Below are 133,538 nucleotides of genomic sequence, written 5' to 3' on the forward strand. Positions count from 1 at the left end.
GACCCGCAGATGACAGCTTCTCCTGATGGGGACCTCAGTGCTTCCTCTTCAGCACCATGGGGAAGAGCCGCTGAGGTCTGGATCCTCGTGGCAGGGTCAGTACTGCCCCTTGCTTCTGGCCACACTCCATGTCCAAAGCTTTAGCTGCTCATCACCAGGGGCTCATCACACACCTGCCCTAAAGGGCACTGCAACGACTACCAGGCCCTGCCGGCTCCCTGCCCACTTCCGCTCCCCCTGCCACAGCTGACCTCCAGACCTCTGCTGGTTGGCTCAGCCCTCCCCCAGTTGACCAGGAAGGGAGCTGGCAAAATGGGCCGGCACTCGGGTGATTCAGTGTCTTAGTCCATTCCCTGCTGCTTGTAGCAGAATATCTGAAACGGGGTGATTTATGAAGAAATGGAATTTATTTCTTACAACTTTGGAGGCTAAGTCCAAGGTCAAGCGGGCATATCTGGTGAGGACCTTCTTGTTGGTGGGGACCATCTGCAGAGTCCTGAGGTGGAACAGGGCATCACGTGGTGAGAGTGCTGAGCATGTTCACACAGTAGCTTATGTCTCCCTTTCTCTTTTTATAAAATCATCAATTCCACTCCCATGATAATCCATTAATCCATTAATCCATTAACCCATTAATCCATTAATCGATTAGTCCATTCATGAGGGCAGAACCCTCATGATCCAATCACCTCCCAGTGCCCCCACCTGTCAACACTGTCACATCAGGGATTAAACTCTAATGTGAGTTTTGGAGTAAACGTTCAAACCACAGCATTCTGCCTCTTGGCCCCCCAAATTTATGTTCTTCTCACATACAGATACATTCCTTCCGTCCTCATAGCCCCAAAGTCTTAACTTGTTCCAGCACCAACTCCAAATTCAAAGTCCAAAGTCTCATCTGTGAAATCAAAACAAGATATCTACATTCTATATACAATGGTATGACAGGCATGCAGTGCATAGTCCCATTTCAAAAGGGAGAAATAGACCCCCCAAAAGGGGTAACATGTCACAGAGGGCAGATGTTAGGTGTTAAAACTCCAGAATAATCTTTCACTCCATGTGCTGCCTCCTCTGCACGCTGGTGTGGACGTTGGGCCCCCAAGCTCAGGCAGCACCACCACCATGGCTCTTCTTTGTTCAGCCCACATTTCAGCTCTCCCAGGCTAGTGTTGCACGCTGGAAGCTCTACAGTTCTGGGATCTCAATGGCAATCCCGCTCACATGGCTCCACTAGGCATGGCCCTGACGGAAGTTCTCTGATGCAAATCCCACCCCACACTTCTGCTGAGCACTGCTCTAGTGGAGGCTGTCTCTGGTGACTCCACCCCTGCAAAAAGTTTCTTCCTGGGCACCAGGCTTTTCCATACATCCTTTGAAATCAGGGTGGAGGCTCTCAATCCTCCACAGCTCTGGTATTCTGTGAGCCTGCAGACTTAACCCCACGTGGATACCACCAAGGCTTCCAGGTTGAATTATCTATCCAGTGAAGGGCCCAGCTGCACCTGGGGCCATTTTAGCCACAGCTGGGGCAGCTGAAGAGCTCCACACTGGAATGCAGGGCAGACACCTGAGGTGGCCCTGGCAAGCATGCCTGTAGAGGGCACCTCAGGCTGGTCCCCAAACCACTCTGCCACCCTGGATCTCTGGGCCTTTGATGGAAGGGGCAGCTTTGAAGATCTCCAAAGTGCCTTTGGGGTCTTTCTTCCATTCTTGTGATAATCCCTTCTCTCTGTGCTCATCTCCTTAGCAGTCACTAAGCTACACACTTGGTTTTCTCTCCTGAAAGTATTCTTTCATTCTTTACTACATGGCCAGACTGAGAGTTTTCCAAATCTTTCTGCTTTGCTTCCCTTTCAATTATAAATTCTGTGTTTAAATTATCCCTTTTCTTCTGATTCTTACTGAAAGCAGCCAAAAGCAGGCTGAATGCTTTGCTGTTTGGATATTTCTTCCACCAAATATTCTAATTCATTGCTCCTAAGTTCTATATCCCATAAAGACCTCAGGCACCAACATAGTTCAGCCAAGTTCTTTGTCAATCTATAACAAGGATGGCCTTTACTCCAGGTTCCAATACCTTGTTCCTAATCATTTCTTTCTAAAACCTTATTATAAATCTTCTTTGTTGTCCATGTTTCTGTCATCAAAGGACAAAATTACAGCAAATTTAAAGATCTCCATTGGCTTTATTGCGATTTTATAATCAGGCAGTGCTTCATTCCATAAAATACAATAATTTTTCCTATGAGCTCAGCAAAAAGACTTGGCTTTATAGATAGAAGAAAAAAGCAGGGCTGAAGGAAGCAGACACAATGGACAAGAAGCAGATTGGTCATCTCAAATTTACTTTCCTTGTAAGGCGAAGACAGGGAGACAAAACAATAGGAAAATAACCGATTATCTAGCATCAGGTGACTTCCTCTGTGTAAGGATTAAAGCAGAAGGAACTTCATTATCATACCTATGGAAGATTTAAACTGGCCTGTTTGGGAAATTGGCTGTTATCTCTCTCTCAACCTAGTTTAAATTTGGTGACTTGGAACGTCAGCAGGGGTGAATCCATTCTGATTTTTCAGTCTGGTCTGCTGGGGACTCGTGTAGGAACTTAGTCCAAACAATGGCCTCTGATAGTTTTTATTTAACACTGTCCACATTCTAGTCATGACAACTTAATGAGTCCCTAAGAAGTTCCAAACTTCCCTGGTCTTCTGGTCTCCTAAACCCTCACCAGAATCTAAGTTTTTTCTAGCCTGTTTCTCCAAACTCTTCCATCCTCTGCCCATCACCCAGTTCCAAAGCCCCTTTCACATTTTCAGGTATTCGTTATGAGCAACACCCCACTTCTCGGGACTAATCTTCCATATTAGTCTGTTTTCTGTTGCTTATAACAGAATACCTGAAACTGGGTAATTTATAAAGAAACTAAATTTATTTCCTACAGTTTTACAGGCTGGGAAGTCCAAGATTGAGGAGGCGTGTGTGGTGAGGCCCTTCTTCCTGGTGGGGACTCTGCAGAGTCCTGAGGTGGCACAAGGCATCACATGGCAAGAGGGCAAGAGCATGTCCACGTGCCTCTTCCCCTTATAAAGCCTCCAGTTCCACTCCCATGAAAACCCATTAATCCATTAATCCGTGAATAGATTAATCCCTTCATGAGGGCAGAGCCCTCACCATCCAATCACCTCCCAAAGTCCCACCTGTCAACACTGCCACATTGGGGATTAAGCTTCAATATGAGCTTTGGAGGAGACATTCAGACCTCAGCTCTCAGTGTCCAGGAGCTGGTGCTGGCCCAAGGCCAAGGTCCTCAAACTTCAGGAGGAAAAGTCTGGTTCCCAGGCCTCGCTCCACAGAGTCCATCCAGTAGGTTGGAGGTTGAGCCCTGGAAATCCAGATTTAAAGGAAATACCCAAGGTGGTTCTGAGGAAAGCCCTTCACACTGGCACAACAGCTGGGACCACTGAGTCGGAGAGGCCCAGGTCAAGTCCAGCTCTGCCCTCGGTGGATGGGGGCTCAACCTGAGCCTCTGTCTCCTCATCAGCATTTGGGGCTGAGATTTGTCCTCACCTCGTAGATCACTGAGCAGCTTTGAATGTGGCCTGGTGCCAGCGCCAGCAGCACGGTGCCTGCATGGGTCCTGTCATCCAGTCTTTCTCTGAAACACGGTAACACTGTTAACACTGGGTCACAATAAGGTCTTCACTGTCACTAGTGTTTGCTGTGACTGGAGCAGCACTGAACCAGCTCAGGAGATGGCTTTTGTGCAGGACGACGTGATCCAGGGACATTGGGCAGTCTACGGGGCCACTGTGGGTAAGTGACTTATGGTCAGTACATTTGCAAATCCTGGTTAAACAAAATTAGTCAGTCATTCTCAGAGCCTGCAGTGTGTTGACATTCCCTGAAGTCCTGCACAGCGTGGGGGTGTGCGCTGCCCACGCTGATTCAGATGCACAACTGCCCAAAGGCCAGAGGCTCGAGACTCCTCTGAGGGTCTAGGTCTTCTGTCTGCAGTGAACTTCAGGTGCTGGCCTTTACCCCATCCTGGCAAGAGCATGAAGGTGAACTCACCTGCCCCCTGCACTGTACACTGAGGCTACCCCTCCTTTGTGGCCCCCTTCGCCCCCTTAAAAGCTGCCCTCAAAGCATGAAATTTTGGGTAGCGGGACTCTGAATTAATCCCAAAGAAGCTTCCCTGTGTGTTCCAGAAGGGCATCCCGGAGGAGAAGCAGGCAGGTGGGCAGAGGCAGGGTCCTATCTCAGCGGCTCTTACAGCGGCTGGTCCATGTGTGGCTGAAAAGACCCGCACAGTAATCACCTGACCCTCCCCAGCACTCAGGACCAAGGTGGGGGGGGCCACAGGAGCTCACACTGTGCTGAGGACAGGAGGCCCAGGGACGAAGCCACGGCAGGGGGAGTGCCTGGTCACAGCCACCCTGAGGGCCGAGGAGGCGACCTTGGGTGATCTCACCTGTACGGGCTCCTCAGAAAGCCTGTGAGTCTAGAGCCTGCTCTGGCCCTTTCGCTGGCACTGACTGTGATGTAGAAGATGATGATTCAGGGTGGGAGTGGGAGGATGCGGGGGACAGTCAGGGAGACCTTTGTGGGAAGGCAGAGTTGCGAACATTCCTTCATGGTGATCGTGCCCATGGCACCACCCTTGATGTAAACTGCTCCAGAAGCAGGCAGACGGCGGCCCTCAGTACCGACCCAGCCTCGGCTGCCCCAGGACAGGGAGGGCAGGGGAGCAAGGAGGCCTGTGCCCACACTGTGCGCCCCTCGGCTTGGCCTGGGGGTCTCCGCAGGGTGCCACCCAGCAGAGCTTATGAACCATCTGACCCTCGCCCTCCCCTGAGACCCCATGTCACCTGAAGTCAGGGCTCCTTACTTAGGTCAGGCACTTATGGGACACAAGAGCTGCAAGCCCCCCACCTGCCATTGAAACAGGGTGGTAGGTGGGGCTGAGGGCAGCGGTGGGGGCTGGGGACAAGTGGAGTGGCATCTCCACTGTGCCCTGTGTCCTCACCTGGGGCTGTTCCTGGGGTAGAAGTCCCTGCTTTGATCCCCTGTGGGCTGAAGCCAGGTGGTAAGACCCTCGTCGCACAGGATCTCCCACAGACAAGCAGTTGTGGTGCCCCAGCCCTCAGCGTTCCCTGTGCAGGCTCCAGCTCACAGCAGGATGGTGGTTGCTCTGGGTGTCTGGCCACAGGGCACACCATAGAGCTGTGCCCAGGGAAGAACACCTGCACACTCATCTCCCCTACCTGGGATGGGCGGCAAGTGGCTTTGCTTGGGGGGGCATAAACACTTTGACCTGGCACAGAGTAGGGGAATTTGAGCACCCACCCAGAGCCCATCTGATAGCCACAAGGACCTGGGGGACTGTGAGGAGGCTGAAGAAGCAGTCCCTTCCGTAGGGAGGCTGAAGGAGCCCTTCCATTCAGCTTGTGGCCAGGAAACCTGGAGAGCTCTCTTCTTTCCCCCTTGGCCTCCACTGATAGCGGGGGTCACCCAGGCCTCTCTAGCTCTGGCCTGCCCAGAGCTGCACTCAGGACAGGGAGAAACATATTTGCAGACTGGACATCGGTAATCAGTCATGTCTCGGCTTTGCCTGTGCACACCCAAACCAGCCAGGGAGAAGAGAGGGTTTGAGTCTGACAGTTAGTTTTGCTGAGACGTTTCTAAAATTGATGGCTATGTGTGAACGCAGGGGGATGAACCCTATGTGTGAGGTTGTCCGACACCCCAGAAGCTTCGCATTTGCCCAGAAGGACACCCTCGGTCCCACCGCCACCTTTGCCCTGCTCTGCCCAGAAACTCATTCATCTTCTGACACCTCGCTGGAGAGGCGAGACCCTCTGGGACCCATCCCCCACCCAAATAGCCCTGCAGTTTCCATAGCAACCTGCACATGCCTCTGTCGGTCACATTTCATCAGACTCTGAGCTCTTTGAAGGTACGTCCCTGACTTGAATCATTCACAAGAGTGCAGGGCGGAGGGATGAGCTATGACCCTGAGCCGACCTCCCAGAGACAGGCAGGTGAGCCAGCAGGTACTCCCTGCCACCCTCTGTGCCCCCGGCCTCCATCCGTCACTTCATTCCTTAGACAGAGAAACTGAGGCTCAGAGAGAGGGCCCCCTCCCATTGTGCAGCGGTGAGAGATGGGGTCATGCTGACTGGTGACAGCCATGCACTCCTCCTAGGAAGCCGCCCAGGAGACAAGTCTCGGCGAGTCCTTGTGAAAGCCAGCAGCTGACCATCCATGCTGGGGCACTGGGCAGCCCGCTTCCTCAAGAACAAAAGCTGCTCTTGCAGAAGCAGCTCAGACTCTCGCCTCCTCCTAACCAGAGTTCATCCTCCGCTCTCAGGGCAGGAGGCAGGCCCCATTACCTAAAGCCTCCTGCTGGAGTGAGCCTGGGGGAGCTGTGGATAAATGGGGGAGTGGGGAGGGTTTCTGACTCCCTGCACTGAGTTGTAACACCACCTCTCCCAGCGCCAGTGACACTTCTTGAGCAGCTGATTTACTCTGTCTGGTGGGTGTTTCTCCTCTCAATAGAAAGGCGTTCTAGTTTTCTAGCTCTACCTTGTAAGTATCTAGGGCATCGCTGAGAAGCTGAGCCAGCGCTGGGTGAACAAGCATTGACAGAGGCCCAGCCCCAAGACCTGGGTTGTGACGGGCCCAGCTGTGGTCCAGCCCCATGGCCTCAGTCTCTGCTGAGCACACCACAGTGGTGGCCACAGGAAAAGACTCCTTGGTTGGCATCTAGTTGTTCTTTCCCAGAGGCATTTGAATAGCTGGTATCATTTCAGATGCACACAGGTTCTATGTTTCCATTTTTGATAGTAAAATCATTATTTCCGATGCAAATTTCTCACCCACAGGTATTGCTGGAATTCACCTGCATTAGGAATAAGGAATGGGGGCCATTTGTCCTTCCATAACCCAAGCCTGGCTGGACTCTTCATTCTTGTTCATTCATTCATTCGTTCATCAAACTGCCACTCCTGTCTCACCCACTTGCCAGCCGACACTTGTCAAGTGCCATGGGAAAAGCCCAGGGCATCTCGGCACCTTGAGGACACCCTCTTGGTGGGCTATGGGGTCATGGGGCTCTGACCCAGAACTGTCAGCTTGGACATGGGGAAGGAGGCTCAGAGGGGCTGAAGGGCGGTGGCTTTCCTGAAGGCCTGGCTTTCACAGGGTGTGGCAGAGCTGTCCGAGGTGCTGACGCCGTCTGCTCCCTGGATGAGCGGCCTTGAGGGTCGTCCAAGGAAGGGAGAAAGGGGCAGGGATCCCCAGGGCACAGGGCGCAGAGCAGTGCTGGGAGGCTGATGTAGTTGTCTCCTGTGCACACATGCCCCCTGTCTCTCCCCTCCGTCCCAGTCCACAGTGCACTGCATGGCTCACTCCTGTAGGGCCAGGCCTGTGTTATCCTGTATGTCCACACAGCAGTTCTCTCCCACCTGACAATCCACACAGGTCTGTTGGATGGATGCCGTGTGTTGTTCCAGTTTTGATTTTCTGACAAACAGGGAAGTATTTGTTGGTCCTGCTGCAAAATCAAAGCTCAGGTCAACGTTTCCAAACTCATCACTCGGGCACTGTGTGCACCTTCTCCACTATGTGTTCCTTGATTGTGCAGGGATGCAGGAGGACCTGGGAGGCCAACAAGAAACCAGGACAGGAGTGCCCAAGAGTGAAGGAAGGGGCCTTGTACAGGAGAGAGGCCAAGGAGGATGAGCAAGGCTTCCCAATGTAAAAAGGATGCCAGAGAGGCCCAGACCCGGGTGTTGGCCTCCCCTGGCACTCTAGACACCATTACAGCCAATGAGCCTCTTCCCCAAACCAGCTCCCTCGATCTCCTAGACTCCTGGCTCCCTTGACCTCCCAGACTAGCTCCCTCGACCTCCCAGACTCCTGGCTCCCACAATGTGCGCAACCCTGCACAGGGAGGAGGAGTGGAGTGAGATTATAGGGTAGTCCCCACCTCAAGGGCTCTACATTCTACCCGAAGGAGGTTAAAACACAAGCACACGCAACGGCTGGGCTGGTGGCCAGCTGACTGTGCAATGCCCTTCTTGTGAGTCATCCCAAGCTGAGGGTCAAACTCTGGGTCTGAGCGTCAACTTCCTATCCCTGGTGGCCCCTGACTTTCACCAGAGGACAGAGAAGATGGATGTGAGGATGTGAGCCCCAGAGTCCGAGCATGTTCCCTCACCCACTACTTGGAGAAACAAAGATGCAGCATTTGGCACCAAACGCCCAGCCTCCCTTCCTGCACAATTCAGGGCACCTGCCACCATCTGCCCCTCCCTCCGCCACCTTCCCCTCTTCCTCTCAGGCTGCACTGATGCAGCAGAGGGGCCCTGGTGGTCTCCAAGATGAGAACTCAGAGCTCTGAGGCCCAGGACTCCTGTGTAGTCTCTGCTCAGGGGCTGTTGGCTCAGACTTGAAACTATTTAAGCTGAAATCAGTTTCAGGTTGAAGAGGAAACAGACTCCTGTTGCAGGATGGATTCTCCATGCGTGGCCTCCCCTCTGCAAAAGGCACCAATACCACAGCTACAGATCCAGTTAACTCCAGGCTGAAGGGAGACCCTGACTAGCCGGGCCCAAGACCCCACCACAGCTCCAAGCCCACCACAGACCTGGGGGCACGGGCGGCCCAGGGAAAAGCGCGCGGCAGGTGTCACTGTAGCGCCACCTGCTGGAAATCACTGAAAGTGTTTGTGGCCCCAGCAGGGGGTTCCAGGCAGGTGGGGGCTACAGCTGGGCAGTGAGGAACCTGGGGTCACACTGCTGGGTTATGAATCCTGACTCTATCATTTGACTTCGACTGCTGGCACCTTATTTGTGAGATGGGGTCACCAGCATCCCAGTGTAGGAACACCTGTCTAGGTCCATGCTGGGGAGAGTGCAGACGGAGGGGTTGATGGGGTCATTGGAAGGAGGGATGATAAACCAGAGAGCAGGGAACTTCCTGGCCTTATCGAGACAGGAGGGCAGCTCCTCCAGGCACAGGGCTCTTGTGTGGTCTGAGCTCAGTCTCCGCCTGCTGGGGAAGGAGAAACACAGGCCCCTTGGGTCCCTTAGGGCTGGGTGAGCTCCCTAAGGTGGCATCAAGGCAGAGGTCACAGGTGGAGCCAGAAACCCCCTTCTGCCTGTTCTATCCCCAGGAAAGGTGCTGGCCGACCAGCTGATGGGCTTTCTAACCCCCAATCCCTAGAGACTCCTGTGTGGGGGAATGCTCTGTGCACACCATACAGCCAGGCCTCAGCTCCCCCCACCCCATCATCACTGCCTGGTGCCCCCAGGTGGGTCTCTCCTGCCCCTGACCTGGCAATTCTCTCCTCAGTGTTGGGCTGCACCTGGTGAGCGCCCTGCAGCCAAAGGCACTCCTCTCCCCCAGCTGCCCAGGATGCCCAGATGCCCTTCCCCGGCCCCCAAGATGAGCACAGGTGGCTGGCAGGACTCCCCCCTTCCCCCCAGGACTCGGCTGGGGCTCTACCCACTTGGACCAGCCTGTGGGTTTCCACATCGCTGGGCTCTCAGTCCAGGCAGGGCTGTCTGACTTACAAACTCCTATCTCAGCTGAATTTTTTTTAAAGGCACATAAAATATTTACCAGACCGTTTCTTGCTGCCTGAAGAAAATAAAAATTCATTTTCACATTCTCAGCAGCCAAAAGACCCCTTTAGATTCACCACTGAGAGACAGTGCCCAGTCCCTCCAGACTGCATGGTTTGGAGGGTCTGATCACAAACCATAGGAACTTTATTTTCAGAAGCTCATGCTTGGTTCTGGGGGCTTCCATACCCACCCTGCATGGACAAGTGGAGCACTACCCAGTTCCACCTCACTTTTTATTTTGTTTAGTTCCTTTGGTAGTAAAATAATTAAGGATTTATTTGTTTTAAATTAGAAAACTAATGTGTGATGCTTGTAACCATGTCAAATAAAGAGTTACACACAGAATTAGAAGAGAAAGTCTCTATCTCACCCCTCCCCTCTCCCCGGGGCCCCACTCTCTGCTGGGGTTTCGAAAACAGGAGACACCACAGAAGGCTCCTGGGGGCAGTGGACCTGCACCGCCCACCATCTCCTGTGGCTGGGATCGGAGCTGGGGATGCAAGGAGGCCCCCTCCTGGCCCCCGATTCCAATCCAGCTGAAATCTCCTCCTGTCTGCAGTCTGATGGGGATCTTCCTTCCTGCTGCAGCCCAGCCCATGGCCCACAGAGCCTCCTAGCCCTGGTACCTGTGAATGGAATCTTATTTGGAAATAGAGTCTTTACAGATATAATTAGATTAGGGATCATGAGATGAGATCATCCTGGATTAGGGTGGGCCCTAAATCCAAGGCCCTTGTTGCTTTGAGAAGGGTCTGTGGTCCATGTGTGGAGATTTCTGGCAGTATGGGTCATGGTCACTCCTCACAAGATGGGACAAGGACCCTCTGCACTCAATAGAGAAGAAGCCAGCATGGGCCATGCCAGGTGCACCAGGGCTCCAGGCCCTGGAGGGAAAACACACAGACCAGGAGATGCTGTGGAGGATGAGCTCCATGTTACCAATGAGTCCCCAGGTACACGCTTGGCCAGAGGAACATGGGTGCATTCTGCCCCAGAGCAGTGTGGAATTAACTTTTGGCAAAGATGGGGGCAGCTCTAAGGAAACTGGGCTTTGAGCACATCGGCCACAACCATTCAGTGAGGAGCAACTCCCAGAGGCCCTCAGAAAGGGAACAGAAGAAAGGAAATGGTGTTCCTTCCTGAATGTTTTCCAGTCAAGGGGTTTTCTCAATCCCTCCCCATGAGTGGACACTTCTCAGTGGAAGAAGGCACCAGAGGTGCCCCGGTTAGAGGGAGCAGTCTCATCTGTCCCCACCCTGGGAGTGGGACCATCTCTCTGACGAGTGTGGAGGGACCGGGATAAGGGATACAAAGTGTGCATCGGGGGCACCATGGGGAGGGGGCTCTGGGCCAGTTTGATGGAGAAGATCATGTTCCCCACCATCAGATGGACTGGACTCAAGGGCAGGGCTGATCCTTAGCCACATAGGCCAGATAAAGGCCCCTCTCCAGCCTCCCTGGCCATGGGGAAGTCTTGAGGGTCTTGCAGGACAGAGGCTGGGCTGTAGCAGGGGTGAACCATCCTTTGTTCAGTCCTAACTGCCACCGCCAATGTCACCCACCCACCCCACCCCTACCCTGCCCCATCCCAACACTTTCAGTGGGCTCAGTCCCTGCCACAACAAGACCAAACCTGCTGAACATCCAGGATACCCCATAACAGGTGGGATTCTGAGAGGTGGATTGGGTGGGCATTCAGGGCTGAACTGGTGTGAGCACAGGCCCTGGGGCAGGGAAGTAGAGCAGCCATGCTTATGGGACAAGGGTATTGCCATGACTAAAAGAAGCATTGAGACAACGTGCAGTCACATGGCCAGACTCACCCTCCTGCCTGAACAGCATCAGACAAAATAGATGAAGCAACAGCTATTGAGACACTGGGCATCAGGCAACAAAGAGCAGTGAGTCCTGAAGACAGAGGACAAACAAGATGAACTCTGTGATCATGGGCAGGAAGACAAGGTGGCTGGTAGAGAAATGGAGAGAGAGAGCTGAACAGACATAGAGCCTCAAGGACCTGCAGAAATGTGAGCTTGAGTGTTCTATAGAGATCTGCTCTGCACATATGCAAGAGGAAACTATCCAAGGCCAGGAAAGGGGACCACCTGAAGGGATCAGAAGCAACAGCACCCAGCATTCCTACAGAGCAAGGAAGGGTACCTATTCCCACCAGCCAGACTAGAAAACGTCATAAATCACAGACACGTGGCAGAGTACTCAGAAGGGGAAAGTTAGGCAAAGTTCTCAGTAAACAGGAAATAATTAGGGCTAGATTAATGCTGATCTATTACTGGTTAACAAATATTAAAAGCAAGACCCCCAAAATTCAAAGTACTCCAAGTAACATAAAATCATCCTATAGCAAATGTCAAAAACTTTTATAGGAATGCAAAAATATTTACAACCAACAATATTATTGTGAATTAAAATTCACAATTTCTAGCATCAAATAAAAAATTACCAGACCTGCAAAGAAACAGAAAAATATGACCCCAAAATCAACTAACTGAAACTGACATAAAACTGATGTAGATATTAGAATTAGTCGACAAAAACATTTAAAGTGTTATTATAACTATATTTAATATACTCCAAAAGTTAAGTAGAGACACAGTAAATATAGAAAGACCCAAACCTAATTTCTAGAAATGAAAACTGAAACGCCTAAGATGAAAAATACACTGGATAAAATTAATGGTAGAGTAGACATTTCAGAAGAAAATATTAGTGAACTTGAAAACACAGCAATAGAAACTATCCAAAATGAAACACAGAGAGAAAAAAAGAATTTTTAAGAAATAAAAAGAGCAGCAATGATATGTGAGATGATTTAAAGTGGCCTAACATACATATAATAGTAGTCCCCACAGGAGGAGACACAGAAAAAATACTTCAAGTAATTATGACCAAAATTTTTCCAAATTTTATGAAAACAGCAAACCCACAAATTCAAATTTAAGACAGTCTTTTCTTTTCTTTTTTTTTTTTTTTAAAGATGACTGGTAAGGGGATCTCAACCCTTGGCTTGGTGTTGTCAGCACCACGCTCAGCCAGTGAGCAAACTGGCCATCCCTATGTAGGATATGAACCCACAGTCTTGGTGTTATCAGCACCACACTATCCTGAGTGAGCCACGGGCTGGCCTTAAAATTTAAGACATTCTAAGCAGAATGTACATGCATGACTAAAACCATACAAAAGCACATCAAGATTAAATTGCTCAAAATCCTTGACAAAGAGACAATCAAGCAAAATCAAGGAAGATTAATCAATAAAGCAGCCAGAGAAAAAAGATGTTAGACACATAGCAATAAAGGATAATAATAGATTTCTTATCAGAAACAATGTAAACAAGAAGATATTAGGGCAACAACTTTAATGTACAGGAAGAAAAAAAAAGTCAACCTAGAATTCTATACCCAGCAAAAATACCCTTCAAAAACAAAGGCAAGACTAGACTTCTAGTTTCAGCTCAATGGAGAGAGCTGAAAAGACCATGACTCCAACCTTAAAATGAGGGAAAAACAACAAAACAGAGAAATAAACAACTTTTCTTAAACCCACAGAAAACTGAGTTCTCAGGGCAATCAACTAACCCAAAATCTGTGGAGAAACAGGCTAGATTAATGCTCCTAATGTGAGGAACAGGACATGAGCATTTGGTTTCCTGGGCACATGCTGTTGAATGTCATATAAGCCAGTAAGAAGATTCAGCTAAATACTTCTAACAAATTGCTAAAGTCAAATGTGGACTAGCCTGACACTGTGAAGCTTCTTGGGATAAAGATATGGAAGGGGATTCTCTCTTTTGTTCAACTCACCAGGTGCTTATAGGAAACATCAGGAAAAATCCTGAGAAATCTTTCTTCTGGTGCTATCCTTCTCTAGGACTTCCTTTTGGTGCTGTCCTTCTCTAGGTCTTTGGAGAAGAGGTTTTGTTAATCAAGTCAGAAATTGGGCTTGATTTGAGGTTGTTGTTATGGTTACCCTAAGTGCGGAGAATGGCAGCCACTGCCAAAATTCCACCCAAACCCATCTCTCTGTCATCCCTGTGAAGCAAAAGACTCAACCTTCAGTGAGCAGAGCAGCAAATGGCCACTTTAAGGCATTTGTGGGAAGACATTGCAACCAAGGAAAAGAAACAGAGAACAAAACAGCTCCACCCCTGGGGAAAGGGAGGGGATATAGTTTGCTCAGCACTACAGCCAGACAGCTGGAGGAGGAAGAGGAGCATTTGTGAAGGCTACACCCCTAAGACCCAGGGACACAGTGTCTAAGATTGAAGTTTACTTAAAAAATCAGAGAACACCCTCCACTCTCCCACACAAGCTAACAAGGGTCAAATAAAAATAAAAATGAAAAAGCTGAGGGAGACAGATTCTCTCTGGACACAGCACAAAGGAAAGACACAAAACCAAAGGGAAGAAGACATTAAGAAAATCTCTGGCAAGCTAGCCAACACCCTCAACACAAGAAATCGCTAGAATTGTTCTTAGGGTAATCACAACAACAACCTCAAACCAAGCCCAACTTCTGACTTGATTAACAAAACCTCCACACCAAAGACCCTGAGAAGGACAAGCAACTAATTACCAAGCATAAATGCTACTTAAATCAATATCTACTGTCCTACACAAAATGTCTGTCCAAAAATTATGAGGCATATAAAAGGCCAGAAAAAACACACTCCCAAGAGGCAAAGCTATAATCAAAAACAGAATTAGATATGACACAGATGTTGGAACTATCAGGCAGCAAACTTAAAATAACCATGAGTAATATGTTTTGAAGGCTCAAATGGAAAAGGTAGACAATATGCAAGTGGATATGAGTAATTTTGGCAGAGAGATGGAAGCCATAAGAAAGAACCAGATGGAAATACTTCAAACCAAAAACACAGCAACAGAGATAAAAAAAAAAAAAAAAAAAAAAAAAGCACCTCCAATGGGCAGTAGACTCAACATTGATGAGGAAAGAATCAGTGAATGTAAAGATAGATCAATACCCAATAACCAAACTGAAACACACCCACACGCACATGCACACGCACATGTGCACACGTGCACACACAGTGGGAAAAACACAGAGGATCCAAGAGCAGAAGAGAAGAGTGAATAGAAAAGACCTGCTTGAAAAATGGCCATTTTTTCAAAAAATTAACATCAAACACCAAACTACGGATCTAAGAAAATTAGAGAACACCAAGTAGGATACACACCAAAAATAACTTCACCCAGACGTATCAAATTCAAACTTCTGAAAACTAAAGACAAAGCAAAATTCCTGAAGGCATCCAGAGGAAAAAATACAATATCTACAAAGAAACAAGGATATAGGAATTACATCATACTTCTTGTCAGAAACCATCCAAGCAAGAATCCAATAGAATAGCACCTTTAAATTGTTGGGAAATAAAACAAAAGTGTCAATTCAGATTTCAATTGAAATAATCTACTAAATATGAAGGGAAATGTCTTTCTCAGACAAACCAAAACTGAGTTAATTCATTGCTCTCAGATCTACTCTACAAGACATGTTGAAGGAAGTTCTTCAGAAGAAAAGAACATGATATTAGTTAGGAGCATGGATCTATGCAAAGAAATAAAGAGTGTTAAAAACCAAATGAATGAATTAAAATGCTTTTTTTCTTATTTTTACTTGCTCTAAAAGACAAGCAATTGTCTGAAGCAAATAGAAACAATGTGTTTTGTTTATAGCACACTTATATGTAAAACATTCAATAATGCATAACAAAGCAAAGGATGTGATGGAGGAACTAGCATTGTTCTCAATTAATCCAATAGAAGACAAAAAAGAGAGGAAAAGAAACAAAGCCAAATGGAACAAATACAAAATAACTAGCAAGATGACAGATTTTAATCCAACCGCATCAATAATCATTGTAAATGCAAATGGTCTAAAAACACCAGTCAAAAAGAAAGAGATTGTCAGACTGGATTTTTTTTAAAAAGATACAAATATAGGGTATAAAGAAATCACTTTAAATATAAAGACAAAGATAGGTTAAAAGTGAAGGGATGCAGAAAGATATACCATGCAAACACTAACCAAAGAAATCTGGAGTCTCAAAATACATGAGGTAAACACTGATAAAATTGAAAGGAGAAACTGACAAATCCACACTTATAGTTGGAGACTTCAACATTCCTATGGCAATGATTGATAGAACAATTAAGCAGAAAATCAGTGACAATATAGGTAACACAAAGATCAACCAATTTAACCAAATTGACATTTATAGAACAGCAAACACATATAAACGTTCAGCGATATATTTCTCTCAAGTGCACATGGGGCATTCACCAAGACAGACCATATTCTGGGTCAAAAAACAAACTCTAGCAAATTGAAAAGAATAGAACTCATATACAGTATGGTCTCAGAACATAAGGTAGTTAAACTAGAAATCAACAACAGAATATGTGGAAAATCATGCAAATATTTGGAAACTAAACAGCATACTCTAAAATAACACATAAAAGAAGTCTCAAGGGAAACTTGAAAATACTTTGAACTGAAATGAAAATGTAAAGAACAACATATCAAAATTTGTGTGAGGGAGGTAAAGCAGTGCTTAGAGGTAAATTTACAGCCTTAAATGCTTCTATCAGAAAGGAAAAAAGATTTCAAGTAAGTAACCTAAGCTTTCCACATAAAGAAACTGAAAAAGAAGAGGAAATTAAACATACAGAAAGTAAAGGGAAGGAAATAATAAAGATTAGAGTAGAAATCAATGAAATTGAAAGGAGAAAAACAACAAAGTCAATTAAACCAAAATCTAGTTCTTTGAAAAAAACAAAATTGATAAACCTTTAGACAGACTGACTAATAAAAAAGGAAAGACACAGACTACAAATATCAGGAATGAATGAGGAGATATCACGATTGATAGTAGTCACTGAAGGAACAATAATGGAACACTAGGAATAACTCTTGCCCAATCTCAACAACTTAGATGAAACGGCCCAATGCCTAGAAAGACACAAACTACTAAAACTCTTTCAAGAAGAAACAGATAACCAGGATAGTCCTATATAAAGGTACTTCAAAAAGTTCATGGAAAAATATAATTAAAAGATAATGCAAATCTTTCCATGAACTTTTTGCAGTACCTGTTAAAGAAATTGAATTTGTAGTTAAAAGCTTTCTGAAAAAGAAAACTCCAGGTCTGTATTCTCATTGATAAATTCTAACAAGCATATAAGGAAGAAATAATGCCAATGTTACACAGTTGCTTTCAGAAAAGAGAAAGGAAACATTTCCCACCCCATTACCCCACTGAGCATTACCCCAGTACCCAATACTACACCAGACATTAGAAGGTGATAAAACTGCAAATCAGTATCTCCTAAGAACAAAAATCAAAAGTCTGCAAAAAGTATTAGCATATCCAATTTAGCAATATACAAAAAGGATAATACACCACAACCAATTCAAGTTTATTCCGGGAATGCAATGCTGGTTCAACAGTCAGAAATTATTCAATGTAATTCAACATATCAACTGACTAAAGAAGGAAAACCATATGATCATCTCAACAGATGCAGAAAAAGCATTTAATGTTCATTTATGATCAAAAGTTCAAGCACACTAGGAGTAGACGGACTTTCCACACTATCTCCAAGCAGCATTGTGCAAACCCTGCCTCTGAGAAAGAAAGTGGGACACGCCTCGGAGCCCTCCACCCCTGCCATGGGAACCACACTCCCACGATGGGCCTGGATTCATGTCTGTCATAAATCCTGTGATTTCTTGTGTTTGTATATCTGCTGCAGCATAACAAATTACCCCCAAAACCTAGTGGCTTAAAAATAGCAATAACTATATCAGTCCGTTTATGTTGCTTATAACAAAATACCTGCAATTGGGTGATTTATAAAGAAAACAAAATTTATTGCTTACAGTTTCTGAGGCTGGGAAGTCCAAAGCCCATCTGATGGTGGCGACAGTGACCTGGGGGTCTCACATAGCAAGATGTGGAAGCAGAGAGAGAACAAGAGACAGACTCTCCTCTCTCTTGTTTTAAAGCCCTCAGAACCACACCCCTGACCACCATTTTTAATCCATTCACTACTGCATGGTCCTACAATCCAATCACCTCTTCAAGGCTCTACCTTTCAATTACCATAATAGGATTTCCCACCCTCTTAACAGCCATAGTGGGAGCTAAGTTTCTAATACATGAACTTGGGGTCACAATTCAAGCTTCGATGAGTTTTGACGGGGACACAATTCAGTCCACTACAATCACCATTTATTCTCTCTCACAGTTTCTGTAGATCAGGAGTCTGGACAGGACACAGTGGGGACAACTGGTTCCTGCTCCCAGTGTCTGGGCCTCAGCTGGGCTGGGAGCATCTGGAGGCCCCTTCATTCTTGTGTTGGTGGCTGGTACTGGCTGTCGGCAGAGGCCCACACTGGAGCTGCTGACCAGAACACCTCGTGTGGCCTCCCTATGTAGCCTGGGCTTCCTCACAACATGGCGCCTGAATTCCAGCAGTGAGTGTCCCTTGGCAGCATCACTTCCCGGCCTCTAACATGGGCCCCCGGGTCCGAGGGGAGTGTAGACCCCACCTCTGGATGGAGGAGGTCAAAGTCCCATTGTACAAGAGCATGTGGGCTTTACTGGTGCAACCACCCTGGGAAAGTCCCCCTGCTGCAATTGCTCACTTTGAGTGAGCATCCCTGACACACCTCACCTTCCTAGCTCGGCCATGTCCAGTGTTCCAGGAACCCCCACAGCAGCTCACCAGGCTCTGAGAGTCCTGGCAGGGGAGGTCTGAGGGGGCCGTCCCCACCCGTCCCTCAGTGGGCAGGCAGCCCTCTGAGCAGAGGCCCCCATCCCTGTAGGGCCACAGTGCCTGGGGAAGGAGCCAGGCAGACCAGCCCTGAGCCTGCTCTGCCATCTCTGGCGGTGCTTCAGGAGGCTGCCTGGCCTGGCAGAACTTCTGGGTCCTCACCTATGACACAGGGAAGGACAGCCAAGAGTTCAGGCCTCCCAAATGTCCACGTGCTCACCACCACTAAAACATCCAAAACGGTAAGGGAACAAGTCATAACCCTTTGTTCTGAGTCTCTGTGGTTGCAGGAGGCGGCAGGAAATCATGAACCATGAAATAGTAGATGGCCCCCTCAACACATAGTGGCTGAGACTGAAGTACGGGACTCAGAGATGAACTCTAGGATCTCCACACCTACCTGCCCCTGTTCTATATCGTGGGCCAGCCGTGACAGGAACTCTCAGTGCACTACTTTTGGACCAAGGGCTCAAGGTTTAGACCATGTGACAACTTCCTGAGGTCCGCTGTTGCCCAAAGGCCAGATTCCTTTCTGGATCCAAATACAAATTCAGCTTCAGAACTGACCAACGAGCTACATCCCATAGTCAACCAACCCAAACTGAACAAGCTGGACCCTTCATTTGCATGACAGGACCTCAATGAGGACTGGGTAGGAAGTCAAGTGGGAGCTTTGGCTGTATAAGATGACCCCTTTCCCTGTGGGGGCACTGCTCTGGAGCCATCCCCAGCATTCTCCTTACTTGGAAGTCATAATGCCTTTTCCTCCCACCTGGACTTGGCGGCTTTGTGCTCTCTGAGGGACGGCCCCCCATAGTCAGGTAGCAGAAGGAGCCCTTTCCTCGCAGGCATAGTGGCACATGGAGGACACCCAGGTGACCTGGGCCTGGGAGAGGAAGGGTGGGGTGGAGCAGGTGTGGGAGGATACCAGGGTAAGGCTTGCGGCCCGCCCGCTGGGCTCTCAGCATCAGGCTCTGTCCACCGCCCAGCTCCTGCGGGCCAGTGGGTCTTGAATGGTCTCAGCAAGTGTCGCAACAGTGGTCTGTGGCCCACACCCGAACAGCTCTGTTTCTAGCTTCATGTTTGGCACATGCCTACAGCAAGACTGGCCAGCCTGTCATCCGCCTGGAGTTTGCGAGCACGTGTTCTGTGTCTGCTGCATGCACAGTAAGAGATGGCAGAGCTTGGCCTGCAGGGAGCTCAGGAGGGTGAGTGCAGTAGGCGCAGGGTGGCTCACCCAATGCTGCAGGGCACAAGCGGCACAGGCTGATTGGCACCAAGTCCTGTGTGTGAGAAAAGAACCAAGTCAGTCCCTGACCTAAACAGAGCAGACACGGGAGTTGCACTTGTGCTGTAACAGAGATCAAGGGAGGCGACATGTGTAGAGGCCAATCAGAGGTGCTTCCTGGAGGAAGCAGCACTTAAACAAGGCCTTGGGCATGAAGGGATGCTGGGTCCTTCTCAAGGTCAAGGCCGGGCAGAGGGCAGGGGAGCAGGCAGGGGCTCCATGTGCTCCACAACACCAGGTCTGTGCCTGGGTGGTCTCGGGCCCCAGAGCCTCCTCTCGGAGGCTGGGGGTGGGCAGTGGGCAGTGATGTGGGGTGGCCGTCATGCGCTCACTGCCTGAGCAGCTGGGAGGATTCAGTCTCTGCGCCAGCAGCAGGGAGGAAGTTAACATGAATCCATCCCAACGCAAATGTCAAACCAACTGTACACAGGAAAAATTAGCAACTCTGAATGTCAAGAAGGGAGTCCCGCTCCAGCTGTCTGGCTCCGGCTGGCAGAGTGGTCATGGCTGAGCTGTTTTCTCCAGTTCCCAGGCTGGGGGCCGCAGGAGGAGGCAGCGGCTGGAGTGGCGCCACTGGGACAGTCCACAAGCCGAGACACACTAGGGATACGATTTGTGGACTCCTTATGTCTGTTGGGGATAGGTCGCAGCAGGGCAGAGCCAGTCATGGAAATCTGTCTGTGGGGCTTCTGGGACACATGGGAGCAAATGAGCCAAGACAGCTGTCCCTCCAGGAGCAGGCTGCAGATGAAAGAGTGAGGTGCAGAGCAAGGTGCCAAGGCCAGACCTGAAGAAACAGTCTGGGGACAGGGCACAGTAACGTCTGGTGCAGGGTTACCAATCCAGCACCCAAATTCAATGTCCCAAGCTGAGTGCATCACAAGGAAAAGACTGAAAGTGTTCATGGACCACAAGTCCCCCAGGACACAACCCGGCTGCATTACAAGAGATCTCCAGCTTGGAATGTGGGAGGCTCTAGGGCCACTGGCCTCTGCCTGGCCGTGGTGCCCAGGGGTCTTGGGTCTAGGCATGGGCTCCACCCTGAGAGGGGTCTGGGAGACCAGGCTACTCAGATAACACTGTGATGGGTGTGAGAACAATGGCCACTGGATGGCAGTGGGCAGTCCAGGGCAAACTGAGGCCAAGTGACCACCGATCAGGGGCTACAGGGATTGGCCTTTACTTGTTCAGAAGGATGCTAGATGGCACCGAGGAAAGGGTGATCAAGGCTGCAGCCAGGGCCACAAGAAGCTGGCACCGTGAAGTAAGCAGGGGAGTTGGTGTGCCCCCCATACTCAGAACCACCCACACGGCCCCCAGGGCCCTGTCTCCCCTCAGTCCCAATCTGGGACGCGCAGCCCTGCCTTTCCTCCCTTGCCTCCAGGCAGCGGCCAGGGGATGCATACAGCAGGTGCTCCATCAGTGCTCTTGGCCATTTGAAAGTTCTGGGCTCAGCTGCTTCTCTCTCCACTGGCTGGATTGCAGACCCAGGTGGGTCCCCATACAGGTCACCCTAGGCAGGGGTACCACCCGGCACAGTCCTGTCTCCCAGATAATTTCTTGAGCTGAACTGCTTCATTTTAAGTTAAAAATATATATTTTTTGCATTTTATTAAAGCAGATATAGCTGTAACTTGGGTGGGATTCCCGAGGACCCAGCAGTGCCTGGATTCCAGGACTTTCCTAGTGTTCACTGGTCAGCCAGCCCCTGAGGTCCAGGAGCAGCCTGTGCAGGACCAGACTGGAGGGAAGGGACCCATATGAGGGGGAGCCCGTCGGAGGGCAGGATGCAGAGGGATGGGAGAAAAGTACACGCCACCCACGGGATGCAGGTCAGATGAGGGGACCCTGGTGCAGGGCAGCGGGGGGGATCCAAGAAGGAGGTGGGGTTGAAGACTTTGGAAGAGGGTAGACGAGGGAGGCACACCAGGTGGGGGATGGCATAGGGAGGGCCCCCTGTGGAAGGCCTGGGAAGTGGGCTGGAGAGTTGGGAATCTTCCCTGCAGGCAGTTGGGAGCCACAGAAGGCTTCAGAGCAGGGCAGTGCTGTGGTCAAAGGGGCCAGAGAGCAGAGGCATCTAAGGAGGAGATGAAGGCCCAGCCAGGTGGACGGGGATGTAGAAGATGCCAGAAAGAGAAATCCATAGGACTTGTGTGGAAGGTCAACATCAGGGCACACACGGAAAACTTCTGGCTGCAGTCATGACATTTTTAAGCGAGCGGCCTGGTGGACTGGCGTGGATTAGATGGGTTTCATGCAAATCCACACGCTTGCCTTGGAGAGTATGGTCTGGGGGATCCTCTACTCATCCAGGTAGTGATTGCAGGGACTTCTCCTTAGCAAGCCTCCTGTTGCACTCAGAGCTCCTGCACCTCACTGTGGGTGGACCCCTGGCGTTTGAGCTCAGGGGTGGGAGGGTGGGTGAGGCTCTCCACCCCTCAGGCGTCCCGAGTGTCTGCTCAGGACCAGCCATTTGCCTGGGCCTGTTTCCCATACTTTAAAGGAGCAGTTTGGCGTGCGGGGCTGTCCTGTAGCAGTCGTCCCTCCCTGGAGCTGGTAGCAGGTGGGGAGGATGCGGCCAGACCAGGCAGGGCCGGGTGTGTGGGAGGCAGAGGGAGCGCGCCCTGCTGGACATGCCAGGAGCCGATTCCAAGACCTCTCAGCCTTGGAGAATGAGGGAGCCCCAGGATCCCAGCCCCTCTGATCCCAGCACTCAGCCACCCACCCCACAGTCTGCTCAGATCCACCAGGACCTGGGGTCGGGGACGCATCGGGGATGTCTGTTTTGGAGGTAACATCCAGAGAGGGAGACCCGGCCTGGGGCAGGGGTGAGGGGTCAGAGCCAGCCCGGGGCATGGGACAGGCACATGGGGTGGCTCAGTGCACATGGGCGAGAAGAGGGTGCAGCCCCTGTCGTAGAGTCCCCTCACCTGCCCAGCCCCGCACCCACTCCAGCTGTACCTTATCCGAAGCCCCTTCCTCACGACCTGGAGCTGCCCCTCCTCCCTCTCCCCTGGCTCCGTCCACAGCAGGTGCGGCTCAGTGTCGTGAAGGTCTGCAGACAAGGATGGTGCATCTCAACTGTTTTTAAGGGTGCAGTTCAGTGGCACTGAGCACATTCATGATGTCATGCGACCATCACCACTGTCCATCTCCAGAACTTTCTCATCTTCCCAAATGAAACTCTGTCCCCATTAAACACCAGCTCCCTGTTTCCGCTCCCCAGCCCCTGGCACCCGCCACTCCACTTTCTGTCTCCATGAGTTTGATGACTCTAGGGACCACGTGAGAGTGGAATCCTATGGTATTTGTCCTTTTGTGACTGGCTTATCCCACTAAGCATATGTCCTCAAGGTTCATCTACATCATAGCTGGTGTCAGAATTCCCTTCCTTTTGAAGGCTGCATACTATTCCATCCTGGGAATATTCCACATTTGCTTATCTGTCCACATCAGTGGACACTGGGCGGCTTCTGCCTCTTGCTCTCATGCACACGCGGCTGTGAACACGACGTGCACAGCTCTGAGACTCCGCTTTCAGTTTCTCTGGATACACACCCAGAAGTGGAATCGCTAGATTGTGTGGCGGTTCTGTTTTCAATTTTTTCAGGAGCTGCTGTACTCCTTTCTGCAGTGGCTGCCCTATTTCACATTCTCACCAGCAGTGCACAGGGTTCCAGTCTCTCCACACGCTCGCCCGCGTGTTTCTGTGCTCTTTGCAGCAGCCGTCCTGGTGGCTGGGAGGCAGGGATTATTACAGGCGGGCTCTTCTCGGTCCCCACCCATCCAGCCGTCCACCACCCACCTCCACCCGCAGCCTCCTCCCCATACAGCTGCCGCCTTTGCCCAGCTACGATCATCAGAATCTCCTGGAAGCCGATCTGCCCTCCCCATCTGAGGAAAATGTGTCATTGGAAGCCCACCCAGACCTGGGAATGGAGCAGAATAATCGCTGCCATGGCTGGACGTTCCTGTGGCCTCCCCAGTCCTCCCCGCTGCCCGCAGCCCCAGGCGCCGATGTGAGCTCACGCCTGAGCCCAGGAATGAGCTGGCGGGGGCCAATGAGGAGAGGCTGGTCGGAGGTGGTGCTTGTCCCAAGACTCCGTGCTGAACACACACCCTGACCCTGGGCTGATGGCGAGATGACCAGCCCTGGCCCTGCCCTTGGAGGAGAAGGTGGACACCTGAGTGGGCAGTGTTGTGAAGGTCCAGCCAACTGTCCCCTCCTGCCAGGTCACCATCTGTCTACTCTCAGCCTGGAGCTGGTGGGGAGGCGGCTGTTTTGGAGACCCCAACATGTCCCTTGCACCCTCCCTCCCAGCTCAGCACCCACTGCGTCTCACTGGGGCATTTCTGTTGCGACTCCTGCTCTGCAGCTGCAGTCAGTGAGATGCTGGGTTTTGCACATGGCTGTGCAGGGTCTGGGTGTCAGGCACCACGAGCCCAGGTGACTGGCACCTGCCCATTTAACAAAAGCTTTGGGCCTGTTTCCAGGCCTGTCATGGTCAGGGCAGGACCAGCTCTGAGAATATCCTCTCATGGCCCTGGCCACCAGGTGACGGCCCCGGGCAGCCCACAGGCTCTGACATCCATCCAGATGGGCTGCTGTGGGCCCCGGGCACAGAGCAGTAAAGGAGATACCCATGGGAACTGGACGTGTCCCTGGCTGCCAGGAGCTGGGTGGAGTCCAGACCATGGCGGGGCTGGGTGTGGAGGGGTCTCCCACTGTTGGGGTCTAAGTGCTGGCCCTTCGCCCTCTTTCTCCAGCCCCGCAGGAGCCTCCACACCATGATCCAGGTTCCAGGCCTGAGGATGCATCCGACCTACACAGGTTTCCAGGCTTCAGGACTTGCTGAAGGAGGGTCAGATGCTGAGAGGCGGAAATTAACAGATGGTCTCCCTGCAGGGTGGTGTCAGGTCAGTCTGGACTTGGCCATGGGTCTGGCCATGCGACCCCCACCCAGGGAGCAGGGCTGGTCAGCTTCTCCCAGGCCCCTGGGGGTCCCTCGTCTGGGTGAGCACTGCCACCTGGTGGGCATGTTGGGCACGGCCACCCGCCCAGGGGTCCTGGAAGGTGACCAGGGCGTCCATCCCTGGAGAGGCCCCAGGAGAGGCCTGGCACTGGGGGCTGAGCGTCCACGCCCTGACCATCTCTGGAGGGGCAGCCCCAGAGCTCCCGTCAAGCTCTCAGGCAGGTGGACCTCCCGCCCCTGCTGCGTCCACACTGTGTCTCGCCACTGCACCGACCACGGCCCCCTCTGCCCCCTGCCCAGACCACCCTCCACCCCCATTTCAGCCTCGAGCACGTGGGAGGCACCTGCAAATGAGGCCCCTCATGAGTGGACCCCCAGGTGGGTGTGAGCGCCCAGCAGTATCAGGAGAAGGTGGGGTCACAGTGAGAGGGGCAGCGCATTTGTGGGACACCATGCTTGTGTATTGCGAGGTGTTGAGTAAACCATCCTAAAAGACATTTGTCACCTCGTCAGCCATTTGGGAATGTCAGTGGCTCCGTGGGGCACGTATGTGAGGACACTGTCTCCTCGTCTCCCCAGTGAGGGCCTCTGCAAGGGCAGGTATGGGAGGAGGAGCAAGGTTTTGGGAGGGTAGACAGACAAGTAGATGGGGACCATGCTGTCCAGTTGAGCTGAGGGACAGCAGGTGCCCCTGGGACAGGCTGGTCTGCAGAGGCCTCCCCTCTGGCTGCTCCTGCTGGGCCTCCCACGGCCCCCACTGCTCCACCAACACCCAAGCTCACTGCTGCCCTGAAAAAGGGGTTTCTGGACATTGCCCCCCATCCTGTGCCCTGTCCACAGCACCCCCACCGACCTCGCCTCAGACAGCCATCTGGAAGTGCCTGCAGATGGTCCCAGAGACTGGGGTGGCTGCAGCGAGGTCAGACACCAGACAGGCTCAGGATCAGCCCAGGATCACTCACCCGCCGGCCAGAGACTCAGTGTCCCATCCTGTGGGATTGGCAATGATGCTGCCTCATGGGGTCAGGGGACATGGCCTGGGGTGCATGTGCAGAGCTGATGCACCAGACACACTGTGCAGCCAGCCATGGAGCTGGGGCGGGAAAGACCTGAGCGTGTTGGGGAGCAGGAGGACCACTGCCAGCCAGCTGCAGAGAGCCTCAGAGGCTGGGCACAGGCGTGGTCCAGCCCGAGGCCAAGTGAGCTGTGTGTAGAGCCCCAGCTGGGGGGGACCCACCAAGGCACAGTCTGCTAGAGGCCCTGGTAGTCTCTCCCCTGCCTTGGTTGAGACCCCTTGGCTTAGCAGGGCACATGGCACCCACTGTAAAGACTCCCCTTCCCAGTCTTCCTGGTGGACATGTGACCAGATTTCAGCCAAGAGGCACATGTCACTTAAGAAACATGTCCCCAGAGGGAGAGGTGTGCTGTCTTGCCCACACCGTCTGCTGGCTGGGATGCAGGTGTAATCACCTGCCCAGCAGCTGTCTTGGACCATGTGGGGCCCCAAAGGAAGAAGCCATGACAGCAGAGCAGGAGGCCAAGAGGGCCCTGAGTCCCTGGCCCCGTGGGGCTGCCTACCACCCGTGCCCAGCCAGCCTCCCCGCGGACCTGCAGGCCGGGAGAACGAGCGTGAGCCTTGCAGTTGGACCCACAGTTGTTTAGGTTCCTCAGCTAACCACAGCCGGGCCCAGCCCTAATCCTCATCCCAGGTGATAGTTCCCAGAGAAACTAAGAGAAACGTCTGGGCACAGCAATACAGCAAACAGTTCATGACCTTGAGAGAAAGCAGACAGTGGACAGAGAGAAGGAGGACAGGGGACAGGTCTTGCCTCCCACAGCAGCCCCCTCCACACATGGGAGAGAGCAGGGAGTGGGCAGACTCCACATAGCCTCCCCCAGAACTGCAGAGCGGATTTTGGCCTGGGCACCCAAGTGTCAACCCAGCAACAGCATCATAGCCATCTCAGTCTCCATGGCCCTGAAGACCCTCCTGTGATGGCCCCCGAGCCCTTGGCTAATGGGCCACAGCAGGGCCTAAGTCCACACTGTGTGCAGATGGAAGTGAACTCAGCAGCCAAACCCGGAGCCCACAGGCAGGAGCCCAGCTGACCCGGAGCCCGGCTCAGTTCTTCCCAAAGCCCAAGGACACTGCAGCCCGGAACTTCCTGAAGTCTCCCAACATGAGGCTGGACCCCTCTCTGAACCCTGTGGGAAGGGGGCTGTGGGGAACAGCGGGCAGGGGACTGAGCCTGGCTGAGGTCAGCAGATCTGGGCACTTGTCTAGGGCTGGTCACTGCCTCAAGGGGCCACTGGGCCCTGCTGAGCCATCCTTCCTGCTCAGCTGACCCCTGGAAGTCCAGGAGGGTCTCGGGGGTGGAAGATTCCAGAGAGGGGGAGCTGCAGACCTGAGATCAGGCCCAGGCTCAGCTGTAGCTGAATCTCAGAAAGCCAACTACAGCCAGGCCCTTGCCCAGGACCCTCTTGGGAGCTGGAGATGGCCGGCCAAGCGTCCACTCCACCCTCTGCCTGGTCTTGCTGGGTCCTGCAGGGCAGCTGGAGAGGAGGAGGCTGAGGGGTGGAGCAAGGGTGACCCATGGGCACCCAAGGGCAGCAGGGGTGGCTTGGACGACACCAGAGCCCAGGCTGAGCACAAGTGGCATGTCCCAGCTCTCCACCAGACCCCTACAGACCCAGGTGGCCTCGGAGGCATCTAGGAGAGAAGGGTGCATAGGCACGGATCCCACACGCGTAGGTCAGGCTCATTTGATATTTACAGAAGGGCCCAGGCCAGAGGCTCCGCAGGGACCCCGCTGCGCCTGATGGCTGAGACCCACCGACACTCAACACTCGCAGGGATCTGGAGCCGCGGCGGGAAGCCTTTGAACATGGCGTGGGCACGGGGTGGGTGTCCCAGGTTCGTTCAGACTTCTTCTGGCCTCCAGAACTGAGAGAGGATGAATTCTTAGTGTGTGGAGACACCAGTTTGTGTACTTTGTGCAACTGGTGGCAGGACGCTGACCATCCCCACCCCCGCCCTGGTGCTCCCGGCCCTCAGACCTGCATGTAGAGATGGCAGCAAGGAAGAGGCCACACACTGACCACATTGAATCACTGCGTTTACTAAGTGCACAGGTCCACCGGGCATCCAAACTCATCCCCATGGCAGCAGAACTTTCCAGAACTTTCCACACGCGCCCCTGCCACAGGATTCTGCACCCAAAGTCCTCCCAACAAACCACACTGGCCCGTCCTCACAGCACAAGCATCAACCTGTCCGTGTTGAATAATATCTCAGCTACTACATTAGAAAACTAGAGTTCATTCCCTGGGCGTCTATCCCTAGAAAATGGACGGTGCAGAGTGAGGCCGAAGAGTGCAGGGTGGCAGCACGGCCACCGAGAAAAAGGACCTGTCACCGCAGCCGGGGTGCACACAGGCGGTCGGAGGCGCACATCAGCATGAAGGCATTATGAATGTTCTTTGGAGCGTGAACAAAAGTGCAGAGACAGACAGAGGCAGCCACACGTGGTACAGCTGCAGCCACCATCACGGCCAGGAACACAGGCTGTGGCAGCCAGGCGTGGGACACACGTGTGTTGAGCCGATCCCAGGCAGGCGGACAGGCAGCATCCAGAGGGACGACTGGTGTGTGACAACCTGTGAGACCCCCTCCTGTCCTGCACTCACCTCTGGAGCTGGTCCCTGCAGCCCCTCACCTGCCCTACCTAGAGTCAGGGTCTGGGGCGTTCATGCCTGGCAAAGGTGGGGCACAAGGGTGACCTTGGTGAATTTCGTCCACATGCATTAAGGCAACGACTTTGTAAAACCCAATCAGAGTTGATGTGCGGCGTACAGCGACGTGCACCCCACCTTGGGTCCTGGGCACTGTCCCCCCTCACCTAGCACCTGACTGAGGGTCAGACACGGAGGGTCTCTCAGGACGGGGCCGCTGGCCAGAGCCAGCGTCCTTGGGCAGAAGGGGCACCAAGACAGTGTCCAGGACTAGGATTCTAACCCCACAAGTGCCTCTGACACTTTCACAAAAGGTCTCACCTCCTGGGCAGCCCCCTCCCTCTTGCTCCCTCTGCCCTTCCTGCCCCTCCCTCAGCACCCCCAGGGGCTGCTGTCAGCCCCACCCTTCACAAGACAGAAAAACCCAGCAAATGGTAACCCCATTCACCCAACCCTGGGACACAGAAGAGCCCCTCACATACACAGCTGATTTTTCCAGGTCTCTCGGAGGGGAGAGGAACCTGGGTCATTTCCTTGAGCCCCCAAGTCCATCATGCTGCCTCCTCCAGGAAGCCCTCCCTGGTTCTCTCCCCTCCTCCTTAGTCCTGGCCAAGCATAGCCCTGCAGGCTCCCCAGGTGGTGACTCCGATCTGCAGACCCTGCAGGCCCTAGCCAGCCCTAGCCAGCCCCCCTCACCCTACACTCAATGTCCTATACATACAAGCAGATGCCCCAGTGTTTGAAGGGTTTTTGAAGGTGTTTGAAGGGTTTAAGACACCTGAGGCCATTTCTCATTGTCCTTTTGATCCCACAACATAACAGGGTGGTGCCTGCAGCCTCTGCTCCCTGCAGTATTTACAGCACGGTGAGAGCAAAACAGAGGCCCACCCCAGTGTCTCTGCAGAGGCCTCCTGCGGCCCTTGGCTCGCTCTGCTCCTGGGAAGGATCTAGGAAAATCTCAGGGCCAAGTTCCTTCCACGAAGAAGGGAGCATTTTTCCCGGGGTGTCCCTGAACATGGGGGCCCAGCCCAGCTGCGGCAGGGGACAGAAGAGAGGATGTTTCCTCCGCCTTCTCTCCCTGGCCAACATCTCGAGTCCATGACCACCAAGGCCTCCAGCTTAGCACAGGGAGAAGGCAATGTTAAAATAAATTAACACATTAAAAGTACGTGACGCCCCTGGCTGGTGACTCCTCTAGTCAGGGAGTTGGGCTGATTAGATCCACAGCTTAGAGTGTCCCCCAGGGAGAAGCCATCGTGGTGCTGGGCTGACTCTCCAGCCTCCAAGCAGGAGTTTGAGCTGAGGTGCCCAACAGGTGGGGGAGTCACTAAGGGGCAGCTATGGCCTCTGTGGGGAGGGGCTGGGAGACAGGCCCTGGAGGAGCCCTCTGCCACTGGCCCTGCTCAGACCACCGTGTGGTGGGGAGGGACAGGTCCCTGATCCTCCAGGCGTTCCAGCTGCAGAGGACAGCACCCAGTTGGAGGTCATCTCTCTGGGGTTGCAGTTTTACGTGGACAGAACAGGGAGATGTCGGGCCAGGAAATGCCTGTGATGGACAGGGAGGCTGGCCTGGGGCAGGGCCTTGGGTGACAAGGCCCAGCCAGGTGTCCAAGGAGGGAATGGGGGGCCAGCAGCACCTCTAGTGTCAGCCAAATGCAAGGACAGGTCTGGACCCACATGAACACCAGGACCTCCTCCCCCCAGCCCCACCCAGTCGGCTCTTGGCACTGGGCAGAACCCACCCTCTACACAGCCACCGGCCAGCAGAGGGAAAGGGCAGCACGGGGCCCTGAAGGGACTCCAGGTAGACCCTTGGCCACTGCGACCCAGGAGCCCTGGACAGCCAGGAGCCTCACCCCAGGGTTCAGCATTCCAGAACCATCTGCAACTCCTATCAGGACTTCCTTGCGGCTCCTGCCCCAGGCAGTAAAATCAGGCAGAGCCAAAGAGGGAAAAACACCAGGCAACAGGCCTCCAAAGTCAGAAATGTGGTGGGTGTGCACATGTGTGCATGCATGTGTGTGAGCTTGTGCGTGTGTGTGTGTGCATGTACATGTGGTCTATGCTTGTTTGTGTGCGTGTGAGCTTGTGTATGCATGTGTGTGTACATGTGGTCTATGCTCGTATGTGCATGTGAGCTTGTGTGTATGTGTTCATGTACATGTGGTCTATGCTCATGTGTGTGGGGGGGAGCTTGTGTGTGCATGTACATGTGATCTATGCTCATGTGTGAGCTTGTGTGTGCATGTACATGTGATCTATGCTCATGTGTGAACTTGTGTGTGCATGTACATATGGTCTATGCTTGTGTGTGAGCTTGTGTGTGCGTGTGTGCATGTTATCTATGCTCGTATGTGCATGAGCTTGTGCATGCATGTGTGCATGTACACGTGGTCTGTGCTTGTGTGTATGTGTGTGTGAGCTTGTATGCATGTGTGCCTGTGTGTGTGAGCTTGTGTGTGTGCATGTGTGCATGTACATGTGGTCTATGCTCGTATATGCATGTGTGAGCTTGTGCGTGTGTGTACATTTAGTCTATGCCTGTGTGTGTAAGCTTGTGCGTGCATGTGTGTACATGTGGTCTATGTTTGTATGTGTGTGCCTGTATAGAGGCATGTGTGTGAGCACGTGTTTGTGCCCGTGAGCATGTGGGGATTATGCTCTTACAAATATCATCTTGGGAACCTTTGCCACGGGGTGGCAGCAGCCCTCGGCCACCTCAGTCACACGACACATACACACACACACACACTGCAGTGTCTGGACTCCTTCCTGTTATAGTTCTCTGAAGATGGGGACCCCCGGAGCAGATGACAGCTGCACTGCTCAGACCTGGGCCTGGGGTGACCGAGAGGAAGCCTATACCCCATTATCTCCAAAACTGGGCCCGCTAACCCATCCCACAAGGACACGCACCTTCCCTCTTCCAAGGGGCTGGACTTTATGGGGGGTTCCATATTCTCCTTGCTGATGTGGGACATGCCCACAGTCCAGCCCCAATCCCTCCTGCTGGCCTGGCCGGCTGGGAGGTCAGAGTTTCTGGGAGGGAAGGTGACTTGTCCACCATCCTCACTCTACAGAACACCCCCCACACCACCACCATGTGCCCCAGAAGCTGGTGCTTCAGCAGCCCTGGCACATGGGGACTCCCTCAGCCCTGGGGACAGGGAGTTGGGACAGGATGCAAACCTCCCTCCAGGGGCAAAGGGTCCCTCTCCTCCAGGGTCTCAGAGCCTGAGATGGGACCAGGGACAGCAAAGGTGCCCAGAGGGAGGTGGGGGGGCAGCCACCTTCACACCAGCAGTGTCCTCAAGGGAAGGGGCCAGTGGCCACACCACACAAACGTCACTCTCAAGAACCAGAGAGAACACACAGTGGACATGAGAGTGGACAGTGGCTTCTGACCCATAGCCTGGCTCCTCCTGGATGGAGCCCCTCCCTCAGGGAGGCTCCGGGAACAGGGACGTGGGAGAAGATGGGCCCAGCTCACCTCCCAACCAGCAGCCCAGCAGAGGTGCAGAGAGGGGGACCCAGGATGCCCTGGCAAGGCCAGGGACAGTCAGAGAGCTGCTGCAGCACCCCATCAGTGCTGACAGCAGACATGGCGCCCCGAGATCCCCAGTGCCAGGACCCCTGAGAGCTGGGGCACAAGAGACTTGGATGCTGCTTTTGACGTCCTCCCCGCTGGGCAAGAGGGGTTCTTTTGCTGACCACAGGCCACAGGACAGCCTCCGCTCAGAACGGACTTCACACAGGAAGTGGGCGAGGCCGCCACCTAAGGGCTCCTCTGGCACTCAGTGCTTCAGCATGTGTGCTCAGCCGGCCCCAGCGCCAGACGCTCCTGGGCACCAATACTGAGAGGCCAGACTGGGGTCCACTCTACCTCTCAGTGGCTGGGCCACCCCCCGCTCAAAGATGGCTGCCCCTAGAGCCAAGGTGCTCACAACAGGAGGGATGGGGTCGTGGGCCCAGGGTGGAGGACAGGGCGTCCTTAATTGCCAAGACACCAAGAGGCCACAGCCAAAGGACTGGTCAGTGGAGGAGAATTGGAGGGCATTCAACTCCAGCGGGAACAGGAGGGAATGGGAGACCCTCAGCCAGAAAAGCAGAGACAGCTGCCCTCTACTGAGGTTGTGGAGGGTGACCGGCTCCCCAGCTGGTTAGGCATCATCCAGCCCTGCCCTAGGTCTGTCAGGTCATTGGTGGGGGACAGGCTGGGGGTTCCCTGGCTAAGCACAGTGCGGATCTACAGTGCTGGCCACAGCCTGGTGACCAACACCCACCAGGGCAGTCAGTAGAGAGGAGAGGCTCCCACCCCCAGATCTGCTATGGCCCGGGTGCAGATGGCTTGTGCACCCCAGGAAAGCACAGGACTGAGGCTTCTGGAGCTTCCAGGGACCCCCTTTCAGAACAGCCTGTGGAGCCAATGCCCCGTGACCCTCTGCGAGCCAGGCTCTCCCAACAAAGGCCAAGGCCAGGAGGGTCTGAAGGTCACTGTGCTCTGGTCTGGTCCCCAAAGCCTCAGCCCTTCCTGAGCTCTGGGCAAGGGTCCTGAACTCAGGGCTGGTTCCCATCAAAAGACCCTCAGAACCCAGAAGGAACAGGGAGAAGATGTAACTGGAGCTCTCTAGCCGGGCACCCAAGAAGCAAGGGCCATCACCCCCACCATACACACAGACGGACAGAAGGCTGAGACTTAGGGACATACCAGCCAGCTCAGTCAGGTGCAATGGCAGGCCATGCCTGTAAGCCAACCACACTCTCCTGCCCCTGCAGGGTCCAGACTCGGGAACCCTACCAGGCCTCAAGGCCAGCAGCTTCACCTGGGGACAGGCCTGCCCCTCTCTGCCCACCCACCCGGGACCTGTGCCCTCACCCCATGCCAGCTGTGCCCCGGCCATCTCTGCAATCCCCTCACACTCAGGCCAGTAGTCTGCTTCCCCCTCCCCAAGCAGAGTGGGCATGGCTGGCCCTGCAGCCACACAGTGCTCCTGGGGCCCCCAGGGCCCCTGCCGGCCCTCCAGCCCCTGTTGGAAAAGAACTCCCCACCTGCCCATCAGCCCATGTAAAGAAAAGGCCCCAGGGGTTCCCACCTCAAAACCTTGAAAATGCAGAGTCAGGGGGAAGACGCAGGCGGTCCGGTGGCCAGCGCAGCCTCACTTCCTGGGCCCGGCCCAACCCATGTCCCCAAAGGGGCCCTCACCCGTGGCTGAGCGTGGCGGGGGCCCGCATGGGGTGCAGAGGTCCGAGTCTGTGTCCGACTCGCCCTCTGCAATGTAGGGTCTGACTTTGGCACAAGGCGCCACGGCCGCGTAGCAGCTGTTGAGGGCATCCAGGTTCTCCTTGGACTGGGAGATGCTGAAGCCACTGAAAGAACGTTCCAGCTCCTCATGGTCCACGGACGGGATGGAGATGGACGTGTCGCTGTCCCGCAGGGCACCCTCGTGGGACCTGCCGGCTGGCGCATCCTCATGCCGCAGGAACTCTGTGCTGGGCCGGTTGCCCCCACTGTAGGCAGACAGTGACCGCTCGTGGGCGGGTGGCGGCGGGATGCGCACCAGTGAGCCGTGGTCTCCCACAGGGGAGGCACCATGGCCCTGGCGCGGGTGGCTCTGCTGCTGCCATGAGGTGGAGGGCGGGCACTGGGCAGGGGCGGCCGGGGGCGCTGAGAAGTTCTTCTGGCCCGTGGAGCTGGTGGAACGCACAATCTTGATGATGCAGCCGTGCTTGTCCATGTGCTCCCGGCTGTCTTCGGGGCTATGGTATGGCGGCGCCGGCTCCGGTTCTTTGGCCCCAAAGTAGGCCTCGGTCTCTGTCGGGGGGATGCCCATGCGCTGCATGTAGATGCTCACCAGGAAGTCCAGCTTCTTCTCCATAGACAGGACCTGCAAGAGGGGGCTTCTGGGCAGGGTGCAGGGGGACCCAGGCTGCTCCCCAGAAGTGAAGGGACCTGGGCTGTGTCCCAGGAAGTGAGGGGACCCAGGCTGCTCCCCAAGAAGTGAGGGGACCTGGGCTTCCCCAGGAGGTAGAGGGGGCCCAGGCTGCTCCCAGAAGGTGGGGGTGACCTGGGATGCTTCGAAGGTGATGGAAGAGGAGTTGGGGTGGATTTGGGGCTGCTCCTCAAGATAAAGAGGCAGGGGCTGCTGCTCCCCAAAAGGTGGAGGGGCAGGAGAGGCAGCCCCTCCTCCATGCCAGACCCAAGGCAGCTCAGCCTCTAACCTGTCATCATGTGTGGCCTAGGAGCTTTAGGCCACGGGGACCCCCCACTTGTTTGAACTTCCCCTGCTGCCCCCTTGGGTCCACCCTTAGAGCAAACTCCACAAGGGAAAGGAAGTGGCTCCCAGAAACAGACCCCAAGGGCCCTATGTGTTGGCTTCTAAGACTCACTCCTAGGAGAGGTGAGGGGTTGGCAAGGACAGAGGGGAGAAAGGTAGGCCCCCCCAAGGGACCCTTTAGTGCAAGTCATGCAGCTCCCCAGCCCAGAACACAGGCCCCCCCGGGTGCTGGCTGTCAGACCCAGGAGGGGTTCCTGGTGGAGTACAGGGGGTCCTGACAGAGCTGCCCTCAGCTGTGACAGGAGCCACATGCCCCCGAATCTCAAGGATCCCTCCCTCAGTGTCTACCCCTGAAGCCCACGCTGCCCGGGACAGAACACCATCCTCTCCCACCTGCTTCTCCACCTTCCCGAGCCGTCCCATCATGCTGGGGTCCTCCGGCAGCTCCGCCTCGGCTGGGCCCTTGGTGCGGTCCTTGTCTGTTATTGCTGGGCCCCGCCCCACGATCTGGTCCACTCTACCGGGAACAGAGACCCCGCCCCCAAGCATGAGTTTGGGTGGGTGCAGCAGGGCCCTGACCTCTCTTCCTGGGCCAGGCCACAGTCCCCCAGATCCAGGCTCCAGGCCCTGCCTGGAGCCAGCCAAGGGGGCAGTGGTGCCAGGACAGACAGACCGAACCGGTGCGTCCTGTTCTGGCCCTGCTCTCCAGCACCCTCGAGTCCTGTTCCCTATCCGCTCCATTCCAGTGGGATCTGGCACATTAACGAGGAGTAAAGGGAGGGAGCTCTCACCTGAGGCCAGTTCACCCCAGTTCTCCCCAGCAGGTGCCCAGCCCCTACATGCCCCACATCTCATCTGCCCACCCAGCTCTCCCTCTCTTCCTGGCCCAAGGCATGTTGGTCCACAGCACAGGGAGGCCCAGAGCGTCATGTGACGGCCAACAGGCACCTGGTGTACCAGACTGGAGCCTGGGGTGCTGCGCCCCTCCCCTCCCTGCCCCAGAGCCCTGCCCTACCCCCAGCTTTACTCCTACATAATGTGCCACTGAGGCCGTCGGCCCAACCCAGGTCTGATGGGGACAGTTACATGTCTGAAGCAGGAACAACAGAAGCAGGTTGGCAGTGAGAGCGACAGCTCCATGCACCAGGACAAGGAGTGAGGGGACAGAGCACAGCACAGGAAGCCACCGATGCACCCGCCAGAGAAGGGGTGAGCCAGAGCTGCTGCCAACCACAGAGGGCCTGTGTGCATGTGCGTGTGCGTATGTGCATGCATGTGTGTGTATGTACATTTGTGCACATGTGTGTACATGTGTGCCCGTGTATGGACATGGATGGGGTTTCATGTGTGCATGGGTGTGGGTACACATATGTGTGCATGTATGGGCAGGATTCAGAATTCAGCTGAGCTGGTCTTGAATGAGGCACTAGATCACTAATGACAATGGGAAGGGAAGGAGGTTCTTCGCCCTTGGGGACGGGGTCTGTCTGAGCAGGGAGGCATCACAAACCATACCAGGTCCTGTGGAACAGGAAGGGCCACTGCAGGGCCAGCGGGGCCACAGGAGCAGGCACGGGCTGAGAGCTGCAGCTCTGTGGACACTCACTCGGGAACAAAGACCCTGAACTGAGTCTACAAGCCCCACCGGGCAGACAGCAGCTGGACATGGGGTGTGGCTGAGCAGGACCGAGGTCAAGGCCCCACATCTCGCTCTGGATAAAGCACACCTGGACAGGGCCTTCTCTCCACTTTCTGCTGATGGGGCTGCCCTATTTGCCTGCCATGGGGCAGCGGAGGGCGGGGCAGGGTGTTTCTTCTTTCCATCGCATGAAACAGAACGGGGTTCGGGCTCGCGCCAGCCACGGTGCAGCTTCTCATGCTCTGCCGGGCTCCATGCTGGACTCATGCACGGGAGGGGGCTGCGGGGGGCCCTCGGCTCCAAGCAGACACCAGTGGAAATGGAGAGGAGACGGGCTCCCTGGTGCTCCCCAGTGTCCACACAGTCCAGGCAAGGACGCTCAGCACCTTCACCCCTGCCACATGACGGGCTGCCTGCGGGTGATCCCAATGAGAGCCGTGGGCAAGGACTCAGCTATAGCTGCTGCTGGGGGGCCAGGAGAGGGTCCTCCAAGGACCCTGCACCATCTCATCCCCTCGGCCTCAAGCTAGGGGTTGGACTCCATCCCTACGTGCTCAGTGCCCCTCAGGGTGGGGTGAGGACCTCTCCTCTGGGTAAAGCTGCGTGTCTCCCGGCTTCAGCAGTCCTGGGAGGTGGAGCCAGGGCCTTCTCAGCTCATGGCTCTGAACACTGAGCCACCGTCCCCTGTAGCAATGCCCAGAAGGACAGGAGGGCTTCAGTCTCAGGGCACAAAACCCTTAGGGATTGGGAGGCATGGCAGGGCAGGGACCCAGCAAACACTGTCTGGGGCCACCCTGGGTCAAGAAGCAGCAAACAGCCCTGCCTGCTCCCCAGGAACTCCACTCTCACGGGAAAAGCTGCTGCATCCAGAAGACGCCAGGCCCACTGTCCCTGGGCCTCACATGCGGGAACCCTGGCACCCACCAGCTTGGACTGGGCTGTGACCCTAGGGACTCGGTTGTGCCCAGAGCCCCTGTGCCCTGAGCTGCCAGGCAGGGCTGAGACCGGCTGTGCTCACCCTCCACAGCCCTGCTCTGGGGGCTCTGCTCCACCTCAGCCAATCAGACTTGATGGAGGAGGGGGAACGGGCTCTCATCCAAGTGACCTCAGGGAAGAAAGAAGGCCTTGCTGAGCCTGAACTGACCCGGAGACCCTGCTGCCAACTCTCCACCTAACTGTGCTAGCCTCCCGGTCTGTCCATCCACTGGGGTCCTACCCTTTGCTCCATCAGTAGTGCTGATCGTGATGGTGGCAACTTAAAACAAAAATGCCAGAGCTCACAGGGCTCCCTTGGCGCCAGCACGGTGTGGGGATTTTCTCATTTACTCTTCAGGCAGAGGAGCCACCACCCTGCTCAGGCCCACGCAGTGCCAAGGGCAAGGTCGACCCCAGGGCTGAGTGGGTGCGGAGGGGCCCACGTCAGCGCCCAGGGAGACTGCACGTTGGGGGCAGGGTGGGAGGACGCCTTTGTGGGCACCATCCCAGGAAGCCCAGCCTGTCCTCCCGGCCCTGCGCCTCTGAGGGCACCTGACCCCTGAGGAGCTGCCCAACCCCAGCTGGACGTCACGCAGGACATCGTGGGAAGGAGCCCCAGCGCCCCAGGAGGGCCCTGGCAGGGAAACAGGCTTCTCCCTAACGCTTTTTCAGGAAGAGAAAACCTGACGTCCCCTCCATCCGGGAGAAAGCATTGTGCCGGGTGCTGCCGTCATGTGGCCTGGAGCGAAGGGGCCGGCCATTCCACAGAGACAACCGGAAGAGGTGCTGGCATCCTAACCTAGGTGAGTACTGGGGTGACTCTCTCGGAGGGGCCGTGGGTCCTTTGGTGGGGTACTTCTTGTGCCGGGGAGTTGAAGGGGGTGGGGGGCCCACAATCATATCTATCCTGGCAGAGTAAACGAGAGAAGAGACACCGGCAAAATGCATCATAAAGCAACAGGAAAGGAGGTTGGCTGGAAATTTGCAGAAACAGAAGAAACAACCCAGCTTCAGACAACAAAGTGACGCTTCTTAAAAGTATTTCCACTCAAAACAGAGAGCAGTTGGTGCCACACGCACACGACCTCCCGCGTGGCAGCTGCACCCGCATGGCTGTGCCTCTGCTGCCTGCCCGTGACACAGGGCACACAGGCGCCCGGGAGAGTGTGCAGCAGGTGCCAAGTACCGGAGAGGGCGCTGGCTACAGGGCCTCCTGTGACTCATCGTCAGCAAGAGGAGAGGAAGTGTCCGGGGCTCCTCAGGTGGTTGCTAGGTTTTGTGTGTTTTTCCGGAAAGGGAAGGAAAGGAGGAAATTTAAGACAGAAGAGCCTGGTGAACAGAAACAGCTGTAGTGAGAGACATGGAAACAAGCACAAGTCGAGAGACTGGGACGCTCCCTCACACGCACACACCCACATGCTCATGTACACACACGCTCAAGCACACGTGTGCACACCCACATGCTCACATGCACATGCTCACACACGTGTGCACACAACACAGGCGCACACACATTCTCATACACATGTGCACACACGCCCACAGGCTCACACGCATATGCTCATACACATGCACACACATGGCCACACACTTACATGCACATACACATGCACACACAGCACAAGGCTAGCCTATGCTTGGGAGGACATGGAGTGAGAGGCCTCCCAGCCTGAGCCTGGGTGGAAAAAGGGGACACTTCCCTGCCCACGCCCAGTGGGAGAAGGTTGAGGTCTAGAGAGACCCTTGTGCTGGCACCCAGGCACGGAACGAGACGGCACCCCTAGTGGAGCACGCCGACTTCCTCAGAAGCTCCTGCCAGAGGGCTGAGCTGGGTGTGGCCCCAGGGCCGTCCCAACTGTCCAGACCCCAGGCCCCAGTGCTACTTCCAGGGCTGGGGAACAGCTGCAGCTTCGCATGGGGGGTTGGGGGGGGAAGGGCCTGACCAGCAGAAAGGTGTGACCTACTTCAGGAGAGATTCACAACAGCCGTACGGCCTTCTACAGGCATCACAAACACACATGCATGTGCATGTGCTTGCTTGCATGTAGCTGAGGGTACATGCCTGTGAGCACCTGTGTGTGTGTGGACTTAGGGATCTCCGTGTATGTGGGCAGCAGGCCAGAGCACAGCTATGTGCACATGTGTGTGTGGGAGTGGACAGGTGTGCTGGGTCCCCGAAAGGTTCATGTAGTGGAATTTCATCCCCATTGTAACAATGTTGAGGGTGGAAACCCTATGATGTATTTGAAGAGGTGATTGGACTGTGAGGCCTGTGTCCTCTTGAAGGGACTGATCCATGCATGGAGTGGTGGGTGTGGTTCTGGTGGCTTCATAAGGAGAGAGAGTAAGCAGGTCAGCTCTCTTGCTCAGCCCATTCTCACCATGTGACACCCATGTCACTGTGTAGCCACCACCAAGAACAAGGCCCTCTCAGATGTGTGCCCTGGACTGTGGATTTCTCAGCCTCCGAAACTGCAAGAAATAAATTTCTTGTCTTCATAAATCATGCAGTTTCAGGTATTCCATTATAAGCAACAGAAAAACAGACTAATACAATGAGTCTGTGTGTGCGTGCATGTGTATACACGCCTGTATGTGGAGAATGCACATGTGGGGGGGGTGTGCACAGGCACGTGCATTGGCTCCTGGAGTGAGCAAGCCTGTCCTCACACACGTGGGGTCGACACAGAACAGCAGGTGGATGCCCGGCTACTGCCTCCTGCTCAGAGGTGTCACAAGGCAGGGAAGGGATGGCCCTGTGTTCTAGAAACAGAAGAGGTGCCAAGTAGCACATCTGCTGCCTGGGGGGCCCATAGAAACCCTGGAGCCTCATTCTCAACAAAACCACTCCATACCCAACACGTGTGTACACACATGAACACACACAAGCATGCATTAATACACACATGTGCAAACCTGCACTGCACTCACCCACACATGTGCACACACATGCATGAGAACACAGGCGTGCACGCATATGTGCACCGACACATACACGTGTGTACATGCATGCACTCAGAGGCCAGCACACATGTGCACTCACACGCACCCATGCATACGCATACATACATGCGTGAGTGCACACTCACACGCACACACACACTTGCCCACCACAGTGCGGGTGGGGGGAGATGGGAGAGATGACAGAAACATTAAAAACAGACAGACTGCGAGACGACATGGCAAAAAGCTGACGAGAAGCCGACGTGGGTGGGAGGAGGCCCCGCTGGCCCTGCCCTGCACCCTCCATGCCCACCCCAGGGGCCCCGCCCTTGTCCCAGCTGGGCAGCAGGTGGGGGCTCTTGCCTGGACTGCAGGCTCTTGATCCGGGACAGCATGTCCAGGTGGCCAGCAGAATACTGCTCAATCACGTCCATCACGTCGTACGGCCGCAGACTCTCCTTGAATTTCCGTTTGGACACCAGGAACCGCATGACACTGCCAGGGCCAGAGGGGCCGTGAGCCTCGGCCAGAGACCACCCCAGCCCCTCTCTGACTGGGCCAACACCAGCGTCCACCTGCCGGCTGCCCTGCCGGCGTCTCTGACACAACTGGATGACTCTCCCCTCATCATGGCCATTCACCCGCCCCACACAAGGACCACCTGTGGTACCCAGCTGCCCAGACAGACCCTCGTCCACCCTGAGATCTGCTGATGCAGGGGCAGCCTCCTCTCCTGGGCCCCCACGACACCCAGGATGGGGGTGGCTCTCGGGCCCAGTCTTCCCCCTCACAGACTCCCAGCCATGCCAGGCACGAGGTGATACCACGAGGAGCAGGGACAAAGAGGGCATCAGCCACAAGCCTTCTCACTGAACAGGGGTCCCCCAACCAGCACTCTGAACCCAGCCACATCCCCAGGAGAGAGTGGAGCCAGGACACATGGCCAGGACCGTTCCTTCTCCGCTCAGCCTTTCACGGCAGGCTCTGCCTCCTGGCCCCTCCCTGTACACCCCCCCATGCGGTGAGCAGGGGACCCTCACCACACAGCTCGGATGCTGACTTTGAGGCCCGGGGTCAGGTCCTCGGCCACGAACTCACAGTTGCAGCTCTTATTGTCATCTGCGACGTCCTCCCCAGGGAGACTTGCTTCTGGGTGGATGGAAACAGACGGTGAAGCTGAACCACGTCTGGGGACAGAGGGCCGGGCGCCCCGTGTGCTCACATCTGCTCCTGCGGAGCCCACCCTTCCAGCCTGCCTCCCACAGCTGCTCCTCCCTGGCTGGGACTTCCAGCAGGTGGTGGCCACAGGAGTGGCCGGTGTGAGGGTTTAAAAGGATGTCCCTGTCAACTGATGAACAAACTGTGGTGTGCCTCACAGCAGAACATCACTCAGCCATAGAAAGGAACAAGGCACTGACACGCTACAACACGGGTGAGCCTGGAGGACATCACAGTCAGCAGAAGCAGCCAGGCACGGCGGGCCGCATGGCGTACTGTCCCCCTTGTATAAAACATCCAGAACTGGCAAATTTGGAGACAGAACGTGCAGCAGTTCCCATGGACTGGGAAGAGGGGTTAGAGGCGAATGCTAATGGGCATGGAGTTTCCTTTTGGAGTGATGGAATGTTCTGGAACTAGACAGAGGTGATGGTTGCACAGCACCGTGAAGTTTCTAGATGCCACTGAATTTGTACACTTTAAGATGGTCAATTTTATGTTATGTGAATTCCACCCCAATAAAGAAATACATGGGGGAGGGGCCTCCTGCTCCGGGAGCAAGCATGGGAGGCCATGGTGCCATGGGGCTGCAGCCTGACCCACCTTCTGAGTTCTGCCGGGACGCGGCACCCTTGATCCGGAAGGCCTGGCGTGCCCGGCTGCGGTCTCCAAAGCTCCAGCTCTTGGGCACCTTGCTTGGGCTGTCATCGAGGCTCTGGTCAGCACTGGGCGACCGCCGGACAGGCTGGGCCTGGGGGGACCCCTTCCCTTTGGCAGCCACGCCTCGGGGGCTGGAGAAGACACGATCTTTCAAACTGACCTTCTGACTGCTCCCACAAGAACCGACAGACAGACGGACACACACAAAGAAACACAAGAGAAGTCACTCTGGAAAGAACACGAGGCGTATCTGCACGTGATTGATGCTGTCCCACGTGACAGAACAGAGCCATGAGACCCAAGGACAGCCAGCCACGTGTGTAGGGGGAGGGGGCTCAGAGCAGCTGCCATGGGACAAAGCACAGGGCCAGAAGGGAGGGACAGCCGGGCAGTCACAGGCTCCCCGGGGACAGCAGATGCAGCCAGACCTCGGCTGCACCTAGGGTAGGTGATGTCCGTGAACTCTTCAATCACTTTTGCTACCACGACAAAGTACCAGAACCCTCTCCACACCATCCCACCAGCGCCCCCCGCAGGTGACACTCTGGGCAAGACAAGTCCACAAACGCCCAGGGGGCTGCGGTTGCTCTCTGAGCACCTCCCGTCTGCCCCGGGTTCTTGCGCCCTTCCCTGCACCTTCCACGCCTGTCACTGCCCCTGGGAGCGGCCTTCCTCCTCCTTCCATCTCTCCACCTCCTGCCCCAGAGTCAGGGGAGTCCAGGAGAGCAACTGGCGCTTGTTCAGCCCACCCTGGGCCTTTCTGACCAACCCTCGGTAGCCACCTGGTAGGAACAGGCTCCAAGAGGAGGGCGCGGGCCTCCTCACTGGACCTGGTGCTGAGCCTGCCTGATTCCGGGCTCTACCCCGCACCAGGACGCCCCGAGAAACAAGCATCCTGCTCTGGAAGGAGGATGTGAATGAGGCTGTTCCGCCAGCCAGCCTTGGCTGGAACAGGCCCCAGCAGGAAGCAGAGAACCACAGCCCCAGCCCTGCAGGCGGGAAGCTGGATTCACAGCGGGTTCCACGTTCTCAACAGTCCTCGGGCCTCACTTGTGTTCATGTTTCTTGGTAACCTGGAGATAGGCCTGACACCCATATTCACCGGCTCCAGTGTCACCCAGCAGCAGCAGGAGAGGCAGATGTGTCACCAGGGTTAGGTACTGGGCAGATGTGGCCTCCACCCTTTGGCCTGGGGAACATCAGGACCTTCTCACCGCCTTCCACCATCTGCCAGAGAGGATAGCAAGGCTCCCAGGACTTGGGAACCCACTCACAAGTGGCCACATGCAGGTGCCTTGGAACCTCCCAGGACGGCCTCTGAGGAGGGCCCATGCTGTCCCTGGGCCTGTGAGGAGCCCCAGGTTCAGGGAGGCTGGAGGGTCTTGACGCACCTCCAAGGGGGAGCCACACTGCTCACTCATGCCCCAGACGCAGCTCTCGGCCCCACCACAGCTCCCTGAATGACAGTGAGAGAGTGAGGCTCTGGTCAGCAGCCACCATCGGCCCAAACTCAGGACCCACAGCCAGAGACACATCCACCGACGGCAGTGAGATTACTGGCCACAAAGAGATGGTCCCCAGTGCCCAGTCCACCCAGCCTGGACACAAGCACAGGACAGGGCCCCCTCCCCCTGCCCCCCAGACAGCAGGCAACTGCTGACCCTCTGTGCCAGCTCAGGCGTCTCCAAAAACAGGGAGAAAGAGAAAGAAACGTGTTTCCGGGAGATGGCCCAGGCATGGAGCCCACTCGGGGATGCAGACAGCATAGCAGCCATGTCTCCTATGCCCCAGAAGTCCTGCTCCGTGAGCATCGGGAGCCAGTGCCTACATTGGGAGTGGGACCCTGTGTCTGCTCAAGGTTGCTGCAGGCGGTGGTGCCCAGATGCCCAGAGTCCAGGTGCTGTGGCGCCTCTGTCCAGGTGACCTTCTGAGCGAGAGAGGCCCAGGGAAGACGGGACGCTGGGGTCACCTCCAAATGGCCATGCTAGGGGAGTTGTGGCCCCAAACAGAGTGGCTGTGGGAGCACTGAGGTCCACCCAGGTACCCAGACCTCGCTCCAGCTTCCGGAATGTTCTCTCCTCCTAAGGGCTCCTCCAATGCGAACATTTCAGAGGCAGGACTGTGGGCCCCTCCCAGCCCCCACTTGGCATATCCAAAACCGCACCTCATGATGTCACTCAAAGTCTCTCTTCCCATCTCCAAACCTGGGCAGCTCCAATGACAAGAACCAGGAACCAGAGTCACTGGCTTTATGATCACAGAGGACAAACGCCATGCAGGGGGTGAAGCTGATCGCCCAGACTGCCTCCTGCTGGGTTTCTGGGTAGAGCCACAATGCTGACAGTTTGCAATTAGGATTTCTGCCACCTGGAGGGAGGGGGCAGAGCCCAGCGAGCACAGGAGCTACAGGGAGGCGCTGGCAGCAAATTCCACAGGCCCCTCCAGGCGAGCAGAGGGACCATAAGAAGAGGAGGGGAAGCCCATTTTCTAGCGGTGATTCCTCCCCAGCCACCTTTAGAAGCAATCGCCCCTCTGAGCCGGGGGGGGGGGGGGAGCCCTCTGTGGACCTGCCAACCTGCCGTCCGCGCAGCAGGGGCTCCAGGAACACGTCCCCACGTGTGGCTGCCCAGAGCCCGCCATAGAGGCAGAGTCACACAAAGATGAGGCCACCAGGAAGGAGCCTTCCCTGGGCCTCAGCCACATCTCCACGGCCCCAGCTCTGCTCCCACCTCAGACCTGCAAGGGATGCTCTGCAGGAGGAGGAGACAGTGTGGACAGTCTTGGACCCCTCCCTCCCCTGGACCTCCACAGTCATCGAAACTGCATCCTCCCAACACGGTGGGTGTGGCTTGACTCTCACAGGACACTGTCCTCACAGAGCCTTCCTCAACTGCAGCACCTGAGACGGCCAGTGTGGGGTCCCGCCGACCCTCCCCCACCTCACAAGCAAGTACACAGGACAAGGCTCCCCAGAGCTCCCACACCTGCCCCAGGAGAACGGTCTCCGCCAACAGGGCGTCTTGTGGCATCTGTGCTTTGGCATTTACAGGGGCAGGGCGAGCTCAGAAAGCCTAGGAGAGAACATGAGCCTCAGCCTCTCCTTGCCTGCCCAATTCCCCAGAGTGACACTCAGAAGTGTGGAGATGCAGTAAACAGGGGGCCGAGGCTACGATGGCCCTGGACCTGGTGGGCATGCTGGGGCCCCAGCACAGTAGTAGGGGGGGCCAGCATCCAGAGAACTGCCCAGCCTGTGTGTGGACTGATGGATGCCCAGGGAGAGTAAGAAGGGTAAGGGACGGTCTGTGAGAGGCTGCGCACAGCAGGGCAGAGCTCGGCGTGGGTTGTGCTCCAGCTGGGGTGTGGACAGGTCCGCCCCACACTTCCAAACCCTTCTGATCCCTAAGCAGTCTGACCTCAGTCCCTGTCCCAAGAGACCAGCCTGTGGCCAGAAGCGCCCTGGACGCAGAAGCAAAAGCAGGACAGCCTCTGCCGGGCCCAAGCAGGCTGCAGGCCCCGGGCAGCCCAAGTGCCCATCTCCCCTTCTGTGGCCGCCAGCAGTCTCCCCCAAAAGCGCCTATCTCCAGTACACACAGGCGGCAGAGAGAAGCCGCGTTGCAGGACTGGGTGAGAGGCAGCCCCCAAGCCCCTCTCCCGTGGAGAAAGTTCTGAACATGCTCAGGTGCAGATGCGCAAGCAGCCTTGAGGACCCAACCCTGCAGCCCAGCACTGTGGCTTCCAGGCCAGCACTAGCCACCTGCATGCACATGATGGGAAAGGAATGCCCACCACGGGCACAGCACAGCTGCCGGAACCAGCCAGGAGTGCAGCCGGCAAGAGAGGGAAACCAGGAGGGGGCCCCAGAGCAAGCGGGAATAGAGACGCCTTCACAGGCCCCACAGCAGACAGTGCACAGAGGGGCAGGACGGAGCGTCAGGAGCCCATCGTGCAAAGGGGCACGCCTTTCCCACCATCCTTCTTCCAGCCTGCCCTTACCAGGCCTGTAAGTTGGAGGCAGAGCCATGGGCCTCTGGTTTTCTGGAGTGTCTGATGCGTTAGGACCCTGACGGGCCCAGTACACACAGAAAACGGGGTTAAGGATCTGTTGTCCTCAGGCCCAGAGGAAACACACCCCAAGAGGCAGTTAGGGACCCCAGGAGCCGGTGTCTTGCTGGGTTCACAGCCCCGGCTGGCCCCTCCGGCTCATGCAGGGCATGGTTTGGTGTGGAGCAGAAGCAGCTTCACCCGGCTCCACCCTGCACTCAGGGCACCAACGGAATCAGAGGGTGCTGGGCGCTCACTGCAAGGGGCGGTGGAGTCTGAGCTGCCAGTCAGAATTGGGGGCTGAGGGCAGCCTCCCTCTGGCTCATCCAGAACCTCTAATAAGCAGGGAAAGGACAGAGGAGCCGTGCAGCTGTGGGTCACCGTGCAACGCGTTCCACGGTACCTAGAGTGTCCAGAGCAGCACCCACACGGGGACCCTTTGCACGGTCTGCCTTGACTGGAAACGAGGAGAGCACAGTCAGTCCTGGGGGATCAGCAGCAGGACACGCCCAGAGAGCAGGTAAACTGAGACACCACAGCCACCCTGGGGGCAGTTCTGGGTTCACAGTGCACCAGCCGGAGAGTCTGTGTCTGAGCAAGGACAGCAAGAAGGAGTGTACGGAAATCTTCCACCAGCCTGGAAAGGACAATAGCCCCAATTTTTGGAGAAAAAAAAAAAAATCCCTGTTTTTTCCCTCCAAAAATACCTTTTTCATCCAAAGCCAAAGTTTGGATTCATGTCTTAAAAGATGTATTATTTTTTGCTGTATTCATGCCAACAAAAAAATAATACACGGGATTTGCAAAAGGCCCATTCTAAAAGGACATGATTCTGGAAAGTGACTGGGTCGGAAGTGTGCACATTTTAGGGAGGAAAAATGTGCAGTTTAGCTTTACAAACCAGTCACCCAGTTTTCACCATGCTGGCTGGTCCCCTGTTGGAGGTGGGCCTCAGCTTACCGAGGAGGCAGTGGCTGCCTCCAACTGGAGGGAAGCTAAGAGGGAAGCCAGGGACACCTGGATTTTAAGGACTTTGCCCGGGTCTCAGGTCTCAGCGAATCCACCTCAGTGCTCAAGCCAAAAACCACCCAGAGCTCCACCTGCCAGGGGCGGGTCTTTGGAAAAGGCTCAGCAAAGACATTCCCCGGAAACCCTTGCGATTTATCTCTGCATTAGAACATGCAAATTTTTAAGCAAAAATTGAACACAGTAAACAACTACAAAAATGCTTCCTTTTCTCTGGCCTCCCCCTTCGCCTTTGCAGCTGTTTCCTCTGAAACAGCATTTCTCAAACTACAACCCGGGGAACCAAGACATGTGTGTGGCCTCAACCCACAGGAAAACCAAGCCCCCGGGAAGCTAGTGCTCAGCATTCTGGTCCCCTTTGCACCCTTATTTAAACACAGTGGTCCTGCTGCACATCGTCCACCCAAGGATCCCTCCAGTTATGCAGAAAGGGTGCACTTATCTGATTCTGGAAATGAGCAGTTGGGCTGGTTCCCCAGAGACCACTCTGCTGCCCAGGCAGGTTGAGAGCCCTGGACCCTTCCTCAAGTCCCCCCACACCCCCAAGACTCTGAGTGAGGGCAGCGGCCTTCAGCCAATTTGACAGGCCATGTCTTGCTGAGTAAACGGCACTCCAGGCTCCCCAGTGACTCCGGGATGTGGAACAAGAGCTGGACTCTATCCATGTGCAGCTGACCCTAGCTAGGCACAGTGACCCTGACGGTGGGGGGCACATCCAGTGGTCCTGTAAGCACTCACACATGATCTGGCCCCACACGGCACCTGCAGGGTCCCCCAGCTTGGGCCTCTCCTATGTGGGGCAACTGATCTCTCCAGGGCCAGGTGGGTGAGGACCTGGGACTCCTCTCAGCCCCCCTAGGGTCCCCAGGCCCACACACAGGGCCCTGCCAGAGGGTTCTCAGGGAGGTCTCTCCCCAACTCCTGGGGAAGGAGGAGGAGGGATACTCTCTGGTTCCCAGCACCTTTGAAGACCCCAGGTTTGGCCCCAGCATGATCACTTCACCAAAGAAGTGCCTCCTGGGGCCCCGAAGCCTGGTTCTGCCACAAGGAAAGGTTCTACAGCCTCACTGATGTGGTGGCGACTGGCCACACCTGGCCACTGGGCCCTTGACACTTGGGAATGCATCTAATTATAGTCAGTTTAACAAATGCTCATTTAAGCAGCCAATATGCCTCGTGGCGCCTGTAGGATGAGAGCTGGGAGGAGGTGGGCTGCTGGCTGCCACTGCCCTCCCTGGACATCACTCACTGCTTGGGGGTGCTGAGGACCCCCGGCTTGGGCCAGCATGATGCTGCCCATTCCCTCTGGACTTGAGGCCGGCTCTGCCCCATCAGCCAAGTGGAGCTTTATCCACCTGAGAACTGCCCAGCAGACCACGAGGCCCCAGCGGGACAGACAGGCCCTTGGGGGTCCCAGGGCCTTAGGGTGGGCAGAGGTACCCACAGACACGCTGACCAAGACCAGACAGGACAGACATGCACCAGAACACACAGACGCCTCCGCTGTGATGAGACCACACGAACAAGGGGGCAAAGCCAGTGGGGGAGGGGTCCTGGAGACAGGGGTGGCAGCCGGAGGAACGGGTGGGATGACAAAGGACAGATCAGAGCAGCTCGTCCACAGGAGACACACCTGGAGCAGCACGGCCCTGAGCCCCACCCGCCCTGGCTCCCCAACCAGACCCTAACGCAACGCCTCTTCTGTCTCCAGCACAGCCACGGTGGGCCTTCAGGCGCCAAAGGACCCCACCAGCCGGTGACTGCCACCGGGTGCCTATGTTCTGAGCCAAGACCAGGAGGGGTCTCTCAGCAACAGAGTGAGGTCCCCATGTCCACACCGTCCACCTGCCCAGGCCAGTCCATGCCAGCTGGGGTCCTGCACCCCAAAGGCAGGCAGAGGCGTGGCCACCAGCTCCCACCGGACTGACCGAGCCCAAGCAGAAAGCTGAGGGCCCCGGGGAGCTGAGCTCCCCTCAGCACTTTAAGGAACAGGTCCCCTCTCTGGGCCTCCCGGGGACGGGCCCACCCCACAGTGGCTTACTAGTGGCAGCACAGTTTCCTGCACACCTTCTATGTGCTGGGGTGCTAAAAGGGGTAGCACTGCCCCAGGCCACCTCCAGTGCTTGGCAGGCAGGCGTGCATCCCAGGGAGCAGGGCAGGTGGTCTTTATCCACAGAAACTGCCCCTCACTCCCACAGCACTCCGGCGCCTGCCAGGGCTCAAGCCCGTGTGGAGGCAGCAGTCCGTGAAAAGGCCACGGTGGCCCTGCTAACGGGTAAGGCCCGAAATGCCACGCCACGGGCGCATCCCGGGAGGAGGGCTGGGGCGGGCAGGCGCTGCCCTCAGGGAAGGGCGTAGGGAGGGACAGGCAGGCGGGGACCACCGGACACGTGGGGAGGAGACAGAGGAGCTGGGGTCGCGGGCAGGGGAGCCACGGAACACAGCAGAGAGCGGGGAGGGCCCCGCGTGTCCTCACCTGGAGTCCTGCTTTCAGGGTCAGCACCTCATCCCCAAAGACAGAGCAGGCGAGAAAGGGGCCCAAGAAGGCAGAGACAGTGATTAAAGGAAGGTGGGCAGCAGGGTCTTCCAGAGGGGGAGGGCAGGAGCAGGGGGAGGCCGGGGCGACACTGTCAGGGCTACAGCCACGGCGACAAGCACGAGAAGCCTGGGGCCCGCCGGTCACTTTCCAGGAGGCTGAGGGTCCCCACCCTGGATCACAGCCTCGGGTGGCCCTCTCCGAGGGGGCGTGGGACTCCCTCCTCTCCAGCCGACTCCAGCCTCAGGGTCTGCCCTCCCCCTCGACATTGGAGGCCATGCCCACTCCTGTCCCACTGTGACCAGGGCCAGGTGGGGTCAGCTCTTCCCAGTCCCCCCTTGTCCTGAGGATGCTGAGGTCGTGCACGAGCCAACACTATGCTGAGCTGACTCAGCTCTCCTGGCTCCAGCCCTAGCTTTCTCAGCCTTTCTGAGGAGGTGGCTGGTCTGGGCAAAAGCATGGCCAATCTTCTTCATTCAAGGCAACAACCCTAATCCTCCTGTGGATCTGGGGGATAGAGGGCCATGTCCTGCTCCTGTGGACAGAGAGGATGGGGTCTGCCCAATTCCGCCTCACCCCTGCCCAAGCGGCTCTCCAATGTCTCATCAGCTGAGTCCCCCTACAGTCTGGGAGGGCACTGGGGAGGGCGGGCATCCATCTCAGCCCAGGGTCTGGGGGCTGCAACGTGTGGAGGGGTGGGGGGGAGCACACCCAGATCAGAGAGGCTCGGCAGCTCAGCAAGGGATGCACAGGTGGGCTGGAGTTCGTCAGACTTGAAATTCATGAAACAATCTTGACTTTCTTTTTAGCACTAGGAAAACAGCAGACTGTTGCTACCCTCTTCTGCCCGAAGTGGAGATGGGCCCACCAAAGTCCCGTGCGAATCCCCCATCTCTAACTTGCCTGACACAAACAGAACCTCGGAGACCAGCGTGAGGACCAGGGAGAGGGAATCAGGCTGAGTGCCTGGACAGCTGGAGGCTAGAATCTCCACCAAGGCGGTTATGAGGTGGAGAGAGGACATCCCGATCCTTGGGGAGTGTCAGGGGGCCATCAGCAATCCAAGACCCTCTGCCAAGTGTGTGGGGCAGGGGCCATCCTCCCACCATCTCCCCCGGGGCTCTGCCTCCTGCCCCTGACCCAGAGAGGCAGGAAGGGCGGGAGACCCCACTGGGAGTTTCCACCTGGATGGCCTTGGCTCAGACCAGCTGCAAACTTGGGCTGAGTGTCTGGAACTACAGTGAGTGCTCCGATAGAACCCCCTGCCTCAGGGTCCCCTAGGGGCTGGACTTATGGGCAGGGAGGGGGGCCCACCAGAGAAGTCCCCCAGCTGTCAGGACCCACATTGCTGCAAAGTAACTGAAAAGCACTGGGAGGAAGGGTGGTGAGCTAGGAAAAATGATCTGAGGGCTCACGCCACCACTGGGCAGTAGTAGCACACGCCATCACACACACATGTAAGCACACACAGGGCCCGCATGGCAGTCCCCGTCCTCCCCCCACAACACACTGTGCACAGACAAGGGGAAGCAGGACCAGACGGGGTGTGCACACAGCAAACACGCCAAGGGCAGCTGGAGGCGGAAGGCACTAACCTTGGAGACGGCTCCGGCTGAGGCTCCTTCCTTCAAACAGAAGCAACAAGAGAGTTAGCAGCCAGCCACTCGGGCAGGCCCAGGAAAGGGACCTCCCTCCGCACCCACCGAGGATCCCCTGGCCCACCCAGCCCCCCTACAGCCTGGTGCCCGTCCCCACACTCCCATGGGTCAGGGGCTGCACGTGAGAGGGCTCAGAGAAGGCTGGACAGATGCAGAAATAGCCCACCCACCCCAGAGAGCCCCCTGCCCCTTCTGAGGGAAGGGAACCACAGGGCACTAGGAAGCAGGTCCTCAAGGGCAGAAGGAATTCCAGAAGGGGCCTCAGGATGCCCTGACCTTGACAGCAAGATGCTACTGCTCCCATTACAAGACACTTGTCTTAATCAGAATCACATCAATAAAGTTTCAAAAAGGAAGTATATGCTGAAGAAAGCCCTGGAAGGGCAGTTTAATTTTATAATCAATTTTTGGGACAGACAGCTGCTTTGACTTTTTTTTTTTCCACCTTTAACATAATGGAATTATTCTTTTCCATGTAATTTTCCAGTGAGGGGTTGAATTGGCCAACCGTTTACCACAGTCAGCAAGCCGGTTTTCCGAGGTCTGTTCTGCAGCCAAGGCTATTTTGGACATTATCCATTTCATTTGGGGTTGACTATTTCTACCGATAAATATTCATTATAAACTGAATAAAAGACTGGTGGCGTGGACCTTTACTTGGCTAATCCACAGGAAGACCACAGGTACCCCGTTTGGATACCATGGGACTCAGGTCAGTCTGTTGTATCACTAAGTAAGCTCTTTGGTGCACTTCCGAATACTTTAAATTACAGGAACCACATCACCGTGACACTGGCAGGGCAAAGTGTGACAGCAGAGACAAGAAGGTGTGGCCAGACTACTTGTGTGGGGCTGGGGTCCTTGAGGACCAAGCCCCCAACCACCCTGACTCTCCATTACACCCTCAGGAGTAACATACACCTCGTTCCGTCCAGGGACACATGTGAAGTACAGCCTCTGTGGGCACCTCAGCCCTGCAATCCCTCCCCAGAAGCCCCGCCTGGAGGCTGAGGATGCTTTGTCCCAACAGGCATGTCTCGTCACTGGCCCAGGGTCTTACAGTTCACCTCTGCATTAGTTTCCTGTGGCTGCCACAACAAATTAATGCAAACTCAGTGGCATAAAACAGTAGAAATTTATTCTCTTGGTTCTGGAGGCCATAAACCCAAAATCAAAGTGTGGCAGGGCTGCGCTCCCTCCAAATGCCCTCAGGGAGAATCTTTCCTGCCTCTTCCAGATTCTGGTGGCTCCAGCGTTCCTTGGCTTGTGGCTACATTGCTCCCATCTTTACCTCTGCCTTCCCATGGAGTTCTCTTCTGGGTCCTCGTGTCTCCTCTTCTGTCTAAGGACAGTTGTCATTAGATCTAGGGCTCACCCAGATAATCCAAGATGATCTCATCTCAAGATCCTTAACTTATCTACATCTGCAAGGACACTTTTTTCAAATATGGTCACATTCATAGATTCCAGGGGATGGACATATCTTTTGGGGGCCAGCATTCAACCCACTGCAGTACACCCTGAAACACTCATGTCCACCTTATGTCCAGAATACATTCAGCTCACCCTAACATCCCCCAAAGTCTCACCCAAATACCATCAATTCAAGAAGTCCCAAATTTCATAATCTAAAATCATCTAAATCCCTTAAATCAGGTATGGGTGAGACTCTGGGTGTGCTCCATCCTGGGACAAAAGTCCTCATGTATAAACTGAACCTAGAAAACAAATTACCTCAAATAATTATCTTAGAAAACGCAGTGGTAGAATAGGAAGAGGATAGACGTCCTCATTCGAAAAGTGAGAAATAACGAAGGGGTCACCAGTCACCCAAGTTTGAAATCCAACAGGGCAAATTCCACTTGGTTTCAAGCCCTGGAGACAATCTTCAGTGGCTCTTGGCTCTGTGGGCCGCTGCCTCTAGCCCATGCCTCCGGCCTCAGGATCATTCTTCACTCTCTTGAAGGTAGCACATGTTTGCAGCTGAGAAGCTCTTTGAGCCTGTTTCTTTTTTTTTTTTTTTTTTTGTCTTTTTGTGACCAGCCGTACCGCGCTCAGCCAGTGAGCGCACCAGCCTTCCCTATATAGGATCCGAACCCGCGGCAGGAGCAGTGCTGCGCTCCCAGCACCGCACTCTCCCGAGTGCGCCACGGGGTCGGCCCTGAGCCTGTTTCTGTTTGTAGAATCCCACAAGTCCAACAGCCTTGCTTCATTTCATCCATCTCTGTTCCTTTCAGTCCATGCTGGCAGTGTTTCTGCTGGTATAAAATTCCCGGAAACCTTGTGGGTTTCCCAAATGTCGCAGGAATCAATGCCATTAGGCAAGAGGGTCTTCCATACACCTTGCATGGATAACTCCATCTTTATTCTTGGCTTCTGACTGGCTCCATGAATCACACACCTAATCCCTTCTGCAAAAGGTCATCCTGTGGACTTCTCTCCAGAGCAGCCTTTCCCAACAGCAAATCTCCTAATTCGTTATCCTTTGCAATCTGGAGAGGCGAGAACCTCCCAAATCTTCAAGTTTGGGTTTCTTTTAGCAGTCCCTCTCTCACAGTTCACTATAAGCAGCAAGGAGAAATCAAACTGCACCTTCATACTTTGCTTGGAAATCTCCTCAGCTAAATATCCAAGTTCATCACTTACAAATTCTGCTCCCATCCAACAGCAGGACACACAACCCAGCCAAGATTCTGCCCCCACAACAAGGACTGTCTTTCCTCCAGTTTCCCATATCGTCCCTCACTTCTTTCTGAGCCCTCCCCAGAGGCACTTTTAATTTCCACATTTCCACCAACCTCTCTTCAAGGCAATAACTCTTCCAACCTCTACCCAGTACCCAGTTCCAAAGTCATCTCCACACTTTCAGGTATTTGTCACAGCAGCACCCTACTTCCCAGTGTCAGAATCTGTATTAGTTTGCTACAGCTGCCATAACAAAGCACCACAGGCTGGGTGGCTTGTAAAAAGAGAAATTCATTCTCTCACAGCTCTGGAGGCAGAAGTCTGAGGTCATGGTGGGCAGGGCCACGCCCTCTCCAGAGGCTCTAAGGGAGGGTCCTTCCTGCCTCTTCCAGCTCCCGGTGGCTCCAGGTGTCCCTTGGCTGTGGCTGCGTCCCTCCAGTCTCTGCCTCCAACTTCACATGGCTTCTCCCTGCCTGTGTGTCTCCCAGTTGTCCTCTCTTTGTAAGGACATTCACAATCAAATTCAGAGCCCACCTGGAAAATCTGGGAAGACTCATGTGTGATCACATTCACAGGTTCCAGGGCCGAGCCCGTGGCGCACTAGGGAGAGTGCTGCGCTGGAAGCGCAGCGACACTCCTGCCGTGGGTTCGGATCCTATATAGGAATGGCCGGTGCACTCACTGGCTAAGAGCCGGTCACGAAAAAGACCAAAAAAAAACAGTTACACATTCACAGGTTCCAGTCCATGTATGTATCTTTGGGGGGGAGGGGCCACCATTCAACCCACTGCAGCCCTGCTGCCCCACTGAGGGCTCTTCAGAGACAGAGAACTGCTTGAGGACAGCCCTCAGCATGGGAGCCCTGACACGTCCCCTTGCTCCCCACTTCTCCTTTGAGCAAGTCTTCCACACACCCATCTCTGTGCCCAAGCACTCTGAGAGTCGTAGATTCTGTGATTCAAAGAGAACCAGCAGGTGCCACCAGCACCCTGGGAGGATGCAGGGTTGGGATCCTTCCTCGCTCATGGGGCCCAAGTATCAGCCGTGAGTGGAGCCCCCCGGCCCCACACAGGGCTCCACCCCTCGCTCCCCCATCCCTACCTTTGTGCCCACCTCCAAGCCAGCTGCCCTTCTGGGAAGAAGAGCCCAGACAAGGTCAGCAGAAGAGGAAAGCGGAACCACCACCGACACAAGTCCAGTGGCCATGCACGTCCCAGGAGTTCCCTGGACTCCCAGGCCACTGTCCAGGGCCGAGACCTGCCATTTGCTGAGTCCTCCGTGGGCAGCTGGGGCCCCTCAGCAACGCTGAGACGCCCACCCCGCCCTGAAGCTCCAGCCCAGCCTGGGAGCCTGGAGCCCCCGCTGCTGACCTGAAGGTGAGTCCAGATTTGCTCTTGAGGTTCCGCAGCAGCTCCAGCTGGTTGAGAGGTGGGATGAGTCTGGGGCGAGAGAAGGAGAGGCCAGTGAGCTTCCCGCCTGCCTGAGTCCTGCTCCCACCAGTGTCCACTTCATGTGGGAGCTGGTGTGAAATGCCAGGAGCCCAAGCTCAGCAACTGCCTCTCTCCAGGCTCTGGGGGCTGTCCTCATTCTCTGGGCTGCTCCTGGGGCCTCAGGCGCTGTGACCAGCCCAGACAACAGAGGAGAGTGGCATGTAGGCCGTCTCTGGAGACCCCAACTGCTTGGCGAAGGGCGGGCTTCAGAGCAAAAGTGGGGGGCACCTCCCTCCCCTCCTGTCCCCCTTCTGATCCCTGAATATCTCTGAGGGCCGCACGGCTGCAGATAGCCCCAGACAGCCCCAGACACACGGAGGGTCCCAGAGCCTCTCTGCAGAGCCAGTTTCTCTGCCAAAGCTGGGGATGGGGGGAGCAAGGTCACAGAAAAGGGCTTTCCAGGCCTGCAAGATGTGCTGCCTAAATAGCCAGAGGACGAGCCTGGTCTCATCAGGCCCAGATATCTTGGGAACTCCAGACAGGCTGCCTGGCTCTGCTCTGAGACCCCTTCTTCCCAGACTTGGTGATGCTCACCCCCAACAGCCTCAGGCCAGGCCCCTGCCTGCCTGCCAAGATATTTGGCCACTCCACAGCCATGGCCATAGGACCAGGGCCAGAGTCCAGGTACAGCAGCCTCACCCAGGAAAGGTTTGGGAGCCAAGTCCCCTCCCAATGTCTGGGCAAAGCTTCCTGCTCCTCATGTCCACCCCCCTCTTAACAGCCTCATTCTCCACTTCAGCTTCCCAGCTCCCCCCAGACACTCTGTCCCCCCTGCTCCCCCCGGACACTCTGTCCCCTCAGCTCCCTCCAGACACTCTGTCCCCCCTGCCCCCCCTGGGCTCTCTGTCCCAACAGCCCCCGCCCAGCTCCATGACACCCTCACTCTGGAGAGGCCTCACAGCACCAACTCCTCCTGGTGCCCCATTGGGCATCCCACGTCCCAGTCATATTCCAAGACCCCGATCCAGGGCTCCAGGCCCACCTCCATCTTCAGTCTCCATCCCCCTTAAGCCCAGCTGCAGAACGCTCCTTACAGCAGCCACATCCTCACCTCTCTCTGGGACCTCATCCTGACATCGTGCGGCATGGTCAACCACCTCCCAGCCCGACCCTCCTCCACACGGTCACCTCCCCTGGAGTCCCCCCTTCCGTGTCACCTCCCTCTGCCTGCAGGCCAGGCCTAGCCCACCTCACCTGGACTCTTCTAACCCCCAGCCCTGATCCTCCAGCTGTGCCAGACGTGCCCAGCATCCTAGCCATTCTCCTGCTCAAACACTCACTGGCTCCCCACTGCCTCCAAAACGACAGGACCCACAACTCCACTGGCCGTCTGGGCCTGCGGCTGGGCTGTCCCTCCACACACTCCCTCCCCCAGCCACACTCCTAGATCCCATCTTCCCTGGCTCCTCGGCCAGGGGTGCGCCCTCTGCACCAGCTTCCACCTGCCACACTGCCTCTGGGTCTCCCTCTGCTGGCTGAGCAGGTTATGAGCAAGTGTGGCCGCCCTGGTACCTCTTTGTTCCTCAGCAGCCCCGGCAAAGCCAGGCCCTGGAGGTCCCTGGAAATGCTGGTGGGAGGAGGTCCTGTGAGCTGGCTGTCCCTCTCCTCCTTCCTGCCCAATCCCTGCCCCAGAGAGCTGTCCACTGCCAGGTGGGTCAGGACCAACCAAGCAGGCACCCGGCAGTCAGGCCAGTCAGCTGGTGCCATGGGTGCAGTAGAGCCCCCAGGTTGGCCAGCATCTGTCCATGGGGGCATAGCTGGCCCCCCATACCCTCCCCTCAGGCCCAGTTTAGAGACACAGGATGTCATGCCTCAGACACACAGAGCAGCAGAGCTGGGGACGGGCATGTGGGTAGCAGGGCCATGGTGGGGCCCTGCACACAGCCCTGGCCACCTTCAGGGCAGTCGTGGAGGGTGCAACATGCCAACAGGAGGGGAAGTGGGGTGCCCCCCAGGAGAGAGCAGAGGCTGGTCTGGGGGTCAGCCGGCTTCAGGGGGACAACTCCAGCCACCCAGGCCCAGGACCAGAGGGACTCCCCAGATGCTGGGGGCATCTTATTTCTGAGTGTTACACCAGCTGGAGAAGATGGACCAAAGGAACCACTAGGTTCAGGAGGAGCCTGTCAGCCTGACGCAGCCTGGGCAGCCTGCAGCCCCAGGAGTGCAGGAGAAGGTGGCTTCTGAGGTCTGCAGCAGGAGGGTGCTGGGGCGGAGGCGCCCATGGGAGCTCAGGCCCCTCCCATCTGTGGTCCTGACCCTCCACTGCCATGGCAGCTCCTTCCCTTCTGGAAATGGAGGGGTTCCCAGAGGGAAGGGCAGCTCAGTGCTCCCTGGAGGGATGAGTTACCCAGCAGATGCACCCCAGGAGCCTCCCGGTCTGTGGGGAGGGGCCACCCCGGATTCTGCAGGGCTGGGCTCGCACTCTGGCCATCACCTGCACAAGCCCCATCCACTCCACAGGTAGGAACCTTGGCACGTTGCCAGAGTGGAAATTCAGCAGCACTCTGTCTGAGCACAGACCCTGTTTCCCACCTTCAGGCTGCAGTCAAACATGCCACAGGGGAGGCCACCAGGGTGGACACACTCATCAGAAACGGGGACATGCTCTGGGAGCATTTCTGCTCCCAGAACTTGACACTGCCCCATGACACATGGAAAGACTCGGGGGGACTTAAGACCAGGAAGGGGTACCCTAAAGCAGGGCCCCAGAGGTGAGCCGCCCCGGCAGAGGCCCTCGTGTGCAGGAGCAAAATGGTCACTGGCCTGGGGTTTGTCTGATACACTCCCTTGGCCCAGACACGGTGCCCTGAGCCAGGGTGGAGGGAGCCCCCACCCACCACTCCTCTGCTCATAAGGGGGGGGCGCAACCATAGCTACTAACACAAGGCACGAAGCAGGACGAGGACCAGAAGGCGACCTGAGGACACACCACACGGATCCAGCAACAAGGAAGCAGCGGCTGATGGGGAACTCGGAGGTAGGGTGGGGAGGGTCGGCAGTAGGTCCAGGGAAAGGACATGGGTGGGGCATGTGGGCACCAGGGAGCGGGGCCATGGTGGCAAGGCCTGACCACACCCAGCATGGGGCCACGGGGCCAGGCAGAGGTGCAGGGGTGCTGGGCCAGACAGTCCCAGCTCTGCCACCCGGTGGGAGTGGGGCCCCAAGAGCTCGCCCCAGCAGCCCCCGACAGAGAACAGAACTACACACACGGCCTTCTGTCCCATGCATTTCCTACCTGGAGGCCCCGTAGGTTTGGGTTTGCGAGCTTTCAAGTGTTTTCACACACACACAAAGGGGAAAAAAATGTAAAGAAAGAACGGGATAAGAAAAGAAAACAAAAAAAATAGTCAAGGAAAGTGGGGGAAACAACAGAACAAAGAAAATTAGCACGAGGGTCAGTGATACCCCTGCCACCCCGGGGCTGAGAGCCACCGCCTTGCAGGAGCACAATGCAGGGTGACCCCAAATGCCCGCACCTCCAGGAAAGATGGGCATGGCCAATACCCCAAGGCTCAGCCTTCCAGAAGGTGCTGGGTGGGGCAGATGCTGTGGGGTGGCAAGGCAAGCCCAGAGGACCATCGCCAAGGACCCTCTCCCTAGGTGACTCACCCTATAGAGCAGGTGGCAGGTGGGGATGGCCTCTGGCCTGCTCAGCCCTCATTGACTTCAGGACCTTCAAGAGGACCCCTCCCCCTCCCAGCCTAGAAAACCCAGCAGAGTTCAGCGCCCACTTGGCAGTGGATGGACAGTGGACGCAGAGGCTCCAGGGGACAGAAGCGCCCCTGGGGGAGGTCAGGGAATCCTCACGCTGGGAGACACTCAGGCTCAGGGGCACCCACCTCAGAGCAGAGGGCAGGTGGCAGGGTGGTTCCCACCCCAGAAGGGCTCTGGGCCCAGGGAATGAAGCCTGCGGGGACCACAAGTGCGGGCCCATCTCAGACCTTAATCTAAGCAAGAGCTGGACACAAACAAATCCCAGGGGCTGCCACCTGCCCTTAGAAGACTGAAAAAATGGAAAGCTGACCTCTGACCATGTGTACTCATGGGGCCTGTCAGCGCTGTCTCTGCTGGCAACCCCAGAGTGGCACTTTCTGGGCCCCTTTGGAAAAGGGGTCTGCTGAGGGGTCCCTGGAGGTGTCTGGGTGCTCTGTCCTGTTGGGGGGCACCTGGGAACCCCAAAATGATGTGGGCCTCCTGGTATAGAGCCTTTGTGGTCTGGGGTCACTTTCCCTCCCCCACACTGAGAACCTGGTCCTCACTGAAGGACAGGGGTCACGACTGCCTTTCTGCTGTTAGGCTGGGCCGAGCTAGCCCAGTGCGCGGAGGTCCAGAGCGCAGCTGGGCATTTACCTGGTCCACGCTCTCTGGGGAGGGGCCTGTCCTCGCAGTGCTCACAACACAGTGCCACCCACAGCAAGGGACACAGAAAGCAAAGGGGCAGGGAATGGACTGAAAAGAAAAGCTGCAACGCTACAAAACAAAGAGCAAAATTAATATTTCAAAATAAACCACACACAGAATTCTTCTTTGAAAAGCACACTTTAAAGAAAAAAGAAACGAAAACCAATCAGTCAGAACAATGAACAACGAAAAGTGGGCCGAGAGCACGCAGGGGTGTGGCCAGGGCTGGCAGTACCTGTACATGGGCACTGTCACCGTGCGCTCGTAGTACTGCCACGTTGAATGCAGGTCAGTGCGCGACAGGTTGGTGGCATAGAACCTCCAGGCGGACTGCAGAGAGAGACAGCACGAGGGTCAGCGAGGGGCGCCTGTGCCTGCCCCAACCCCCGCAGCCTCAGTTTACCCAGGGAGCACAGACACTCCGCTGCCTGCCACAGCGGTGCAGCCTGGGCAGGTGGCACGGATTGCCACCTGCTCCTGGCCTCGCGGGTCTGCAGGGACACAGCGTGTTCTTTCCTCGCACTGCGTCTTACCTGACGCCTGGTGGGTGGATCCTGTCACAGCAGTTAACTTCCCGCCCTCCCCAATCCAAGCAGGGACGCGACCCCAGGAGCTGGGGGGCGGCTGGGGCCAGGGTCACATGTGCCGTCCTCTCAGGCTGGTGGCCCAGGCCAGGTGGCTTCCCCAGTTGAAGGGAACGGGGGCTCTGGGCATGGCTGGGTCTTAAGCCTGCCGGTGAGACTGACCTACACCTGGCCTGGACTTCTGGTCCCTACACTTCGTTTTTTTAGTGGTGAAATACACATAGCATAATATTAACCATGTTAGCAGCTGAAAAGTGCACAGTTCAGAGGCGTTTCGTACATTCAGCGCTGTGCACCCATCACCACTGATTCCACAACCTCTTCCTTCCCCCAGAAGGAAGCCCCACCTCTCCTCCCCCCAGGCCCTGGCAACCACCAATCTGCATTAGTCTCTGCGGACTTCCCTATTGCGGGTAGCTCCTATCTGTGGACTCACACAGCACGTGGCCTTTTCCGTCTGGCTTCTTTCACTGAGCAATGTCCTCAGAGTCCATTCCTGTTGCAGTGCTGCAGCCGGCCAGAGCTTCATTCCTCCTCACAGTTACATATACTCAGCTGCACCAGCACGTCACATGTCACCTCCCCACTCATCTGCTGATGGACATGTGGATTGCTTCCACTTTTTAGCTATTGTGAATAATGCTGCTGTGAACATCTGTGTACAGGTTTTTGGCTGAACACCTCTTTTCAATTCTTTTGGGTTGTGTACCCAAGAGTGAAATTGCTGGTCATATGGTAACTCCATGTTTAACTTTTTAAGGAACCACCAGACTGTTTTCCACAGTGGCTGCACCATTCCACTTTCTCACCAGCACTGTATGAGGGTTCCGGTTTCTCCACATCCTCACCAACACTTACTTATCATTTTTTAAAATTTTAGTCAACCCAGTAGATGTAAAGTGGTATCTCATTATGGTTTTGATTTGTATTTCCCTAATGGCTAATGACATTGAGCATCTTCTCATGTGCCTATTGGTCATCTGTATCATTTCTTTGGAAGAGATATTTATTCAAATCCTTTGTCCAACAAAACTTCGGGTTTTTTGTCTTTTTTGCTGTTGAGTTATATGAAATCTTTATATATTCTGGTTACTAAACCGTTATTACATATATGATTTACAAATATTTTCTCCCATTCTGCAGGTTTCTTTCACTCTCTTGAGAGTGTGCTTTGATGCACAAAAGTGTTTAATTTTGATGATGTCCAATTTTTCTTTTGTTGCTTATTGTTTGGTGTCATATAAAAAAATCAAAATCATGGAGATTTTTATCTATGTTTTTTCCTCAGGATTTTTATGCTTTAGCTGCTATATTTAGGTTATTGATCCATTTCTAGTTAATTTTTGATATGGTGTCAGGTAAGGATCAAATGTCATTCTTTTAAAAACAAATGTCCAGTTGTCCCAGCACCATTTGCTGAAGAGACTATTCTTTCTCCATTGGATGAACTTGGCACCCTGTGAAAAATCAATTGACCACAGATGCAGGGGTTTATTTCTGGACTCCCAATTCCATTCCATGGATTTGTCTGCCTACCCTTATGTAAGTGCCACAGTTTTAATTACTGTAGCTTTGGAATAAGTTTGAAATGAGAAAGTATGAGTCCTTCAACTTTGTACTCCCATTTCAAGATTCTTTTGGCTGTTCATGTCTCTTACAATTCCATATGAATCTGAGAATTAGCTTTCCCATTTCTGCAGAAAGGGGGCATTGGGATTATGATAGGGATTGCATTAAACCTGTAGATCAATTTGCTTTGCATTGCATTGAATCTGCAGATCAATTTTCATTAAGACCATATTAACAAGATTAAGTTTTCCAATCCATGAACATGGGATGTCTTTCCGTTTATTTAGGTCTTTGTTAATTTCCTTCAGCAGTGTTTTGTAGTTTTCAGTGGACAGGTCTTGCACCTCTGCTGGTTAAATTTATTCCTAAGTATTTTATTCTTTTTGATAGGATTGCAAATGGAATTGTTTTCTTAATCTTCTTTTTAGATTGTTCCTTGCTAGTGTATAAAAATACAACTGATTTTTGTGTTCTGATCTTGTATCCTGCAACTTTGCTGAATTCACTTATAAGTTCTAACACTTTTTTGTGGAATCTTTAGGATTTTCTGCATATAGGATCATGTTATCTGTGAATGGAGATAGTTTTAGTTCTTCCTTTCTAATCTGGATGTCTGTGGTTTTCTTTTGTTTGTTTGTTTTTCTTGCCTAATTGCTCTGGCTAGAACTCCCAGTACAATGTTGAGTATAAGTATAAGGGGACTTCAAAAATTTTGTGGAAAAATGGGAATTAAAGGATAAAAATAAAAAACATATACTATATTTGTATTAGTCCATTTTTGTTGCTTATAACAAAATACCTACAACTGGGTGATTTATTAAAAAATGAAATTTGTTGCTTGCAATTTCTGAGGCTGGAAAGTCCAAAGTCCACTTGGTACTGGTGACAGTGACCCGGGGGTCTGACATTGCAAGGTGTTGGAAGCAGAGAGAGCAGAGAGAGAGAGACTCTCCTCTTCTTTTAAAGCCCTCAGAGCCATGTCCCTGACCACCATTTTTAATCCATTCACTACTGCGTGGTCCTACAATCAAATCACCTCTTCAAGGCTCCATCTTTCGATTACCATAATAGGATTTCTCACCCTCTTAACAGTCACAGTGGGGCTAAGTTTCTGATACAAAAAACTTGGGGAACACAATTCAAGTTTCAATGAGTTTTGGGGGACATAATTCAATCCACTACAATATTTCTCAACATAAGCTCTATCAACTTCAAGACACTTTTGTAAGTAATGATACCAACCATTTAGTTCATCCCTAAAGAAATGAGGGTCCTGGGAATTTAACCATGTCAATGTAGTCTTCTTTATATTATTAAATGAAGAAAAATGGCTGCCCTCTGAAGATATTTTATGATTAGGAAACAACAGAGTCAAGGGTTTGGACCCCTTACCAGCCAGCCAACAATAACAACAACAAAAAGGTTAGGAAACAAGAGGTCAGGAGCCAAATCAGGACTGTACAGTGGAGGCCTAATGACTTCCCATCAAAAATCTCACAAAATTGCCCTTGTTTGATAAGAGGAAAGAGCAGGAGCATTGTCATGGTGGGGAAGGAACTTGCTGGTAAAATTTTCCCAGGTGTTTTTCTGCTAAAACTTTGGCTAATTTTTCTCAAAACACTCTCATAATAAGCAGATGTTATCATTCTTTGGCCCTCCAGAAAGTCAACAGCAAAATGCCTTGAGCATCCCAAAAAACCATTGCCATGACCTTTGCTCTTAACCCATCCATTTTTGCTTTGACTGGACCACTTCCACCTCTTGGTAGCCATGGATTTGATTGTGCTTTGTCTTCAGGACTGCCCTGGTAAAGCCATGTTTCATCTCCTCTTACAATTCATCAAAGAAATGCTTCAGGATTTTTATCCCACTTGTTCAAAGTTTCCATGGAAAGCTCTGCTCATGTCTGCAGCTTATCTGAGAGCAACAGTTTCAGCACCCATCAGGTGGAAAGTTTGCTCAACTGTAATGTTTCAGTCAGAATTGTGTAAGCTGAGCCAGTTGAGATGTCTGTGGTGTTCATTATTGTTTGTGTTCTTAATCACCAGTCTTCTTCAATTAGGGCATGAGCAAGACTAATTTTTTCCTCCCAAACTGACGTGGATGGTGTGCTGCTGCAGCCTTCATTTTCAACATTGTCTCATCCTTTCTTAAAATGAGTTATCCATTTGTAAACTGCTGATTTCTTTGGAGCATCATTCCCATAAATTTCTTGTGAAGCATCAGTGATTTTACCATTCATCCACCCAAGCTTCCCCATAAATTTGATGTTTGTTCTTGCTTCAATTTTAGCAGAATTCATATTGCTCTAATAGGGGCTCTTTTCAAACTGATGTCTTATCGTTCTTGGTGCCTCAAACTAGATCCTGTTCACACACGTTATAACAAGTTAGTACAAGTTTATTTTGGTGCAAAACAATTTTACAATCCATACATAGTTTTTTTTTTCATACTATGCATTGTCCAGGAACTTTTTGAAAAGCCCTCATAGTGAAAGCCATCATCCTTGTCTTGTTCCTACTCTTAGCAGGAAACCATTCAGCCTTTCGCCATTGAGTAAGAGGTTAGACAAGGGTTTCTCACAGATGCCCTTTATCATGTTGAGAAGGTGTCCTTCAGTTCCCAGTTGTTGCATGTTTTATTACGAAAGGGTGTTGGATTTTGTTAAATGCTTTTCCTGCATTAATCAAGATGATTGTGTGTGGTTTTTCCTTCATTCTATTAATGTGAGGTGTTACATTGATTTTCCTACGCTGAACTACCTTTACACTCCTGGGATAAATCTCACTTGGTCATGGGTTATAATTTCTTTAATATGCTGATGGATTTATTTTTATTTGTTTGTTTTGTTGCTGGTTTGTTTTTTGTGTTTTTGGTTGTTTGTTTGTTTGTTTTTGGCAGCTGGTGGTATGGGGATCTGAACCCTTGACCTTGGCAATATGCTGATGGATTTAGACTGCTAGTATTTTACTCAGGATTTTTGCACCTATATATTGATCTGTAGTATTCTTTTCTTGTGATGTCTTTGTTTGGCTTTAGTATCAGGGTAAGGATGTCTTCTACAATGAGTTAGAAAGTGTTCCTTCTTGAGGAGACTGACTAGAGTATGAGAATGCTAAAGGGTAGGCTGATTACAGGCAAAATGCAGGCAGAGGGGAGGATTGGGTATGATGTTGGAGCATTGGGGAGTTAGTGGCAAGCAGCTCTGTGTTCAGTCTGTTTTCATAGGCTGAAGTTATCCTTCATCTTTTCAAACCCAGTTTTCTACTGTAGTGCTTCTGTAGGCCTAGAGTCTCCTGTAGGCCCTGGGAGATAAAGCATCCCCAGCATCTTTCTTTGAGCTTTTGTTTCTGCTGACAAAGTGGGTAACTCATGACTATCATAAAACTCTGGGTAAGAGAAATAAAGTGTCCTCCCAATGCCAGAGGAAAAAAACCAGAAAACTACAGATTAATTCCTGGAGGAATTAATTCCTGCCATGTTCATACAGAATCCTCAGACCATATTTTAGACATTCACTGTGGTGTATGTATGTGTGTGTATATATATGTATATACACACACACACACACACACACACACACACACAAACACATTGTGCCTAGATTTTCATCTTCATTTTCTGCTGACTTCTTCTTCCCAGCTCTTTAACATATTTAACTCCGTTGGTTTAAAATAAAAATAAAAAAATAAAAAATATATGGTCTACCCTGGAGAATATTCCATGTGCACTTAAAAAGAATGCATATCCTGCTGTTGTTGGGTGAATTGTTTTATAGCTGTCTGCTAGCTCTAGTTGGTCCATAGTGTTGTTCAAGTTCTCTATGTCATTAGTCTAGTAGATGTGTCCATTACTGAAAGTGGGGTGTTGAAGTCTCCAACCATCATTGTTGAACTATTTCATACTTCAATTCAGTCAGTTTTTGCTTCACATAATTTGGGAGCTCTGTTATTAGGTGTGTATGTGTTTACAATTGTTATAGCCTCTTGATGAATTGACTCTCATCAATATACATTATTCTTTGCCTCTTATAACACTTCTTGACCTAAGTTTATTTTGTCTAATATTAGTATAGCCATCTCAGCTCTTTATATTACTATTTGCATGGAGTATCTTTCCTTTCACTTGCAACCTATTGTTGTTGTTGTCTTTGGATCCAAAGTGAGTCTCTTTAGATAGCATATGCTTGGATAGTTTTTTAATCCATTCTTCCAATCTCTGCCTCTTAATTAGAGAGTTTAATCCATTTACATTGAAAGTAATTACTGATAACGAAGGACTTAATTCTACCATTTTGCTATTTGCTTTCTATATGTCATATCATTTTTGTTTCTCAATCTCTCCATTACTGCCATCTTTAGTGTTTAATCTTTTTTCTGGTGTATCATTTTGATTTCCTTCTTTTTTCCTTTTCTGTATATTTTTTAGTTATTTTATTAACGGCTTCCCTGAGGATTATGATTAACATCTTAAGTTTATAACAATCTATTTGAATTAATACCAGCTTAGCTTCAACAGTTATACATAAACCCTGTTCCTATACTACTCCATTTATGTCACTACTGTTCCAAATTACATCTTTAAACATGTGTGCCCAGAAATATAGATTATGATTATTGCCTTATACATTTGTCTTTTAAGTCATATAGGAAGAAAAGGTGGATAACAAACTAAAAATATAGTAATATTGGCTTTTATATTTACCTATGTATTTACCTTTGTATTTACCATATGGCTTGAGTTACATGTCTAGTGTTCTTTAATTTCAGCCTAAAGGCCTCCCTTTAGCACTTCTTGTAGGGCAGGTCTACTAAATTTGAACTCCTTCAGCTTTTGTTTATATGGGAATGTTTTAATATCTCCTTCATTTTTGAAGATAGTTTTGCTAGATATAGAATTCTTGGTTGATGAGGTTTTGTTTGTTTATTTGTTTTGTTTGTTTGTTTTGTTTTGTTTTCTACGACTTTAATGCCTTTTGGCCTCCATAGTTTCAGGTGAGAAATTGGCTGTTAACCTTATCGAAGATCCCTGGTAAGTGAGGAATTACTTCTCTCTTACTGCTTTCAAGATTCTCTCTTTTTCTTCGAGTTTCAACAGTTTGATTATAATGTGTCTTAGTGGGGGTCTCTCCGAGTTTACACTACTTGGAGTTTTTAAACTTCTTTGATGTGAAGATTCATGTCTTTCATCAAATTTGGGAAGTTTCTGGCCACTACTACTTCAAATATTCTTTTTGCCCCATTCTCTCTCTCCTCTCCTGTGACTCCACACATGTGAGTGTTGGTACACTTGATGGGGTCCCTTAGATCTCTTAGGCTCTGTTCGTTTTTCCTCATTCTTTTTTCTTTCTGATCTTCAGACTGAATAATTTCAATTGGCCTATCCTCAAGTTTGCTCATTCTTTCTGCCTGTTCAAGTTCACTGCTGAATCCCCTTTAGTGATTTTTTTCATTTTAATTATTGTACTCTTCAGTTCCAGAATTTCTATTTGGTTCCTTTTTACAATTTATATCACTTTATTGATATTCTGTATTTGGTGAGACGTCATTCTCCTGATTTTGTTGTTGTTGTTGTTCTTTTCCATGGTTTCCTTTAGTCTTTTGAGCATATTTAAGCCAATTGACTTAAAGTCCTTGTCTAGGAAGACAAATATTCTGGATTCCTCAGGGACAGTTTCTTTTCTTTCTTTTCTTTTCCTGTGAATGAACCATGGTTTATAGTTTCTTTGCAAACCTTATAATTTTTTGTTTGAAAACTGGAATGTTTTGAATATCATAATGTGGTAACTCTGTAAATCAGATTATCCTCCCAGCACAGGATTTTTTTGTTGCTGCTTGTTGTTGGTTATAGTTGTTTGTTTAGTGACTTTCCTAAACTATCTTATAAAGACTGTATTCTTTGTCATGTGTGGTTAATAAAGTCTCTGTTTCATTATCTCAGTAGTCAGCTGGTGATTTGACAGAGACTTCCTTAAACCCCCGGAACCAAAGAGGGAAAAAATAATAATCTTTTAGTCTTCACAGATTTGCTCTGTGTTGGGGCATCCCTTCAACACTCAGACAAGCCATTTACAACTTTGCCTTGGCCTTCACTTCATGCTTGCATGGAGCCTAAAGATCAGCCCAAGGTGAAAGCTTAGGATCTTCTCCAGTGATTTCTGAGCATGAGTCCAACTCTTGTCACATGTGTAGCCATCTGGATTTTAATGGGGCCACCTTCTCCTTTTATCTCCTTTCCTAGCCTCTTTCTTCCCAGGCTTTTTGATCTGTCTGTTGCTTGTCCCATCTGCTATCCCTTGTCCCAAGTAGCTGTGGCTGGTATATTTGCTTCTAAATGTTTTTGACAAACCCTCACTCAGAGATCACTACAGTCACTAGAAAGTTTTGAGGTGGACAAAACAAGGGCAAATGCCGAAGCTGATCTCTTTGGAAGCCATTAGAGAGGTCAAAATAAACAACTGCCACTTGAGGGGAACAAGGTCCATATTATCCCCTCTGACACCAGCAAGTCACATCTAGAATGCCAGCCACCATCCCTGTGGTAGCCACAGATCTGGGGAGTGGGCATACACTCTTACTAAAACTTAGAAGCTTCTTTCTTCATTAAGCATTCCCCTGGCTGTTATAAAATTTTTATTAGGCTCCAGAGTCCCCCAAAAATTAATCCTGTCATTTTTTTTGCCAGCTTAATCATTGCTTTAGTGGTAGGATGGGGTTTTGGAGTTCCCTACTCTTCCATTTTCAGTGACATCCCTGTTCCCAACACTTTAATCTGGAAATCCCTCCACCAGGCTATGGAGTTCTGGGAGGTGGTTCTGGGCCCTCTGCTTCCTGATCCTGAGCCCTCTCACTCGCACCCACCCACCACAGACCCACCAACTCAAGCCAAAGCCTGGGGTATCTCCTCCTTGTCCCCCTCTTTCCCTCACTCTTCAGGTCCTGTCCATCCTGCCCTTCTCTTCTTCAGGTCCCTGTCTGAGCCCACACTCACCCTGGGTTCAGGGCCAAGGCCATCACAAAAAAACACAAGGGCATCTGCCCACTCTTGGGGACCTTGATACAGGGTTGGTGGTGTGTCCCCCTGCCCCCTCCCCCCACCGCCACCCCACTGGTATTCAGAGCCCAGCTCAGGGGCTCTGGCTGAGGCTATAAGTTCCCTTGGGAAGAAGCATTTCTCCCAGCAAGACCATGTACAAAAGCTGTGAGGTTAAGGCTGGGGCCAGCATCCTGACTTCTAAAAGACACAGATGACCCCTCAGGTGCCCTGAGGGCATGAAGGGCCCTGGAGTCTCCTTGGCACTTCTCCACCTGGCCTTTCCTCTCAGGGAGCCAAGAATCACACCCAGGTTATGGACTGCTTAACAAACAAACAAAAAAAGAGTCCTTCCTGCTCTGGGAATTCACACAGCTGGGCTGCTAGGATCACCATCAGCCTAAGCTTTGGCCACCAGACTTCACAAGATCAGCTGCTCTTGGAGGAAGGACCCTCTGACCCATAATTCCACTGCAGAAACTTTGCCCTGTGACCAGTGATGTTTTACAGCCCTGGAATAACCTCAACATCCATCCACAGGGAACACCTCACAGCTTGAAGCCTGACATGCTGCATGTGTCCAGACACGGAAGGCATCTGGGACACCACAAGTGGGCAGGCAGGCAGGTGTGGCCCTGCCCTGAGAACAATATTTAGAGGACTGCACAGAGGCATGACTGGTCTCTGGAAAGACGCCCAAGCCACTGCTAAGAGTGGAACAGGGTGCGGTCCATGTGCTCAGTTTGTGCTTTCCCTGCACCATTTAAACCTTTTAACCACACAGACCTGCAGTCGCTTTTTTAAACTGTCAATAGTGGAGTGAGATCGTGAAGCATTTTTGCGCTTCTTTATACTCCTTTGCATTTTAAAAAATTGCTGTTGGAGTTTCTATGGTGAAAAATACACACACACACAGATAAAAGCAGGCTGGACCCAGGGCCAAGCCCACAAGAGCCACATCTTTAAAAAAGAAAGATGGGAGAGAGGCTAGATCCACGTCCAGCCAGCACTAAATCCCAGTCAACTCCAAGATGGACTCTGGGGGAAGCTGCAGGAATGTCTGGCCCCAGGAGTCCTGTTGTCTGGCTCACATTTTTAGGGTGGCTCAGGGACCTCCTGCTGGATGACAGAGTGGCCACTGTGTCCTACCCAACCTCCCTGGATTCTTGAGAGGCGACCTGTCTGCAGATGCTGATGTAGTTGCTTCCCCAGGGTGCTGGGGAGGGTGGTCTAGCAGTACTTGTCACAGCCTGGCCTGGGCCAGGCACCCACACAGGACGAGGGCCACCCTAGCATCACCATATGTGTCGCTGCTATGCAACCACAGGTGTCTGAATGGTCCCTCAACACCTGCCTTAGAGTCCTCATTTCCCCGACGTGTTCCCACAGAGGGACAAGGGCTGTGGCCCCATCCACAGACAGAGATGCCTGAAGACGGCCACCTTAGACAAGGTGGCATCAGGACAGGGGGCTCCACAGGTCCCCAGGTGGGGGCCATCTGGACTCACCTGGATCAGGCCCGCTGCCGGGTTCCGCCTCTTCTCAAAGTGTTTCTGCCGATGCTGCTCTTGGACTTTCAGGGCAAAGCCAGACCCCAATATGCCCTGCAAGTCATCAGGGTCAGACCACACCCAGCTGACCCATGCCCCCTCCCAACTTCATCAAGGTCAGACTTTGTCCAGGGACCCACGCCACTGCAATTCATCAGCATCAGTTCATGTTCCCAGACCCACACCCTCTCCCCCACCCTTGCCTGCACATTCCGGGGTCTCGTGGGTACCACCTTCCCACCCCACAGTCCCTAATCACCTGGAGACCAGGCTGGGGAAACCCTCTGAATTGGGGTCAAGGAAACCTCTGACTTGCAGGAGGCATGGCGGGGCCTACACTGAACCCAAAGAGGAGCCTCCTCCCTGAGGTGTCCACACCAGAGCATCAGCAAGGCCAGCACAAGAGGGCCATCGGCCCCACACCAACTGCCTCTGCCTGCCCTGCCATGGCAGAGGCTTCACAGAGCCCCTACCCTTCTGCCTGAGATGGAGCTTTGGCCTCTGGAGACCTGACAAGGGAGCTGGGTCACTGGCAGCATTGCTCCTGGCCACAGGGAGCCTACTGTCCAGTCCCATTTGCACTAAGAGGAGCAACCAGAGGCCAACAGAGCCCAGTTGGAAGCCATGGCTTGGGGACTGCAGGGGTGCTCCATGGAGCTTCAGGGAAGCTACCAGCACCGGGGGCACCGGCCGGGGCAGCCTCGGCTCTCATCCTACAGGGATAGGACCTCCTTGCACCAGAGCTGCCACCCCCAGTCCCAGGTGGCTGTGGACCCTGCTCCTGTCCCACATCTCCCCAAGGAGACAGTGCCCTGTGGTTACCTTGGGAGGCTGTGGGACCCCCAAAGGCAGGGAAAGGCAGCAAGACTTACCGCAGGAAGAGCGAAGAACGAGACGCCAATGAGGGTGAACGTTGCTGCCAGAAGCCTCCCGTTCCAGGTCTGGGGGTACTTGTCCCCATAGCCAATGGTCGTCAGGGTGATCTGCGGGACAGCAGGCTCCAGTCACTCAGCCAGGCCCGGCAGTGACCACCATGGAGGCCCATGACCCTTAGACAATGCCCCTGCTCAGCCTTCAGGGGCTCACAAAAGGGCTCGCTCCCAACCCATGGGCAGGCTGTGTGCCAGCTAGCCACTCAGGGCCTGGGCTGGGACAGACCAGAGGCCACCCCATCCTACGCCACCCACAAGGGGAACCAGCAAGGCCAGGGCCAGCATCAACTGCTCTTTGTCCCTGCAGCCCCATCAAAATTCCCCGAAACCTCTCCTCTTCCTTACATGCCAGAAGGGGAGTAATTCTGACTGTGTTTCCACTTCACACCCAAGGGAACCAGGAGCACCAATGACACAACTCTCCTTTCGGGCACAGTGAGCAAGGACAGCGGCTTCCACCCTGGGGGAGTGACCCTGGGGCTGAGCACTAGGGCAGCTGGGGGAGGTGGGAGAGTCTGGGGGAGGCTGGGGCAGATTGGGAGAGACTGGGAAGGCTGTGGAGACTTGGTGAGCAGGGGAGGCTGGGGCAGGTGGGCAGCGGGCGAGCACCTGGTGCAGTGCAGTGGGGACCAGAGGAACGGGCAGGGGCCGTGCAGTGGCTGCTGAGGAGAACCTATGAGTTGAGGCCAGAAGGGGTTAGAAGAGTGGTCAGAGGGCATGTTCCAGTAGAGATGACAGATGAGAGGCCTGGCTCAGGAGGTGACAGGAAGTAACAGGCCTGGCCCAGGAGGTGACAGGAGGCCAGCAGGAATGGACAGGTGGCCAGGAGGAGAGGCAGGTGGGAGACAGTGAGGGGGTGGACCTCCACAGGGAGGTGCCATGGGAAGCCGGGGGGGGGGGGACTTGAGTTTAGAGTTCCTCTCAGGGTGGTGGCAAGGATGAGGTCGGGTCAGGACAGGTCTCCCCAGGTGACCAAGGGCACCCACTGAAGCACCTGGTAGGGGGGCTTTGGCCATGAGAAGGGCCGAAGGTGGGACATGTTTGCAGGTCACTCTGACAAGGCATGACGGGGTGAGGTGGGGACACTCAGTCCTGGACATGCGGGGGCTACAGCACAACCCCTCGCCACCAGAACCGCACAGGCCACAAGTCAGGAGGCTCAGGACGGGTCATGGCCAGAGGAAGGTCTCCGTGGCTGGGGCCCAGAACAGGCCCTGAGGGACAAGGTCTCAGACAAAGAAGGGGAGCGGTGCAGCCCAGTGCCCAGCTCAGGGGCAGGCGGATAGCAGGGCCAGCTGTCCCACCCCCACCACTTTGGAGCACCTCTCACCACAGACCCAAGGTCCCACCTCTGGGGGTTTGCCCCCAGGCTCTGGGGACATGCACAGAAGACGCAAGAAGGAAGAGTGCACTGAAGAGACCAGCTCCACCACACCTGACTCACAGGACGCCATGGGCAGGTGAGGGCAAAGCCTTGTGAGGACCTGTGTGCCTCAGCCCACCTGCACAGAAGGTTCTGGAAAGCCACCCAAAGGAGCAGCAAGGGAGTCAGGGCGAGGCCAGGGAGACTCACTTCTCACCACGAAACCTTCCCCGGTTGAGAGTTTACCACCTGCCTGGGTCATCTACTTATTTTTTTTTTTAACATAAACTAAACATATTTTGGAGACCCAAAACAATAATTTACTGCCAATCTGCCCAAAAACTTTAATATGTGACAGTAAAGAATGATGAAAAGGTAGAAAAATGGGAGGAAGAGGACGGGAGAGGAGAGAGAAACAGAGAGACACAAGACAAAGAGAAAAAGACACCGACAGAGAGATACAGAGAGACAGAGGCAGACAGAGAGGGAGACAGTGAGAAAGACAGACAGACGGGCATGCAGTGAGACGTAGACTCAGGTCACAATGTTTGTGGGGGAGGGGAGAGTCAAAGGAAGCCAGGGAATCCCAGAAGGTCCTGGTCCCACAGAAGGCTGGGTGTGGGGTGGGCTGGGGCAGGAGGAAAGGGAGAAGTCGTCTGTCCGAGGTGGCCAAGCCTCCACCCCTCCGGCCAGACTGATGGGAAACTTTCTGCCCTGAAACTTTTCCTCAGCTGCCATCAGACCTGCCCCTCCAAAAGGAAGGGAGACTCAAGAGAGGGGAAGCTGGGAGACCTGACAGATGGTCGGCATTCGGGAGGGAGGTAAGTATGGGATCCCCCACGCTGGTGACGGCCCCTGAGGGCCTGACAGCAGAAGGGGGCTCAGGTGGGGAGGGGCTAAACCTCGTTCTACCCCAGCAGGAAGTGAGCAATTAGTGTGCTGGGATCAGGGAACGGGGTCGTTATTTGGGATTAGCAAACACGCAGGGAACTGGGAGGGGCAGGGTGCTTAGGAACAATTTGACATTTTTCAATATACGCAAGCATTACTTTGAAAAAACACTCAAGTAAAAAATTTAATTGTTAAAAACCAGAAGGCTGTTATCCACAAAAGGCCTTAGGGAGGATGGGCCGTGTCCCCAGCAAGGGGCCTGGGCCCAGCTGGTCACAGCACAGGACACCCGGGCACCAGGCTCACCCCACGGCAGAGCCTGGACACACACAGGCAGCTCATGGGTGCAGGTAGGTCTACCTGGCCCACAGCCTGGCCCATCCTGTGCCTTGCCCCGGGCTCCCCACTGCTCCTTCTCACATGCTCAGATTGGAGGACACAGGATCCCAGGCCTCATGGCAATTAACAAAATAATTACAAATAAACTGCTTTCAGGCTACCCGCTCCTTTTCCCGGTGGCTCAGGATGTGCAGTGCTGGGGTGGTGGCCAAGGCCACATGGGTCTGGGGTCTAGTCTCTTGGCCTCCCTGGAGACAAGAGATTCTGTGTCCCTATTCACCCACCTGTCCAAGGGGCGTCTGTGGGAACGGGTGAGGCGAAGCCTGGGGACCAGATCAGTCCAGACCTAATCGGGGGGGAGACTGTGGGGATCCGACCACCCCACTCTGAACAGGAGGGGGTCCTTCCAAAAGTGTCCAGGAAGATGCTTCCCAGAAGGAGTGACACCAGGTGACAAGGGAGCCTGGGCAAAGTAGCAGACACAGGGAAACACAGGGGCAAAGGCCAAGGGTGTGGGCTCGGGCACCCGGGCAGCAGTGAGGCTGGGGAGGTGGGCGGCCATTAGCAGGGCCGCAGATCTGCAGGCTCCAGACCGTGCTGGACAGGGGAGCCAGAGGGTCCAGTATCCCTTTTTCTTTCTTTTTTTTTATTTTTAAAAAGTTTTATTTTATTATTATTTTTTAATTTATCAATATACAATGTAGATGATTTTCATGTCCCTTTACCAATTCAGTATCCCCTTTTCGAACTACTTCTGTCCCTCACCATAGACCAGGGGTGGGAGGCCAGGAAGGAGGAAGCCCAAGACAGTGGCAGCAGGCCATGGGGACGGCCCTGCCCCCCAGCCCCAACACTCAGCTGCTAGGTCATGACGGTCGGGCCCCTGGACCAGGGAAGACCCCAGGACAGACTCCTGGGGACCCCTCCCTCCTCTCCCGTTCCTGCCTTTCTGCCACAATCCAGGGCGAAACAGGCGCAGAGCGGGTGGGTGGCCCACAAAGAGGAAGGAAGACGATCCCCCATGACCCAGCACAGGCTCCCTGGGGCCCAGCCTCCCCACCTGCACCCCCACCAGCGCATCCGGGGACCACGCCACCACCCCCACATACCATCATGGCCACTGGAGGCCAGCAGGTGGCCCCAGAGAGACGAGTCCAACCTGCTCAGCCAGACAGAGGCCCTGGGTCTCCCTTCCAGACCCTGGGGAGGCAGGGAGCAAGGTGAGTGTCCTCAGGGAAGGGACAGTGACCCCAATGACAGGACTCACCAGGCCCCACCAGAGCGCATCCGCATAGGTGTCAAAGTGGTCATTCTCTCCCTTCTCCGCCAGGTACACCAGAAACGAGGCCAGGATGAGGCAGAGGAAACCGATGTACCAGGCGGTGACGAGCTCCTGCAAGACAGTTGGGGCCACATCACCACCACACTCAGGCCAGCCTGGCCAACACCCAGACCAGCCCCGCCTCCAGGAGCATGGAGGCCTACCCTGGACCCTGTGGCTCAACCCGTGTGGCCTGTGCTAGTCGGAGGGCTCGGCCACAGAGTCTGGAGGGGCCTCTGGCTTTACAATCCTGGCCTAGGTACATCTTAGACCTGGGAAAACAGCAGCCAACACTGGCCCAGCACACCAGCGTCCACCCAGGTCTTGGGAGCGTGTTCTCCAGCAGCCGGCAGAGCCAGAGAATCTTAGAACTGCTGGGACCCTCCCCCAGCTTCCCTGAGCCTCAGAGACACAGCTCTGGAAGAGGATGCCCACCCCAACTAACAGCCGCCATCAGCCCTCCAACACCCACAGCATCCAAGGAGGAAGGAGGGACCATACGATGAGGAGGTGAGTACCCTTCCCCAGCGGGGACCAACACCTGCCTATCCTGCCAACAAAGCCACCTCCTGCTCCATGCTCAGGAAGGTAGGAAAATGGGGAGGGGCTGACACTTGCCCGCCCATGAGCAGGATGGCCTCACAGCACTGCCTGGCAGGACGGGGTCTCACCACTGGGGGCCTGGGACCCCCTGGAACACAGGACGTGTGGCTCAGCCACCCTGTGGAGCCCCAGTCAGCAGCCACCATAAGCCACAGTTTAAACAACTGCCCAGGCAGGTGACTATGGTGGTGTATTCATACAGGGACTAAAACTCAGGAAATAAGACACCCGACCACACAGCCTGCCAGCTCCAGGGTGGGCCGAAATGGACTGGGCCGTGCAAAAAAGCTTTCTGGAGACATGACAAAGATGGACCAAGTCATGGAAAGAAACACCAAGAAGAAAGGGGATGGAGGTTCGTTCATGTCTGACCAGGCTGCCCAGGATCAGTCCAGCAGAGCCCCGTGGCAACCCTTCATCCCACCCAGGTGGGACTCTGGCAGCAACCCCGGGGGCAGGGAGGGTCAGGTGGAGAGCAGCGTCAGGGGCTGGGCCACCTTCACTAGCTCTGGGATGTCAACCGCCCACCATGCAGCCGGCTCACCTTGCTGTGGGCGTAGACCACAGAGCCCAGGAGCTTCCAGGTGCCCCCCCTCCGGTCCATGCGGATCATCCGCAGGATCTGCAGGAACCGCAGGCTCCGGAGCGCAGATGTGGCAAAGACATTGCCCTGGGAGCCAGCGGCCAGCACCGCAATGGAGGCGATGAGAACCATGATGTCTGTGGGAGAGGGTGTGGGGCTCGTGTGGGGCCAGCCCCTCCTCGCCCCTGTCTCACGGTTGCAGAATGGGGTTAGGGATAACCCGACTACCACCCCACCAGGAGTTGCAGGAGGATGGAAAGATGGAGGAAACGGTGCATACAACACGTGCAGTGTGGGGTCTGGGTAGCCCGTGCCCCAGAGAGGACAGTCACTATTGTCCACCCTTCCTGTGCGGTCTGGGACAGGATGCCTGGCTCCTGGTACCTCCTCCTGACATTTAAGCCACGTTGGCCATGAGAAAGGACTTCCAGGAGACAGTCCCATGGTCTCACCCAGCCCTCCGGCCCGCACCCCACTCTGGCGTCCCCCCGACTGGGCCTCACCTATCACACAGAACGGCTTCCGGGCGAACTTGAGCCGACCCCTCCAGCCGCGGTACCGGCAGCAGCAACCTGCAGCCCAAATCCGCACAAAGTACTCCACGCCAAACACCACGATGGTTACAATTTCCTATGGGGAGGCCGCAACTGAGGCCACCTCGGCCTGGGGGTGGGGCTCGCGCCCAGGGGCAAAGCCACAGTGCCAGGAGACCCCAAAGAGAACTGGAAACTTGGCCTGACCCCCTAACAGGCCCCTACCTCACTCCACCCTCCAAACAGGAGGGGGTCAGGCCCTTCTGGACACAGGGCCTGGGATTGTCTGGGGATCCTGCAGCCATGAGCAACTCTGGGCCCAAAGACTACCACGGGGCCACCCTCCCCAACTCCTTGCCCGACCTGAGGGGTGGTCTCTGCCCTCTCTAAGCCAGTGATGTGGGGGGCTCTGCCTTGTCTGAGCTGGTGGGAGGGGCCTGCCTGGTCTGATGGTGGGGGGGCACAGCAAGGCTAAGCTGAGGGAGGGTCCCCGGTAACTGCAAAGGGAAGAGGACAGCCTCCTCCCAGAACTCAGGCAGCCCCAGGCAGGGGAGGGGGGAGGTGCATTTTGGTGGGGATCAGTCTTCTTGAGGGGCCCGCCCCCACTCCCGTTACTAACAGCAACACAGAAATTACACTCCCGTTGCCATGGCGCCCACCCCTGCCCCCCATCTCAGGGTTGCTGTGAGCCTCACAGCCCCCACCCCGCACCCACGTCTGCTGGGAGACAGCTCACACCTCTGTGTGGGAGGGGGCCACATGGGCCTCAGGCTCTAGAGAGAACGAGGACAGTGGGAAAGGAGGAGCTGGACCCTCCAGGGTAGGGGCTGCCAGAAACTGTGACGTCACGGGAGGAGGGGCGGTGCTGGGGCGTCACGGGTGGCCAGGGTATTGGGGGGCAGGTGGGGGCTGACAGGACACTGTGACAGTGTTGGGGGCAGGGAAGCTGGGAGGGGGCGGTGGAGCCACCACGTGGAACTGGAGCATTGGGCTACATCATGCTGCACCGGGTGCAGGACCCCTGCCCTAGGAGGGGCCAGGCTCACACAGGAATTCAGGTTTGGGGGATCAGAGGAGACCCCGGCATTAGAGGCTCCACAGTCATGGGAAGGGGGACAGGCTGCCGTCTGCGCTGTCCACTGCTCGGGGTGGCTCTGGCTCCAGCAGGGCCCCCAGGGCCCTGTGCCCTGTGCCCACCCATGCAGCGCTCACCAGGATGTAGAGGGCACCCTCCGAGCTCTTCTCGTACTCCTTGATGGTGGAGAACACGGACAGCACGAGGCAGGAGAAGACCAGAAGGAACCTGGGGGACAGAGGTACAGATGGCAGGTCAGCCAGGCCCAGCCATGCCCTGACAGTGAGAAAAGGGAACAGAGGGCTGGTGTGGCTGTGTCTGCAGGAAGTGGGACCCTACCCCACCAAGAACCAGCATGGGTCAGAGGTGCCACAGCCGCCCTCACTCCCAGGACCGTTCCCCACTCCTCGGTGACATGGGGTGATGATAGGGGTCGGTACACCATGTCCAGGATGCCCTGTCTCCACACTCTGACAGTCTCATGCCTTCGGAAAGTCCCCAAAACCCCAGAATAAAAAGAGAACACCAGTGCCTGCCCATCAACTTCTGCAGGACAAGAAAATGAGCAAGACCCACAGCACCTGCTGCACAGAGGCTTTCAATGCACGCTCATCCCTCTTCCTTGCAGGCAACTATTTCCTCTCTAGGCCAGGAGGAGAAAACTTTTATCTTCCAATTAAACCTGATATGAAGTAAGAACTTCTCAGATAATCTTCTTTCTGGCCTTGCCCTGGCTGCCAGGAAGCTCAAAGTTTCTCCTTGGTAAGCTGCAGAGCCCCCACCCCACGAGCCAAGGTCTCCTGCCATAATTCTTCTTTCCCCCCACTTCCCCTCCCCAGTTATTACCCGGCCCTTACTGATCATTTTTCAACCCTTCCCTCAGATACTCAAGTTCACAGCCACACTAAAATTCTCCCGAACGCTCTGTGACTCTTTCCTAGCCATGAGGCCTCCTCTGACACACCGTAAATTCTTCAGTGCCCACCGCTGTATGGGACAGCTCTGTGAGACATGGCCACAGTATCGCTGTTGTCCTTAAAAAGCCAGTAGTGGTCCCTCGGTATCAGCAAGCATCCAGTCAGTGTCCGCAGTTCCCCGCACAGCTCACAAGTGTGCGTGTTCAAATCAGGGCGCAGACGGGGGCCAACGGCTGCCCGTGGCTGGTCTGTCCCTAAGTCTCCTCTGACTGGCCCCTTGCGATCCATGTGCTGAAGAACACGGCTGTCATCCTGTCCTGGGTGCCCACTGGTGGTGGCCCACAGTGCTGTTCCGTGCTCCTCCGTCCTGTAAGTTGGAGTCTCAGCAAGACTGCCGTGTCCTCCCAAGAGGCTCGCTGCATCCGGAGTCCCTGGGCTATCTGCAGTCACTGACCCTTAGGCCAGATCCAGGAATGTCGTAGGGGCTGCAGGATGGAGACAATCTATCACACCTTCATTTCTTAGGTGGAAACTTTTTAAAGAGAAACTTCTAGAAAAAGAACATCACCTACTGGTCATTCTAAAGTTCCTATAAATAAAGGACAAATGCTTCATTCTTTTTCTTTTTCGCTGTATTGGTTTCCAAAATTGGATCGGCTCCCTGAGATCTCCCAGAGGAAACCGATAGAGCGTAGTGGTTTTCTGTGTGTGTGTTGGATTCCCAACATCACCCGGCTGAAGCATCTGCTTTTGTTGCAGATCTTATAAAGCCATTAGTGTCATGGCTCAAGTCAAGACTCAGATCTGTCCCCCTTTGCCCACTGGGAGCCCAGAGGTACAAGAAGCACCCTTTTACCTGTGGACAGCAGGGGTCCGTTCTGTCCCAACTGGCTTCCATCCCCCAAGCCTCTGCTTGGGATGTCCTCCCATATCTCCTCCCAGCAGAGGGTGGGGTGGAGACACTGTGATCCGAGGACACTGGGGCCACGTCTCCACCAGGGCTCTCCAAGAAACAGCCTACAGGACACAGGTGTGTGCACATTAGGTTTATCTTAAAGCGTTGATCAGGTCAGGAGTCTGTGGGGCCAGCAAGTCTGTAGGGCAGGCCTGCAGGCTGGAAATCCCAGCAAGAGTTGATGTTGTAGTCTTGAGAATCCACTGTTCTTCCAGAAACCTCCATCTTTGCTCTCAAGGCCTCACCCACTTGGACGAGGCCCTCCCACATTGTGGAGGGTTGTCTGCTTTACTCAAGTCTGAGGATTTAAGCATTACTCACGTCTGAAAATATGTGCACAGCAACATCTAAACGGTATTTGTCCAACAACTGAGCACCACGGCCCAGCAGAGTCCTCACATAAAATTGACAGTCATGGGCTGAGAGAGGACAAAGGGGCCACAGCCAGGGGCCCAGGCGTGCCAGCCGGGAACAAGCTGATTCAGCAGTGCAGGCTGCTGATTCGATCAATGCCAAGGACAGTTGTGGGGAGAAAGTGGGTTCTCTCGCCAGGCGGGCTTGTCTTGCAGGGAAAGTCTACACCCACATGCAGCACCTGCCCAGTGCCCTTAGCTGCCCACCTGCCGTGGCCAGCCGTGCCTGCAGCAACAGCAGCAGGAGCCATCAGTGCCCGACTAATGGGAACTGGGAGCCTCTGTGCAGGCCGGCAGGGGCGCCACAGCCCAGGCCCCGCCAGCACACCAGCCAGCACACTGGCCAGGTGGACAGGCGGGGTGGCGTTCTCAGGGGCAGAGGCCCTGCAGCTGAGCTGAGGGTCAGGCAGCAGCATAGAACTCAAGCTAGACAGAGGCCCCAAGGGGACAAAATTGGTCCCCACCCTGCATCCCCTCCCCCATCACTCCAGCTCCACCCAGCCCTGAGTCCAGACCATGAGCCGCCCTGTGGGCACTGCTGAGGGCCCCTCAGTGCTCAACGCTGTGTGGTCCAGCCGGAGCCCAACCACAGCCACCACTGACTCAGGCCCCAGGCCCCACCCGGTCCAGCCGGCAGCCAGTGGCAGCCATCAGCACACCAGCACCAAGAACTCCAAAACTCAGCCAGACCCTAAAGCCTGAGGAGGCCAATGACAGCAGCCACAGAGACAACGCAGTCCTCAGCCCGCCCACCCCCATGGCGACAGCTTCCAGCTCGGGCGTGGCCTCTGGGGGCACGCAGCCCCTCCCTGGGCATGAGGCCCCCAAATACGTGTCTGACACGATCCCCGCGTTTCCCAGATCCTGGGTGAGGCGTCAGCAGTGTAAAACAAAGTCACACCAGTGCCCACTGGCACGGACAAAACACAAGCAAAGGAACGTCACATTCCAAAACCGCAATTAATTTCCTTGGCTCATTAGCCAATTTATTCAATTAACTGAGCCCTGGAAAAAAATTGTAGACGTCTCATGTGCCTTCCATTCAAGCTCTCTGTCTGCCTGGTGGCATCTTCTCCTGACTCAGGCAGTGAGGAAGGAGTGGGAAGAGGAACAGGGTTCCAAGTCAGGACTTAGGAGGCTTGGGCAGCAGAGAGATGCAGGGGGCACAGAAGCATCCCTATCGCAGATGGGACACAGGAACCCAGCTCAGCACAGCGGTGCAATTTGGGGACCCCAGGGGAGACACGTCATCCTGGTGGACTTCCCCAAGGATGCGTCCACCGGGACAGACTCTGCAGGGTGAAGAGGAGTCGCCCGGCCACAAGGGTAGGAGGTAAGCATGTTCCCAGCAGAAGCAAGAGCATGTGGGGAGGGAGACCACAGCGGAGAAGAGGGAGGGCGTGTGGGGATCTGGCAGAAGGTCAGTCTCACCAGACTGCAGAACAGGGCAGGGGGTTGGGGACAGCCCCACAGACTCCACTGCCGAGTCACAGTGCTGTGTCCCCGAAGGCCAGGTCTTCATGCTGGAAGAAATGTTCCTCTAAATTAAAAAAGAACAAGGCTCTGACCAGGCATCTCAGAACATTCCACAAGCCCCGGAGACAGGGAGTGTGCTGACATGATGATATGCGAATCTGCGGCTGTTCCCAGCAGTCATGACCACGCAGAGTCCCACAGCCGGCCCCTCTGAACGTTCCAGTGTGTTCCAGCTCGGCCAGGGAGGACAGCAGGCTGCTCCCACCCTCTGCCTGCCACGGCTGGGCCAGCAAACCCTCCACGGAGGAAAACCACTCCGGAGGCCTCCCCTCCCCTGGCAGTGCCACCCCGGAAAGTGCCGGCGATGGCTCCAAGTTTTGTTTTTTAAGTTTTCAGAACAGATGGCACAGATGGCACCAGCGAGCCTCCCGGGTAGCAGAAGGGCTGGTCCAGGCACAAGGACGGGGGAAGGGACCCCAGCCCGCAGCACAAAGGCAGTGTCTCCACAAGCTGGTGGTGCAACCCTGAGCTGGAATCCTGCTGGGCACAGAGTGGAGACAAAGTGTCTTCCCTCCCGGGGCCTTTCTTGCCTCTTGGGCCCCGTCGTGCTGTGTTCCCCAGACCTACAGGAGCTGGTGGGAGATCCAAGGACCCCCTTCCTTCTCCTCCCCTTTGAGAGGACCCTGGGTTTCATGCTGTGTCCAGGACAGCGGTACCTGTGTGCTCAGAGCACTGAGGGCCCAGAACCTTCCATGTTGGCCTGACCCCACAGGCCAAGGAGAGACATTGTGGTGAGACATTCAGATGTGGAAACCTTTGCTCTGCTGGCCAAAAAGGGGCTGGGTCTGCCTCCTCCCCCAAAGAGACAGGCGTGAGCCACTCTGGAAGCCCCAGGCTGGAGATCCCAGCCCTGGGCTGCAAGGCTCAGCCATGCCACTGCCCAGCCGTCTCCCCAACACCCACAGGCAAACCAATGCCCCTTGGAACCCTGGGCAGAGCAAGGCCCGTTCCCACACCCTCCAGCCTAGCAATGGCCAAGCCTGCAGGAAAAGACAGGAGGAGAGGCGCCTCCAGAAGGAGGAGGGGTGGTTCCTGCCCGGCCCAGAACTGTGGCGCAGTGGGCTCCGGGAACTACAATAACGCATTCAACCTCGGGAGGCTTCCCCAGCCGTAGCTGCCAAGGAGATGAGTGCAGCAAGCAGCCAGTCCCAGCCCCAGATTCCCGGGGCCAGCAGGGGTGCCAGGCAGGACCTCAGACAGCCCTGGGCATCCACACCTGAGCAGTGAGGAACTAGGCCATCCGGAGAGCAGCATGGACTGAACCAACCCCACACCCAGGCCCTCGTGCCCAGCAGAGAACCCCAGATCACGAGAGGCCATGAGGGAGGGCTGGGTCATAGCACTGCAGGACCCAGAGCAGCCAGTCTCACCCAGCAGCAGGAGGGACCTCAGCCAGATGTGAGGAGGGGCTTGTGAGCCACAGCCTGAGCTCTGGGCAGAGGCGGGACCCCCTCTGCTGAAACCACCTGTGTGCAAAGAGGAAGAAATGGGGCAGGAGGGGGCTAGCTGGCGGGACTGAAGGTGGAGGGAGGCATGGATACCAGGCCAGAGGGGCCCCAGTCAAGGCCAGACAACACCCCTCAGGAAGTCAGTGGCACCAGCAGCAGCTCCTAACACGCAAGAGGGCACACATGTGGGTGTCCCCTGTGTGTCCACGCATGTGTGTCCACATATGTGCGCATGTGTACATGTGCCTTGGGTTGAGTGTCCCCCCCAAAACTTAACCCCACTGTAACTGCTGAGGGTGGGAAATCCTACTATGGTGATTGAAAGGTGGGGCCTTGGAGAGCTGATTAGATTCTGAGGAACTGCCTAGTGACCAGATTAATAATGGTGGCCAGGGACATGGTTCTGAGGACTTCGAAAGGACAGCACATGAGGAACTCTCTCTCTCTCTCTCACTCACTCTCTTTGCTCCACAATCTTCTGCCATGTGAAACTCCTGGGTAACTGTCTTTGGACTTCCCAGCCTCCAAAACTGTAAGCAGTAAATTTTGTTTTCTTGGGCCGGCCTGTGGCTCACTTGGGACAGTGTGGTGCTGATAACACCAAGGCCACGGGTTCAGAACCCTATATAGGGATGGCCGGTTAGCTCACTTGGGAGAGTGTGGCACTGACAACACCAAGTCAAGGGTTAAGATCCCCTTACTGGGGCTGAGCCCGTGGCGCACTCGGTAGCGTGCTGCGCTAGCAGGGCGGCGACGCTCCCGCCGCCGCGGGTTCGGATCCTATATAAGAATGACCGGTGCACTCCCTGGCTGAGCGCCGGTCACGGAAAAAAAATAAATAAATAAAAATAAATTCTCTCTCTCCCTACCCCCCCCACCTCCTGTTTAAAAAAAAAAAAAAAAAAAAAGATCCCCTTACTGGACATTTAAAAGAAAAATTTTTTTTTGTTTTCTTATAAATCACCCAGTTCCGTGCATTTTGTTATAAGCAACAGAAATGGAATGATACGATGTGTGTGCATGTATGTGTGCCCTGCCCCTGCATGTGTGCACATGTGCATGTGTGTGCTCTGCATGTCCACATGTGTGCGTGTTCTGCATGTCCCAGCATATGTGCGTGTGCATGTGTATGCGTGTGTGCACATGCGCATGCACGTGCACATGGGTGTGTACATGCATGTGTCCCCCACCTCCGAGGAGAGACACTCTGCCTCCATCTCGCCCCTCCCACCCGCCCCCCTGATCTGATTGCAGGGAACATTTCTTTTCTGGAGACACATGAGAAAGCCGCTGTCGCCCATCCTGATTCCACTCCACACGCTTGGGTGGGCGGGGTGGGGGGTCCTGGGCTGCAGGCAGGAACAGAGCCCCCCAGGTCGGCCCTGCAGCTGACCGACACTGCTCAGACCTCTCTGCTGTGGAGACAGACCCTCCAGTTGGGCTCCTCCCAAAGACTGGCTCTGGAGGTTGCTGGAGTTTATTCATTTCATTTACATATCAATGAAATAAAAGTTTAACACGTGAGCGGCAGGGGTGGGAAGGAGGGAAGGCGTGTGGTCAACACTCTCTCCGCTCACCCCTAGGCCCTGTTCACTGTTCCAGGCAGAGCTGGGGGTGGGCCGGGGGCCCTGACACCAACGGGTAGAACTCTCAGTCTACTGAGCGCCAAGCACATGACAACCTTAAAGGCAGGAAGGTGTTGAGTCCCCATTTCGCAGATGAGAAAACAGAGGCTCTCAGTGGCGTCAAGCCCAGCAGGCTGGCTGCAGAGCCTCCCTCAAGCCATGCGCCCGTCTTCCACCCAAGGGGTCTTGGTGGTCCCCCGGCCCCTGCAGAAATTCCCTCTCTCCAGAACAATGTCCACGCCAGTAAGGTTCCACCTCCTCGGTTGAGTGGGCAACCAGAGTGAGGCCAAAGCAGATCCCCCCAGCAGCCACGGCCGGGCTCCCGGGGGACCTCCCACGCCTCGTCCATTAGGCTGCAGCCGGCGCTGCCACCTGGAATCTAATTTCACCCTAATAAACTGCTCTGTTTCCAGGACCCGCTGCCACTTCCAATCTCAGGAGCGACAGCTCAGGAACTCCCAGCCCTCACAAGGCCCAGCTGCTGGCTCTGAAACTGTGGCCTTACCCCACTCCCACCCACCCCAGCCCCGCCTCACCCCCACCAAACTCCCTGCCAGCCCTCCTCATCTCAACCCCCAGGGCTGGAAGGGGCTCTCAAAGGACCCCTCGATGTCGCCACTGGCCAGGGTCCCTCAGCCAGGACAGGGAGTGGCAGAGGAGCCAGAGGTCAGTGGTGGTCCCACTATCTCAGCGCCTCAGTCCCTAACCACTCACCCTATCAGAAGCCCACAGCTCACAAGGACCCCAGATCCCCTAAGAGCGCCACACCTGGCACTGCAGCAACTGCAGGGCCCCTGCAGGCGGCATGGCCCTTCCCCCTCCCCAGAAAGAGCGGCGGATGGGCGGATGGGGCAGCCCTGGGAGCTGCGGCTGTGGGACAACTTCCAGGGCCCTAGAAGGAAACCTGCCAGCTCAGCACACAGCAAAGGCTGTTCCCCAGGCGCCACCACATGACTTAGCACCTCCCACTCAAGGTCCCTGGAGACAGAGGCTCCATGCGGCTCATCTGCTCCCCATCAGTCACCTGTCCCCACACAGATCACAGGGGCTGGGCAGAGACCAGGAGGGGTGCCCTCCACATGGAGGCCCCTGGCCCACCCGACCTCATCAGTCACCACAGCCCCTCCCCCAGCCTGGGAGTTCTCTGGACGTGCCTCTCCCTCCCCAGAGCTCATCTGGGCTCTTCCTTCCAACTGTGCCCACCTCCCAGCACCCCAAGCCAGCACCTGCACCCCCACTGAGACCACAGGAAGAGCATCCCTGTACCTGGTGCCCCTATCTCAACCCCAGAGTGTGCCAACCCTGCTCACCCCGCATTCTCCCCCCCACACCCCCATACCCTGAGAACAGAGCCAGCCTTGGACTGGCCCTAGAGGCCACACGGGCCCCCACCCACCAGCTTCCCTCCTGCCAAGACGATTTCCCCGCCCCAGGGCCTTGGCACACGCTCTCCTCCCGCCTGGAATTCTCTTCTACCTGAAGGTCACAGGGCTGCCTCTTCATCCCCACATTTTATTCTCAGCATCACCTTCTCCAGGAGGCTGCCCAGCCCACCCTTCTCAAGCAGCCCCCAACTCCCTCCAGCCTCCTCTCTTTGGGGCCTGGCCTCCACCCGTGCCATCGCCCCCAATGCAGGTGTCCACTCACTGTCCTGGGGTGGGGCCTCGTCTGATCTGCTCACTCCATCCCCCAAGTACCCCAAACTACATGCATGGGAGCGGTGGCTGCGACTCCCTCCTGGCCAAGTCGACCCAGCTGGAGGCCCTGGCGTGGCTTCAAGACACCGTCGCGGGTATGTGACAGCACTGCCACAAACACAGCCAGGAGGACAGGAGCCAGGGGCAAGGAGGCGGGACCCTGGACATGTGCGCCTGGAGGGGCCGGAGGGGTGCCTGAGACCAGGAGGAACACGGCCCAACCCCAGAGGGCAGGAAGACAAGCTGCGGTCCACAAGATGCGACAGCGCATGTCCATGCAGAAACATGCACCCAGCGCGCACGTGGCTCCACCCACAGCAGCCCAGTGTGGAATCAGTCCCAACATGCACCCACGGGTGAGTGGACAGACAAGCCAGTCCATCCACATGGCCATGAAAGGCCCGAAGCCCTGGCACATGTGATCACAGGGAGGAGCCACGAGGGATGCCAGACATGGGGGGCGGTTGCCATGGGATTCCACTCCCTGAACACCTGAAGCAGGCAGACTGCAGAGATGGGGGCTAGGGGAGTGACTGCCAATGGATCTGGGGTGTTTCTATGGAGTGACAAAATCACTCTGAAACTAGAGAGAACGGTGGAGGCCCATCATGGTGAATGCAACACATACCACTGAGTTGTTCACTTTAAAGTGGCTAATTGTATGTTAGGAGAATTTTACCTCAATTTTTTAGGCAAAGAAAATAGTGTGGCCTCATTATCAAGGTCTGCAGAGCAGGAAAGTGCCTCCCTGGCCGGGGTGGGTGAGCCACATGTCCACTGCTGGCCCTGTGCCCCAGGCAGTGCCCTCCTCCTGCCCCTCAGTTTCTCTCTGTAACAGGACAGATTTGGGGGGCACAGGAGAATGCTGTTTCCCCACAGACTCCCCCAGTCCCCGGTGCTGGGCCCCATAGCACCAGCCCTATGGGCAGGGGACCACCCCACCATCCAGTGAAAGGCTCTGCCCTGAGGCCTCAACTTTCCCTGGGGGCGTCATCTGCAGGCCCCACCCTCAGGAGCAGACGTGCATGTGACTTTCAGGTGGGGGGGGCCAGGGGGAGGTCTCCCCTTCCAGGAGGCATTTTCTTCTGTGCTTGAAACATGACTCTGTCCTTGGTCAGCGTCAGTCTCCCACATCCACGCTGCCTCGTGGCCTATCAGCCATACCCAAAACCACTAAGGTGCTCAGGGCACCACAACAACGGCTCTCCTGACCGAGGCCCCCCTCAGAGGGCCCAGAGCACAGACAGGACCTCGTTCCCAAACAAGCCCCTCTCAGGCCAGCCTGGCCCTTGCTCCCCGTTCACCAGCCTTCCTAAAGCACGGGATGAGGCAAAGCAGGGACAGGGCCACCTGGGCCAACCTGGACTGGACACACTGGGACCACCCCCAAGTGTCCACAATGGGGCCACAGCAACACCAGCAGTCACAACGGAAGGACGCCAACACACCTGCCAGACCAAGGTCATCCACTCCACAGGGAAATCCCCACCACACACCCTTAACACAGAAGAGAGATTACAGGGGCCTGAATCCTGTTTAGTTTAAGAAATGCATAGATGGGCACAGATGCTTGAAAACCCAGCAGGGAGAACAAATGTTCTTCCTTGTGTTTCTCAGCATTTTCCCAATTTCCTGCAGTGTTTTATTTCTGTCATCAGAAAAAATAACAAACCATCACCAAGTGTTTAAGAAACAAAGCGGAGCTCGACGTGCAGGAGGGGCCAGAGCCCCTGCTCAGCCACGGAGACGTTCCACATGCTCCCGCGTGACACACAGTCAGCTCAGCTAGTCAAACTGCATGCATCATGGAAGGCATCTTGGATAAGCTGGCCAAAATGATCACAGGAACAGAAGAAGACTGCCCGTGTGTCTCTGCCCCTAACAGGCCTTGGTCGTCCACTGTGGGGGCCTCTCAAACACCAGCCCCTCCCCCCTCACCAGACAGCGGTGAGCTGAGCCCCTACTCTCTGTGAGCCTCGGCTGGTGCTAAACTAAGAGTCACACAAAGGGGCCTGCCAGCTCAAGAGGAGGCGCAACTAACTGTAGGCTCGTGTTCAGGACCACGGCCAGCGCCCTGTCTGGTGCCCCAATCCTCTCCAAGAGTGGAGAGCCCCAGCACCTAGCCCAGGTAGCTGGCGTTCCTCTGCACCAGCCATCTGAGTGGCAAATGGCACAGAGTAGTGTCCCAGGGCCTAATCCCCACAGCAACCTGCTGGTCTCCAGCTTGGACGTCGTTCCACAAAATGTAACTATTCAGTAACAGAAACAACGAGCGTTAACTTCTCTACATATTCGGTCCAAGGAAAAAAGCCATTTGGGGCGAGAACACTTTTACAGTAACCAGACAGCTTCTAGAAATCTGTCCTCCAGACCTGAGCATGTGCACGAAGATGTATGCACGGGAACCTCATGCAGACCATTTGCGGTGGCAAAATCGTAGAAACTGCCTCAGTGTCCATCAACAGAGAAACGGTCAGATAAGTCCTGACACAACTGGGGCCGCAGGGTGAGAAGGGGGAGCATGAGGCACTTCCCCAAGCCCAGGGCAGGACGATGCCCAGACAGACGTGGTACAGACGGCAGGCACAGAGCAGTGCGTGTGACCCTTGTGTGAAAATAAGCGTGTGCGAAGAATGTCTCTGGGCGAGAGAAGAGACTAGGGCTCCAGCCGACTCGGGAGAAGACGGGCAGAGTGGGGGGAGTCCCACTGTTTCTGCTAGATGTTATCTTATGTATCTCAAGGTCTTCTGTCGGTGTCTCTTCTGTGTGCGTGCATGCGTGTGGTCTCCGTGTGTGCGTGACCTGTCTGGAAGGAGGGGATAACAAAAGGGACAGCTACCCTGTCTACAAGGGATGCCCCAGCTGCCTCACCCCACCCTGCAGGGAGCTCCGAAACACTCGCACTCCGTCCTCCAAGCACAACACAGCACAGCTGGGAGTGCCGCCCCCTGCAACTGTGCTGGGGACGGACAGACCTCACGCAGGCGCCTGTACGCAGGAAAAGAAGTGCACTGACCAAGCGCATACCACAGCCCTCCTGTTTCCAACCCCTTATCACAGCCTTTTCAAAACTTATCATCCCTGCCCTTGCTCCCAAGCTTTTCACCACATCCCCCCAAAACCTGGGACCCTAGGAGAAATGGGCCTTTTTCTTCCATTCCCCTTTAAGAATTTTTTCCAAGCCTAAATAGAAAAGCAGACTGAACAGTTCTGAGGTCTCTAGCTAAAGGATCCATGACGGGAAGGGGCAGGATCAGACAGGACCTGGAGGACAGGGTGGGGTCACAGGCAGGAGGTGGCCCTCACTCTGCAGTCATGGAGCAAGAATCCAGGAGAGACTGCCAACCTGTCCCCACTGAGATGATTCAGGGACCTCTGGAGACACCGTGTTTCCAACCGACTCCCATTAGGAGTTTCTGGAATAATTGCTCTTTGTACATTTACAAAATTATTCCCAGTAATCCAAAAAAACTAAAGACCTAATTTTATTCAAGCCAGGGAACCAGTAAAGCCTAATGACAATCAACTCTGGAGCAAGTCTGGAACACATCCTCTCTCCTGTCCCCAGTGGAGCAGCTGTTGTCCCCAAACCATCACTTCCTCTGCAAGAAGCTGCTGGAAAGGTCAGGGCTCTGCCCACCCCGGCGTCCCCTTCCTGCGGCCATCCCAAGCTCCTAGACAGTGGGAGCCAAGCTCTGGGCAGCCAGCAACAAGGGGAGAAGCTGAGAGCCTACCATCGGGGGTCTCTCCACCCTGGGGCCCAGGTCTCCTCACCAGGTGACTGGGGCTGCTGCGTCCCCCCCGTCTCGCCCACCTTGCATGGCCTGGAGATTAAATGACAAAAAGGACATGAAGCAGCAGATCTCTTGCCACCTTTGTCCTCCACCAGCACCAGCACCCTGGACACCAGTGTCGCTGCACAGTGCATGAGTCGTCCTCAGCCTTCCTGCAGGAGCCCACATCGAAGGGTTAGAAAATCCCTCCCCAAACCCGGATCCCCACCAGTGCTGCCTAACCCCACACAGGAAGTATAGCACCGGGTCTGAACCCTGACGCTGCAGCTGAGTCTCAGGCCCTCGACTCCCTCTCCTGCTCTCCTCTCTACCAGGAAAGGGGCTCCCAGAATCTAGTGGCCAGGATCTCGAGTGGGGCCAGGGGTGGGCTCCTGCCGATGTGGAACCAATGTGGAACCAGGGCATGTTACTCAGTGTTCACATGTCAGTCAACAGCACAGATCTGCAGACGAGGCTCTTCCTCTGCAGGACGTGCTCAGTGAGACCACTCTTTGAAGGGCTACACAGAAAGAAAGCCACATAAACTTACTAACAGCAAATTATTTCAGGGGCACCGTATTCTTCTGGAAATGTTGACCCTGACAGCTCCCCTTGCTAATAAGCTTTTGGCTCAACCACCAGGGAAGCAACCGATGTGGGTTTGGGGCCCAGGCTGTCTTGGCAGCTCCGGCCGGCCGGCAAGGCCTCAGAGAACTCCCACCCAGGGGGTTCCAGAGCTCTTCAGCCCTATTTCCTCCTGGATGAATTAAAAGCATGGCTGGCTTCAAATGATAAAAACCCAGCCCTTCATTTCCCTAACTCCAGCCCAACCCATTTGCTAAGCAGTCTCCTGGGTCACTCCCTCCCCGAGTCCTGCGGTCACATCTTTCCTGGCCGTGTGAGGAACAAATGGGCTTTAGAAGGGACCATCTCCTGCATGCCCACTCACCAAGAACAAACTAAGGTAATAACCCTGCTGTGCAGGGCTCATGTCTGTACCACCGGCTGCCCCTCCCAGAAATAAGAACTAAGAACGGCCATCCAGGGCCTGTCAGGAAAGCAGAAATCAGAGCCTATTCGGCACTTTGAGAAGCGCCTGGAGCTGTCAGCTGCACCCCTGCGAAGGAAACCACCTGCGTGGCAGCATCTCCGACTCCAGGACAATGCTGGGTGCTCCATCCTAAAAGTGGACTCAGCCTTGCTGGGCCCATGTCAGAGCCAAGTCATCTCCTGGTGGGCTCTTCGGACGCAGTCTGTGTGGAAACCAGACATCCACGGGGCTTACACAGCGGTTTCTTCATGGCCTAAGTGTTCACTGGTAAAACCTGCCCACAGTGGTGTTTTTCAAGCCAGAATCATTCCTATGCTCCATGCCTCCACCCTCAGGATCCTGGAACGTGCAGGAAGACATCTCCAAACACCCAGGTGGAGGAAGAGCACTCTCCGTAGAAGACGCTGGCAGGAAAATGGCCAGTGTCTCCAGGACCAGCCCTGCTGGACAAACACACAGGCGAGCTGTCACCCAGAACCTGGGTCTCACGTCTAAACACACAACTAAACATGCAACCACTCCTAAACAGCAGCCTGAGCCTCTTCACCAAGGCTCAGCAACTGACCAACGGGTCTGAGGATTTGCCAAAGGATGGGCTGAGGGGCAGGTGGCCGAGGGGCCGTCCTGGCCTCCACACTCCCTCCAGGATGAAGCCTTTTGCCCGCTGAGTCTTAGCCATGGCCATAACAACAGCCCCGTGCTCTGACCGTGGGCATGTGCCCAGCACCATGAGGGGTGGTTCAAATGCATTCGGTCCCCTAGACCAGAAGGCGAGATAAAGACACAACAGCTACCCCCACATTACAGACGAGGAGATTTAGGCCCCGGGATCTGGGATCCAGTCGGTGGAGGAGGCAGGATCCCAGCCAGAGCCTCAGCCCAGCCTCCACCGTCCCTCACCCCCAACAGGGAGCGCAGGGTCCTCAGCAGTAGTAACCATTCAGGTTGCACATGTAACGTGGGGTGGGGGCACAGAGGGGCCGCCCTTGGGAGGGACGAGGCCATGTCTGTGGACAAGGAACATGCCCTTCAGCCCAGCAATCCCACGTCTCAGAGCTGCCTACATTTACTCTTGAAGATATTTAAAGTGACCCACCTGAAAGGTGATCCACTTGGGCACTGTCGGTCACAACATTAATAGGGAACACAATACCCAGTCCCTCGTAAGGGACATCACAGGCCTCGCCCCCTCACAAGCTTCGCCTTATGAAGAACAGCCACTGCCAGGCCAGGCTCACCCACCACCTTCCCAAGTGCGGCCCACCGTGCTCACCGCAGCCTCTAACAAGACACAGTCTGAGCCCCAGGCCCCAAGCCTCCTGTCTAGTCCAGGGCAGCTGCTGCCTGTCCTGCCTTGGTCTTCTGCGTGGCCATCCCATGGCCTCCCTCCCCAAACTCAAAGCCCTGCTGCTGGCACCTTCCATGACGTTCCCCAAGGAGCCCTCTGGACTCACCTGTTTTCCTAGAATAGACCCCACTTCGTGTGTAGCAAACTCATCTCTCCAGACTGTAAGCACCCAGAGGGCGGAGGCTAGCCCTGTGCCTCCCGCTGGCAGGTACCGAGAATATCTCCTGAGTGTGCACACTGCGTGGACACATTCAACCTGGGTGCTGGGCAGCCAGGAGCACAGGGACTAACAAAGACCTGGGGATTAACGGGTCATCTGAAACAAACGAGGGACACCACCTCTACTCTCTCCACCAGTGCACTCAGACTGTGCTCTTGGAAGTGACCATGGTTTCTCCAAAAACATTTTAGGGTCTAAACATTTTCAAAATCAGAGATGGGCCTCCCACCCACGTGGTTGGCATCTGGGGGACTGAGAATCCCTAACACCCACCAGTGTTCATGTCAAAGACCTCCAGGCCCAGCTGGCCAAGCCATGCCTCCTTCTGAGTCCCTGCAGAGACAGGTTCTAATATTTGACTAGTACTGGCTTCTCAAAAACTGAGATTTCCTCTGTCTAATCTGTGAAATTCAAGAAGTGAGCTTCCCACCCCCCTGCTAATTGTTTTTTCTAGTACCTTGCTGACACAAGAATGTTTATAGAGATTCACTCCATGGCATAACCAGACGTAGTGATATTCTATCGTTTCAGAGTGATTTCACTTTAAATTATTTGGTGAGGATTAGAAATCCTGCAGAGGAGGCCTATGGGCAGCCTGGGGAAGTCTGACAGGCCCAGCCCCAAAGGAATGCAGGTTTCCCTGGAAACCACAACTCTGAAGCATTTTCACCTTTTGGGAAATTTCCATAAGATTCTCCAACTCTTCAGTCGATAGATATTTCCTCCCCAGGAGGGCTGTGGGAAGGCCTAAGACTTGAAAGGGGTTGAGAACACGCCATTCAGAGATCCAGTAAAACGCTTGGTCAGCAGGCACCCGACCCTGGTCCTGCAAGTGGCTGCCTCTCCCATCTGTGAAGGGCCCAGCCAGGCCTGCACCTGTCCCTCAAATGCAGCCAGACCTAGGGAGAGAGTGGCCGGCACTCCTAGGCCAAGGCTGAGGGCAGAGGGGCATCCTGCCACCATGCCTGAGGCCTGCCCACAGGGCTGGCCCCTCAAGGGAGGTGCAGGGGCCTCTGACAGGCCTGGACGTGACTCCACTTGGGTTATTCAGGGCTCACACAGGAAAGAGCCCCAGCTGGGCCCAGGTCACCCAAGGGATCTCAAGCAAGGCCCTGAATTCCCCAATCCTCCACTCTCACTTCTGTGAAATGGGAGACTGCACCTGGCCATGCAGACCATGGCTCAGAGGCCTCTAGAGGGGCACCCGGACACCACCTGAGGCCCAGCCCAGACAGCCAAGCTGATTATACGAGCCCAGCCTCCATGGCACAGTCCCTCCCGACGCCAGATTTTCCATCGGGCCTATTTTAAACAGTTTCATCCTGGCCACTCAAAGTGGCTTGGATGTTGGAAAAGTCAAGCAATCTGCACCCCCAAGCTCTCATCTCTGAGGCTGGGACCCCACATTTCAGTGTAAGCAGGGCAACTCTAGAGCTCACTCAACTTTTCTCAGCCTCAGTTTCCCCAGCAGTAAAAACAGGGCTACCTGCCCTCTCTCAGGCTCGCGGTGAGAAATAACCGCAACCAGCTCACAGCAGCAGCCTGGGGAGTGCAGGCCCCTTCCACTCCTGACAAGCCACACAGAGATCTCAGCCGAGGAGATTTTGCTTCCCTGGTGGAGTGCCTGCCCGGTGCTCATCCTGTGCACAGCTGGGCAGCACAAGAGCAAAGCCAGCACTCGGGATTCAGGCTCTAGAAGGACTCCCCAGTGCACAGCACCCCAGGGAGCTCCCCAGGGCAGCCTGCAGTGGACGCATCGGCCCAGACAGTTCTGGGCCTCTCCTGTGGTTCACGCCCCTTTGGGAGGGACCGGGAGGAGCAGGTCCAAGCTGTTTCTGCTCAGGCAGGCCCATACCTCGCCCACCCCCCACCCCTGGTCGTGGACTCTTTCTGACTCCCTTCTCCAGAAGAGCTTCTGGAAAAGCTCGAAGGCAGAGAGAGACATCCATGGCTCCACACAGAGGCACATCAGTAGGGATATCCCCTTCCACAGAGTGGCTGCAGCTGGTGGGCCTGGCTGATGCCCACCAAGCACTGGGGCCATTGGCCAGCCACCTCCCTCTCCACCTTGGACAGCGGCTACCCCCCAGGGATGCAGCAGGGATGCCCAGAGAGGCTGGCACAGTTCTGCCCCTGGGGGGGCATGGAGAAGCCACACCCTCAAGAAGCTCCCGTCAGGGGTGGGGGCTGGGCCACCAGGATGGGCCACAGCAGCACTACTGGTCTGTGCCACTTCCTGGGAGGGCTCACAGGACCAGTCAGGAGGAGTGTGCACAGCCCTGCTCACCTGCCCTTCACAAGGCCCCTGGCAGGGAGCAGCTGTGCCCACTTTACTGACAGGAAAACTGAGGCTGGCAGAGGCTCTGAGACCACACTTAGTGTCTAACCAGAGAGTAGGCCACCAAGGACACTGCTCTGACCCTGCTGCCTACCCCCACCCCCCAGAAGAAATCCCGCTGCTAGTGGGGCTGCCTCCCCCAAGTCTGAGCCACCCCCACAGGGGAGCTAGGTTCACAGGAAACTCAAAGCAGCCCATGCCCAAGGAGAGGCCTGAAGCAGGCTGAAGGGCAGGGCTGCCTCATAGGTGAGGGTCTCGGCCCCAAAGCCCCCACACACTGCAGGAGTGGGAGCTGCCCTACAGAGAGGCCTGTCCTGATCAGGGATATCTAGGCAGAGCCGACAGACCCCACAAGTGCAGGGGCCTCCCACACACTCTGCTTCCAGCTCTGTACACTGCAGGAAACAGGAGGGAGGAATGGAGGGGCTGCCCAGCTCAGGCCCAGGCAGGGAGAGCCACTCAGAACTGTGGACAGGGCCACAGGAGGGCTCCTGACCCAAAGGGGAACCCCAGGAATTGCTACCAGCCAGGGATGCCCATGCCCAGCCCACTGGACCCTGGGCAGCAGCACCATGGGTCTGACACCAGCCACTGAGGCCCGGGCCACGCTGGGCAGGTGGGCTGTGGGGGGTGGGATCTGTCTTGTCCATGTTCCAAAAGTCACCTCAGGCAGGACCTGGCTGAATAGAGCCAGTGCCACCAGGACCCCCTTTGGCCCCCAGCCAGGCAAGGAGGGAGGCGGTGTCTGCAGGAAGATGGTTAAGGAGGGGCCGTTGGTGAGGACACACAGAGCTGCCCCAAGGGTCAGGGAGCATGGACCCTGGACTGGGGAAAAGATGCACCTTGCTGGAGGATGCAGGGGCTTTGCAGGCAGTGCTGGACGCCTGCCTTGGGGGGGGTCTCAGGACTGCCTGGGGGGCTCAGCACTGGGGCTGTGCCTGGGGAGGGGGCCCTCCCTGCAGGGGGCCGGTGTTTCCCTCTCAGGATCTCCCCCCATCCCCAAGTGCTCCATCACGTTTCACGGGCGGTCTGTCCAGGACACACTCACAGGCACACATCCCTTTCGGTCCAGGCTCTTGGCCAGAGGCGGGTTCCCAGAACCCGCTGCTCACTCCCATCCCAAAAGCCTCTTCCACACAAAATGGCCGAGTCTCGGTGCCCTCTCGAGCGCTCTTTAGCTGGGATGGAGAGCAGGCGCCCTAACGCTCGGAGGCTGCACACGCACTCGCACACGCAGCAACGCCTGCACATGCCGGACACACGAACACCCATGTGCACACGACCAGGCCACAGCCGCCCCCGCCAGTCCTGCCCCTGCAGGCAGCAGCTCTGAGCGCGGGGCCCGGGAGACAGGACAGCCCCTTCCCGGCCCTGCTGGCTGCCCTAGGACGGCCTCGGCCCCTCCTCTCATCTCTCTCTGCCAGGGGGTCCAGAGCCCAGAATGTGAGCGGGCAGCCCCGGGGGCAGCCACAGCTGCAGAGGCTGGGCTGTGCTGAGTGTGGGGGGCGGTGGGGGTGGGGGTGGGGGTGGGGATGGGATTCGCGACGACACGACGGAGATGGATGCGGGCACCCGGGGCAGGATGGGGCCGGGTAGTGTTAGGACCCCTCCACCATTTCGGCAACTCATGAGCTCGCCCCAGACTGAGGGTGCGAAGCTTGGTAGGATGTCGGAGGAGGGGCCGACCTCTTCCCGCCCACAGGGTCCCCGGTAGTCCAGACCCAGAGCAGGACGGCAGCGCCACGCGCCCTCCGGGACGGCCCTTTGTTCCGCGCGGTGGGGAGGGGCCTCCGGGCTGAGGAGGGGGCTGGGGCGTCCTGCGGGCCGGGGCTGGTGCACCCCCGCCGGGCTCCCCACCGCGGCCTGCACGACGCGGACCCCAGGCCTCCAGTCCCCGCCCTCCTCCGGCAGGAGGGTCGCAGTCCCCAGAGCTCGGGACACGCAGACCCCCGCCCCCGCGGCACTCACACGTAGGCGTGGTAGATGAAGGCCCAGCCGCGCGGCCGCTCCAGCACGTTGTAGAGGAAATTCTGCAGCTTGCGGTAGCAGGCGTTGCGCTTCGGGGGCTTCCCGGCGCCCGCGCCCCCCGCGCGCGGCTTGCTCAAGATGCTGCCGCGCTTGGGCGCCTCGGAGCCGGCGATGAGCAGCGCGCCGTCCCGGGTGGAGTCGGGCGCGCCGGGGTCCAGCCCCACGAAGCCCACTTTGAGCTTCTTCTCACCGCTCGGGCCGGGGTACACGCCGCCGTGGCGCGGCTTCTGCACCATGGTGGAGCCGGGCGGCGCCGGGCCGGGCGCGGGCTCAGCGCGGGCTCACGGGGGCGGGCCCCGGCCCCGGCCCCCGGCCCCGGAGCCTCATGGCCACGGCGCGGCGGCGCTGCGCTCCTGCCGGCCCGGCCGCGCGCGGGGACGCTGCAGCCACCTCGCTCCGCGCGCGCCTCGCCGCCCGGCCCAGCTCCGCCCGCCGCCGCGCCCCGCCCCCGTTAACCCCCACGACGCCGAGCGGGCCCCTCCTGGGGCTCCTGGGGCCGCCCCTCCCTGCTCCGGTGCCTGTGCGAATTGACAAGGAATCCGGCCCCGCTGTCACCTTTGAGGTGGGCACGACCGAAGCGGAACTGCCCGACCAGCCCCACACTCATGCCGTAAATAGGGACAAAGGAGAGCAGTCCCTGGACACAGGTGGGAGGGTGTCCCCTGCGGGGAGCAGAGTGGGCAGAGGTGGCCTCTCTGCTGGAGAGCGAAGAGTATCCTGGGAGGGGTCCGTCTGGCACCTGCCATTGGGAGGCCAGAGGGGCCCATTTCTCGGGCCCTGCAGGGGCCACTGATCCTACGCTGCCTCCTCCCCTTGGGGCCTTCCTCTGCTCACCTGGGAGGGCTGTCGGCTGCGGGTGGTCCCCTGACTGCAGCCAACCTGTTAACGTGATCAACCAGCGTGGCGGGGCACACCGAGAAAGGCCCTCTGTCGAGTGGCCGGTGCGGTCCTTGCAGGAGACTCGTTCATAGAACAGCTCTGACCTTGGCACCGGGTCAGCCTTTCAGTCTCCAGAGCTAGTGGCTGTGGGGCCTGGGGTTTTTTGTTGTTGTTGTTTTGGGGGTTTTTGTTTTTTGTTTTTGTTTGTTTTTAATTAGGCTAAAATATAAGGGTTGACGCTAATGTAATGCTAACTTTTAAATTATCTAGAAGGTTAGGATCGACTGCAGCTGACACAAGCATGTTCACATGCCATGCATGCGCAGGATGTCCCAGGGCACACTCCTCACCCTCCACCGCTCTGCCCTCTGCCCCCTGCCCATGCATTAGTTATGATTACCAGCACTGAGTGGGCCTGTCCCCAAACAGCTACTGAGCTAGCCCAGGCCTAGATGAAGGAAGGAGGCACTGCCCGCAGCTCTCTGCACGAGCTGGCTGACTCTGCCCATCCACCTCTGGGTACCTCTCCTTTGCCCTCACTCTCACCCTGCAGAAGACTGGACAAAGCAACCACAACTCAAACATGCAAACTCCAGGAGGGCAGCCGCCTCATCTTGTTAAGGGAAGCCCCAGACTATGGAGTGCCACCTGGGCAGTCCCTCCTAGAGGAGCAACTGCTCAGGTTTGATGTCAGAGTGGAGTGGGACCTGTGGTTAGGGTTGGTTCACAGAGCATGAAGGAAAAGTGGTTTTCAGGTACCACTTCAGCAGGTACACGAGCCCTGAGATGGGACTGAGGTCCAAGCCTCTCTGGTGTTCCAGGATGTTGGAGAGGGACATTTTCTAGAGAAAAGGGGGCACATCCCTGAGGTCTTGGGGAGCCATCAACTACCTTCACAATCTCCTGGGAGGCAGCTGAGCGTGCAGACCCTCCAGCAGGAACACCACAGCCAGGCTGGGAGGGGAAACAGCAGGCAGGTCTCTCATCCCACAGCCCTCCATTCTCTGTGCACAAGCAGCATCTGCCCCAGCAGCTTTGCCACCTCTGGGAAGGTTCTGGAAAGTGAATCCTGCATCAAGTTTTGAAAATCTTTGCTTCCTCTATTTAAGATGTCCTTTCAACGAGTGGCTCATTAATCATTAATGTTTTTAATTTTGTGTCTTGTACACCCATTGGCTGTGCATTGTCAGCAGTCTTGTTACCAGCATGCTCCCCCAACCACCACCACCCCCCGCAACCCAGGCAAAGCAGGTCACAAAAATACCCAGTTAAGGTAAATTTCATGCAAGGAACAGGAATTCCATTTATTTAAAAATAGATGGGAAAAGCTTTCAGGCTTGAGCCATCTTTGCCAAGACTGCACCAACAGGATTCCAAAGAAGAAGAAAAATTTATCAGCACAGGACTCGCAGCTCCAGCTGGGGATGCAGCTCTGGCCTGGGCATCTGGGGCTGCGGCAGGCATCCGCGCCAGGCGCTGTCCTTTCAGCACCTCCAGTACCGTCCTCTTTACCCAGTAAGCTTCCAGGCCCAGCCCACTTCTCTCACACTCTCCTTGGGTCAGGTAACCTGTGGCCTCCTCCAATCCCCCACATCACTGGGCTGCACTAAGTGGCCAGAAACCATGGGCTACTGAGCTCACGAAACTGGCGCTGGTGAGTGCCATAGCAAAGGGGGCAGCCTAGAGTTCTCAGAAGTCCCCCCCTGCCCCAAAGCCTTCCTGTGCATTCCTTCCCCATCAGAAAACACCACGATCAGCTGGGACCACCTCCACTGTGCCCACCTTCCCACTGTCCTTTCCTCCAGAGCCTGGCAAGATGGTTCCACAGTCAGTGGCCACTATGGCTGCTCATGGTGGAGCCAAACCAAAGCACATCTGGATTATTCCCTCTTTGGAGAATCCGCAGAGTGACCCTCCCTGTAATGGTGCAGATCTGGAAATAGGCTCAGAACTTCCAGGAAACCCACAGTCTGTGCTCCCCCAACACACAGCCCTGGTGGGTCACGACTCTGGTCTCATAGACTTCACACCAGAATAGCAGGACCAGACATGAAGAAACCAGGCAGAGGGGAGAGAGCCGAGGCCCAGCACAGGCACCCTTGGCCATGGGCCATGGAGGGTGCCACCATGTATTTGTACGGGACCCTTTACATGGTGCAGGTGGAAGCAGCTCAGGCACCGGCTTGCTGGGGCCCCCCCAGTACAGCCCGAGGTCCATGCTCTTCGACGCCGTTCATCACATCCCTGGTATTTACGTCCAGGCGTCCAGGCACGCCTGAGTTCCATGGGCCAGCAACCTCTGCAGCCAGTCGCACTCGTGGGCAATGAAAGTCCACGCTTCCTAGCTCACCACCCTGTGTCCTCCTGGGGGAAAAGAAGGGAGCTCCTTCCCGATCGTGGCACCTCCGGAGAAACAGACAACCCACAGGGGAAAGCTCCATCAGCTGAGAAACCAGACTTAATTTGGGGAAATGAGAAGAGACAGGTTCTCAATCACTTAACCTGGGTCAGTGCTGTGCTTGTTTTAATCCTATAATTTGGACAACAGGAAGAGCCTACACAGACAGAAAGGCCCAGCCACCTCCACCCCCCAAGGAATTTTCCGTTATTAGGAGGAGGAAAGGCTGTGTTCATCCAGCTCATGGGGAGCAGGGAGGTGGGGAAAAGATTTAAGGTATGAAAGCATTGATTTTTTTAAACATCGTACACTAGAGTCAGTATAAATTTAATTTACAGTTTTTTTTAAAGGACCAGAGCTCTCAACAGCTTCCCTGGCCCCTGGCAAACCAGCTAATTGCATGAAGGACTGACTTATATTTCTCAGCCACCACTAATACCCCAACTGCAGGAGTCCATGGCCACCCGGACTCTCCAGGGATGGGCTGCAGAGTGAGGTGGGATCAATCTGTAGCTCTGGGACCCCAAGGTGCTCTGCCATGAGGGCCCCACATCCCCAGAATTTGCGTTTGGTCATTGCTGGTCCACGGGTTTTGTGCAGTGTTCCACACACCCACACCTCAGTTCTGTGGCAGATAAAACATGAGGAACACAGAGGCCCCTTGGCTCAGGCGGAGTGTGACCCGAGCCCCGCCGCAGACCTCTATGTCTGAGCTCACCACAAGATCTGGCCCTGCCCCTGGCTCCCAGACCACCCCAACCTCTCTGCCCCATGCTCACTGCCATGAGCACACGACCACCTCACTGTCGCTCAGGCAGGCCTTTGCAGGTACTGCCCCATTGCCCAGGAACACCATCCCCTCTACTGGTAGCGGGTGGATGCTGCATCTTCTCAGGGCTCAGCCTGTGGTCTTTCCTGAAGCGGCCCCCGCCGCCCTTTCTCTCGGTTCTGGCTCCTCTGAACAATCTGAAACTGTGTGTCCCTTTTCTGCTCACCTGATGCTGACAGCCCACTACTCAGCGAGCTCAGTGAGGGCCATGGAGACAAGCCCCCAGCCCAGCCCTCAGAAGGTGGTCGTCAAGTCTGTCAAATGAATGAACAGCCACTTGGTCCAAGGCTGGATGTTGCTTGGAGAGCTCATGAGGCTCGGGGCTGCCAGGGCAGACCCCCGGAGGACGTAGCAGCTGGAGCTCAGTGCCATGGAGACAGGCTGCCAGCCAGCGAAGCGGTCAGCCGCTCCGCCCACGCACAGGCTGTCAGCATCTGTGCTTTGGCGCCCTCCCGCTGCCGGCCCAGGCTCGCTTGAGTGCCTTGCCTGGCCAGATGTCCAGTAGGCTATGGACAGAGCCATCCACCCCGGGGCGGGGCCCAGGGTCTGTCAGAGTCCCCACCCCTCTCTGAGGACAAGGTCACCAAACACTATACCAGGGCGATGGTTCAGAAAGACTATTCTCCAGCCAGCAAACCAGGGACACAGCAGCCCAGACAGAGCTGGAGCCCTCAGCAAGTACCAAGGGCTCCACTGCGGTGGCCCCTGATGAGCCACCCCACCAGCAAACACCTAGGGCCCCAGCCCCCCACATCCAGCAAATGCATCCTCCTGCCTCGGCCAAAGGCAGGTGGTGCTGCTGCAGAGGGCAGCCCCAAGGTGGACACCACAGGCTCCGCTGAGCAGGCCAGGTAACCCCTCAAAGCCTGCTGTGGACTGAATGCTTGTGTCCCCCCAAAATCCACATGTTGAGATTCTCAACCCGCATGTGATGGTGTCAGGAGGTGGGGCCTTTGGGAGGTGACTAGATCATGGGGTGGAGCCCTCAGATGGGATCACTGCCCTCACGGGAAGAAACGGGGGAGCGTGGCTCCTGCCCTCTGCCATCTGCCACGTGAGGAACCAGGAAGCATCTGCCACACCTTGACTTTAGGCTTCTGGCCTCCAGATCTGAGAGAAATGAATGAATGTTAAGTCACCCAGTCTCGGTGGTTGTTAGAGCCGCCCAACTGACTAAGACAGGGCCCCACATTCCTCAGCTGATGAGAACCACAGCTCCCACCTCATGGGGGGCTGGGGTCGAATGGAGTCAAGCCTGGAAAACAGAAAAACATTCGAACACCGTCCAGCTCCAAGAGGGCAAGGCAGTTGGTGCCCACAGTGATCCCAGTTCCTGGCTTAGACACCCTCCCCTGGTTTCTTACAGACCCTCCCACGCACCACACTTGAAGAGAATGAAATGTGCACCCCACAGCTCTGACACCCGGCCCACCCTGAAGACCAGCCCTTGGCCTAGTCACACTTACTAGTGTCCCATCTGCAGAGTGAGACCCATTTAGGTAAATCATCTTACCCAGGGGAGCTGTGCCCTCCAGGGGACATCTGGTAATGTCTGGAGACATTTTTGGTGGTCATGACTGGGGGCAGGAGTTGCTGGCATCCAGTGGGTAGAGGGCAGGGATTCTGCCAGCATCCTACAGTGCACAGGACGCCCCCACCCCACCCCACCCCACCCCGGGAGAGGATTATCCGGCCCACATGTCCATAGTGCTGAAGTTAAGGAACCACAATTTAAGTTAACAATTCCATCCTGAAAATATTTCTAGTGTATTAGCTATTCACACCTTAGTATGAAATAGCCTAGACAAATGGATTTTCTCCCAGTGGCATCCCAAGCCAAGGGATGAAAATCTTCATGGGAAAGGAGGCAGGAGTCTGGGCACTAGAGAGGAGGGCAAGCCCCTCCCCCAGGAAAGGCTGTGGCAGGCAGCACCTGTGTGAGGGCTGCAGCAGGGTCTCAGCATCAGAGTTCAACGAAGTAGCCACAGTTTTCCATGTTATTAATTCCGAGCGTGATGGAAAATGCTACTTTTACATCATCACAGAACAATGGAACTATTGCTTGCAGGTCACAATTTAGGAGCTTGATTTACTTGTGTGGCTGAGTCTCTCTGCACCTCAGTGTCTTTACCTGTGGAGTGAAGATGTTACAGCACGTGACAGGATTGCCCCAGTGTGGAATGAGGTGAGTCTCCCTGAGAACAAAGTCTTGCATGAACAGGCATTACACAGCATTAAGTGGAATCAGTGAGTCGGCTCCCGGCTGGCCCAGCATGCCCGTCACCCGGAGGACAGGTGCCGCAATCCTCAACACTCAGGACGAAGACCCAGTATCGAGAGACACCCAAGTAAAGCAAGGCAGGGAGACAGCAACTGTGGTGTTGTGAAACACACATTCAGCCTCCCTGCTCCTGGCATACGAATCTTAAAACCCGTAGGCTCTCCAAAGTGACAAGAGCACTTGTCTGTATGCCAGTGGGTTGACTGACAGCTGGCCACCCCTAAGCAGCTTCCGGATGCGGTGGTCACAGGAATGACCCAGGCAGGATTAGAGGGTTGGGTAAGTTGACCACCAATGGCCAATGAGTCAATCACGCCTATGTAAGGAAGCCTCCATAAAACCAGGAGCATAGGGTTCGAGGAGCTTCCAGATGACTGAACACATGGAGAGTCTGGAGGCTCCATATGCCTTCCCCCATACCTCGCCCTACGCGTCTCTTCACCTGCACCATTTGCAATGCCCTTTACAATAAGCAGGTGAGTGTAAGCAGTTGTGGCCCTGAGTTCTGTGAGCCTCACTAGCAAATTAATTGAACCCAAGGAGAAGGTTGTGGGAACCCCAATTTATAGCCTGTTCGTCAGAAGCTCCAGAGGCCCAGACTTGGGACTGGCATCTGAAGACAGGGACAGTCTTGGGGACTGAGCCCCTAACCCGTGGGGTCTGATGCTGTCTCCAGGTAGACAGTGTCATAACTGAGTTGATAGCTGGTGGGGAAATCCCCCACATTTGGTCACGGAAGACTTCTGTGTGGACTGCTGCTGAGTGAGAGCACAGGAAAGCACCTTGCATTGTCAATCTCTGTATGTAGTGACAAAGCCACCCAAAGTGCCAGGAGCTCCCCCAGCCCCAGTGGAGGCAGCCTTGGGGAGGGACCAGGAGACAGCACTGGGGAATGTGACAACCCCCACGGGCTCTGGGAGATCATGCCTTTTCCCACCACTGCCTCCCTCCTGGGCTGTGTCCTCCCACTCCTCATGAGGTTCATTCAGCCTCCAACAGCAACTAGAGTTGGTCCTCATGAGCAGAGCCAGGGTGGGCTCCTGGGCCAGGAAGCTTGGCCCATCAGCTCCAAGCTGGCACAGCCCAGGCCAGGGCACCATGCAGCATCCCCTCAACAGAGCCTACAGGTGTGGGACTCCCTTTGCACCCAGAGCCACCAGCGTCCTCAAAGTGACAGGCTATTGGAGGCCTGGGGACCACTTCTCCAAGCATCTTCAGGGAGACAGGCCCAGAGTGTGAGCTGGTCCCTAACCCACGGACCCTCCAGGCCAGTCCTGCGAGCTCTACCTCCAGCCGCAGCCATAGCTCCCGTTCCATCCTCGTATGAAATCCAGAGGCTCAGAACTGCTGCCTCCTCCGCCTGCAGTGTCCCCCCGGCAAGTGAGCAAGCCAGCGCAGGAGAAGGGGTCGCTGCAGCCTGTCCCATGTGGGGGAGCATGGACCCTGCCCAAGACTCCAGCCTGGAGCAAATGCTTCCTTCCTCCCACCCACTCCCACCTCACCCTGGGCTGCACAAGGAACAGGCAAGGCCTCGACCCCTTCTCACCTCCTCCTAGTTTTGGTGCCTCGGGCCCCCACAGCCCAAACCCAGAGCTTGGTTGCGTGAGGCTGAGCCGACCTCCACGCTGGCAGCAGCCACAGCCAGACTCCATACCTGAGCGGCTCCAGCCTCACACAACCTCTCCCGGGCGCTCCTCCACGTCCTCCCCCCCGCCAGCCCCCACAGGGAGAGCCAGGAGCAGCAGAGGAAGCGGGCTGGGGCCAGCACCTCACAGCTCCCCCACAAGCCATTCACAGTTCCTCACTGATCCATCTTATGGGGAAGAGGGCTTCCCTGCCCACCCCAGCAGCTCATGTACCTGCCAGTTCAGCCTGCTTCCCCCAGGCTAGCTTCTCCCTGCACGGCCCCCGGACCTAGGCCCAGCCACCCAGTGGCACTTCCCAAGGGCTCAGCCCTGACTCCAGGCCACCAGCCAGCAGCATAGATGGAGCCAAAACACACACACATGCTCACATGCACTGCCTGGCTCTGGGACACCCCGCAAAGTTCTCCCCTACACCCCACACAGCCACACACACATATGCCAGTTCCACCCAGGTCACACTCATGCAGGCACAGCCTATGCTGGTGCACACACGGGGGTACGCACATAACCTTGCCTGTTCATAGTCCCACTCCGAGACACACTAAGGCACCTGGGAGGGGACACACCCCCAGTCACCCACAAAGACAGTCCCTCCCATAGTCACAGCACATGAGAAATCCTGGGTCCCACTGCTGGGGCCTGACGTGCCCCAGAAGCCACCGTTCAGACAAAGGGTGGTCACTGCCAGGGGCACCCCAGTCCTCTTGGCCCCCCTGAGAGCCTGGGGGAGGGTGGGAGGTCCTTCCTGCCTGGGTTACAGGACAGTGCCTGGGGCCCTGAGGAGACAAGGGCAGGAGACAGATCGGATTCAGTCAGCTCAGCAGGGCCCCATGGCCTCTCCACCCCTCATGAATTTTTCAGAGGTGTCCAAGGTGCAGATTGAAACTGCCAATCAGGAGTCCCAGTGACCCTGTTTTAAATTACTCACCACCCAGGCAGCATGGAGCCCCTAGCTCCAAGCTCCCACCATGCCCTGACTTCAAGACCTGTTCAGGGGCCCCAAATGCCCGGAGACTAAGCCTCGTACCCTGAGGCTGCCAGGAAGGTCCACTTCTCTAGGCTAAGGGTCTTCCTTGGCTGAACAGCAGTCCAGGTGCCCCAACTGGGTGTGAGCATCACCCCTCATGGGCCCCTGGCCTGGAGGCTGTACAGTGCCACCCCTGCCAGAGTCCCCACCCTGTCCATCTGCCCACCGGGCTCCCCCAGCTGACAGGCAGTCCTTGCCCAGACCCGAGCCCTGGTGGCCTCTTCCCCCACCCAGCTCCACTGTCCCCCTGCTATGGGAAAAGACACCCCACTGGGCCTACGGGGGCACCCCCAGCTCTCTTCTGCCCTGGGTTCATAGCTCCATCCCAGCCCAGCTTGGGCATGACTCCCAGAGCTGGCAGAGGCATCGTAGCTACGGTGGTCACTGCACGGTCACTGTGTACCCATACCAGGTGTGGTTCCCTTTAACTCTAATAATGACCCCTGGGGCAGGCGCCACCCCTGGGCCAGGCACTCACTGACCTCGTTTCACTGATGGAGGAATGAGGAGCCACGGTGTGGCTGCTCCATCACTCGGCTGTAGGCACCGGAGCCAGGACACGATTCCTGCCCTCTACCCTGCCGTCTAGAGCAGCAGTTCTCAAAGTGCGGTCCAGGCACCCCAGCATCCCCAAGAACTTTCCAGAAGGCCCTGAGGCCAAAACTGTTCTCACCAAGGCTCTTCACTGTTCTCCCTTGTACAATGGAGTTTTCCAGAAGCCATAAGATATGTGATGACAATTTTGTGCTGTGTGCTTGTACATTCTTGTATTTTAATTACTTCTCACTTTAACGTCCAGTATACCAAACATCAATAACTATAACCTTGCTGACTTTTAACACTGTATAAGGGTCCTGAGGCCAGAGGTTTGCGAACTGCTGGCCTAGAGGTAACACCAGGAGCTCTCCCTACTGTGGACTGCGGTCAAGCCCCTTCCCTGCCCAGAGCTGGCAATGGGCTGGACACAAGGGAGCCCCCACCAGTGATCAGAGGGAAAATGCTGGCAGCCTGAAAAGTGCCACTCCTCTCCAGCACTGTGGAAGCCAGGAGCCCAGTCCCAGATTTCTGCCTCCTCCAGCCTCCGCCCACACCCACCCCCACCCACAGCCCCACCCTGAGCCAGGCACTAGGGCCTGGGGGGCATCAGACCCAGAGACAGGGGCATCCCTGGGCCGGACTCCATCACCCCACCCCAGAAAGGGGCCCAACCCCCCAAGCCACCTTCTAGTCCACCACAGCCAAGACTGTAGAGTTCCCACCTCTGTACGCCCTCCTGGGAGTCCACGAGGCTGGTAGGGCCTGTGCCCTCCCCACCCTAGAAACTGCCCCCTAGAGGGGGGCTGCATGGCCCCAGCCCAGACCACTGGCAGGCAGGGTGGGCAGAGCTGGGCAGTGGGTTGACCTCATTCCACCCACAGCACCTGGGTGACCAGGGTTCTCCGAGGAGGCCAAAGATTGCAACAGTAACCAGGGACAGGAGGGAAGCGGCCCTCAGCCCTTGGGAACTGTGCAAAGGGCTTCCTTCGACTCCGGAAGGCATTACTGTCCAATCTCATCCCATCTTAGGCTGACAAATTTGTCTGGTTTTACCCGAATTCCAACTGGGCCAAGTGTGTAAGCACAACTTCCTGGGCCAGACAGGCTCTCCAGGAGCACAACAGATCTCTTCTGCCAAGGACAGTGGCCCAGGAAAGGCCCCAGGTGGGCCAGGGATCCATCAGGAAATGCCTGGTGTTCTTGTGTAGAGTTGCCACATAAAATACAGGACACTCAGTCAAATCAGAATTCCAGATAAACAACAAGTACTCTTTTTGTGTAAATATGTCCCAAATATTTCATACTAAAAATCGTATGGTATTTATCTGAAGTTCAAATTCGGGCAGCCTGTATCTTTATTTCTAGCTCGGCAGCCCTCGCTCAGAGGCCACTGCGGCCCAAACATTCACCAGCCCAAACCCCTCCCATCTGGGCCAGCGGGTCCCCAGCACCCCACCCCCAGGAACTGTGTTCCCACCACGTTGCTGTCTGGCTATGAGGTCTTTCTCCTTGTTCTGCTCCTCCACACAGCTTTGAGGGCCCGCCACAATTGCGGTTGGGTGGAGACTCCAGCAGCTCCCCCGAGGCACTCCTGGACTGGTATGCCCACCTCTCTCAATGGCAGAAATGCCCATCCCATCACCTGGGCTGCACCGAGCCCATCTTCGCCCAGCGTGGTGGAATGAAGATGCCCAGGGTATCGTGCCCTAATCCCTGGAACCTGGAATGTGACTTCATGTTGCAGGAAAAGACTGTGCATGTTCCATTAAATTACGGATCTGAATGGGGAATTTATCCTGGATCATCCAGGCAGGCCCTGAATGCAACACGTCTGTCCTTATAAGAAGAAGACAACACACATGCACAAGGAGAGAGTGACATGACCGCAACAGGAGAGAAGAGTGATGCGGCCACAGCTACAGAATGTCTGCAGCCACTGCAAGCTGGGAGAGGCGAGGAGCAGATTCTCCCCGACAGCCTCCAGGGGAGCACAGCCCTGCTGGCACCTTGACCGCAGGCCAGCAATACTGATTCTGCACCGGCCTCTAGAGGTCGTGTCATTCGTCATTTGTTACAGCAGCCTGGAGACACTCACACACTGAGACTTGGGGTCCGCCTGCCTGCCCACTCTGCAGGGGAACCCCCAGAGCCCAGTGCCCTGCTGGAGGCAGGAAAGTCTGGGGACAGGAGCCCACCCATCAGCACCGTGAGCATGGTGGAGGTAATCTGCTCACCCCAGCCCCACCTCCATCTGCAACAACAAGGCCAGGGCTGGGCAGGGACAGCGTTCCTGGAGCAGGGATAGAGCGGCAAGGAGCAATCCAGCTGTCTCCCCTGCCCTTGCTGGCCAAGGTCAGGGCATGTCCTGGCCCAGAATGACCAGGAACCCCAGTGGAGACCAAAGCCCCAGCCCCACTGACAGGCCTCCCACCCACATGCTGAGGGCCTGGGCACTGGCTCAGCCACAGGTGGTCAGCTTGCAGGGGGAGCAAGGCCCTGGGACCTGGTGAGGACCGCGGAAGCTGATGATGGCTTGTGGGGGAGGAGCCCTAGAGAGACCCCCTGGAACACTCATGCCCCCGTCGTGGGACACGACGTTCCCCAGAGGTAGGAGCCGGCAGCCCCCCCAGCAGCAGGCGCACACGGCTCAGGGGGTCGCTCAGTTTATTGGCAAAACGGGCACTGAGCGCGGCGGGCGCGGGGCGCTGGGGCTGGGGCAGGGGCGCTTTTCCTCTTGAAGAACTTCCACTGGACCTTGATAGCGAGCATCCAGTCGCGCACCGGGCGCCTCTGGCACACGGGGCCGCGGGCGCGCGCCGGGCAGGGGGGCGGGGCGCCAGGGCCACGCCGGGGATGGGGCGGGGGGCGCGGCGGGGGGCGTGACGGGGGGCGGGGGTCGCCGCCCTGGGGGGCCGCGCCACGGGCGCCCGCGCTTCACTTGCCGGCCTTCTGCGCCTTCTGCGCCGACTTGGTGACCTTGCCGGCGCCGCCGCTCTTCTTCTCCACGTTCTTGATGACGCCCACCGCCACCGTCTGCCGCATGTCGCGAACGGCGAAGCGGCCTGCGGAAGGCAGGCGACTGCGTGTCAGCACTTAAGACCCGCCCGGGCCATGGGAGCAGAGTTAACTATCGGAAACGTCTCAGGATTCGCTTGGCACTTAACCATCACGACAAAGGTGGCCTCAGCCTGCAATCTGCTTAAGGCAGCCTTCCAACACAGGTCTGTGGGTGCCACTTGGGGAGGGTCAGCTGATTCTGTTGGGCAGTCAGTCCTTGTTCTGATTCTGCCACTAGACTAGCCGTGGTGGGCCTGGTGCAAGTTGCTTAAGGGGACCTCATCTGTAGAGGGGGTCACCATCCCAGGTGTGTCCAGCAAAGCCACCTGCACTCAGCACCAAAGTTTGCCACAGTAAGGGCGCCCCACACCCACTCCCCAGAGGTCCTCTGCCCTCAGCCTGGGTCAGCCAGGATCAGCCGCCACCTCCAGGGCTGCTCACCAAGGGGCGGGTACTGGGAGAAGCTCTCCACACACATGGGCTTTCCGGGGACCATCTCCACGATGGCCGCATCACCAGACTTCAGGGACTTGGGGTTGTCCTCCAGCTTCTTGCCAGAACGCCGGTCAATCTTTTCCTTCAGCTCGGCAAACTTGCAGGCAATGTGGGCAGTGTGGCAGTCGATAACCGGTGAATAGCCAGCACTGATCTGCCCAGGGTGGTTCAGGATGATGACCTGAGGGCAGAGTCGCAGGGGCCATCAGGCACGCCTGGGGCCTGGCACACCCAAGGGGGCCACTGGGAAGCCACCAAAGCTGGACCAGGAGGCCCCAGACATGGGACCACCTCCCAGATCCTCAGGGCACAGAATTCTGACGGTGGAAGAAGCTCAGGGTATGGAGGACCCAGCCCCCCAGACCTGGACCCCAATGTCCTCACAAGCATTTGGCACACCCCGGGGAAATAAATGACTGACAAGGGCCAGGGGCAGCACTTACACTGTCAACCCTGGCCAGAACTAAGGGGGTAAAAAACTGGACTTGGGTTACTGTATTTCAGTGACATCTCTATAACGCTGTTCTTCAAAATCATTGTCTTAGGAAGAGGTGATCAAAAAGGGTGCAATGAGAAGCGTAAAGGCACTGCAGAGACGTCTCCGGCAGTAAGCAATAAAAGTGTCTTTCAGGACAGAAGCGGGACCTCAAAGGCTAGATGTGCCAGCTGTTGTGGTCAACAGACACAGGACTGCCCAGAAGCTGGGTGGACAAGACCCGGCACCTCCCAGCCTCTGCCCCTGCTGCGTGGACCCTGAGCATGCCACCCCTCAAGCCTTCGGTGGCCTCCAAAGTGAACCAAGTGAACCAAGACTACCCAGCAGCACCTCTCCAGGGACGGCCCTGTTGCTGCTCCTGCCGAGAGTGGCCCCTGCACACCAGCACAGCCACCGACCTGGGAGGTAAACTGGGCAGCCTCTTGGGGCGGGTCGGACTTGCTGTCCCCACACACGTTGCCACGGCGGATGTCCTTGACTGACACGTTCTTCACATTGAAGCCCACGTTGTCACCGGGCAGGGCCTCGCTCAGTGCCTCATGGTGCATCTCCACTGACTTCACCTCGGTGGTGATGTTCACTGGTGCAAAGGTCACCACCATGCCCGGCCGAAGGATGCCCGTCTCCACGCGGCCCACCGGCACCGTGCCAATGCCTGGGCCAAGAGGAGGGGGCTGTGAGGGGTAGAAGGGATGCCAGGGGACAGAACGTTCGGGGAAAGAACCTGGAAACCCACAGAACTCAGGACTCAGTCCTCCCTGGCTGGGCCGGGGGAGATGTGGTCATGCGGCAGGAGTGAGGGGAAAAGGGAGGCCCCCCGCACCCTGTACAAGGCCAACACTGGGATTCCAGCAGAAGTGGATGCGCCCCTGAGCCAATCAGAAATGAGGGACCAAACAAGGGAGCGTTCCCAGGAACTCAAGGGAAAGTGACTGGGGCAGTGAGCAGAGAGGGGCTGTCAGGCCTGGGATCTCATCTTCTTTGCCCATGGGGGGCTTCTCTCGGAGGGAGCACTGTGGGGAACCCTTCTCTCTCTGGAAACCCCTCCTTGTGGCCCTGAGGCACAGCATCAGAGTGTGGGCCAGGTCACTAGGATTGCTGGGGCCATGGGGCCGGTGGCCCTGCCCACAGAGGACTCCCTGGGCCCTGCTTCTCCTGGATCTGCTGGCACCCATCTGTGCAGCTGCTGAAGGGTCTCGTCTCCCCCAGGGTGTGGGGACATCTCCACCTTGTCTCCCTGAGCTGTGATGGAGGCTTGCGTGGCATCTCAGTATGATGGGACTGAGGCTGGTGGCTGTTTTCTGTGCACAGAGATGTCCCCGACGTCCCTGACCACAGCCCCCAGTTGGGAGCCCGCATCAGTACCCTTCCCTCTCTGGGGGTCTCATATTTGTGTGTGTTTCTATAACATCTCATGGGCAGCATTTCTCATTTCTGGGGTAGGACCATGTCTCCCACAGGACTGGGACCTCAACAAGGTGACATGAGTCACCTCTATGCCCCCATCTTTTGCCACCACCTCTTGCACAGGGCTGGGCACCTACCTGGAGAGAGGGAGACCCTGGCAGATGCTGGGCAGATGGATGGATGGATGGAAGGCAGACAGACGTATAGTGGATAGTCCCCCAGACAGCGTGTGGCATGAGAGGAGGTGGTGATGACCCGACCTGGGGCCTTTGTGGGGGCCCTGATCTCAGGGGAGGGCCTGGGGTGGGGTAGCAGTTGTGGCATGGGCCTCACTCACCGCCAATCTTGTATACGTCCTGCAGTGGCAGGCGCAGAGGCTTGTCTGTGGGGCGTGTGGGGGGCAGGATGGTGTCCAGGGCCTCGAGCAGGGACACGCCGCTTGCGTTCCCCTCCTTACGCTCCACCTTCCAGCCCTTGAACCATGGCATCTGGGCGGGAGGGAGAAGCCGACCCATCTTAGAGACCACCTGCGGCCTCCCCACCTCTCGTGGCCGCTGACCTCGGGGCACAGGCACAACCCCACACCCTCCATGGGTAACGCTGGACTGTTTGGGCTAAATTCCCTTCTTGTCCTTGGAGACATAAACAACTCGCGCACCACCCCTCCCAATCAGTTCACATCCCCAACGTCACAGAGGTGTTGGGAAAGAGATTCTTCTTAGGAAGGGGAGTGGCAAAGAGAAATGAAGCCCCCACCTCAACCCAGACTCTGCTCAGATGTTTTTTTTTTTAATAAAAAGATGACCGGTAAGGGGATCTTAACCCTTGACTTGGTATCAGCACCACGCTCTCCCAAGTGAGCTAACCGGCCATCCCTATATAGGGATCGGAACCCGTGGCCTTGGTGTTATCAGCACCACACTCTCCCGAGTGAGCCACGGGCCGGACCTCAGATGTTCGTAACACTTGGGAATAAGCCCCAGCCCCGCCCCAACTCCTTGAAGCCCCCCAGGGCCCCTAGCCACCAGATCCCTGGGAGGGCAAGCAACCAGAGCAGGAGGAGCCAGAGTCCGTCCTCGGCCCCATCCCAGAAGTTTGTGGGACCACCGTGCCCGCTGTCTCCAAGGTCAGCCGACCCATCACCACCAGGGCTTCTCCTGACCACAGCCTGTGGCCCTCCTTACAAAGAGCCTTGCTCTGGCCCAGCCACCACAGACAGGGAGAAGGGGAAGGGACCAGCAGCCCCGTGCCCAGAACCACCCCAGTAACCCTGTGTCCTCCTGCCTTTGTCTTCACGGCCAAATCCCAGACAGCCCCAGTCAGCAGAAGGCTCCTGATCCAGCAGGCCAGGCCGCTAGGAAGTGCAGGGGAGGGGAGCATCCCTGGGGGGGCGGGCTGGGAGCACCCCCCGCACCCCCAGACCCTACTCAAGACCACAGGCCTGCTGGTCTAAGTCTCCCCTGGCTGCCCCCCTCAGTGCGGGCAGCGGCAGCACCGGCCAGAGCCGCTAGCATCCTGGGCCAGGGGTCACCCAGGCTTGACAGAGCCCTGAATGATCTCACATTCCACAAAATGCCTCCATTCGCCACCTCTGGCCATGTCAGAGTCCCTGGCCCAGGCTGCCCAAGCCTTGAGCTTCCCAGTTGACCAGTGAGAGCCAGCCCTTGGCCCTCCTAGTCAGCCCAGGAGTGTGAACATTTCTCAGAGCCCAACCCACCCTGGAGGCCCCCAGCCCAGCCCTGCTGCCCCCGCGTGGGTGTCCAGGGCCAGGACAACAGCCTAGGGAATACTAAAATTAACCCCCACCACAGCTGGGTCCCTGAAGGCCAAGCACAGGCACCTGGGCCCCAGCAGCCACTGCCTCTGCAGTGTAGACTTCAAGGACCGTCCCCAGCCAGAGAAGGGGCCTCAGAGGCCTCTGTTGGCCTCAGGGGGAGGCTGGACCCTGGCCAGGTTCTGACACTCTCAGAGGGCTGCTAAGTGTCAACCCAGCGAGGCCCAGAGAAGCCAGGGACACTGCCTGACCCTCCCACACAGCACACCTGTGCCTCACTCTGACCCCGCCTGACCCGGCGTCCTGGTGCACTGGGCCTTTGAGGAAGAGGCGCCCAGGCCCCCCCATCCCCACTGGGCACTCACGTTGGGCGAAGGCTCCAGCATGTTGTCACCGTGCCAGCCGGAGATGGGCACAAAGGGCACGGTGGCCGGGTTGTAGCCAATCTTCTTGATGTAGGCGCTGACCTCTTTGACAATCTCATCGTAGCGTTTCTCACTATAGGCCGGCTCCGTCGAATCCATCTTGTTGACACCCACGATGAGCTGCTTCACGCCCAGTGTGTAGGCCAGCAGTGCATGCTCACGGGTCTGCCCATTCTTGGAGATGCCCGCCTCAAACTCGCCCACTCCTGCTGCCACGATCAGCACCGCGCAGTCCGCCTGCCCCACAGGTTGGGCACGGTGAGCCCCAGGCCCCTGCCTTGCACCTAGGTCCCCCCAGGCAGCGGACTGGAGCCTGAGAAGTTGCCCTGGGGATGCAGACTGGGGGGTCTCCACCTCAGGGGCAGTGAAGAGGGGAGCTCTTCCAACAGGCCTTGGGTCAGGGAGACCCAGTTTCAGGCCCTGGGCCCACCACCAGCAGGCTATGTGTCCCTGCACAAGTCTCTCAGCCTCTCTGGTCCTGACCCTTGCTGGAGGACAGAATGTGATCACGGCTGTAAAAGCTGTGTGGAGAGAAAGAACTCCAAGGGAACAGAAGAGACTGTTTCGGTGTGTCAGTGCTGCCACCTGTGTGGGCACTGCATCCAGTGTTTGCGTCCATCTATGTGTCCGTCTGTCATCTGTGAGTGCCCCTGGCAATGTCTGACTGTCTGGGCCCAACTGTCTGCATTTCTGCCCACATCTCACTGTCCCCATCCGGCCTCTACCTCTGTCTGTCTGTGAAGGGCCGTGTCAGTGTGTCCACATCTGTCCCCTCTGCCTGCCTGGTGGCCCTGACTGTGGCCAGGTGTCTTTACAGGCACCCCACCAGGCTGATAAACCAGGGCACTGAGTCAATTCTCTGGGGGGCTCCATCCCAGGTGGAGTGAGTTGTGACAAAGGTAAGGAGTTCCCAATCTTGGCAAGAAGCACAGGAGACCCTACCACCTCGGGATGACTCCAGGGGGCTCCTGGGGGTCCTTCAAACAGGTACCCTTGCCCCACCTCTGTGCCTGCCCACCTGGGACGTGCCAGTGATCATGTTCTTGATGAAGTCACGGTGGCCCGGGGCGTCGATGATGGTGATGTAGTACTTGGTGGTCTCAAACTTCCAGAGGGAGATGTCGATGGTGATGCCGCGTTCCCGCTCTGCCTTCAGCTTGTCCAGCACCCAGGCGTATTTGAAGGAGCCCTTCCCCATCTGGAGGGGTGGTGGGCACAGCTCAGGGCGAGACCCAGCACACCCAGGTCTCGTCTGCCTGCTGGGGGCTACCCCTGGGCCATGGGAGCAGCATGTCGTGGCAGAGCGGCCATTCAGAGGAGGGACCCCACTGGGGCCCTGGGACTCTGGTCCACACCTCTCTGATGCTGACATCCAGACCCCGCTCTGCCAGGGCCGGCCAACCTCTGCCTCCCCAGGAACAGCCTCCGGCACCAGTTCCTAAATGGACGCGGACACGCATTTCCACCAGCAGGTGGCGCGAGGGACTGGGAGCCGCTCAGAGAGAAGCCGCCAGACCGGATTAAACCCCCTCCCCGGTGGAAGGTTCCCCTTTATCTGAAGCGGGGACACCCCCACCGATCCCTTCGTCAGCCAGAGGCCAATAATACCATGTTTTGGGCTGTCAAATAAATAACCCCTCTGTGTTATTTTTTAAAAGAAAAAAAAATCGGCCAAAGTCCCTAGGAGAGCCTGGCTTTCCAGCTCTTTCTATAGCTGAAGGCTCTTAAATAGCTCTGAGGCTCCTCCTCCCCGTCCTCGTTCTGCCCGAGCAGGGGAAGCTGGGGGTCTCCCCACAGCAGCAAGGCCGGGCCACACTCTGCAAACACCTGGGCACTGGGGACCAGTGAGACCCCCACAGCCTGGGCAGGGGCTTCAGTAGGGGCAGCTACGGCCACTGCCCAGCTGGGCAAAGCTCCCTACCAGGGCCAAGCATGGACCTCACACAGGCCTCTGCCCTCCAGGGATGCTGCCCAGCCTGGAGGGGCCGCCCAAACAAGATCCAGACAGGACCCAGCTGGGACCTAAACCAGGCGCCCTTTCAGTCCCTCGGCCTCCTTCCTACGCCACCCCAAAGGGACAGAGTGACGCAGCTTTCAGGCCCAGATGCAGAAGGGTGTAGCTCAGTGCACACCCACCCCAGCCAGGGCAGGGGGCCAGGCCAGGCCAGCAGCTGCCCCTCCCAGGCCCTAGCCCCAGCTCTCATAATCAAGTGCCAGGTAGGAGCCCTCAAAGGCCTCACAAAAGTGGGCTTCTCCCAGAGCCCAGGGGTGAGGTATGGGGGCACACAGCAGACCCCCACACATGGCCACTTCCCACCATGGGCCTCAGATACAAAACAGGAACAGCTTCAAAAGATGGAAGGTCAACAAGCCCCTCTCATCCTCAGCAAGCAGCCAAGACCCCCAATCCAGGTGGCACCCTGGACAAGCAGCCCTTCACAGCCCAGCAGAGAAAATGGAGCAGATGGGCCGGCTGCCCATCAACCCACTATTAATAGCAGCCTGAGTCCTGGCCCGCCCCAGCCTTGGCCCTGGGGGGCAAAGGGACAAGGCTGGAAGGCCCTCTAGCCCTGGTCCAGTGTAGCAGAGTCCCAGAGTCTGCTACGAACCCGTGCAGGACAGAAACACCACCTCCCCCAGTAGCACATCCTCAGGGACAGGAGACTGCTTTCACCCCCCACCCTGCCGCCACCTCCATCTGGACCCTCCAAGACATGGGTCCCCAACAGCAGGGTCCTCTTGAGCCTCACGCCTCTCTCACCCTGAAGGAGATAAACTGAGCTTCACGCCCAGGGGCTGGAAGCACCGAGCCCAGCCACCGCGTGGGGGGAGATGTGAAGGTGGGAGTCCCCTGGGGGCTCACCTCAGCCGCCTCCTTCTCGAACTTCTCGATGGTCCTCTTGTCGATGCCCCCGCATTTGTAGATGAGATGGCCTGTCGTGGTGGACTTGCCCGAGTCCACATGGCCAATGACCACGATGTTGATGTGGGTCTTCTCCTTGCCCATTCTGCCCAGGGTGTGGGGAAGGGCTGGCACGACCTGGGATGCTCTGGCTCAGGACGAGGGGGTGCTGAGTAGCAGGTCTGTGAGGTCAGTGGGAGGAGGCAGGTGATGGGGAGCTTGGGGGGGCCCAGCAGACACTGTCCTGGCACAGTCTGGGAGCACATCCCTGTCCTGAGGCCGGGACCAAGCCCCCAAACCCCCAGCTGAACCCAGTGGCAAGCACAGGCCATACACTCCCCCACCCCACACTTGAGCCCAAATGGTTCAGTCTGCTGCACATGCTTGGGCGTTGGTGCCACAGAGCCCCTGCTCCTCATGAAGGGGGTTCACCTCCATCTGCAGAGGCCAAGAACCACAGGGCTGGGCGAGCCCCATGACCAGCCAGAGCCCAGGTGATGAGTCACCCTGCCCAGCTCTCCGTGTCCTGTCCTCAGTGCCCCCCCAGCAGCCTGGACCAGGACACTGCACCCCACCTCCACCTGCTGTCCCTGTGGGGAAATGGTCAGTGCTTCCCACCCCTCCTCCAGCAGGGACAGCGCCATGTTCCTCCCGTGCCCGCTCGGAAGCCTGGCACCAGACCTCCCACGGGCGATGTGCTGCCCAGATTAGGGGCCCAGAATAGCTCTGGCCCTCCCCAGAGCCGGGCAGGGGGCAGACAGCAGGGCTGGGAGGTGGGGGTCTCTGTCCTGGCTGGAGGAGGGCGGATCTGGCCTCAGCCAAGCTCAGCAAGTGCCGGCAGAGGTGCGAGGGGGGCACCTCCGTCACCCCCTCCCCTCTGGTGCGGGCCCTGGGTCACAGCCCCTGTTCGGTCCTGGGGCCTGTGGGGGAGGTCAGTGGGAGGGGACAGGCGACTGGGGAGGGGGAGAGAACACAGACGCAGGCGGCCGGGGTGGACACGCGGTGGGGGCAGGGCGGCGAGGCCCCCACCTCAGCCCTCCCCCTCCTGGCTGAGGCCCGTCGCGCTCGGCACCCCCTTAGGCCCGACCCCCCGCCAACCGCCAGCACTGGCGACCCTGCCCCAACCCGCAGGGTCCAGGCGGCCCCAAGGTCACGGTTGCGGCGCGCCAGCCGCCGCCCGGGACACGGTCCCCGCCGCCCCCGCGTAAACAAGCGCCGCCGCGGCGCCCCCACCCACCCGCGGGGACCGACCCCGGCGTCGCGGTGCGGGCGCGCGGGCGGGCGTCCCCGGGGAGGGGTCCCTGCACGGAGAGCCGGGGCGGGGGCGGGCACCCGGGGGCCGACCGTCCTTACCCAGAGCCGGGGTCTCAGCAGAGGGACAGGCGGCGCCGGCGCCGGCGGTTTTATCTCTCCGGGAGGGTCCGCCTATCGGCGGTGCCGGCGCAGTGCGCGGCGCCCCTGCAGTACGGCAATGCGGTACCGGCGGGGGGCGCGGCGACGCGCGCGCGGGACAGCGGGCGACGCGCACGCGAGGGGGCGCCCCGACGCGGGGACGCGGGGGCGCGGGGACAGAGCCGCGTGGCTGCGGCGGGGAGGGCGGGCGGGGAGGACGCGTCCAACACAAGGGAGACCCCCGGGATGGGGCCGCACTGCGGGGACGCGAGGCCCGCGGGTGGGGGGCAGATTCTGGGGCCGCGCGGCGAGTCAGGCTGCCGCCTGCAGACAGAGGCCACCGGGGGCTCGGGGGTCCGGGGTCCGAGGTCCGGGGTCCGGGCCAATGTCCGGGTGTGCATCTCTCAGTGCCCGGTCTGGCCCTGCTCGTGACGGATGCCCAGTGAAGCTCTGTTCTGACAGGCTGTCCCTCTCTGGGTGGGACCCCAGAATCTGCTTGTTTCCGGGCCCCCTGCCCCAGTGCCTGTGCACAGGAGCTTGCCAGGGCAGGACCCAGGCTCTGTCAGCAGAACCAGCCAAAACCACCCTCCCCTGAGGCCCTGGAAAGGACCCTTTTCCACCCTGTCCCCCAAGGCCAGCGAATGCTTGAAGCCTGCTCCCAGAGCCCACAGTTATCTGCGAGGGACGCCATGGTGTGCACTCATGGGTGCCGTTCCCAGAAAACAGCATCGGTCAGTGGGATAAACCAGGTCCAAACAGCCCAGCCTGACCCGGCTGAGCCCAGCACCTCGCTCCTGGCCCTCAGGGTCCGAGTGCCAAGCCGCAGAGGAGCTACATTCTGTAGGAAGGGAGGAGTCCTGAGGGTCCTGGGCAGACGAGGTAGTGAGCACAGTGGGTTTTAAGGAGGGGATGTGGCAGCCATGTGCTGTGGAAAGACCGAGGTCGGGGGCTTCTTTCCAAGACCCCCAGTCTCACCAGGTGTTCACATTACCCATGCTGTCTCCCCTTCTGACTCCCAACTGCAGGATCCAGGCTGGGCAGATGACAGCGGGGTCTCAGGAGATGTGTACTGAGTGGGGGAGCAGGCCTTAGGCTCATTCTCTCAGCCCTGCTGTGAGTGTCCACTGGGTCTACATGCAAGAGGCCCAGGGCAGGGCCCAGGGTGGGGAGCCCTCAGAGACGGGACCACTGGCAGGCCAGCTGGCAGGTGTGAGGAGGAAGGAAAGGCTGAGGCCAGGGCAGTGGCTGGGAGCCAAGCAGTTCTCCCTGTCCTTGGGGAGGGTCTCTCAGGGAGGGGACAGGCCCCTCTGGTGTGCCATCCCTGTGTTGGCCCCATGGGAGCCCAGGGACTCCTAACTCCCTGGCCATAGCCACAGGTGGGAGGGAGGCCGGGATGACCCGGCACTTTCGAGTGCTGCTGATACCATCCAACGTGAGCCAGGAATTAAAAATAACTGCCTGGTGAGAGAGCGAGACCCCCCCACCCAGCTGGTCTCTATATTTAATGCCTCCCTTCTCGCCTGAGGGTTAGGCCAGGATTCAGGGGGCTGGCTTGCTGCGGATGCTGTGACTGGCCAGGCTGGGACTGTTAGCCAGACAAAGTGGGCGGGAGGCTGGGTCTCTGGGGATGCCAGCCCCCACTTCCCCTTAGGGACCTGCAGCACCCAGGACTTTGGCTGCCTGCAGCCTCAGGAGTCTTTGTCAGACACTCCTCCTGGTGCGGGGCTGAGCTGCTGCACTCTGCTGCCGGCTCTCCCATCACGGTTAACTGGCAAGTTCCTGGGCCAGGGGCTCACCTGTGGTGGGGAGGCCATGCCACCCAGAGGAGGGGGACGCCTCTGGGAAGACTCTGGGGAAGGGTGCCAGGTGGCTGCTCCACAGGGCCTCTGTGTCACCAGGATATGCCCATTTGCTGGGTGCTGCCCTGCAGGGCAACTCGCACCCTGGGACACTCAGAACATGCAGCAAATTAGACTCAGTGAGGTGATAATGCTAAACAATGATGTTCCAACAGCGCTAAAGGACTGCTAACTGCTGCATGGTGCTCGACCACTACTAACCACTACATAATGCTGAGTGACTACTGCTGTGGTCTGAATGTGTCCTCCAAAACGCATGTGTTGGAAACTTGATCCCTGGTTCAGCAGTGTTGGGGGGTGGCGCCTTTTGAGAGGTGTTGGGTGGTGCAGACCCCGCCCTCTAGGGTGATTGGCACTGCTGTGGAAGGGGCTCGTGGGAGTGGGGGGTCTCTCTCTCTTTCCCTCACCCTTCTGCCTTCCACTGTGCAGGAAGGCCCTCATCACCTGTGGGCACCTTGATCTCAGACTTCCAGTCTCTAGAACTGTGAGAAATAAATTTCTGTTCTGTATAAACTACCCAGTCCGTGGTATTCTGCTATAGCAGCACAAAACAGACTACAACAACTATTAACTACTAAATAGTACCAAACGAATAGTAAGTACTAAGCAATACTAAATAACAACAGCACATACTAGATGACATTCACCACATGCCAGGTGGGGGCTACCAGGACACCCTCCCAGGCAGGCCCCAGGACTTTGAGAGTCCATGAGGCACCTGGGCACAGAGAAGATAAGCCCCTGCCCGAGGCCACATGGGTGGCTCAGGAGCCCTTAGGCAGGCCAGTGTGACTTCCTGACAGAGCAGGGTTGCACCTGTGGCCACGCCTGTGCTTTTCCCACCTTCCCCCCCACCCCATCAGGCCTTGGCCCCCTCCGTAGCCCTCCCTCCACATCTAAGTCACTGGTCACAGTGGCCCCCATAGCAGCCAAGGGCGGAGAAGGGTGGTGAGCAAGGATGGTCCCCAGCCGACCAAGGCTCCTTCTGGGGAGCAGGACGGAAGAAAAAGCAGGCCCCGCCCCTTCCCAGCCCCACTCCTGGAGCCATTTGGGGAGACACAGGCAGCCCCCTCTTTAGCTGGCTAGGGTTTCACCAGCCTCAGGAAAGAAGATCCAGCTAAAATTAACTGTTATCAAGCTGTCAGACCTGGAAATAAACCTGCCTCCCATTGGCTGCTGGTGATGTCACTGCAGGTTAATAATAGCCTGCGAATGCATAACTAACAACCTGTGCAGGGCCTTCCTGTGGGGCCAGGCCCGTCACCCTGGGCCCTGCCCAAGCAGGAGGAGGTTGGCAACCCAGATGACTGTTGCTGTGCCCAAGACACCCCAGACAGGGGAGGGGCCATGTGGGGATCAGGGCTGGGGGCACCCTCTGGCCTCTGAGTGTCTCATGATGACTTCAACCCTGGCTTTGGGCCAAGGGCTGCTTCTGACCCCAGAGCACGTGCAGATTCAGTCACTGGGCATGGAGCATCCTGTCTGCCAGCCTACCATGGCTGCAGGGTCCTAGATGGCCACAGGGACCAGGTCCTCCCCTGTGACGAGCTCTCGGGGTTGGGCACCCAGGAGGCCATCTCTATGACAGCAGAGGAGCTCTTGGCCCTGGGGCTTCCCTTGGAAAAGCAAGGTTTTGTCCTCCCAAATCATAAAAGCTGGGGCCTGGGGGCTGGCAGCAGGCAGCATGCAGGCAACCAAGCCAGCCAGAGCATGGGCCAGCCAAGGGCCCCCAAACATACCACCCTCCAAAACCCAGTGTCTGGGAGGGTCTGAGGCAGACCTAAGTCTAGCAGGGAAGCCCAGAGAGGGGCCTGCAGTGCCTGCAGGGTGCCGTTGCCATGGTGAAAGGCAGCGTCTGCACGCTCTCCCCCTTCCCAGGCCCTCCTCCCGGGAGCCCAGCGCCTGCCCATCCGGAGGCTACAGGCAGCACTTTCTCTCTCACCGGTGGAGAAGGAGCAGCCAGGCTGCTGACAGAGGTCACTGACCCAGGAGGGGTCAGCCTTTCAGGCCCAAGAAGTGGCAGCCCCTGTGGTGGAGGCAGGGGTGCTGTGCCCTCCAGTGCCCAGAGACACAAGGGAACTTGGGGAGGGTCTGTAGGCCCACTGCTGCCCACTGTTGGTATCTCTGGGCCCAGCTGGAAAGAGGGGTGTGGGGGGCACTGACTGCTTCTTGCTTCCACAGCCAGGTCCAGCATAGGATGGAGTGGGTCCCGGGCCTGTGGTCAGGTCCCCTCCAAGGACTCACTGACAGTGGAGTTCCCTTCCTGTGATGCTGCCCTTGGGGGTGGAGGGTGAGGCCACCACAGTGACCCCCAGGCCCCATCTCCTTTCCTATGTACCTGACACCAGGTTTGGGAAGGGAGGCTCTCTCAAGGTGGGGAAACTGCCCTGGGGAGCTGAAGCTCATTAGCGACTCTGAGGCAGTTTACACCCCTTTCCATGGCTTCCCTCAATTAGGCCATTGAGAATCTCAGCAAGGGACCTGGCCTTGGGAGCAACAGACCTGCCTGTGACTGTGTGCTAGGGAGGAGCTGGGAGGAGGCGGCTGGGCCATTCTCCTCCTCATGCTCTGTGGCAGAGGACCCCACTGGAAGGACCCTCCCCACAATGCCAAGAACCCAAGAACAGGACGGCTGGGCCACAGCAGGGAGGGGACATTTGCCTTTTTCCTGAGACTTGTGTTCACGCTTACTTAGGAAAAGCACGCAATCTACAAACGAGCTGGATGAATTGCCACAAAGCGGACACACGCTTGTGAGCACCACCCAGACCAAGAAACAGCCCCACACGCCTCAGCCCTGCCACCTTCACGGGTCCTGTCCTGACTTCTTACTCCACAGATCACTTGTACCTGTTTCTAAACTCTGCATGAACAGGACATATGTACGTACCCTTTCACATGACAGGGTGTCTGTAGGCTCGTCCACCATCCCATGCAGCGCATCTCTTCATTTCACTGCTGTGTGCGATTCCACCGCGGCTTCAAGCTACTGCATGCAAAGCTGCTACGTACGAACACTTCTGTGTGTGTCACTTGGTGTACACCCCAGAAGTGGAGTTTGAGCCCAGGGGTGTGCATTATGCCAGTATATTTGTCCGTTTCTGTTGCTTATAATAAAATACTTGGAACTGGGCAATTTATAAAGAAAACAAATTTTATTGCTTTACAGTTTCAGAGGCTGATGATGGAGTTTGGATGTGTTGTCCCCACTAAAAGTCATGTGGAAATTTGATCCCCAATGTGGCAGTGTTGGAAGCTGTTTGAGTCATCGGGGCAGATCCCTCATGAATGGATTAGTGCTCTCCCTGCGGGAGGGGGATTAATGAGTGAGTTCTCGCTCCATTAGTTACTGCAAGAGCTGGTTGTTTAATAGACCCTGAACCTCCCCTCTCTCTCTCTTGCTTCCTCTCGCCATGTGATCTGCTTGGACCCACCGGCTGCCTGCCACTTTCCGCCATGAGTAGAAGCAGCCTGAGGTCCATGCCAGATGCAGTTGTCCCAGAATCAGAAGCCAAATAAACCTCTTTTCTTTATAAATTACCCGGTTTCAGGTATTTCAGTTATAGCAACACAAATGGACAAAAACAGCTGGGAAGTCTGAAGTCCAGGGAACACATCTGGTGAGGGCTTTCTTTGGTGGTGGATTTCCAACAAGGCAGGGGTCTCACATTGCAGAAGATGGTGGAGCAGAGAAACTCTCATGGGCTGTCCTTTTAAAGTCCTCAAAACCACGTCCCTGACCACCATTATTAATCCATTCACTAGGCATGGTCCTACAATCTAATCACCTCTCCAAGGCTCCACCTTTCAATTACCATAATAGGATTTCCTCCCCTCTTACAGTCACAGTGGGGACCAAGTTTCCATTACTGGAACTTTGGAGACACAATTTAAGCTTCCATGAGTTTGGTGGACCTTCAGTCCACGGGAGCCACTCATCAATTCATTGCCTCTTGACTCTAAATTCAGCCTTCAACACCTACTCTGCAGCAGTGGACAGAACTACTTTCAGAATTCTTCCTTATGCTGAGCAGATCCATTTCTTCAAGCAGGCAAGGAAGGGTGAATTTGCCATTGAGAGGAAATTAATTGATAACTGGTTTTTTTCCTCGACTGTGGGCTGCATTTTCCTGTTTCTTTAAATGTCTGGTGATTTTTCACTGAGTACCAGATGTTGTGTAGAGACCCTGGATTCTGTTATCTTCCTGTGAAGACTGTTGGCTCTTCTTTCAGCAGGCCATTCGGTCACTGGACCTGTGTAGGCTTGTTTTCAGGCTCTATTAGCATCAATCTGTGGAAAGCCTGAAGTGTCTCCCAAGACCCTCTAGCTCAGTAAGACTCAACCATCAATCTGTCTCCCCTGCAGATCTCCGTGAGACTTGGTTTGAACTTTTTTCAGATGGGTCTGGAGTAGGCATTACTGTACATTGTGATCTTTTCTCCTAAAAAAAAAAAAAAAAAAAAAAAAGAACCAAAAAGAAAAGGTCTCTCCTCTCTGGCTGGGTTGCTGGGTACAGCTGCCAGCGCTGCCTGTCTCTGCTTGCCTTTGCTTCTGGAATTTTTGTTACACTCTAACCAGTGGTGAATGCAACCTAAGGTGATCCCCTGTTAGTTGCACCTTCGAGTAACTCCCTCACCTCAAGTGCAAAGGAAACTGTGGCCTGTGTCCAGCCCACAGACTGTGAGAAATGAAATGACACGGCCACTCCCTGACTGGTTTACGTTACTCAGGACTCCATTCTGGCTGACTGGGCCACAAGATTCTCCTGCCGTCCTTAAAAACATGAGCTGCCAGGTGGGAAGAAGGCCTGTGAGGTGCCATGTCCCCAGGAACCGCAGTGGCCTCCAAGAGCTGACAGCGGCCCCAGGCTGTCATCAACAAGAAAGCAGGGACCTCAGTCTATACCCGCAAGGAACCGATCCTGCTAACAACAAGATGGCCTTAGAAGAGGACCCCAAGCTTCAGGAAGAAGCAGCAACACCTTTACTGCCCTGCTTGAATCCCTGAGCGGAGGACCCAACAGAGCCATGCCTGGAAACTGATAATAAATGCTTGCCCTTTAAAGCCACTGAATTTGTGGTAATAAATTATTATGCAGCCATAGATAATGAATGTACATCCCATGGTAACTGCTCTCTCATCGGCCTCCCGTGGCCCCACCCGGCAAAGTACACAGCCCAGCCCTCAGCCACAGCCTTGCAGGACCCCAGCAGCTCCCACCCTGCAGGTGCCCTCCACCCCCACCTCTGCCTCTCAGCCTAGCTGGACCACCACCTCTTGCAGTGTTACAGTTAGGGAGCTCCTCAGGAAGAGAGCAGAGGGGGCGAGCATGGGACTATGTGAACGTCCTCCTATCACAGTCCTGCTGCTCGTGAATTCTGTCCAGTTTCATCGTCGTTTGTGGAGGGAGTGCCTCCTGTACCAGCTACTCCTCCGTGGGTGGAAGCAGAGGTCGACTCCACTCCAAAATAAAAATAGTTTTTTATTTTGAAATAACTTTAGACTTACAGAAAAATTGCAAGAATAGTACTGAGAACTCTCCCTATCCCCTTCATCCAAAGTCACTAATCATTAATATGAGCGCCATCATTCTCTTCCTCTGTGTGTGCATACATGTGTTCTTTTTTCTGAGTGTGTGAGAAAGGTTTGCATCAGTCATGACGTTCAGTCCTTCATACTCCAGTGGGTACTTCCGACAGGTGCAGTATGTCCATCTACGTTCATGTTCCAGTTGCCTCGGTTTTCCCAGCGTTGATAGATTTTTCCTGGTTCCAGGATCACATGCTGGTTTCAGTGGTCAAGTGTCTTAGTCTCCTTTAAAATGAAACAGTCCCTCAGCCTTCTTTTTAAAATATTTTATGGCACTGGAACTTTTTTTTTTCTTTTTTTTTTGTTTGAAGATGACTGGTAAGGGGATCTTAACCCTTGACTTGGTGTTGTCAGCACCACGCTCTCCCAAGTGAGCTAACCGGCCATCCCTACATAGTGATCCGAACCCATGGCCTTGGTGTTATCAGCACCACACTCTCCCGAGTGAGCCACAGGCCAGCCCCTGGCATTAAAACTTTTGAAGAGGGCAGGCCAGTTGTTTTCTAGGCTGTCTCTCTAATGGGGTTTTCTGGTGTTTCCGCACGAATAGATTTGAGTTTTATTTTTCTGGCAGGCATACCATGGGAGCAACACCTTTCCCCAGGCATCAGGAGCACCCGGCACCTGCTGCCCGCGCATGGTGTCAGCATCTTTGATCTTCCACCAGGTTTCTCAGAGCAGAGTTACCACTTTCTCCTTTGTAATTACTAAGTAACTAGTGCAGGTGCACTTTGGATTATGTTATTGTCCTGCTCCTCATCAGAATCCCTCTCTCAATTCAGCATCCATTGATTCTCACTTAAGTCAACGTTTACTATGATGGCTGCACTTTTTAGATAACTTATTTATCATTTTTATTTTCTGAATCATCACACAGTAAAATCAGCTTTCTGGAAGGTGCACAGCCCTACGGAGATTAACACACGTACAGACGCCTGCAGCCACCATGATCAGGACACAGAGTGTTCTGTCACCTGAAAATCTCCCTTGCTCCCTCCCGTTGTAGCCACCACTTACCCCAGGCAGCCTTATCTATTCTCCATCATGTCAGCTTTGTGTTTTGAGAATGTCGTGTAAATACAAGGATGTATTTAAGGACACACTATGTCACTTCTGCAGTCTGGCTTCTTCCACTCAGCAAAGGCCTTGAGACTCACCCAGATTGTTACATGTGTCAATGTGCATTCCTCTTCCTCACTGAGTAGCACTCTATGTACAGACAGACCACAGTTCGTTCATTCACTGGTTGAAGGACGCTTGGGTTATTTCCAGTTTGGGCAGTTATGAATAAAGCTGCCATAAACATTTGTGTACAATTTTTGTGGATAAATGCCCACAGGTAGAATTTTTGGGTCACATGGCAGATGCATCTTTTCAGTGCTTAAGGAGCTGCTGGGCTGACTGCAAAGTGGCTGCTCGGTGTTGCACACCCACCAGCCTCTCCATGTCCCAGAGGCTCCACGTCCCACCAGCTCATGGTATCATCAGTTTGTTGGGAAAGTGTTTTTAGCTGTTCTATTAGAAGTGTCACAGCATATCGTGCTGGTTTTAATTTGCATTTCCCTGATGGCTAATAATGTTGAAGAGCTTTTCACGTGCTGATTGCTGTATCATCTTTAGTGAGGTTCCCATTTAAGTCCTTTATCCTTTTTTTCCAAGCAGCTTTATTGAGATATCACTGGCATACCATAAAGTTCACCCATTTAAAGTATGTAATGCAGTGGCTCTTAGTATATCTACAGAGTTGTGCAACCATCACAATAAGCTAGTTTTAGAACATTTTCATCACCCCAGAAAGAAACCTTGCACCATTCAGCAGTCACTCCGCATTCCTTTCCTACTCCCAACCAAGCCCTAGGCCACCACTAATCTTTCTGCCTCTATATATTTGCCTATTCTGGACATTTCATGTAAATGGAATTGTGCGGCCTGTGGTCTTTTGTGACGAACAAATTTTACTTCGCATGTTTTCAAGGTTTATCAGTACTTCAAGCTTTTTTACTGCCAAATAATACTCTATCCTATGGATATACCACATTTTGATTATCCATTCATTGGTTTTTAGTTAGTATGAACAACACTGCTGTGTATGTGCAAGTTTTTTGGTATACACATGTTTTCATTTATCCTGGGCAGACATCTAGGAGCAACAACGCTAAGTCATGTGACTTAGACTTTTTGAGGAAATGAGAAATGTTTTCAACGTGGCTGCACATTTTACATTCCCAATAGCTATGCAGGCAGACTTCAACATCTCCACATCCTTGCCAACATCTATTTTGTCTGTCTTTCTCATTATTGTCATTCTAGTGGATGTGAAGGCGCATCTCACTGTGGTTTGATTTGCATATCTGTGATGACTAATGATGTTAAGCATCTTTTCATATGTTTATTGGCCATTTGTATAATTTCTTTAGGGAAATGTCTATTCAAATCTTTTGCCCATTTTTAAATTTAAAAAATTTTTTTTTTGGTGTTGAGTTTTGAGAGTTCTTTATGTATTGTGGATACAAGTCTGTTTTAGTCTGTTTGTGTTGCTATAACACAAATACCTGAGACTGGGTAATTTATAAAGAACAGAGGTTTATTTGGCTTCTGATTCTGGGACAGCTGCATCTGGTGCAGGCCTCAGGCTGCTTCTACTCATGGTGGAAAGCAGCAGGCAACCGGTGGGTACAAACAGATCACGTGGTGAGAGGAAGCAAGAGAGTGAGGACATGCCAGGGTCTTTTAAGCAACCAGCTCTCATGGGAACTAACCGAATAAGAACTCACTCACTACCCCTCTTCCCCCAGGAAGAGCATTAATACATTCATGAGGGATCCGCACCTGTGACTCAAACATCTTCCAGCACTGCCACATTGGGGATCAGATTTCCACATGAGTTTTGGCAGGACAACACATCCAAACTCTATCAAAGTCCTTTGTCAGATGTGTGATATCAAATATTTTTTCCCATTCTGTGGCTTGTCTTATTAATCTCTTAACAGGGTCATTCACAGTACAAAAGTTTTTGAAACACTTTTACATTGCTGTTAGCAACATTAAATGGTCCAGCCACTGTGGAAAAGAGTTCAGTGGTTCCTAAATAAGTTAAACATAGAATTACCACATGACTCAGCAATTCCACTCCTAGGTGTAGACCCAGAAGAGTTGAAAACAGATATCCAAACAAAAACTTGCACATAAAATGCTCACAACAGCACTATTCACTATACCTAAAAGGTGGAAATAACTTAAACGTCCAAAAACAGGAGAATGGATAAACAAAATGTGGTATATCCATACCATGGAATATTACTCAGCCATAAAAAGAAATGAATTTCTGACACATTCTACAATGTAGATGAACCTTGAAAACATCACGCTGAGTGAAAAAATCCAGTCACAAAAGGTCACGATTTGTGAGACAGAAAACAGGCACACTGACGGCTTAGCTCAGCTGGTAGAGTGCAGCCCTGCAATACCAAGGTCAAGGGTTTAGATCCCCATACTGGCCAGCCGCCAAAAAAAGCAGATTAGTGGATGCCCAGTGGCTGGGCAGAGCGGGAGAGCAGAAGAGACTGCTTAACGGGTGTGGGGTCTCCTTTGGAGTGATGGAAATGTTCGGAACTAGACAGAGGTAACGGCCACGCAGCTCTGTAAACATGTTATGATGGCACTGAAATGCACGCTCCAAACAGTTAATTTTAGGGTATATGATTTTTTCCTCAGTAAAAACAACTTGGGTAGTGCCATTTCCCTACATTCCTGTTTTTTTAAATTGTTTTATTCTAGTTTGTTTGCCTTTCCATCTTAGTTGTAGGATCCGATTGTATCTTCAAAAAATCCAGCTGAGATTTTTATTGGAATTGCATTAAACCTATAAATCAATTTGGTGAGAACTGACATCTTTACTGTGTTGGGTGGGCAGCCCACATACACTATATGTCTCTCCATTTACTTAGGACCTCCTTAATTTATTTCATTAACATTTCATTTTTTTAAATTTCTGCTTCTAACTGTATGTTGCTAGTATGAGAGTATTTCTAAAAGTTCCTGGAAAAATAGAATTTAAAGATAATATGACTCCATGAATTTTTTGCAGTCCCCTCATATATAGAAATAAATGGATTTTTGTGTGTTGATTTTGTATCTTGTAATCTTGCTAACCCCATTTACTCATTCAATTAGTGTTTTTGTAGATTCCTTGGAATTTTCTACATAGGCCATCATGTTGTCTGTGAAACGGGACAGTTTTGTTTCTCATCTGTATGCATTTTGTTTGTCTTTCTTGCTTTATTCTCCTGGCTAAGACTTCCAGTAGATGTTGACTAATAGCGGCGAGAGTGGAATCCTTGTCCCACTCCAGTAGGGGAAGGATTCAGTCTTTCACCTTGAGTACCGTGTTGGCCCTCACAGGTTGAAGCAGCTCTCTTCTTTTCCTACTTTGCTGAGAGTGTTTGTCATGAACAGATGTTGGGTTTTGCCAAAGATTACCCTCTGTCATTTTAAGAGTGTTCAGTTGCTTGTCAGTGCATTTTTTACAATAGCTGCTTTAAAATCTGCCAGACAATCCCAACATCTGTGCTATCTCAGCATTAGTGTTTGCGGATTGTCATTTCCCATGGGAACTGAGATTTTCCTCATTCTTTTATGCTGACTCATTCCGGATTTTGTCCCGATGTTCAGTATTTTTGATGAACAAACACGTCTCGGTTTGTCGTCAGCCTTTGCTTGAATTCCAGAGCACTGAAATGGTTGTTTCTGACAGTTTTGTCCAGGTTTACAGTTCCATTTTGGGGAGATGGTTTGTTGACCTCCTGACCCCTTCATGCTGGAAGTCTTTACTATCTTGTCTTGCACAATTCATTCTTACATCAAATACATTTACTGAACAGCTGCTACACAACCAACGCTGCCTTGGCCACTGGTGACCCAAAGTGAGAAGCACTATCTCTGCTCCCATGTATCTCACTTAACCAACAAGTGAACATATTAGATCATTTCCAACTTGAAAAGTGCTAGAAATGATGATAATAGCTAACTTTTATTGAGCACCTATTATGTGCTAGGCTCTGGTCATAGTATTTACAGGAAGCATCTTAACCTCAGAATTGCCCTGTGAGTTAGACACTGCCCCATTTTGCAGACAAGGAAACAAATGGAGAGCTTGCCATCCACCACTGCCCCAGGACTCCCTCTGGCCATGTTAAAGTGCCTCCCATGTAGTAAGCACTCATTAAATACTAGTCATTGTTTTATTTCCTTCTGACGATGGTGACAGCATCTAAGCAGTACCAGCTCCTGCCTCCTGGGGTTGATGAGCCTCCTGACCCAAAGGCAGAGGGCAGGACTGGGAAGTGCACTGTGGTGGCAAGAGTGCCTTCCTCCAGGAGTGGACTGAGGAACCCTGAGGCCTCCAGTCCTGGCTGGGGCTTGTCAGAGCTCTTACCCCACCCCATACCTGCAGCCGGAGGGCCGTGCAGGTGACAGTAGCAGCTCCAGCGACCACACAACTGTGAGCCCCTCCCATCTTCACACACACCTGTTAGGAAGGGATCACCTTCACCCCCTATGAGACAGGAGACACTGTAATTAGGACCCGAGGCCCAAGCCTTCTTTGCACCCTGTGGGAAACCTTGGCCATCGGCCATCTTGGTCCAGCTATGCTGTCTCCTCTCCAGCTGAGACATCCCCACCAACGTCATCCCTGCAATGACCACGTCCAGGCAACATGGGGTGGCAAGTCCTCATCCCATTGAGTTTTTCTGTCCCATTTCCCCGTAGCTGGAGGCTCAGGAGTGGTGTCTCCTGCTCCTGCTCCCTGACACAGCACCCAGCCCTGCAGACCCCAAGGCATGACATCCCTCTAAACTCACCAGGTGTGCCACTAACCCTCAGAGCCAGTGGAGGAGGAAGAGGGTTCACTCAGTCTGAGCTTGTCCTTCCTGCCGGGCACGGGTCCCCTCTGTCCCTGGATGCATCACAGAGAAGCCAGGCTCAGTGAGCTAACCACTGGCAAGATCACAGCCAGCCAGAGGTGGAGGCTGGTCCAACCCCAGGCCATGCGGCTCCTGAGCCTGGGTTCTCCCAATATGAGCCACAACCGGGGGGTCAGAGCAGGACAACATGAACCAGTGCCCTTCTGCTGCCCACACTCAGCACCCAGGAGGAGATGAGGAAGGGGCAGGTGGCCCTGCCCTGCAGTCATCCCATGCAGCCCTCACAGAAGCTGGGGCATGGGCCAGAAGGGGACTGAGGCCCCGTAGCCCATTCCCCACTCCAACCAGGGTCGCCATTCAGTGTCCCTGAAACTTACTGTGGGGAGGGGCTCACTGAGCCCCCACCTTCCTGGCTTAGTAAACACAGCTTCTACTTTTTTGCTAAAAACATCCTTCTTCCAAGGGCCGGCCTGTGGCTCACTTGGGAGAGTGCAGTGCTGATAACACCAAGGCCACAGGTTCTGATCCCTATATAGGGATGGCCAGTTAGCTCACTTGGGAGAGCGTGGTGCTGACAACACCACGTCAAGGGTTAAGATCCCCTTACCAGTCATCTTTTAAAAAATAAAATAAATAAAAAATAAATAAAACATCCTCCTTCCAGGCTTTCTGCTATGGACACTGGCTGGTGAGGTTGAGAATAAGTGGGCTAGGGGAGGCTGGAGAAGGCCTTGCTGTCCAACTGGGGGGCCAGCAGACAACCCCCACTGTCAGCTCTGTCAGGGTCAGCCTCAGCCACAGAACCAGCTCACCGCACTTTCCCTTCCCTGGGCAGCCGCACTTGGGATCTGAGTGAGGCAGGCCAAGGCTGTGCCAGCTGGGACTGATACAGGTCACCCCAA

General features: G+C 55.4%; 2 protein-coding genes across 7 annotated transcripts; both read right to left on the reverse strand.

The window, feature by feature from the left end:
- Nucleotides 1-33,603: 33,603 nt before the first annotated feature.
- Nucleotides 33,604-97,954, reverse strand: KCNQ2 (potassium voltage-gated channel subfamily Q member 2). Of its 6 annotated transcripts, none has more exons than XM_063092206.1 (17): nucleotides 97,659-97,954; nucleotides 78,507-78,597; nucleotides 77,265-77,391; nucleotides 76,723-76,898; nucleotides 75,522-75,647; nucleotides 71,602-71,712; nucleotides 70,688-70,783; nucleotides 60,230-60,324; nucleotides 58,829-58,858; nucleotides 55,474-55,542; nucleotides 51,356-51,385; nucleotides 42,101-42,324; nucleotides 41,320-41,428; nucleotides 40,643-40,774; nucleotides 38,136-38,243; nucleotides 35,116-35,239; nucleotides 33,604-34,332 (listed from the first exon to the last, which is right to left on the reverse strand). In XM_063092206.1, the coding sequence occupies exons 1-17, from the start codon at nucleotides 97,952-97,954 to the stop codon at nucleotides 33,604-33,606; spliced, it is 2,673 nt and encodes an 890-aa protein (XP_062948276.1). The 6 variants fall into 6 exon arrangements, with proteins under 6 accessions (XP_062948276.1, XP_062948285.1, XP_062948320.1 ...); XM_063092215.1 differs by lacking the exon at nucleotides 38,136-38,243 and adding an exon at nucleotides 46,602-46,655; XM_063092250.1 differs by lacking the exon at nucleotides 38,136-38,243 and having other exon boundaries at nucleotides 41,320-41,425; nucleotides 42,101-42,288.
- Nucleotides 97,955-109,962: 12,008 nt separating this feature from the next.
- On the reverse strand, nucleotides 109,963-119,329 carry EEF1A2 (eukaryotic translation elongation factor 1 alpha 2). Its single transcript, XM_063114565.1, has 8 exons — nucleotides 119,225-119,329; nucleotides 117,833-118,053; nucleotides 115,988-116,167; nucleotides 114,910-115,206; nucleotides 113,108-113,258; nucleotides 111,762-112,018; nucleotides 110,814-111,048; nucleotides 109,963-110,377 (listed from the first exon to the last, which is right to left on the reverse strand). Exons 2-8 carry the CDS (start codon nucleotides 117,974-117,976, stop codon nucleotides 110,250-110,252), a joined length of 1,392 nt encoding a protein of 463 aa, XP_062970635.1. The 5' UTR covers nucleotides 117,977-118,053; nucleotides 119,225-119,329; the 3' UTR covers nucleotides 109,963-110,249.
- Between the last annotated feature and the right edge of the window lie 14,209 nt (nucleotides 119,330-133,538).

This window comes from Cynocephalus volans, chromosome 1 (genome assembly GCF_027409185.1).
Source record: "Cynocephalus volans isolate mCynVol1 chromosome 1, mCynVol1.pri, whole genome shotgun sequence".
In the NCBI taxonomy this organism is placed as follows: Eukaryota; Metazoa; Chordata; class Mammalia; order Dermoptera; family Cynocephalidae; genus Cynocephalus; species Cynocephalus volans.

Bases quoted from the DNA above. Each gene is read 5' to 3' on its own strand.
- EEF1A2 (XM_063114565.1), bottom strand. From the start codon at position 117,976: ATGGGCAAGGAGAAGACCCACATCAACATCGTGGTCATTGGCCATGTG. The intron at 116,168-117,832 runs GTGAGCCCCCAG...CCACCCCTCCAG, and splicing joins TCGAGAAGGAGGCGGCTGAG to ATGGGGAAGGGCTCCTTCAA. The intron at 115,207-115,987 runs GTGGGCAGGCAC...CCTGTGGGGCAG, and splicing joins TGATCACTGGCACGTCCCAG to GCGGACTGCGCGGTGCTGAT.
- KCNQ2 (XM_063092206.1), bottom strand. From the start codon at position 97,954: ATGGTGCAGAAGCCGCGCCACGGCGGCGTGTACCCCGGCCCGAGCGGT. The intron at 51,386-55,473 runs GTCAGCAGCGGG...TTCTGTTTGAAG, and splicing joins AAATCTGGACTCACCTTCAG to GAAGGAGCCTCAGCCGGAGC. The intron at 42,325-51,355 runs GTTAGTGCCTTC...TTGTGGGAGCAG, and splicing joins CAGCCGGAGCCGTCTCCAAG to TCAGAAGGTCAGTTTGAAAG.